The following is a 102527-nucleotide window of genomic DNA, read 5'->3' on the forward strand; positions in this document are numbered from 1 at the left end:
ACGCTTTTTGGCTAAATCAGGGTAATTTCAACCCATATCGAGAGCTCTGTCGCGATTTTTAACTGCCAAAGAATTCAATCCGATGATCCGGATGTAGCTGACGTATCTAAACAGAGTTGGCAGAGTTTCAACAACCGCTCGAACAATCGTGTCCCATTCAGTGGTATACCTGGTAGTTCATTGAAGACTCATAGTTCATGAATGAATCGATAAACGAGAAAATAGAAATAGATTTCACCGGTACGTGCAGCGTGTATCTATATGCGTGAAAATTTACGTGCGGACGAAGACTGTGATTTTTTTGTAATACTTTTGCAGATTTCGCACAAAGACATACTGTATCGGAATTTATCCCTCCGGAGAATTATACGGATCGCTCCGCGGGGTGTTTTTCCTCTCGCGGTCATTTTTCAGCTCTCCGCCTTTTGACACTCGGTGGCGAAAGCTTCGAGTTAGCGGCGAATCATTGACTTTTAAGTTGAAAAGTCGAAAGACTCGCGATACCCATTGTGGGCCCTCATTGATCGTGCATTCGTGTCCCGGGCCACAGGAGGCAGCGGAAGCGAACAAACGGACACAAGCGGGAAGATGGACAAGGGCGTGCTACTTCTTTATCCAATCATCTCGCCATTCACGCCCTCGTTTCTTCTTTGGCCGGCTCCGGTGTCGTCCGCTTCGCAACTGGATCAAAAGTCACCGATCATTCCGAATCCACCAGGTGACGTCTTTGCACAGTTATACGACTTCAACTTCTCTCTCTCTCTCTCTCTCTCTCTCTCTCTCTCTACTATTATCGCGTTTTCGGACTTTTGGCGTCTTCGATTATACAGGATCTTCGAACTTGACGACAAACATTACGCTTCTGTAAGGGCGCTCCGCACCAATTCAGACTTTCTTTGTCCTTCTGTATATTAAAGAGGCGCGCATCGAGCTGCTACGAAAAGAAAGCCAGATAATATCAGAGAACGGAAAGACAGACGGATCATTTCACTATACACTTAACGAAACACAGCCACGAAGTACAAAGAAAGAGTAATATACACCACGACGCGGCACGGCCATATGTGCAATGCGTGTGCAATGCGTTTCTCTCGATGTTGCGTGCCGTAGGTCCTGGAAAGTGAGGACTACGAAGCTCGCGCAGGGAAAAAAGGTGAATCAAGAGAAGTGCAGGGAGAGAAGAGGACGCGGGATAAGAACCGTAACTAAAGCGACGTTAATCAAGAACCGAGAAAGATTCGCCGGTAAACGACGTAGCTCAGCTGGCAGCTGGGGTCGCCTCACGCTGGGACATTCTGTGCCCGGAGTCCGGAACCCAGCGTCGTCTTCGGGCCGGTCCGGGACACGCGCCCTCTCTTTCTCCTCTCCCATTCTCTCCTTTCTGTTTCTTTACACGCGCGTTTCTAGCTGCAGGCGAGAGGCTACACAGTCTCATTCGCAGCCCATAATCGCTTCTCCCCCGTTGTTCTCATGGACGCGTCCGAAGACTGCGACTTGCTTTTCGCTTCTTGCACTTGGCTCTGCGAGGATCTCGAACGGGTCGACGACACCACGGGGCTCCGACTCCCGTCGTCATCCCCTTGTGCCTCGAGACAGAAGTCCTGGACTCGGCTGACCCGAGGATCTACGGAATTGCGAGTTAAGAGGGACGGTCACCGTGACGGAAGGACCTCGCCCGCACTCCCGCAGATACTGATGTCTTTACAGCGCCAATAAATTCCCCGGGTGGCCCTCGCTCGCTTGCGACTTTTCATCCGCAATTCGTTACTCGGCGCACGCCACGCGAGTTCCGTCGATCACTCGAACCACACCCGGACTCTTCTCCTGCGGAAGCTTCGATCTGCTGTTGAGCCAACCTCAAACACGATGGCCTTGGTTCCACAAGGGCGGGTATAGTCAACAGTCGCTGCTCTCGTCTGATCTGGGCCTCGTGGGGTATGCAAAGCAGGAATTACAGGACACACCGTGACGTAGTGCAGGAGGAAATCGACTGCGACTGGATTATAAGATCCACCCAGGTTTCTGAAGTCGGTAGAGCGTGACAAGGAGCCCGTTTGATGATCGATGAGATGGTCGCATTGCAGAAAGAACTTTCCTTCGTGTATAACTGACAATGAGAAAGAAGGATCGTCGAACCAAAAGAATGGTACTTGATTCGACCGGAACAGGCGAATAGATTAACGGTCAGGCTGTAGGTGTACTTCGCAGAGAAACGACCGATTTTTCTGTTCAATTATCAAACAGTTCATGAACGAGACGTTCAATTGGGTATCCCATCTTGGCTCACAGACATTACGTACACGCGTATTGATTTCATCGCGAACACGCGTGCGTGTGCTCTCTGGCTCACGTCAGGCACATCGACAAAACATGAACAAACGCGACGTGAGTATTCTTCGGAACAAGTTTCTTGTTTCAGAATGTCGACCGGAAACAGGTAATCAAACGAACAAAACGTGGCAGAGAGCCGAATGGTTTATTCACAAGGGTTTATGTACACTGCTGAAGGAAGAAAGTTTTTGTCGTGAAGTTGATGAAATTTGCGCTAAACAAGATACTGCAGCAGCCTGTGCAGCAGTTTATACACAGTGATTATTGAAACTGTCATAATGAAGGTGAAATAGCGCACATCGCGAAGATGTACAACGTGTATATACGTCACAGCTGGTGCGTCAATTATGAATGGGAAATGGGAATGTTTACGGAAAGAATCTGACAGTTGGACGACGAGGCGGACGCGTTTCCTCGTGTTGTACAAACTAATTAGAGGTGCGGGCACAACGGATGATTTTGTATTTCAACGAAAATAGCGCCAGTATATTTAGAGACAATCCATGCTGTTGTGGGTGAAAGGAGATCGGTCATCATCCACGCTGTGGGTGTGTAGATGTGCACAGTGTACATTCACAGTATCGCTCTTTCCGTTTCCCCAAATTGTGTCGTGCGCCTTTAATTCCTCGCATGTGTTTCACAAACGAACTGCCGTAAGCTTCCTCTACATTAACAAAGGCCTACAATTACAAGTTTCTTTGACTCGAGCAACAGATCCGTCAGAAAACTGGGTAACCACAGCCTGAATGACAGCTCACATTTAGGCAAAATTTTTCATAACGTCTGCTTATAGATTCAATCTAAACGAAGCTGAGCCAGATTCTTTAGAAGCCGGTAAAGCTTTCGCGTGTATAGGTCGGTGCGAGTCGAGTGAATATCGGGGCTACGAGGTTGTTTTAGAGATGAAAAAAATCCTCATATTTCAGCGTCAAAATTCAGCATGGCTGCGCAGACAACCAGCGGCGTTAATAAACCGGCGAATTAATCTTGGAATCAAGCTTGCGCGCTCTTTGAGCTGGCTTTCCGGAACGCGTCTCTACGTGTGTATTTTCGAGTATATTAGGCAACTTGTTTTCAGACAATTTACAAGCGGTTACAGGCAGCTCAACACCCACCCCGCGTGTCGAGAGTGAGGTGATCGTGTAAGAAACTGACTGGGGTGGAAAACGCTTCGAAATGCGTGGAATAAACCAGGCGATGCTCCTCGGAAGACGTTTTGCCGAAGCACCAGCATGTGTGCCAGCTTAGAGAGCCGCGATATAATATATCCTTGGTAACTTATGGCCTCCTTCTTGTTCTTCGTCTTCTCCCTCTTCTTCTTACTAGTTAGGTGCACGCGGGCCAGCCAGCATCGCTTCCCACCCCATGTCCTTCCTTCCTTCCTTCTTCTTCTTCTTCTTCTTCTTCTTCTTTTTATTTCTCTACTGCCTTAGCGACTAGCCCCTGCGCACTAGTAACGCCTATTTGTAAATACGGTCTACAAGGTGGTTCGTGTCGTCGTCCGGGGATTTAGGGATTCGGGGATTTGCTTTACCGTCGACAAAATGTAAAACACACTCGGTGACTGCAGATATATCGGTTCCGGCCCCAGCCGGCACTTCGCGGAACCTACTCCAACCCATGAAAGTTGAACGAGTAGGGATTATTCCTGAGTATAAGTATACGCCTTAGTTAGATTACTCCTATATGTATATGCGGACGTATACTGTGTATATTAACCCAACCCGAGTGCTACGATCGAAATTACATGATTATATTATCAATGCCGTTCCGTCACTCTCGCCTTTTGAGGTTAGCTTTGAAGTTTCTTGAACCTCTGATTCGAATTCTCCGCCCATGAATTACCCAGAAAGCACCGGCCGGCCAACGTTTTTCGAAACGCACGAAACTCAGGGTACTCGGGGTATCGACGTTGCGTCATATCGATCATTAAACATCAGCTGGATGCGGGTATAAACATCAAAACCGGAAATACAATGATTTATTTTTTCTTCGCCTTTTAGCAATCTGTCAGTCATTTGTCAGTTCGAAACTCAATGGCAAGTGTGTGTAACTTATCAAAGACTGCGTGTACGGAAAACTGTACGGGACACTCAACTCCCAGCAGAGTTTCCGTTCGAAGGGATATATCTACTCTGCATTCAGAAGGAAGGTATCCCAAGACGATATCTCCGATTTCATTTCTTTTGCAATATGTTATAATAGGCCAAAAACTAAGCGACACGTATTTCTTTTCATCCGCCACTCAACACTTTAAGGGGGTGAAACCACCTTTTCAAGCAAGGCATGTCAACGGGTGATTTGACATTTTTTTTTTTCATTTGAGAAAATTATATTTTTCATTTCTCGTTATAAGAAAACTTCTCCGGTTGGATTGGTTAAAAAATATTATGTTCTTGTGGGTGAAACTGTCAAATCGCTCCTTGACACACCTTGCTTTGGAGAGCGGTTTCACTCCCTTAAAGTGTTTAAGGGCAGATAAAAAATAAAGGTATCGTTCAGTTTTCAGTCGACTATGACATATTACAAACGAAATCAAATCGGAGATATCGACCTGGGATACCTTCCTTGTAAGTGTGCATGCCATATCCCCTCCCTCGCTACCGATTGACTCAAAATTTCAATGGGTTGTCGAATGAATCCTGACGTTTCTTACACACCCGATTGTTATTTATCCGTCGAACAGGGTCTCCCCTCTCCTCTCCTCTCCTCTCCTCCACCCAAAGGCGGGGGTGTCCATAGAAAGAGCGAGGCGTACGTATAAAGTCCGCTAACGCGTCTCGTTAAGGGGATCAGCTGCGGCACATTGTCGGTGCTAACAAGCGCTAAATAGAGAAGTTGTAGCTTGTTGTCGGTCTGCGGGGTGTCTCTCCGGTTGCCTCGGGGGAGAGTCCAAGTCCGCAGGGATGCTGCGAGTAGTTTGCTCTCCTTTTCCACTCTTCTCTCCGCGCGAACCTGCGAACGGCGAACAAGCAGTTACATAGGAGCCGACAAGGCGAGTCGGGTTCGGAAAGTGTGTGTGTGTGTGGGGGGGGGGGGAGGTCGTTGTTAAGTTGTCCGACAGATGTCTCACCACGTGAAACCCCCGTCCAAATAACCAAATACCAAAACGAAAACCACCCCTGGTGCGCGGAGGCGCGCGCTGCCTCACACTCGTGTTTTTCCTCTGACAATCCAATTCGACCCGTACCTTGTGTATGTACAATACATGTATAATGCCGACGGATGTTTTACGCTTTGTGCGAAGGTGTCCCTGATCCTCCGGTGTGGATTTCGATTTCTATACCTTCGACGCGTAGGTATACGTATGCGTGCTAGGCACGTGTTTTTACTCTTTGTATATTGATAGAAAATAACGGTGTGCCGATAGAGTTGTAGGACGGTATGCGCCCCGCGTGTAACTAAAGGGTTTTTACCGTACCTACAGTATTTTATATTGTTGTGAAAGATACGTTCCGACGTATGTGGGTACATACTTATGTGTACGCTGCATGTACATCGGCTTAGGCAGACTTGGAGAACGCTGTTACTGCACTTCGGAAATCCAGCAATTATTTTAACAATGGAATCGATTTTACTCTCGTTTTTTATTTTTCCATTCTTGTTTCGACCCGTTTTATCTCTGTTTATCCGATTGAGTTTTTCCGTCTGGTGTTTTTTTTCTTACTAATTGCGACTATCAGACAGGGGTGGCGACTGAAATTCGGAGAAAAAAAATTAATGATCCCATGTGGGGCAAGCGGTCGTGAAGGCTTATGTAACGGGCGATTCGAAATCCCTCGTCATTATACGATTTTTATACTTTGGTAGACTTTTATTACAACAAGTGTGTATCAATCACATCGTAAATACTTCTCAACAAGAAAGAAGGGACCGTGGTTTCCACGATCCGGAAAAAATAAACCTGAAACTTCGTACTTCTTAATTCACCACTGACAATTTGTCCTTAACTGCGCAGTCCTGCATATTTCGAAAATTGAAGATCAAAGAAATGAGAATTGAAATTTTAGTAAATGACCGCAAGCATTGCAAAAATTGAAAGAAAATAATACCAATGATCCATCGGCACCAATCTCAAAAACCTGGAGAAAAACATCCAATTTTTCATCTCCGATATTGTTAATTAGATCAGCAAAATCTCTCCGGCCTACGAATCGCACGGTCGTTAATGAAATAGTTATGTATTATGCAGGAAATAAGGATGAGCCGAAAAGCCCAGCTGCAGATCTTGGTCGCCCTACTTGGCGACCGAAGTAACCGGAAGAGCTTCTCAATAAAAAGGTAGCCGGAGGAAAGGTGGCACGCACCAAAATTAGCACCGGGGGTGAGGTAAGCGCAACGCAATACGCAAGGCCCCGCAGGTTTTCGTCCGAATTCCATTACCTGCGAAGTTTGAGTGCCGGCGTACACGTGCAGACAGAGCTTCGCGCGGCTTTGAGCCACAGAAGGCAAGGTGAGGCGAGCCTCGCTCCAAGTTCCGCAGGTTCTCAAAAGTCGCTGCACAATGGCCCCGAGCTCCGGGACCCAAAGCCGCGTTAAAGCGACGCGCGCTTCCGAAGTACCTGCAGCCATGCCGCGGGGGCGGGCAGAAGGGGTCCTTCAATTTTTCACGAGTCACGCGCGAGGATCCGGGAGAGTGGCGAGGATCATATCTATTTTTAGGAGTTTTTTTTTTTTTTTTTTTTTCAATGAAAACACTTGGAACAAATTTTTTTCTCTGTTACCAGTTAGGTAGTGATGTAAGGAGAAGCGCCACAGCAAAAGCTTTCGAATTCGGAGTCGTTCGCTACCTGTACGTGCCATGCCGTCATTTTGTTGTTAACTTCAATGAAATAATTCCGAAATGTTCTAGAAACTATGAATAATAAAGCCTTTAAATTCAAATAAGTCCAAATGTGTTCATTTTCTTAAAAAAAAAAAAAAACTCCTAAAAATAGGAATGATCTTAGAACTTCCAAGACTGTCCCCCTCCCCCCTAACCGCAAAAAATAGAGTTCAATGCCTTATGCTTCGTGCAAGAAATTATTTTTATAATTCTGTGGTCTTGATTGGGTATAACCCGTGTGAATTTGATCAAAGACCTGATTTTCCTCTAGAAAAAAGTTAAACCAATTGATTGGACTAGGTATAAAAATTCGTAATCTTAGATCTTGCGCTGAAACGATTTCATCAAACCGATTCTCTAGGCTATTTGGTTTAAAAATCGGACGTTTCTTTCCCTGAGGTAGGGTTTTTGGATGTGCCATACATTGTATGCTCTCTAAAACGAGAAGCATGTTGCTTCTTTCCACGTATCGGATAAATTTTTACGACCGAATATCCTCACGCGGGGTTTTTTGATACAAAGAAATACAGAAATGTAGAAAATAGTAAACACAGAGTCTCGCACGAACAGCCAGTAAAAGTCAAATGACGAAAAACCGTACGAGTTATCGACAGTGGTGATTTACAATTTATTGAATCAGAAAAAAGGAAGTTGACCTGTATTATGGCTTTTGGACGAGGGTAAAACCGTGGAAACAAGTCATTCGAAAAGAGCCGTAAACGTCGGCGGGAAGTTGTGTGCAACGTCTTCCAAAATGAGCCTGATGCTGGATCCGATGAGAGACGAGAAATAGTTAAGAAAGGTAAAGGAGCCGGCCTCAGGAGCGTAACAGCCGTCAAGGCCCCATGTCAGGGAATTCTACCCTATTATTTTCACCTCTCAAGCTAAATTATATATACGACCCAAGTATACTCATCGATTCTCTCAGGACCAATAATATCGCAAATAGTACAAACGGTAACAAACGATTTTGCCAACAGATTGATTCATTCGGGTCTGTTCGTTTTCGTATTTCTGGCATTCAGTGAGGGGCTTGATGTTCTTTCTTACGGTCTTGGTCAGGCTGTACTCATTGTGAGGAGAGCCAGAAGTCCACAGTGCTTCGTTTGTTCTCGTAAACTCTGGTGCGCCCGAGCGAGTTAAAAAGCTCGTTTCACGGTCCTTTAATCTTATTTTACTGCAGCTTTACCGGATCTTTATTACAATAATGTTGCCAGGGATCCTTTAAAATTCTATTACCCGCGCTCCAACGCGTTTCCATGGTCTACCGTCACCGAAAAGCGTAAAACTAAAAAATCGACTTTGGTTCACCATCGAAAGAAAAATAGACAACAGCAAAAATTGCTCTTCAATAAGTACGCACACCGGCTACGAAGCCGCGTGCCGGACGTGCGCAGCGGAAAGGGTACAAAACTCCAAGAATCGCTCCCGTTGTATTCGTGCGTAGAATTATGCGGTCTATGTCCTGAAGAATATCCCGAGGAATGAGGACGAGGTGAGAAGCGATCGGCTGCATGACGTAAACGATGCACGCCAGTCCGAAAAAGATCGAGGAAGGTAACCGGGGAGGGAATGAATAATTGTGGGGCGAAAGACAAAAAACGTCATTCCGTTTAACAAGGTGGAGGGACAAGGGTGCAGCCAGCCGGGTGTCCACGTGTCGGCCACGACGTAGACGCGCACACCGCGCGCTGTCATTAAACTCCTCGTTATCGGGATAAACCCGGCGAAGCCATGGCAGGACCACCAGCTGCACACCCTGATTGGTTACATTACAAATCCGTGCGTCCCGACAAACGGCTGGGTTGTTCACGACACGGAACGATCCTACGTGGCGGGATGTATCGAGGTCAGTGCAGCCAGCCGGTTCGACACGTCACACCCCGAAAACGGTGCAAATTGGAGAAGGAAGACTACAGGACAGCCGACTTTTTCGAAGGAGATCCAGTGACGAGTGCAAGGGTCACTTGCGATTGCGGAGTTCTCTGGATAGGCAACGAGGCAAGTGTACACGTTTAGACCCAATTATTGACCTTTTTGTTTTCCACAATTATAAATTTAATGCACGAATTCTGAATTTCTGGATGACTAAAACCAATCGCTAGAGGGTTAGACGCCACGAATTTATTTTTTTGTTACTTCAGAGCTAAGGATCAAACAGACAAGGCCAAAAGAGGTCAATAATTGGGACAGGGTCGATAACTGGTACATGCACCTTATAAGACTTTATTACCACGACTCACGAGACAAACAGTAGGGTGTAGTCTTGTTAGATATTCAGGGATTCGATCGATTTCGCCGTTCGTCGGATACTCGAGGTATTCGAACGTGCCTGTATAGTCAGAATTTGGAAGCGAAGGCGTTCATTGTTGTTCCTTCCCATTTCCCACTCCTATTACATTACGTGGGCTTTTAAATAAAGCGGATGCTGAACGCGTTATACAGCCTCGATTGAGATTTCCTGAAAACCTCCGTATCGGACCATTGTCGTTGATCAATTAACGATCTGTACCGTAAACCTCAGCGCATTGTGCCTCTACCTGCCCGCGGATCAGGCGCACCTTGCTCCAAAGGACACGAGAATAATAAGATATTCGCTGGCAAAGCAGAACGCGGGTGTTAATCGGTAAAAAATATCGAAAAAAAGTTTTCATCCTCCCGAAATACAAATCCCTGACGAACCACTTATAAACTTATCCGACCATCCGACGAAGCTTGTATCTACGTTACTTCGCACCGATATTCGATATTTGATATGGTCCCGGCTGGATAACGAACGGCGAGTGAAAATCCAGAGATTCGAGCGTGATGTCGAAATGATTCGGCCTCCGAGAACGGGAGTCGAGGGTGTCGACGGAGCCTCGTAGAATCCCCACGTAACACAGATCAGCGCGCCCCCGACCCCCGACCCCCGATTCCCGGGATGAACTGTAACAAATTCATGATCTACTGCGCTGGATCCCGCAAGAGTGCCGGAGGAAGAACGGAGGAAATCTAGGGGTTGGCAGAGCCACGTGCCTCGTGAGAAGTGATACCGAGCGTCGCCACGTGGCCTCTCGACGTGAAGCCGTGTTTGGCCTATTATAATAGCGAGAGGGGATCGCCCTCGACAAACGTGGATGATAATTTGATATCACCAGCGTAAATACTAGCGCTGTAGATCCTCGATGCATGTGGGCCGCAGTCGTTGCACAGCCAGCAGCCTATCCAAACCCCGGACTATATCTCTTTATTACACGTCACGAAGTATCCTTTGTAGGTAGGCACGTATAATGCCGCACACATCGTCGTCCTGTTTTTGTTGGTAAGGATCGCCGTTTTCATTCACGTGGTAGGGTGAGTTCATAATAGTGTGATAAGAAGTTGGGAAAAAATATTAGAGAAATAGTTGGAAGCCTGTCTAGCCGTAGTCCGCGAAGGCTACGATTGTGTAGGTTAGGGTGGCTCGTTTGTTAACTTTGTTTTTTTAAGCTGCCGTTCGAAAAATTTTGTGACATATACTGATAAAAAAATTCTCGGAAAACCTGGAGCAAGTAGAAAAATATTTACCTTAAAAAAAAAGGTTAAAAAATGAACCACCCTAGTGAAGGGGTGGGGATGAAACGAGGTTGAGTTGTTAGCCACGTCGTCGTCCGCGGAGTTGAAACGAGACGCCGACGTCGGGGCGTCACCGAAGCGTCGTTACAGGACCCTTGTATTCTGCAAATAACCTTCCCTCCGAAACAAACAAGGGCCGGCGAATCGAAGGTGGACAAATTGAATTCCCGCTGGGTCGACCTCGCGCCACGTTTTCGCGCGTGTTCCCGTATCACGTATGCGCGATGCACGTATGCATGTACGTGCATAGCATAGCATTATACGTATGTACAACAATCGCATTTTTATTTTTTTACTTTTTTCAACATCTGCAGATTATATAATTCTCGTCCAGCGGTGATGAATGGACCTGAAATACAAGCAAACTACGTACTCGAATTACCTTCGCAAAAATTATTTCTTCCGTTTTTCATGTTCGGATTGTTCCGAGAATTGGCCTACAGAAATCGAGCCTCTCGGTGCGATTGGTAGTGGGGCAGTGGTTGTGCAGTTCCCATAAGGTTTTTCACGCGTTTGTCAGAGCGAGAAGCCGCTCACCCCTGGGTCGTCTTTCGGTGACCCCGCAGTGACCCCCCGTAGAGACCGTAGAGACCGGAGATCCATCTCGGACCCCGGAGACCGCGTGGCGCCCGCGGAGTCGTGTCAACCGACGATGAATGCAACGTCGAACACGCGCCATAGTTGTGGCCTAGTTTGCTAAACCTAGCCTGTCCCTAGTTGCACAACCTCTCTGCAACGAAACGAGCGAGAGAAACAACGTGCAGTTCAAAATAAAGCTGCTTGAATCATCCCTAGCAGCAGTCCGAAATTCGTATCATTTTGTACAATTTTTCCATTGAATGTTTGTAAAGTATAAGGCAGACTCACCGCAAACGCGGTCTAATGTCTCAAACAATCGCCAAGACAAGACATGTGCAGATGAATAACCAAAGGAGATCTGAAAAATGCGTTCCTGGCAAAAATTAAGGTAAAACGAACGACCTAAGAAATAAACTGCGGACACGGGTAAAAGCCCGAGCTACACCCAACTTCGGGGTCCAAAACGACGTCTACTTGCGTCTGCCGTGGTCGGTGTCATAAATCTTGTATTATTTACGACAGCAAGTGTTTTATATTAGGCAAACGTAGCAGTGTGTATGTTTCGTGTGGTTGGGTCGGTCCGGTAACAATCTGGCGTAGAGCCGCATTATGCAATTTTAGTGCGGTTTCGGCTTTTGCGGAGTGATTCTGTTTTCCGTCATTCCTCGGCTTTCGAGACTCAAAACTCATGCGATGTAGTCAAGATTTTCGGAACTGAGTCTACTAACTGTCAGCAATTGATGATCACCATTTGGCAAACACTCAAACTGTTTCCCTGATAAACTTTCTCAATTTCGAACAGGCTCCAAGATCACTGTTCTGTCTTTGACGCTTCACGGTGCAGTGTTATTTCACTGCAAAGAAGAGTCGAATATTTAAGGGTGCCCCAAGTGTTTTCATTGTCTTAAAAAAAAGCCTAGCAAAAAATATGATTTTAGACCGCTCAAGATGTAGCCCCACCTTCCCCCCTAATTTCGTTGGATAGTGCAGAGGTAATGAAAAAGCCACATTAAACATGCACGAGAAACGAAGTAACCAACGATTGCAGGATGCGGTAACGAACCTGCAATGGCATGTGTATACCCGAGCTGTTGGATATTTGCAGTACCTACCTATTTGAAAACCTTGACAAACTTTACGGGCAGTATCTGAAAATTTTTACAGCTTAACAACCCTTGGCCGAGGTAAAAGCCCGCGGTTTCATTCTCGGGGCCGCAAGTTTTGGTTTACCGAACTTCTACGATTGACCTGCAACGTGGAACCAGCGGAACCGAGACGGTGAAACCGGGGTCTGTATAATTGACCCGTAAATTCATAGTATTATGATTTAGTGCGGACCAGCTTGGAGCCAGAAGAATAGCGACCGAAAACTCCTCCGCTGTTGAATCGATGGCCGCCGCAAAGGGCCAAAACATCCTACATTTTTATTACCAATTCCGTTTGTTCTCCGGTTTAGCCTGCGTGGTGACGCGTGGGGCGAAAGTGCGGAGAAAGTTTATCGGAGGTTCAAAATTTCTCGTACCGAACCATAAATTCTCCTCTTACACAACATTCCACGCAATGTTTATTCCAGGGACGGATACAAGGTAGACGTATTTTCACAGTCAGGTAGCGTGTGATAATAACTCTGGAGCACAACTTGGTCAGAATCATGTTATAAACTTTATTTCCACAAATGGTAAACAAACCGTATAATACAATACCGTAGGTAATCGGGTGGTGACCATGGAAATAACAATTGCAACTGCAGCCTGATATCCTCTAAATCCGTGTAATTCTAATGGACAAGTTGCAAAACCCGCAGAAGAGCCCACGATATTGATTGTTTTGCTTAAAATTACTTTTTAAGTAGTTTATCAAATTATTGTAAATCTTGGAGTAAAAATAAAAATAGAAAGCTGGCGGAAAAGCAGTTACAATTGTCGAACATCTATTGATCCATCAATCTCGTAACGTTTTTTACGTTTAAAAATCGCAAAGGTACTCATCAATGGTGGGACGGTATTTTTTCGAGCAATATACATACAATCTATAAAATAAAACGAAAAGCTGACAGGAATACACCATCAAATTAAATCACTCGCGACAGACGCCGATCTAATCGAGCAAGACAATTAACCTGCGAGGAAAGATCCGAAACCATTTCTGAACAAATATTTCGCTCTTATTGCTGAGTAAGTTATAGCTTAGCCCGCATGACATTAACGAGATGGTTACGATTAAAGCTGGCTCTAAACGCACGTGACAAACGTTTGGCAAGAATTCAAAGACAATTTGGTTGTTCGCAAGAACGTCGTATGAGAGGGGTGTAGATGCACTATTATTCCGTATCCCGTAATACTGAACCGAGAGAGGAATAACTGAAATTGTGAAATGTGTCTCCCTCTGAATCTGGTATAATTCGCTAACACATCGGCTGAGCTGTAGGTGGGTACCAACATTGTTCTATTTTGTCTTTGTCAGTTTGTCCCACGGGTGTATTGTTATCCAATTAATACTGAGGGTGCCAGATCACTCTCGACCTTTCTCACAAAGGGGCGACAAATGTTGCCAGTTATTGCCCTGTAAATACACCCCTATATATCGGTAATGCAGGCATGGATAGTAGCGTACCATACAAGTAAGGCTGTACGCTTTCTCACATCTCGAATTATCAAACATTCTTAATCGAAGGCGTACTGCAATACTAGAATACAATTTTTGTCAATGCGTTTGCACGTTGGGACCACAAATGAAAACAATTTCAACAGCATAACATTTCTCGTATATTTTAATTAGTCTACGAAATGATGTTTCTTACAGATTCCAAACACTCGATGTTTTTTCCTTTATTTTTTCTTTCCTTAAAACAGAAAACAATCGGACTTCCGACAATTCACTGTTCTCACGTGAAGAATTTTTCTTAAGATGAGAGAACGTGCACTTCTCCTGCCACTCGCCTGATGGAAGAGAGGGATGTCTTGGCTTAAGCCTGCACTGCATGGATGAAAAGATTGAATGTGGCTCATTCGGGGTTCATAGGAGACAATTAAAGAAGACATATTTCCACCTTTCATAAACCCGCCTTAGCGAGGACTAAAGGATCTACAGGTGCGCAGGGGTTGGACTTGAAACTCCGCGTCTCCCCGCCTCGGATTTTTACCAAGAGAGACTAATCCTCGATTTGTCACTCGACTCTTCAGTCCGATTCAATTTTCCTCGGCGAATCCGTCAACGTCTCTCCTTTCCGCAGCGGCGTCCCCACCCCCGGCTTTTCGTTCTCCCTTAGCCACCCCTCTAAGGACACCTGGTTGAATAACATTTCTCCACACATTGTCACCGGTTAGGTATATTATGGCTGAAACGACCGAAGCCTGATCTCTGCTGATTAATAATAATAACTGCCCGGGGTAAATCTTCGCCCTCGAGGCTTTTCAAGGCGGAGACAAACGACAGACGTATCTAAGTTGGAAAAATTGTCTTCGTCCAAAGATCCTGCGATCCTCGGTGACTGTGAGCTATGGATAAACGAGATGAATTCCGAGATTTAGGGATTGCACGGATTCTTTCCTAACATTTCGGTTTACGATCGACTGCAGAAGAGGCGCCGAGTCTCGGAGTCTCAGCGTTTCTCGTACCATGCTGCAAAGGGTAGGGATAAGGAAGAGAAAATGCGCAGGGGACGGTGAGGCATTATCTTCTTGAGCGTAGCCGCTTTGTCGTCTGGTAAACGTCGTGACTAATGAAGAAGAGGAAAACGGCTACCGGAATTTTCGGCTCACCACGCCGTGACCGAGTAACCCACTGCAGGATACTTTCACCGGTATAACCGAACCCGAAGACCCATTCCAATTTTCCTACCGAGCTTGATCAAGGCCATTGACGATGACTTCCATCCCACGATCGGGGGTTGATTTACAACTGTTTTGAGAGGCGTACTCCTCGCCTTCAATCCTCCAACTCTACACGCTTTACCAAGGCACGTTTGCTACTGTTCTCAACAATGTACTGTGCCACCCTATGCAGACTTGTACACGTCGTGGAACCGGTAGCAGCCGCAGGACTGGTGCAGAAGCGAGTCAGAGTTCACTCTCTCAGTTGTAAATCACATCCTTGGAAAATGAAAGCGGGAGAAATCACCTTTCTCCTGTCGTCGTTCATGAAAAAGCAGAAGACAGAGAGGAAGAGGAATTGGCAAGAGAGGAACCTTATGGAAAGTACGATGAAATCAGAAGAAGAAGAGGGGCGAGGGAAGAATGAAGGAACAATGTAATCCGTTCTCGGTGAAAAAATCTGTCCCACCAATCGGTAGAGCCTGCCACAACAATTTCTCCGTTCATGATGTAGGTTACTGAGGCAACCCTCGAGCTCACCTTAAAATGACCTACTGGTTTGGTGCTTCACTGGTTTACTGCTTTACTGCCCTGTTCTAAATCATCGTTCCTATCGTTGGCTCTGCAGTTTCTCTACGGTCACTTTGGGATCAGGCCTTCCCAAGGAGAAATCTAGCTAAGAACACCGTGTAGGCACTGCTAAGACACTGGGATGCAGATTATTTTATTCACCCCGAAATCTTCTATCAGAAACTAGGAATATTGTGATGATTTGCAATATCGTAGTTTATAACGTTATACAATAGCTACTGAAGCTATCTACTTGGACTCTCGAAGTTTTACTCTGACTACCAGTCCCTCTGCCTGCACTGACCTAAGTTTTCAATTGGGTATCAACCATCAAGTAAAGTCACGCTCCATTGAGGAATTTGGACTATACAAGCACCCATGACGCCCAGAACTGTCAGCCACTCTTATCGGACCACTTGTGATCCTTATCATCCATTAACGAGGTTGTATCGCTACGCGCCCATCAAGGTACAGAAATATGAAAACAATAAGATGGCTTTGCTAATATTCATATAGCAAACTTGTGTGTGCTTTCCCTTCATGCACAACTTATTATACGTTGGTTGTTAGTTCCATTTATTTGATCTAGATATCAGACCAAACGACCAATCTTTATTTCAGAATAATAAATTGACCAAACCATTTACAACGATAGATTCATTTACAATAAAGTTCTTTCTCTTCCTAAGAAACAAAAAATAATCATAATAGGATAGTAAAAAAATAACAATACTTAAATTAGTTTTTACTCAAGATCAAACGTTCTCGTACGTTGATATTAGTAAAATTTTTTTAAATTTTTGGAAAGATTTCCGTAATCTTACATATAAATCAATTGACAGGTCCATGGATTTGGTTTGGCTGACGCATTTCGAGCGAAAAAACGCAACGTAACAATATTGAAGATCGAAAGTAAGAGTGCAGTTCACGCATCGAGGTATCCTCTTTCGTTCATGAGCGGAAGTATTCGTTTCATCATTCGAATCGTGTTCGGCTTTGCATACGCGTTTGTTCTAAACGTGCCGTCCTTCAAGAGCTGATCCATACTCTCAATCTCTTCTTTATCCAGCATCATCCGTGGGAGAAGAAAGAGTCCCGACACCACAGCGTAGACTCGTCGACGATACATGGCCTCCTTCAAATGCTCCATTGTCGGCGATTCCGTCCTGCACCTTAACCTCTTCATGTTCAGTGTAAGCGTCTCCAGGTAAGTTTCCAAAAGCTCCGTTTCACCCGGACCGCGAATCTTGAGCGCCGGATTTATCCCGAGAAAGTATAAGAGATCGATCGCTGGCGAGGAATAGCCAACCATTTGGTAATCGACCTGGAAACGTAATTTCAAAATTACGACCTTTCACGGTACTTGGATGACTTTTGTTCTCAGCGCAACTGTTTCGAATGACAACCCAAAATACTGCAGTTTGAAGTGTGCCGTTGTCAGACCCTTTTTAGCTAATCTTTGCCGTATTACCAAAAGTATGCGTACAAAAACTTGTTCAATCGGTTTGCCCGATCTATCTTCAACGAAGAGCATGTTGTTGACCCAGGCGTCGCCGTGATTAAGAACACAGAACTCCTCCGGATCGTATTTGTAAACGTCTTGAATCCTTTGCTTCAACGATCCAATGACATTCTTCAACTTCTTCGCGGCTAAAATACAGTCCTCGTCCAACCACGTCTGCGCGTTTTCGCGCAAACGGATCAGACTGTTAATAGCCAGGGTGTAGAAGTTTGGATGTGTTGTTGAGTCAAAAATTCCCTGCCTGAAATGCCTGATTGCTGCGGGGTTCTGGAACGATCAAAAGACAATTATCTGACCTCTTCAGGTTCCATGACTCTTTCGAACTATTTTGGTACTAATTGACGGAAATTTACCGCTGTGACTTTTGTCACGTGTCGTAATGATACGTACCTCCTCCGCCAGAGCTACAGATCCAGCATGAAATCTGGCGAGATTCTTGATAGCCATAGTAGCGTGAGCCATCGATAGTCCTTCCTGTCTGTCTTTAACGTGAAATCCCTCCGGTGTCAGATCCTCCATAATAATAACCCTAGGTGGCTCATCTCTTCCGTAAACCAGCTTTGGGCCAAGTCGAATCCCGAGTGCGGTCTCGATCCGTGGGAGGACGTTCTTGAGGATACTGAGCTCGACAGTGAAGAGCTGCTGTTCTTGGACCATTTTCACTAGTCTGGAATCGCCCACCGGTTCATGCTTCGAGATGAAACTTCGCCTCTCGCATATTCGGCAGCCGGCGTCATCCTGAGTTGATGAATTCCTCGTGAGCTCAACCCCGATGCGCAGCATGTCGCTGAGGAAATTTTCACCTTTCGCTGTCGCTCGCTCTTGCTTCACTGACCGCACTTTCGTTGTCGGATCCCCAAAGTAGTTCTTTAGCACTTCTTCGTAGAAAGCTTCGTCCTGCTCCGTTTGGATCATCGTTCACTGTTACCACTCTTATAAGTATTTAACGACTTGGAAGGTTCGGCAACACTTTTCACCACAACGAAAGTTCGATCGAGACGCGTCACCCCTCTGGGATTACAACTGACAAGTAAAACAATAGTAACTGTCATCCATGGGACTCGACGACCGACCAATTGAATCAATGAAGCTCCACTCAAGTCTGATTTGCTTATATAGGCCGCTGGCGCTGTTTTAAACTCACGATGTTCATGCGAATCAACTCACACTGGTACACCTGAACACAAAACTATTGCAGGCCTGCATGACACAATCTCAAGAATGGAGTCACTGTTTACGGTGCCATAGTTGTGTACACACAGACTTCTTGCACATCTTTACCGCGATAATATCCAGAATAATAAAGTATTATTGTTTTAGCTAGCTTTCTTATGCTTCTTATCTACAGCCTCTCACGACTTCGCCATGTATCTTGAGCGAATTATTCAAGAGAGAAACAACAAGGAGTACGCTCGTTCAATATCGGGAATTTCCCATATCTCAGTCTCTGGTAAATATTAGCAAACCGCTGATATTGATCGACCTTTCCCTGCGTATTATTACTATCCTTGAACAATTCGATATCTCAGCTCAATGAACTTTCGTCAATTTCGATCTTAATCGCAACATGAAATCTGTAATTCGTATTTTATTCTTTCTTTACAATAAACTCTAGTAGGTTTTGTAGGATAATGAATTGAAAGGCCGAAGAGACGATTGTTCGAAGACCCTAGGTAGTTCTCGAGAAGAAATCTTCGATGGTGATAAATCTTGTAACAGCTGAACATAATCGCACCTGCGAAGTTGGCCGTTATTGAAATCTAATCTTTCTGTCGGTGCACCTAAAGAAGCCTCGTAACTCTGACTGTACACTTTACACACTGTACAGAGTAGTTTTACTTGTTTGGCGTTATACTTTTTTGTTGTTTTCCTCGTCTTATCAGTCATCATGTGTTAAGCTCAACCACTATAGAATATCGTGGCAACGATATTATGATTTGGGTCAAAATGGGCCCCCAAAACGGAGTCGACAATTTGAATTAACGATAATGAGGAAGCCGGCGCACACCCAATATCCTAGATATTGCTAAGCGCGCGGGTTTTGAAAGATGACATTACGTCATCGTAAACATTGAAGAAAGCGAGACTTCTCGTTTTACGCACAACAAGAAATGCTGTTATTACTACATAGCTATTCTTTGACCGTGCAGAGGCCGAGCGTGCTTTGAAGCACCGGAAAATATGTCGTCGATTTAACTTATCTTGGATCGATTATCACCGATCACGTTAAACCGTGATGGCATCATCGGGCAAAGGATTACCATCTCTCCGCTCAGCATAACGGCCCGCATCGTTTCCTTAGCATGAATTTCTAATTCCCGCGAAACTTGATCGCTCAACTAACTCATCCACATTCTTCACTAATGATGACTCGCCGCGGTGATGGGAACCCTTTTGACAATGGGATAATCGATTGGTGATCGCCAGCGCGGGAACGAGAGAGAGGTTTTTATCTAATCGGGCGATGTACTGACCGCCGGTATACCTTGGCTTATCGTAAATGGAATTTGGGCCCGAGGGGCGACAGGACATGGCCGAGTCTTAATAGCGCAGAGATCGTCGATCCCTGAACTACTCGGTCGCTTCAGTGATCAGAACACGGAGGTGCGGAGTGGTGCGGCGTTTAAAAAATCCCTGCGAGAGGCTGTGAAAATTAAAGAGAGTCGGCGTCAGGGACCAACGCGAAACGAATTAACGCATTCAAGGAGAAAGCATGCAGGTTGAGCTACGAATACACGCCAACGGTGGATCTAAGTGAGTGCGCGCGTTTTTAAACACGTAAATCAGTTCACTATGTTATTCATGTGCAGTCTCAAGGGGTGGTGAAAAATTACCCGTCCACGAATAGCCACGGAATTAATCCCACGCAATGTATATTCTGCGATTCCAAGCACGAGGATGATGCTGCGGCAGGAGATTGCCACTTTGAAATATGCACATAAATTATATCTCTGGAAATTTTTCTATCATATTGCAAAGCTTAGCAGCCCGTACGATTTTAATTGCAAGTTCAGCTGGATGTAAAGTTTTTTAGAGTGAAAAAGTAGATTTTATAACTTTCGAAGAATTACATGTTTTTTCAAAACCACCACCGACAATAGCCGTGAGTAGGTATAGGTACCGAGCGTTAATTTGTTCCCTCTGTTTGGATGCGAGCTATGATTGTAGGTATGTAAGATATTCAAGATATTTCTGCGGTTAACTGAAAAACTCTACGGTTATATTTATTCTTCGATTAATGTTTGCTCAGACATAAATAGTAATAATACGTAACATGCCCGGAAATCATGTGACTTGTACATTTTGCAATGAGAATAAAATGAAAGAGGAAGAATTAATTTGTGAAAATAATATTTTAATACTGGTTCAACTGAATATTTAATTTTTCAACACCTAGTACAGATTTTTGAGGAGTGAGACAGTCTTGAAATTTGGTGGCAGATTCCCCGGATGTGCTCGAAAGAAAATAGCTCGAAAGCATAATTGTTTGCCAATTTTGGGTTGGAATTTTATTTACACGAATTCTTCAAAAAAAAAAACCACATGTCTACACGATGATCAAAAATTGCAAAACACATGTCATGCAAAAATATTCAAAGATGGAAATCGCACACATGTTGTCTAGAATTACGTTTATATACAGTTAGGTTAGGGAAGAATAATTTCAAATGTGCGGGGTAGGTTATAATATTTTTGTCATGGCAAGGTAAATCTCGACTCTCAAGATAAAGCCATTGAATCTGCTTTATTTGTGTGAGGTGTAAGAATTATCTTCTAGAATTTTCAAACTTTACTTGTAGTAAGCATAATAGCTTCAGGAAAACTGGGAGAAACCGATGCTCAAGGTCTACATACAGTTATTTACAGTTGTAAAAATCACCGATCAGCATTGAATAATCTTACTTCAGCTTTCGGTAAAAGATGATACACGATAAGAAGTACATTTATGCGTATGAAAACAGAAGCAGAGGCTCACGACAAACGGTTTCCAAGAGAATTGGGGTGTGCAAATTCAGGTAGTTAGCGGTGTAGGTACTTTACAGCCAAGTAACCGAAAAAAAGTTGCATCTTCCCGAAATAAAGTTTAGAAAGTCGGTTACGTAAAGCGACAGTGCTTCATACGCGTCATCCAAATTGACGGTAAAAAAATTGTATCCGTTTCCAAGTTCCAAGTCTAGTACGGAGTGTACATAAGATTGTCCCTCATTGATGTCTAATGTTTTTCTCCCCGCAGGCACTCTGACATCCCGGAATGGCTGGACGAAGATTTCCTCCAGCTATGTATGCAGAGCGGGGAGGGCGACCCCACAATCAGAGTAATGAAACACGATGTGACGTTGATGAGGCTTCCCAGCTCTGCCCACAGTACCGTCATGTACCGCGTCTCCGTCGAGTTCAAGCGACGTCCACGGAGCAGAAACATCCTGGACTTCAAGCCACAGGAGACCCGATCCTTGATCATCAAACTGCTGCCGAAACCGACTGAATTCACAGAACTGCACCAGGTTTGGACGAAGTTAAATAAAGCTCACTACTATGCATTGTGTGCATTGTGGTGGTCCTTTAAAGGGTCATTTTTGAATTTTGATCACCGTACCCCCCCCCCCCCAAATTGGCTTCACGTAATTCAAAAATAATTCTCTCATTTTTTCTGACTTTTATCACGCCTCTAACTCGTACCCCAAAGAGGGTGGATTCCATTCAACCCTTTCAGGGGCACATCAGATCTACCCAACGGATTTAGAAAAAATTTGGTAGATGGGGGTTTGTTGGGTCACTGGTTACAAATCTGAACTCGAAATTTGAAAATTCAAAGTGGCGGATTCAATACGGTAAAGCGAAATCCATAAAGTCATTTGATTTCGATAAAACGCGGTACTCGGGTGTTTTCGAGGTCGCTGATTATGAATCTAAACTAGAAAGTACAAAATTCACATTGGTGGATCCGATATGGCAATATCAAGTGACTTTCGGAGTTTGGGTCCACCATATTGGATCCGCCACATTGAATTTTCAAATTTTGAGTTCAGATTCGTAATCAGCGACCCAAAAATCCCCCTGTACTAAATTTCATTTAAATCTGTTCGGTGGATTTGATATGCCCCCGAAAGGGTCGAATTGGGAAATCCACCCTCTTGAGGCACGGGTTAGAGTTGAGATAGAAATCTAAAAAAATTAAGGAATTATTTTTGAATGATGTTGAGCCGATTTGGCAGGCACGCTGAACGAAATTCAAGAATGACCTTTTCAAGGACCACCCTAGTGTGCATAAAGTGTGTAAAAACTAACTAGCTCGGTGACGCTGAGTAAACTTTTGTCACGCTTATACGAAGGAGGTTGACAAAGAGGTAACAGCACTTTCGGTTACCCTGCCTGCCATCACGAAAATTTTGGGCTTGTTCGCACTGACCGCGCAGTGCTTTTACTCCGAGAAATCACCACGGGCTCTGATAGTAATGGACGATCTTACGAAGAGTGACTTTGTCAGGGGGAAAATGGACCGTCAACGAGGACTGGACTTCAATCATTGCATGCTGGTTATGCAGTCGATGGCCGCTCTTCACGCCGGCTCAGTAGCGCTTTACGAAAAGGTACATTGTCTTCGTGCAGTATTTAGTTCGAATGTCATCAGTCCACCGATTGAATCCTAACGATGGTCTTATCGACTCAATTCTCGGTTTACAGGACAAATCGTCGATGAATCCATTCGATCATAACAGATGGTGCAAGGAAGGTAATTCAATGACCAAAGATTTGGTGTCCAGCACGGTATCCGACCTTGCTGACGAAGTAGCGACTTGGTCGAATTTCGGTGACAAGTATGCGGACAGAATACGAGCCCTGAGAGATACTCTGTTACCCCGAGTCAATGCTGCTATTTCGCGAGAGGGGTCTAAGTTCAATGTTCTTAATCACGGCGGCTGCTGGTACAACAACCTCATGTTCCGGTACAATAGTAAGACCAGTCGCGTCGAGGAAGCTTTGCTTGTAAGTTTCAATTTTATCTTCTTTGAGTGCAGGAAGCTTATTCTTACCAATCCCGAGTCCGTCGATTAATGTGAAAAGCAAACGAGCGACAACTCCAAGTTCGATTCAAAAAGAAAAAAATTTATCCCGCTCATCGTTATTCTCTGAAGTTGTGTAGTCAATAGCGATACTTTGTCGTATTAATAACGATTGAATCTTTGGAAGGTTTGCTGCTATATTTATCACGCTAAATTGATTCGATAACGAAACGTTGATTTCGAGAGGGGAAAATCAGAACGACACTTATTACTCCACTTCTGTTATCGGTACCTCAAACGTAACTCCAATTTTGAGTCATGCTTGGCAATCTGCCGAAACCTGTTTACCGTAACCTAAATTATCCAGCAATCGCGAGAAGAAACTGGAATAGCGTTTTGGCTATTTGGTTGTTTTGCCGTTTGGTTGGTTAGGCGCGATCTCAAGTTATCGAGAAAAATATTGACGGGGTGCGTTCCCAATTCCTCAGCACTTTTGCAGTTTATCCTCATAGTAGTTACAGATGTGAATTACATGTAAGCTCTTGACGTGATTGTATTTATCATATATTCGCGTTTGGGTTCAAACGGTCCAGATTCTGTCTATAACAGCTCGATACGGAGTAAAAATGGGAGTTATCTTTATTATTTTTAAGATTTTTGCAAGCCTTTCCAACAAAAGCAAAGGAAGAATCTTGATTCGGCTTTGTTAGGAAATCTACGCCGATTAAATTTAGATCTGTCAAAGATACACCTTCCCATCACTGATAGAGATTGCGATGATACAGCTTACACCCGGTCATATATTAAGACGTGCGTATCGTACCGTTGCAAAAACCGATGATCGATAGAAAAATAAGCTGGGGGCAAATAAAAAGAAAATAATGATAAAACTTTTCGTTAATACAGAAAGGCATTTTTTTTCACTAAATCAACTCCAATAATCTCCTCAATCCTGAGTGATCGGTTCCTCCTTCGGCATAAATGAAAAGCTCAACGATTTTTATTACCGAGAAACTTCAAGTGATAAAACAACTCATTAAAAATAGATTAATTATACGTAGATATTCGATAAACTGCCCAAACTAAATTCTCTCGCATTACTTGAACCCAATTTCGATAATAAATTTTGTATTTGCGTCTTAATCTGAGTTCAATCCATCAGCCAACTATTTATCAATGAAGTTGATTACCGGAGCTTTAACCTGCTTACGTCATGTGTCTTCATGTGGCTGTAATTTGTCAACACTTGCTCTACGTAATAACAATGTTGATTGAAAAATAATTTCTGGTCAATGATTTCGAGCCAAATATTTCAGCTCGGTAAAAATTTTCAGGCAACTCGTTCACCGCTGAATCAGACTCTGATTTTTCTTTCTTACTTTACGTTGGAACAAATCACCTTTTAAACTATTAACATTCTTTAAACTTGTCACATACCGAACGCCTACGTGGGAATTACATATATACCTCGTACAACAACGTCTTCAAATCAATCGGTATCAAGATAAAGCTGCAAGTGCCCAATAATATGACAATTTCTTGATACAGTTATGAAGCCACTGCCTCTCAATGTCGAAATTGATAAAATTCGTATAATTTATCGCACGACAGATCAATACAGTGATTGCGGAATTATTTACTTTTAATATTTTATCACGCAACGTACTGGAACCTCGTTGCTTCCGTAATGTTTTGTTCCAAGTCTTGATCCCCCACGATTATAAACTGATCAAAGCATTCCGAATTCCAGGTGGACTTTGCCAACTCCGTGTTCGCCTCGCCAGTGATCGATCTACAGCATTTTCTATTCTCAACGCCCACAGACGAGGTTCGTTTGCACAATGTCAACAGGCTGATACAGCATTATCACCGCGAGTTGGTTTTAAACCTTGAGAAACTCAAAGTAAAAACGAAACCGCCGACGAAGGAAGAACTGATGGAGGAAATGGAGGAGCGTGGCGCCTACAGTGTTTTGGTCGCGTTCACCCTGCTGCCAATTATCACCGCCGAGGGTTCGACCAGCACCGATATACTCACTGACCCTCACATAGTGAGTGAAAAACGCAAAATGTACGCTAACGAACAGTTCAAAATATCCCTCAAGAGGCTGCTCCAGATTTTCGACAGTAGGGGACACCTTGAATAACCCAAGATTCGGCCCTTTTCGATGGTCTTGGGAAATCACAACGGGTGATACAAGACACTCGCTTGTCAAAGGTGAATCAGTGAAAGTGCAATTCAGCGAGCCATGCGCATTTTCTTGTGCGGAAAAAACGTGTCGGTTGAAAAAATGACGGTTTTCGTTTCAATGTGACTCGGAGATTGAATAATCGGTTGAAGGAGGAAAAATAACAGGAAACTGAGTATTGGCACTATACGAGTGTGACTGATCGGTATCTATTTAATACCGTATTCCGGAGAAACGCTGCCTTATCGTGCAGGACATGCACCGTCATCGCTATGTAACATCGTACATAATGTAATGAGGCAATTCTTCAAGCGCATAATTAAGAATAATTACTTATTACCGACTCTGATCTTTTTATGATAATGTCCGCTGTGACAAGCTCGTCTGTTATGAGTTGTTAGCATCTACAACGGAAACGCATCAAGTGATCCAACGTATGTGAAAAGGATTATTATTTGACATCGTTACATTTCTAACACTTACCACAACCTCGGCTGTTTTTTTCTTTTTTTTTTCTTTTTATTAAATATTCTATCAGGGAAAATACAGATTCAGTCAGGTTATGTTTGATTTTCTGGAAAAATTTATTTACTTCCATTAGTTCAAAAAATCAAAAAAAAAATAATAGAATGGCAAGCTTTCTGAAGCGTTATCAAGTTTGGAAACTTGACACAGCAAGAGACTCTCGTTACCGGAATATAGGAACTTGTTCAATTCTCTGTAACGGTCGTCGATTGCTTTTTACTAATGAACTGGATCTTGTTTCAGTAATCAGTTAGCCCGAAACTCGTTAAATCATTGATTTGTCTTGTGGGTCTCAAGCACGCGAGGTTTTTTTGGTACAAGAAATACATATAGCATGATTAAATCTGTACGTTTTGTAATATGTAATTGAAGCTATCTCGTATTAGTTTCGACAATTCGGAAACTCAAACCCAAATAAATGTTTCGTACAATTTCATGACGCGTTAAATTGGCAATCGTATCTAATCGCCAATCATTGAGATCGATTCTGGCTTGCTCAGATTACGATTCAATATCATTTACTTAAACGTTAGGGTAACTCGCATTGTACATAATATCATCCATCACCGTAACGATTCTAGGTTATTATGTTCTGCCGATAAAATCGTATATTTTCAGATTTCCGTTATAATCTGCTAGTTCAATTAAAGATTATATATTGATTGAAAATTTTTTTGTTCTTACATTAAATTAAATATAATAATAAATCGATGAACACATGTATTCGTAAAATAAACGGCAGATATCCATTCAATAAAAAATTTCTCTATCGGTTGTTTTCAATAATACAAATGGTACGTTTGAAAATAACGAAAATAAAAACATCTTCAACGCGTGATAAACGGTCTAGCATTCTGACACAATTAATTATACACTGATCGGAAATTAATTAATTTGAGATAAATATGTTTGTTCTATTGCATTTCATTTTGTATCCACGAATGATAATGTACGTACAGGTATTTCGGAACGCGCTATACGCGCGCGCGAGTTGTATCAAACAACACGGTTACGCGTATTTAATTACCAGTATAAGTCGAAGCATAATTATTGAAATACCGTATCACGTTGTTAAGCATCGCAGACATTCACGACCCACCATTTGAGGCTGCTGATTTTTCGTAACGTTATCACGCGTACCAAGAATTTCATCACGCAGGCAAAGAATCGATGCTAGAATACATTTTTTTTTTTTTTTCCCCAATTACCCAACAGTACCAAAACTCGCACTTTTTATGGCCACGAAATGGAAAATTTAGAAATCACTTTGGCTGACTAGAAAAAGAAAAAAAGCACACCTACTAAACCGGCAGCAAGAAGAAATACCTGCAGTTTCGGGACCACAGAAACAACGCACAAAGCACAACGGCAATGTTGTCAAAATCGGATAAAGCAATAAAAATAAAAACTTTGCACGTCGGTATACCTATACAATTTACAGTACGGTCGAACGGTGAAACTTAAGCCGTAGGGCAAAAGCTAAACTGGAAGCTGATCCCTTATTTCCAGAAGCTGTATAGTATAGGAACATCCTTGAGATAGTTTCATTGTGGTATTTTGTGAAACGAATTTTGGTTCACCGCAGCGGTAGTTATAAAATTTTATTATTATCCACAGTCGGTTTTAACATCCGGCACGAGTTTTCCTCCGTTCCACATCTTACGCTTCGGCTATATTGGCACCAACAGTAAACCATATCCATCTTACCGTATGTAATAACAGGTATGTGTAATAATTCTTGTCAAGTACACACAAGAATGAACTATCTACGATATATAAACTATCAAAAATTGTCTTCTATAAAATACCAACACGTATGCAGACATGCACTTGTTGCACGATTCCTGAAAGCTTGTAATTTACACACTTGGCATGAGAATCTTTTTCTCTTGCACATCCACGCTTAAAAACGTAAACTCTTTATCACGCATTATAAATTCCACTTCGTGATTGAAATTGTGCGAATCTTTCAGAACAAACTGGGTACAGTATTCATTCAATCTTAGTGACCTTTATAGGTAACCGTCTCTATACGATGACGTATTGTCAAGTTAAGTTAGCTAGCCAAAGCAATCGAACAAATAAGTTTAGAGTAAAAAAAAAAAAAAAATCAGTCACCGCTCACATCATACGATTTCACGTTTATTGGTAGGTATCTGCGACCGCTGAATCGCGTTAATCATAGAATTGAACGTCACTCAATTCGGATCCTGCAATAAATTCCAATCTCATTTAATTATCCCTGGGCAAATATAAAAACGAGCCTTCGTATCTCCTCGCATTGTGCACAACGTTCTCGGAGCGACAGCGACGTCGGCGTCGCGACGCACCCCTTGGAAGTCAGCTCTAGGCGCTGGCGCGTTACGCCCCCAAAGAAATCGAGGCTGCGGTAACAAACGATGAAGAAATGGCCGATAGGTTTAGACATGCGCCAGGCGTTCGACCAGGGTCGGTGGGGTTCCGGTAATATTGAGTATTCTTGTATATCCACCATCTGCGGCCGTCGGTTTTTCCCACGTTGGAAATACGAGGTCAAAGCTACTTACGTTTAACAATCAGTCTTGCCAATCGAGAATCAAGTCATCTTCCCATGATTTTACGATAGGCAAATAATCACTGACAATGAGTCAGTATATTGGGGTATCGAATAAGAGTATTTTTACACGAAACTTCCATGCTGAAATGGGTGTTTAAGCTAAATTTTCGCGGACGACCAATTTCTGCTTTTACTGTATACCTACCTATAGTTTATGGTCGATCGAAACCCGAACTGTACTTCTTTCACTGCACCAGTTACGATTTACTTGCTTCTTAGAGTTGAGACAATTCGTTGCCGTGGTCCAAGCCTGTTCTTTCTTGACTGACACAGACAGAGCTCTACTGGAGTTGAATCCGGAATATGAAAGATTCGCAGAAATATGAAACACAAATAGGAATGAATTACAGCCTCTTATCTCGCGCTTATAGGGTTGGCGTTCATGATTTTTTTTTTTTTTCAGGAATTTCTTATCTTGTTACGAACTCTATTCTGGCCGTGCCCCAATTCTCTGTTTGAACAGGCATCTTTCCTACAGCGCAGAAAACGGTAAATGGAAAATATTTACTCTTCAGTTCTGTTTCCGTATTTTTGCTCAATACATAAAAGCACTTAGGCACTACTTAGGCGTGATAACAGTCGCAGAATTATGATGACAAATAGTGTTATCACCTTTGCAACACCCTGCAAACGCGTGAACACTCTAGGCTAGTTTAGGCAGCGTTGTCATTATTCTGTAGTAGGTGAATCTTTCTTTTCTACGACTCATGTTTTACCGCAATAGTACGGCGTCGAAATAGCGATAGGAACCGACGAAAGATGTGAAATGTTACTATTTATCGTCCATCGGCTCCCTCAACTTTCTACAGCTGACGGTGCCTTTGAACGCGTACAATCTACCCCAAGAGATCAAAATTGATACAATTTTTAATCGTTTGGCAAATGGGATTGAATTATCGTCAATCAACAAATTGCTTGTCACATTGAAAGTTTTTTAGTGCTTAAGAGTGCTGAAACATTTCCGAGCTTTTTCTACCAGCACGATTTAAACTTTCAGTACAAGTAAAAAACATTTTTATAATAGAATGTCGTCAGGATGAAAGCAAATTTTAGCTACCCGAGTAATACAGATATCTTTTAATGCAAAAGTGGATCATTGATGTTTCTGATAACATCTGTACCTACTACAACTATATGTATACCTACACCACGTGCTGACGTTATCTCGAAAGGAGATGCTTTTTATCACCGAGTTCAATTAGACGAGAGAGATTTGACATATTTTGTTTCGAGGTAATTGCTTTGACTGATACTGATCGATTGCGTCATAAAAATTTATCGCATTTACTCAGTCGTAACCGCTACCGGCATTTCATTTATTAGAGAAACACCGCCTCACTCGTGCGAACCTCGTAACAGTGCCGTGCTTTATCACAGTAAATACATTCTTGAGTCACCCGATATCAGGAATCTCTGTTTGGACTTTGAACAGGATCGAAAAATTAACTGAATAATTCTGTGAGCTATTCTACGTGGTAAAATGAAAAATAACAAACCCACATGGCGATTACACAATTACTCGAAGGAGAGTAATGATAAGTCTGCACTTTGTAGATTAACTACACTCGGCAACGAGCCGCGTCGATGAACGTGAAAATCTGTGAGAGGCTACGCATTCTCCTTTTAATTTTTTTCTTTCTAAATTACAATGCTTCATGCGCTGTGTAAAGGTTCGAGAGTCACGTTCGAATATCACGCAGCGACTGAAAACATGTCAGGTAACCTTTTTAAGTAACGGAGTTCTTTTTCCAATTTTTTCCCACGACTTTACAAGGTTTCAAAAAAATAAGAGCCTGCAGCTATATTGGATAGAGGTGAGTTGGGTGTTTATTTTCGAGTAACGGGGTAAAAAACCCACTTGACAAAGTAACTTGACATTTCGACGCTTACCCGCTGCAGTTTCCACGAAATATTGTATTATACCTCCTACATCGGCTTGGAGTTCCGTTTTCCTTTCACGGTTTCCTGCTTAACTGTTTTTTCTCAGCACAGTTTTTGTCACCCTCGACTGTTTCAGAGAAACAAAAAACGGGCCCCGTAACGTTTTTCTGAACACGTATATACAAAATAGAAGAACCCTTTTTTGAAAACGCGAGTTTTACCGCACGCTCCTAAAACGAGACACCTCGGTATAACGGTAGTAAATTTCAGTTTAGAAAAACGTTCGACCATCGAGGCTGCCCGCTGTAGCATTACCAATGTAGGTATTACAATTTCAACATACGTTCACATCTAACGAGGAGGCAGAAAGACAAAAACCCTCGAGTGAAAGTAAGTGAAATTCAATTTGAAGTGAAATAAATATAACGTTACGAATTAGTCACGCGTTGTGTACCTTACGTGCAGAGAAGTGAGAGGGAAGGGCGGGAAAAACTTGTCAATGATGAGTGTGTACATTCAACGGTATATTGTGTAACAAGGAGGCAAACTCAGTCTTTTCGGGCCGGGTGTCTATGTTTGCAATATGAGTCGTAACTGAGCCGGAGACGAATTCTTCTTGCACGCGATTCTTTACATAACAAGAGTATAATGTTACACGTTTTTCACAAAACACGAAATTGAGGCTAGCGTCGCGTAATGTCATGTTCGCGACAGCGCATTCGCGCAGTACGGAAAAGACCATTTTTAACTTCTACGCGCATGCGCATTCGCAGAGTCACTCTGCCGTCACAGAAACGGGTATTTCGTGTAGGGAAAACACGCATGAAAACGGCGTTAAACACGCTCGCGCTGTATAAAAGTTTATTTCCAAACAGCTTGAATTCTCGTGTCCATGTATTACATACCTATAAACCCATGTATACATGGTGTGTACACGATTCACGTAACAATGTGTCGCGTATAACAAACGTACATGCATGGCTGAAGCGTAACATTCTATATCTATACACATAGGTATATTTTTGCCGGGGCATCGCTGAGCGGGCGACGTTGGCTGGGTCGACTCTTTAATTGATTCAATCGGTGAAAAACACGCGAAGCTCGGGCTCCGCGCCCTTGGAGGGTGGCAAGGCGCCCTCTTTACCGCGAACGCCGGCAGGCAGCCTGCGACCGACCCCTGTAACGAGGCGCGGAATCTGGCATTCGCGATCCTTTGCAGTCCCGGGGAAGGTGCGCGATATATGGAAACATCTGCAGGGAGTCCAAGGTGCACGATGTCGTTGCACTGCGCGTGCAAAGGCAAATTCATTAACAGTCGACTTCCATTGAACAGGTGAGTTTTGAATATCGGTTGCACGACAACATCGACCTATTTCAGACTTCAGCTCTGTTGGTTCCAATGTAGTTCAACGAAAATGATCTAAAAATATATATTTTTTTTATTTCGCGTTTTTTAATCACTCGTTCCGTTCGACCAGAGGTCTAATGCATTTTTATTAATGCTATTGGAATTGTCACTTTGCAATGTGTCATTTGGGTTGAGTTTCTGTAATTTCATTTTTCACATTTCCCACCATCTGCGCATTCTGATTGGTTGACGCAATTTTGCATACCAATCAGAATGCTTGGATGGTGGGAAATGTGAAAATTGAAATTACAGACTCTCAACCCTGGTAGAAAAAAATCAAACTAGTGCAACCAGGCTGACAGCTGACCGTTGACGGTCTTTTTTCGCGTGTGGATAATAGAACAGGTTTACTATTGATTATCTTTAATTAATTTATGATAAATATGTGATAAAATGGCGCCAACAACCCGGCTCTTACGTCATGAGGACATTTCCAATACTCCTACACAGAGTGAACTTCTAACGACCACACGTTCCGTCGACTGCTCAAATTGAACGCGCATGCGGCATAAAATTTTTGAGGTTTCGTAGATCGCAGCGAATTACCTTCGAAATTTATAACGGTTGGTCATCCCGCAAACAACCGCTCTCGAATTGTATCGCTTGCGCATTGCATTCCAGCATACGGCGGAACGTGCGGTCTTTAGGAGTTCACTCTGCACTGTATGAGAGTAAATAATCCAGCTTCGGGACAGCGATGATATTATGTTTAACGAACAAGCCGGATGGGAGGCTTAGGTTAAGATGCAGGTGAGCTAGGGTTACGGGTCGTTCTCGCACGCGATCCTATACTGTAACCGGCACGCCGCGCCGTCGCGGGTTTCCGTAATTAAGAGATTAAACGCTGTTGCCTGACGCTCGCTCGGCGATCGTGTTACCGCTTACTTAGCCGCGACTATTACTTCAGCCCTGAGGCAGACACAGCACGGCAATTTTTTGTCTCTACCTGCGCCTCACGTTTTCGAACGATTTTGTTTTTCTCTCTAAACAATCCTCGTGTTTGCCGCGACGCGGGAAGTCGATTAATTACAACTGTTGATATATTCTGTATATATACCGCGTACAACGTATACCTGTAACATGTTTGTTACTTTGTAAATAACTATCTTATTTGCCTTCACCTACTGCGGCTAATTTGGCTTTTGTTTTGAGGAACCGTTTGAAACTTATTTTCCTGCATAAATATAATTTTTAAATTTGTATGTATACTATGCCGTGACCGCATAGAGTTTATATCCTCTACGAAGTCCTCAGAGGTATTTTGGCAGGAACGGTGCGACGCGCCCAGACGACGAGCGATGCCACTTCATGCGAAACGGTAATGCGGGAAAAGCCGATTCAGCAGTTCGGTGCGCCGAATTGAATTCTTAATTGACAGCTCCGCCAGGACGACGGGTCCTCGTCAACGTCCTGCGGGACCGAACACGGTGCTTAAATCCCTGGGGTAAGCGAGGTCTGTGTCATTACCAACGGAGAAAAAAAAATAACACAACAAGTATAATATTCGAAATGTTCGAATACAGACACAAACTGGAGAGAAAAATACGTACAAGGAGTATGACGGGTGAACGCAATTTTGAAATAACGAAAATCCGGAGGGCGGAGTAACGTAATCAAGCTTAGAAGCACAACAAGACGGACGAATGAGCTCGTTAGAATTTTCTGTCACAAGGAGGTGACGCATATTGATATTATACACGCGGTAATTCGACGGATACCGTATGAGCGCAACATGGCGCGGTGATCGGGGCTCTCTGATATGCGGAGGAGGAGGTGAGTACGTGCTAATCAAGTTAGATATTTTCTCTAAAACACATAACCGAGCGATTATGGATTACAGGTACGGTACACCGTGACAACCGGTTACGTAAACAGATGCAAGGGAAGCCGGGTATCTGCAACGACTGCTGCGGGGACACGATTTAATTCGAACGCCCGGCGCGGCTGAAGCCATTCACAAATCCATGCATTAATATTGTACGCGCAACGTTGTACCGGTGCATGTTCCACGCTGTAGATTGAGCTTCGTGCCTCCTGCGACTGCCTTTGTCAATTCTTATACAATGTCTAAATCTTTAGATACACACTGCGGCTAGGAATTGCTTCGCTCTGACTATTTCAAATTAAATTAAAAAGCCGCTGCACGTGTATTTTTGCTCAACAAGATACCACGCGTGTCGTACAGTACGCGAACTAACCAGCTGTGTATCTATAAAATGTTTACACGAACCGCAGCTTTAATCGTAATCCGTAACCCCGAGCACCGTTAAAAAACTTTTGTATATTGATTCTGATTGGCAGAAAAAAAAGGACGTAGGCGTCTTATGATTGATTAAAAGAAGGAGGAACTGATATAGGCACGATCGGAATAAATTATGGTGAGGAAAATTATTAACCACAATATTTATACAAAAAATTACAATACAATTCTGTTATTGTTTTTCCAATTATTGCTGTGCTCGCGTACCGAGTTAGTTAAGAAATATTGACAATAGTCCCAGTCTGATATCTCACTTATAGTGTATCACGCATGCGGTGTGTACGTTCAATCCACGGTGCAAGGCTTAACAACTCGCGCGTCAATTTTTACGACCTTGAATAGTGGCGCAGGAAATAGGCAAAGGAATTAACCCGATTTCAAAAAGCTTTCTTTGCGGCGCTTTCATAGAGCGAACAAAAGCGCGCGAACCGATTGAACGAATTGGGCGGATGACAAGAGGCTCCTACTTAAACGCGTTCCTCCTACGAAGTAGAAACTGGTGGGAGGAGCCAATATTGATAAAATACAACGCGGAATATTTTGAAATCTGATATTTTAATTCGTAAATAGAGATATGATTCCCATTGCAGCTCCAGTACCTACAGCCTGTATTATAATGCCCTGAGTTCTGAGGGACCGCTTTTAATAGCCCGGATATGGGTTGTGGCTCGTCTGGTACTGGTGTCGGATGGAATTTCACACTACCCCCTTAGCAATTCTACGGTCATTCCTAACCCTTGGCCTCGCCGATGCGAGCTCGATGCGTCGCTGCGCCATATTCCGGTCTTCTTTCATAACCGCGTGTTAATATTAAATGCGCATTCGTCAGCGCTAGTACATCTTATCGGCGTTTGGTGCTACTTACGATGTGCCTGTGCATACCTAGAACAACGTTTATACTTCGACTTTCATTTGCCACCTTGGACAATCAGACTCCAGCTATAATTAATATAATCAACCTCGTCAAGATAAACAACAAATAGCCTACCGTGTGCGAATGGAGGTTTAAATTTGGTACATACTTATCTCTGCAAGGTCATTGCTAGCAGAGCGGTATCTAGAGTGACGTACAGTCAATAAGTTATCCAAGCCAAACGTGTTCGCTTGCATTTCACCTGTACGTAAGTATAATGAATAATAATCGATTCACCGAATTCGAACTTATTCGTCAAAACAAAGACGAAGAGGCGTATATTATAGAATTTACCATCTGAAAAATGACCTCTCAAGCCAAAACATATCAGCGAGACTGAAAGATTAAAAAAAAAAAAAATTAATATTCACCACGTTTCAATCTGAGGGTGAAATCTGAATTTATAAGAAGTTTTAAAGATTAAACAAATATTTCTCCTGTAGAATTCACATTTGTTTTGATCGATCAATCATTTTGTTATACGTATTTTGTGCCCGATTACCAGATTGATGGATTCTAACGGAGTATCGGTGAAACGTGAATGAGATATATTAAAATGTGACAACATTATCACTTGAGGAATTTGAATTTTGTACGAAGCAGTATTTAACATTCGGTGCATCACTTTTCTGACATCTATCGGAATGTTTGATAATAAGTGGTTGTAACTAGCTGTACCACTGATGAATAAGAATGACGATTTCTACACTTACAGGAACATTTGGTGAGTATGCATTCTGCAGTACCGACAGAACCGACCAAGCACCGCCAACATGAATCTTCCGCTTCGGATGAAGATACATGAATTCTGCATTACCGTCTATCGTTAAGTACATGCAGCTGAAATTAAAAGCTCGATTCACCGAGTACGACATAAGAAATTATGCAGCCTATGTTACAGCCAATACGGACTCGACGCACTTTTGAGAAATAATTAATAACTTTTTGCGATTTGCGGGTGATGAATTAGAATCGGTTTATTTTTTCATTGGCCAAAATTAAAAGATTTTGCCAAAAATTTGAAAGATTATTTACTTTCCTTGAACTTCTGTAACACTGAAAATACCGACCTACTGCTTTTCAAATGTACAAACAATTTGCCGTGCTGTCAGATTTCCAATACTATTGACAACACAATACCGAATTATATTTGCCGAATGCATAAGGTCCAAAAATTCAAACCAAGCGCCTAGGTTCTGGCTGCAGGGATATTATGAAGTTGGCAGAAATACTACTAAAGTATTTTTCACCATTGCGCGTGTTTATGTAATAAAGTCTAATTATTGCGCAATAGGGGGTTTGGACAAGGCGTTAGTAAAAAAGAGTCAGATTCTGCTAGTAGATATTATCGGTAAAACGACAGTGGTCACCTCGGAGATAATCGAAATCATCCAACCACTCGCTCAGGCAACAATACCGCCTCCATGACGCAGCTCGTGAGCATCACCAAGTTCCTGGCACACGCCATTCGCGTTTCGCCTGCAACCGGATTCACTCGTCCGTTTCACGTCTCCCTGAAAAACATGGTTATCGCTGTGAGTACGGTTCAAACCCTCTCCCAAGTCTCGACATCTTTTCTCCCCCATCCCTTGACTGACTTTAATAAATCTCTTTACAGGTAGGTAACAAACTTCCGTCGGTTGACCTCTTTGAGGACACGCCGGCTAACAAAATCAATTTGGCCGAGTATGCCGCCGGGAAGAAAATCGTCATCTTCGCCGTTCCCGGCGCCTTTACTCCGGGATGCTCGAAGGTAATATGAAAGAAACAATAATTGCTTAATTCTACTGTCTTCATTGTTTATTACGCGTTAGACGTTTTCTGTTTCGTGATTTACTCATGCTAGATTCCATTTCCACTCTGGTTCGTATCACACATGCGCATATGTTTACATTTTTTATGATACCTAACTATATTGAATGCTTACAAACTATACTACAAATCAATTCTGCATCAGCAGGAGTGTGTACTTTGAATTGTACATAAGCACTGGATAACCGATTTCTTTAACACCAAGTCCGTAACAGTATTCCGTCTTTATCAATCGCATTATTGCTTGTTGTTTTGAGTGTTTTTGATAAGTACTAACAGTTTGTACTAAGCTTTTTAAGCTGAATAAAATGAAAAGTATTGTGGACAAAAATCTTTCGATTTCTGGCCAATTTTTAATCAAAAACACGGTATATATGGGCTAGCTTAAACTATATATTTTTGCTTCATATTTCATACTATTTCTAATTTGGTTTTCTAATAAGTATACTTGTGATTTTCATAACGGTAAAAATTGAACTGCACCTTCTGGACTATACATAGATAACTTTTCCCGTGGTAAAGAAATCCGCAAAGTTTCAAAGGTCAATGTAAATGAGATATTTTTAATATCTCATAGTTCGTGAATAGAACATATTACTGTATTACTCAAAGCCATAATCTGTTTAAAAATGATTCAATCTCGTTAATTGACTCGCTTTATAAAGCAGGTTCCCGTATTCTGTTGTGATTGCTAAAGGAAATTTTTATTTGTCATTATTTATTTTACAATGATTTGGCTCTTTTTGTTTCAGACTCATCTTCCAGGGTACATTCAAAAAGCTCCGGAGCTGAAAACCAAGGGTTTTCATGATGTATTCTGCATCGGTGTTAACGATCCTTTCGTTATGGCTGCTTGGGGTAAAGAACAGGGTGCTTCAGGCAAGGTATAGTAGTTTACAAGTAAACAGTTGAAATCAGTTGCACAATAATCACGGTACTTGTATGATAGAATCTTACCAACCTGATCAATAACAAGCAACACTACATGGTCACCTTCGAAGAGATTAGATTAACAACCGAAGGGCAAACTAAAATCACTTGAAACCAAATACTTGTTCCTCATATCCTGAGATTCCTGCATGACTGTTTTTTTTTTTCTTGTAATGTTCAAAACTGAACTTTGTCCACATTCTGATTGAACGATTATCTTATGTTTTTCTATAACGTCTGGGATTGATTAATTTTCCACATCACTTAATAATCGTAAAAACTTAAACTCCTATCTATAACTAAGATTTCCATCAACCTGCAATCACAGCAATCAAATATTTTTTAACCACTAAGGCCTCCTAAAGTTGGAATATTCAAAATAAGACCGATCAATAATTCCTTTCAATTAAAGAATCGGTCATTTTCAGGTGCGGATGCTGGCTGATCCAACTGGAGCATTTACCGACGCCCTAGAGCTCTCCATAGAACTCCCAGTATTAGGAGGCAAACGCAGCAAGCGTTATTCTATGGTAGTTGAAGATGGTGTTGTCAAGGAACTCAATGTCGAGCCAGACAACACTGGTCTCTCCTGTTCTCTGGCAGACCGACTACACTCGTAAAGAAGTCGCTAAAAATGCGGCCTCAAATCTACAGCGCTATCTATCGATCAAAATATTATTCTGTTGGAATGAAAATAGAAAACACAAGTACCACTATTGGGGATCCCTTGATCCCAACTTTTTTTCAGCTCACCCGCCTACTCGACTTCTATGGCATTCTTCTAGGTATAGAAAGCGACACAGTGCTGAAGTGTTTTTCCCTTTCATTAATATATCCATACAAGTCTCATTGAGTAATTATCCAGTTTACAATTAGTTTTGAACCCTCGTACAGTTATCTTAAGAGACTAATTATTTTATAGCCATTGATTATTGCACATAATTTTCATTGATGCATATTATCAATGCTGATGTTGGAGCATTTGAGAGTTATATTCGATAGTTGGCAAATTTTCAAGTTTAATTAGTCATTCCTAACAGAGATCACCAGTCTCGATAAGTTTTATGTGTAGTATGTATGTATAGTAAAAAATCAAACTGCAGTAAAAAACAATACGTGATTTGGCAAACTAATAACAAGCATACAATAAATGTAATGACATCTGTAATTTGAGATGCCATTTTGCCATGGTTTTTTCTCTCACATTGTTATAATTTGTGAAATGAATACATATTTTACGTTATCTAAGTGTACCGTACTTTCTGAATCCTTCTGAATCAGCCACTTTTAACCGTAAATTCACGCGCTGAATTCGAATGAAAGAGTAGAAAGATGAAAGCTGGCGTATGCGCTCGACGATTACAAACATTTGACTCGGTGAGCGGCAGCAGCAGATTAGTTTGTACAGCTAGTTCGCAGACAAAAGTTTAGAAGATTATGTTTCGGAAATAATTTAAAATAATAAATCATGCATGCTTCGACAAGAGGCTGGCGGAAAGCGGACGACTGCGCATGCGCCAGTAAAGAGAGAAGGGTAGACGGCTTTCATTCTCTGTTTCTTTCTAGTTAGGGAACACTTGCCGAACCCCCTTCAGCCCTCTATTCTTATACCGCTATGCTGTAACCAATCGTGATGATTAAAAATCACTTTACGTAGCCCGGTGTATTCGTGTAATAATTGTGAGGTAGACTTGGGGAGAGGGCCGAGATCAGGATGTACAAAGAATGTCGGCATGCCGCGTTTTCCCGAATATAATAAATACCATTTCAGATAAATAAAATGTGGTCAGTCTGTCTCCGTAGGAAGTAATATAATCAGTCCTATACCTCTGTGTATGAGCATCATTGCTTATTGATTTGTTTACAAACACTACTTCTTAACCTGTCAAACTGATATTGGTTTACGCAATAAACATTGAGCAACAACGCCATCAACACAAACAGTCACATTTCATCTCACCTGCACGTTGTTTCTATCTGATATGTATGTATATTTTATCATGCACGCCTCTTACCTGTCTGTCATCGTCATAACCTCAAAATCACCCAACCTAAGCCTGCCGTAGCTAAAACTAACAAGAATAACAGAAATCCCGAGAACAGCAATAAACAATCGTCGGTATGCTGAACTTTCGAATTTTATTTGATTTTACCCTCACTTATTTTTCATAATATGAGCCTTATTTCCTTGTTTCTTATTCTTGAGAAGGTATTTTATGTACAATTTATTTAATAAAGTGTCAAACTAAAGAATTGTGTAAGTAAAGCAATTTGAACATTGTAACTAAATTTGAATTTAACTGCAAAAATTATAATTATAAATAATTTAAAAGGCTAAATTATCAACAACATGAAAGAGGAAAAAATCAAGTTATCGTAAAATTTTTTTTTATTTCCAGTCATAGATTTTGCACGTCAATTTTATAAATTATGGCTTATGTTTTGGTAAATAAACACTGCAGACAACAATAGAGCTAAAAGGCATCGAACTAAGAATTTTCAATACTCATCTTTTGCTTTGCGCAAACTTTGCTTTTCTGCCCTTCATCTCTGGTATTTTTTAGCTCTACGAATTTTCTAAAATAGATTTAGCTTAGCTGCTTATTTCACATAAAAATTAGTTGGTTAAGATCGTTATGCCAATCTATTAAAATTTTTTACATCGATCCCATGAAAGTAAAAGTATTTTAATCATTTTTTGCTTGTGAGGATCATTGCATTGTACTGAGTTCGTGTTCTTCGCATATGCAGAAAACACTTTAGGACACACTGGCGGCTATCGGGTGTGAAGATGGCTCGCTGGTCGACGGTATTGTCAGGAGTATTCCTGGCATTGTCGATGATTCTTTCTCTTGGTAAGCTACTCTTGCTGGCGGCGGGAACTAGCAATAATGGCGAAATTACTGAGGCGGATCAATGGCTGGCAGACATTGGGCTCAAGCAGTACAGATCGCTCTTCAAAAAAAAAGGTAACTTGACTGAGTGTGCGAACAAGATTATGAATCTGTGCAGATTTTTGTCTTTTTTGATATAATTTAATTTTTGATCGATAATAATCTGATTATTCACGATGTCTATAGTTTATTTTCTAATCAATTAAATGTAGCATTAGATAAATGATTCGAGGATAAAATGCAGCAACCGTTCGTCAAATAATCAACTCACAAAGGATTTCATTTACCGCAAAAGCTCACGATTAACCTTTATAGAAATGACGAAATAGGTATGATTTAATTCTATGTCTTGATTTACTAGCTGTAACGTTCTTTTTAGGCGAAACTGCAAAGCGTTCGAAACATAAGCGGCCTTCAAAGGATAAATAAAGACTCGCGCGCTGCTTTCATTTTGCCATTCTGATCTGTATTGCGTGAAAAATAGCAGCTTACACTTCTTGATATGACAAATTATCTATTCATACCAGCAGCTTGTTTTTCCGAGAGACGGACAGATGGTTTTCGCTACCCATACAGATCGTAAAGTCTCTGATCTATCTAAATAGCGAAAACAAAAATACCCATCCCTATACGGTCTGCCCATTGTCGGAAAAACACAAGTTGATTCATTCAAAATAAACGCAGAGACAACTCCAAAGATTACCGAGTATAACCCGTGGATTTCGGGAATTGAAGGCGGTTACATATAATAATTGACAAGACTTATTTCCCGTTATTTCGAAAAACTGTGGTTGAAATTTGCCACACAGAAGCAACCGTCTTATACTACAAACAGACGCACTGTTAAAAAAATTTAACCAAACATAATGTCCCAGCAAGTCCACTTTATATATGTGTTATTTCTTACATTTCTGTTAGTGAATATGACAAAATATAAAAAAAAAAAATTTACATTTGTATTTTTTACTTTTTTTTCACTTATTAATACATTAACAAAAGGTTAAATCAACCCAAAAATTTTAGTGGACCTGCTGGGATATTTTTTTCTAACCGTGTATAATTATTGATCTTTCCCGGAACTCGAAGCATTTGGAAAATTTTTCGCTCAAAAAATACGAACTATTCGATCCACATATATGGGAGGCTTATTACACGTTATATAATGCATGACTCGGCCTGGTCCCCCCTATCAGCGGCCCATGTCCTAAGCGGTTTTTAATGGTACAGTAATTAAACGATCATAGTGATTAGATATTGCATAAGTCATAATGCAATATCGTTCGGTTAGTGACGGCTTCATCTACAGGTGATTTATTAGCGGTTCGGGGTTTCTCGAGGTTTCTATTATCGCAAAGCTAATCAACTCATTATTCGATACGATCATAGCACGTATAGATGTGTATTATTGTGTACATCGAACTTGTCCGTTCTCCAATTTGGCTAGTATCCAATTTCCAATCTATGTCTGAGAACGCCTCTCTGTGCACCGAGTTGTACGTCCATCGTCGATTCTTTCTTCACAATCGTTAATCCGGGCCGCGTTCAAGCGTAAACAAATATCCGCGCATATTGGGAAGATGAAAATTCCCGTTCATATTCGACCGGCATTCCAAAACGCATTTTCATCTATTACAAACAATGACTGACTATAGGTATTTGCACTTGCAAGCGCGCAAGCGTTTCATCTATTTTATTTCCATTTCGAACAGCCGACGAGGAGACCAAAATTGGGTGCGCATAATTTGCGTTTAATCGGATGTAATCGGCGAGGTCAACCCGCATAATTATAGCCGAAAAGTTGTCCCTGCGCCTTGGCAGCCTTTGGCAGAGTGTAAAGGTCGGCCGAGGTCGGACGGGGTCGCCTCGGGTCGGCTGGGCAGCCTGCCTAAGGTGTGCTGTTCTGCGTGGTTATGCGGCAATGTCACTGCGCGGTGTTCGACGAGTGTACTCCTCGAGGGCCGTTACCATAGCGTTATTGCACGGCGGCGTGTTATTCGCCTATCCAGAGCACCCTGAGCACCTGCAGGCCCTCGGTCTCAGTCTCAGTCGCCGTTAGTCGGTGGTAGTCGCTAGTCGTGTTCCTGCTCTTCAGTCCGCTCGTTGCTCTTCGCGCTACCCGCGTTTTGTATTAGTTCTCCGCGCCTGATACGACAGTAGAATCAATCTCAATCTCCGCAATCACGTCGTAGATTACATTATGCCCCTCAAAGCTTACAAATTAGACATTAATTATCGTGCGGAAGTTGATAATTTTCGCTGTGTTAATGAGATTTTTGTCAAACCGTTAACATCGCTTATCGAAAAGAAACCGCGGTCAAATAATTTTTGACGATGTCTCAACGAGGTTTATATCTTACCATGCCATATTCCATTCGTCGTAAATAAAACTTTTTAAAAGCATTTATTTATTTATTCATTCAAAGCTGTACTTCGCAAATGTGTACGTACATAAGTTATCGAAAGTATTAATACGGTGAAATATTTGTTCTTTTCGATTTATCATTTCTTCGAAACAAACCCCGAAACATTTGTAAATTATCCAACATCCGGTTTCTACATCTAGTTTTAAACGATATTTTTTTCCCCCTGTTCTTCAGTTTACTTTGAATGAAACTTGAGCATTATTTGAGATCTACTAGGTACAACTGCAAAGTTTCCAGTTGTACAATTGAGCCGTATACCTATCTTTATTATATTTAAACGGCAAGTCTTTTTTATCGTTATTTCCATTCCCGTAGCTGGTAAAACAGCGGGAGAGGAAATTAAAATGCTGCCCTGCTGATCATCCCCGGTTCAATTCATCCCTGCCGTTTCGTCCAATCAACCCCCACCTCTCTCTATGTCGTCGGTAGAGAAATTAAACGAGTAGGTAGGGCACAGGAAAAAAAAAGAAAAAACTTCCCACTTGCGCCGAAAGAACAATCACATTTTTATTTACTACCGACGCTGCCTCGCGAGAGCAAAATTGTTTTAAGAGAGCTCAGTTTTTATTTCTCTCACATTCAGTTTTACATTATTGTCTATAACGTTTATGGTTTTGATTTCGATACGCAACGTAATATACGCGAAGTAATAACCTTTGCTTCTTCAATATCCCAGAACTTTTCGTTCCGTAATTTTGTATGTGATATTTGTGCATGACCTACTTTACTTGTAATTGTGTATACATCGCGCTCGCGTTTCAATTTCGAACTCATTCGAAGCGAACGGTATTTGAAAAAGAAACCGTTGGCAGGAAGTTGAATAGGGTTATATCGAGAGATTGATATCTTTTTCCCTGCATCATAAACCGGAAATCTGAATTTACGACTTTCGCGTGTCGATTTAATGTATATAAGATGCGGAGGATGTTTTTCATTCGTGATAAGAGAAAATTACCAACACGCAAAGAAATAGCTGTATACATCGTACACTTTGTTGTCGGGGAAAAAACTAGATCGATATAACCGATATAACGACTTGATAACGCAACTTTATTTTATATACGTGTGGTGTGTTACATGGACAGGGTGCACACCTATATGTATGGATAATTATACACGCGCTCACGTACTTATCCCACACGAATATACGTCGAGTCAGATCGTTAATTCAAACTTGCAAGCAAAAGAGGCCGAGGGTTGGCGAGTCAAGGAGGGGTGGGTATGTGGGGTGGAAATTCGCCGAAGGTCGATTTAAACCACATGAATATGCGCATACGTACACGCGATTTACCAAATTTGCATTTTCAATCGTATGCATAATAATCACGCGTGCATACGTGCCATCCGTATAATAATGCGTCACTTGCGCCACGCAAGGCATATCTGCCTGCAGTTTCCCGTCGAGGAAACGAATTCGTCGCGGTCAAAGAATTCTACAGTAAGAATAACCAAAAATAATCAATTTTCGATTATTCGATTAAATCGATTATTTTTTCCCGATTAATCGAGTACAATCGATTATTTTTCAAACTCGATCAGTAGACCGACTCGACAGATTATTTTTCCTCACAATCGGTTTTTGCTTCTCATTCCCATGAACGACGCAATAAAACTTCAATTTATGTGATTAAAGTATCAATTATTAACATCGTCTTACTTACTAAGTACCTATATTTGATATGACAAGTGAAAGATAAATGAATATTTTCACTTTAATTTCAAAATTAAATATTTCCAATGAAACTATATATCATCACAAAAATTTTCCGCTATTAAGACTACATACTTAAATTTACGAAATTTTGGTTTCAAATTCACCGTCTCAAAAAAATAAGAAATAATCGATTAATTGATTAATTTCTACCGATTCAATCGAGTCGAGTCCGATTATTTTCTTCGACTCGATTAATCGATGCATCGATTATTTTTAGCTTGGTAGCCATATCTGGTCGACATCGATTATCTAGTCGATATTTGAAATCCATAGACTAATGATTGGACCGAGTCACATGACGTTACCACAAATTCACACTTTCCATTGACTCAATTCTCAGATATTTTATAATTATATATTTGTTCAGATTCAAACGTTAACCGCGTCGGATTCGTTGATTTGAAACAACGTTGCTGTGTCACCCCAACTACTTTTATAGTAATAGAAATTTATGACGTAGATGATTATTTGGTAAAATAGTGTTCGAATTTTCTACTTGCCGCGCTTTCCTTTGAATTCCTCAAAATAGTTGGCAAATTCAATGACACACACACGCTGATCAGATGATTAAAACAAATCGCACTAGTTATAAGCGATGCTGTTCGGCTGTTTTCTCGTTTATTTCGAGGTATTAATCGAATTTATTTAGAAACAATCAGCTCTTCATTCACCAGACTAAAAGTTCTGCCCAATAGAATATATAGTTATTTGAGCATCCGTCCATAAATTCAAGCGTGTTTTTAAATCCAAACGAGTTTATTTAATTGGGATCGTGAAAAATGTTGTCAATTTAGATAACGGAAATTATTCGAAAGCCAATATGTTTCTCTAGCTCAGTACGGGATATTCAATTGAATGAAATATAAATTCATGATTCAAATGAATTAATTATATTCAATTGGATGTCATTCAAGTCAAGTACGAATCGATCCAAACTATTGATTGAGGTGAGCTTTTGTTGCTTTCAGTTAAAAGTCATCTCGTAATTAAATCCCTTAATTGTTCAAAATATACGTTAAGCCATTTAAATCCGGAGTATAAACTTCAACTTGAAGACAAAAAACTCTGCTAACTGAGATCAATAATTTTCGAAATTTTTTTCACCCCTTACTGTTAAAACATATCTTACATTACAGTTAGTTCATCTCGGTTCTACTGATATCCGATTTTTATGCTGTGCTTGATTCAAATTTCAAAAACAAACAAATTTCTCTGCCACGAAAAATTCCTTCGGTCTACAAATTTTTACTTTCACTACTTTATCTTCCTCCGATGAAAGATGCAGGACTTGCATGCTGGTATAGGTGATTCGTAAACAAGTAGAAATTTGAAAATTAGTTCTTATCATGCCGGACAAGAGCGTGGAAAGCAAGGATACTGAAAAACTAAACAACGATTATTTCGACCACGAAATATCGTCCATCGGTATGTCGTTACGTCCAAGTGGTAGTGCAACATCCGGTGAGTATAAGCGGGCTGAACTCAAATGAATCAATTACCAACAATGTGATTTGCATATTCTTCGCAATTTTATTATTTATGATTTATGAATTTAAGGTGTATTATAAGCTTCTGGATAAACATTATATAAACTGGGGATATTCTTGTCAGTAATATGTATAATGTACAATCGACTATTGCATTAGTAATGATTCACATCATTATAAGTAATAACCTTAATTTTACCTGCACATAATTAAGTACAGTCCATAGATTACAATATTTCACGCATGCAACGTGATAAGTTTAACATTTATGTCTTTTCGTTATCCTATCTTGTCCTTCACATGCCTCAAAAATCATCCATTTTACCTAAGCTGTTCCTATTTTTGCCACATCATTTATAGTGGAGAGTAAATTCAACAATATGTTACCATTGGTTCGAATGTTTATCTTCTTGAAGCAATCTATCAGATTTCTCGTTTGTCCATAACATACTTGGGTAGAATCACGAATTGAAGGGGAAGTTGCTAGAATGGAAGTTAGCTGTTCAAACATGTTCATCGTAACGCAAGTGTTCATTTTTCTATCCAGCTCTCCGGTTTGTGGTAGATCGATCAAGCAACTGTGTAGAACACTGTCGAACCATATAAAATCGTCATCTCGTGTTGCGTAATTGACTTTATGATCGTTCAGCCAAAGCGTTAGCTAGAACAAAGTACGTCAGGTCTGTAGAAATGCAGATAAGTCATCACACGATTATATGCTGTGAAAAATGTCTTTGATTGTAAAAAGAGTGTTTTCAATTGAGGAGATGGATGGGTGGAAAGAGAATCTTTTAGCTTTTCTTCGAAAAAGGGGCATACCTATGCTGATTTACTTATCATTTTTATCTATGCAGCAAAAGAATCTATTATAATTAGAAAGGATTTAGTATTGATTTGGCCTAATTTTCACGTTATGTAGTATGGAAATGTCTACCTTAGCTCGGTTCAAGTACGTCAGTGGATTTTCTTGAATACGTATTATCTTGAGCCGCTGCATACGCTCAAAGTTTAGCATCGGTATCTGTTTCAATTGATTATCATTGATGTCCAGTCTCTGAAGATTCCATAGATTGAGATAACTCTGCGGATCGATGTACGTTATCATGTTAAAAGATAGATCTAGTCTTTCCAGGGATGTCAGATGGCTAAGCCAAGCAGCGCTTAATTGGGTTATTTTGTTGTAGGACAGGCTCAATTCTTTCAATGATCCTAAACCCAGGAAGGCTTCATTTCCAATACGATGTATGCCACAAGAGTGAAAATTCAGCATCTCCAGAGTCGTTGAGTTCACGGCAAAAGAGCGATCAGGGATCTCAGATATCATAGATTCCGAAATTGCAATTTTCATCAGATTCCATTGCAGCTTAGATTTTACCTCTTCGATACTGGCATTACTGCATCTTAACCAATCTCTTGGCCCTGCAATAATAGGCAAAATACATTTTTAATGATAATTTTTTTTTACATATTTCAGAAACTTTCAATATGAAATACCATGCACTTTACTCATCAATGTTATCTCAATTGATTCTTGCCTTCAAACGCTCAGACAAATTTAGAATCCAACTATTAATTATAAGCACTGAACTGTAAATACTTGAAAATACTTTCATCGCACATTATCTTGATGTAGGTCTCACCTTCTCTATATTTGGATGTTGAGCACTCTGTTGCTGCAATTATTATATAGCACGCAAAAGCAAGTAATCCCAGAAGACCGTGCATCTTGAATTATGTCAGGCAACTGAAGCAGACTTGACGAATTGTTTGGTAGGAGGAAGTATGTATATATGCTCCACAACAGGAAGTTACGAGACAGGAAAAGAATTTAATCTACACGATATCCTTCTGCTGTTTGAGATAACAGCTATTCCTGAAATACCATACCACTACAACTATGTAGACAGCGTTGAAACACAACTAAATCACATATATGTAATAAGTCCCTAATCTCTTTGTTTTTTTTTATTTCAAAAGGGGAGGCTCATTTTCTGCCTGTATTATCATTTAGTGAGAATAAAACTTATATTGTTCAACAAGTACAAGTCGTAATAATAAAGACTTGAAATTTCTCACAGGTATCTCAAGTCTCGCGAATTGCGCAGAAGTTGAGGCACTGCCGGAGCTACCCCACCATGATTGGGAGCGTCTTCAGCGTGCAGCGCGTCTTTTGCAACAACGTCTCGTCTTACACCAGTGGCTGACAGAGCATGGACTTCATAATCATTATCAGAAGTAAGAACTCGTGCTTTTATCAGCACTGGAAATATCTGTAACTCAAGATTTTAGCATACAGTGCAATGATGCTGTACGCAATATCTGTCACAGATTAGTTCAGATGGAAGTTATTTCCTTGGAAGACGTATACTGGGTTGAAGATCATGCCGCACAAGCCGTGCTTGGTAAAGAACTATCGAAATGGACTCAGGCTCGTCAAGAACTTCCAACTTCTAAGGAAGACTTGGCAGTTTTGAAGGCAGATCTTTGGAGTTCTGTAGTAAAAAATAGTCAACATCAAGATGCCTGGACTTGGGGTATTGTAGAAAAATTTATAACTCATATGATGTAAGAAAACCAGTTAGAGGAAAAATTGAGAAAATGCAAATTCGCTCACGTTAAAGTTATTTCTGTATCAAGTTGATATCTCACTGTCCATTGAATCTAGTTTTACACATTCACCATCGTCAACCAACACTCTACTCCTTAAAAATTGTCAATGGCAATAGCAACAGAGTAAACTGAAGTAATAACATTTGAACTACCCGTTCGCTGCATTACATATGTAGAAACTTGTTTCCCCCATCTATAACATATTTTCGTCTATTTTCCCTGTTTATTTACTTTACAAAAATAGGCGGTATGCTGGTGGTTTCCGTCTCAGTCGCAGGCTTAGTAACATTAGCAGCTATGACGCAGCCTGCTTTAGCTCCAGAAGCAAAACATTCCCTCTTGCAATATGTTACTGGGAAATACCTCCTCCCCAGCAATTGCCGTGTCCATTTTCAATGGGAGGAACCACAGCTCGTCGGAGAGACCATGACGTTCACAGTCAAAGTGAGTTTTATTGTTCGTTCGTTGAATTTCACAATTATTACTGCGAAAGCTCAATTATCTAAATAATTTAAATTGTTCACAATGAAATCGTTACTAAGTGAGTTAGGGTATTTGGAAACTACCTGAGAATGACTCACCTTCTACTCATATTTTACAGTTTTATCAGCGTAATGGACAGCCATATCCAATATGCGACAAAGATAATTTGATTGTGGAGGTTACGGAGGGTGCACGAAGAGTGGCAACACTGATAGAATTGGGCGGAACTGATCCGCAAGCTGCCAATGCTGCAGTGGTAAAATTCACAGTGCGACATGCTGGCCAATATCGTATAGCAGTGCTTATCGGCTCTTGTCACGTGCACGGCAGTCCCTTTGTTAAAAATTTTCTTCCAGGTACAATATCACAAACGTTTCGCCATAACTTTCTACCTATTCATTGCTAATTGGCTGCAATTCAAATTTCATTTGTTGTATCTCGAGAAAAGATGAAACTATTTTCTAATTTCATTCACCTTTTTTCAGGGCCACCTGACGCCAATAAAACTGTTTTTGTTCGTCAAAGCTCGACAGTTGTCTGCACTTCTGGCGTGGCTCATTCAATGGCAATTGAACCTCGTGACGAATACGATAATCTTTGCATATTTAGTAATACAGATAATCCTACGGTTGGATATCACGTCGCAATTAGTCAGGCACGTAAAATATTGGTTTGTCGATGGTGGCTAATCAAATACCAAAAGTAACCATCAATCTGATCAGGAAAAATATGTTCAATTGATAATTTTTTATTCCTCGTGTATTTAGATTGGTAGTGTAGTTGAGGAGGGGTCCGTTGTCGATTGCAACGTCCAACTCGAATACGATTGTCCCAATCAGCGGATTTGTTTGCGTGTTAGTTTTCCTAAGGAGGGATGTTATCACGCCACTGTCAGCTTAGCTGGCCTACAACTCCACAACGGAGACTTTGACATTATAGTTCTAAGCAGTACGTGAGTTGCTTCTAGTATAAAACATTAAATTTTTTCAAACTTGTACAAGTATGAAAATAGTAGAGGAGTGGCATTTGAAGACAAATCAACTCGATGTGTCACTTTTTTCCAACAGGCAGCGATGCAACGTTAGTTCATAAAAATGTCGCCTCAAAAAATCCACACATTTGCTATGAGGCAAAGTTGATGGGGATGCAAGGAGAACATTACTTGAAGCCCAGAAAAGTTTTCTGCTATGTTTCTCCCAAACAGTTGACCATTAAAGAGTATCTCCTGAAATTTATTCCAAAGCGCCTCGTTACCTTCAGGCTTTGCCCGTCGACTAAGGTAATTTTAATGTGTTAATTACATGAATAATATGCAGATTGTGTGAATGTGCTGATGAGATACGTTCGTTCTTTCATTAATGTATTTAAAAAATAATTTCAGTTTCATTTTGAAACGTCAAATAATCAGTATTTGGGATACGACGCTTTCTCTATTGACGATGGTTGTCAACCACCGGTAGAATTGATATCTCGCTGTCGTAATGTAATCGCTGCAACGTTTACGCAATTTTTACTAAAGAATATTGGTGGCAGTGAAACGTTTAAAGACAAACAAGATTTCTTTTACCATGAAGTTCGTAAACATCATCAGAAACATTATCATGAAAAATTATCAATGAAAGTGCAACGAGATAAACTACTCGAGTCTGTAAGTACATAGTTTGTAACTTGAAGAAACATCACACTATCATTTATTCTGCTTCATTGAATGAGTAATTATTGTGTAGCTTCAATCACTTTAATGATAATTTTTTGAATCGGCTTGTTTTGTCTCATAAACTTTGATGAAAATATATTCATTTTTTACAGTCTATGAAAGCTACTAAAGGATTTTCTGTTAGTGACTGGTGCAGAAATTTTGAAATCACATTTCAGGGCGAACAAGGTGCAAGTTTAAACATTTGTTTGCGCAATACTGAGATTTATAATACATTTTTATGATAACAATATCTGTATTGTTTACTTCTCAACATAGGTGTGGATTGGGGAGGAGTTCGACGAGAGTGGTTTGAGCTGATTTGCGCAGCGTTGTTTGATAGCGGAAATGGATTATTTTCGTCATTCGGCGAATCGCAACAAGCACTCGTACATCCAAACAATAAAAGGCCGCCCCATCTCAAGCTAAAACACTTTGAATTTGCGGGTCGAGTCGTCGGAAAGTGTCTGTATGAGTCAGCACTCGGGGGATCTTACCGACAACTAGTGAGGGCAAGGTTCACACGATCCTTCTTAGCACAAATAATCGGCCTTCGAGTTCACTATAAAGTAATCATGACTTTTCTAACATGGTATGAGTAATGGAATGTATAGCAGCGTCGTTTCTCACCAATTTTCATATTGTTTTCAGTATTTCGAACAGGATGATCCAGACCTATATCTCAGCAAAGTCAAGTACATCTTAGAGAATGATGTTGAAGAGATGGAGTTGTATTTTGTAGAAGAAGAATATGACAAAAGTGGTCAATTATTGAAGGTATCCTGTAACAAGCTTACCACATTTTCATAGCACTGAATTTTATAAGTAGGCCTAGTACAATCATTTTCAATAATTTTTATTTCTAGGTGGCCGAACTGATCTCGAATGGAAGCAAGACGCGTGTCACAAACGAAACGAAACTTCGATACCTAGACGCGTTGGCGCAGCATCGTTTGGCCAGTTCTATACGTGAAGAAGTTGACCACTTTCTGCGCGGTCTTAATGAACTCATTCCCGACAATCTCCTCGGCATATTTGACGAAAACGAACTCGAGGTAAGCCCTAAAATGTAGTAAGTAATCTAACATTTGAGTTTTTGCAATGGGTATATGATCAAACTTTTTGTGAATAATTTATGAATGTTTATTCTTCTTGTGTTCCGACACAGTAAAGTACAATCGCAGCTAACGCTGATCCATACACTTTTAGCTTCTTCTTTGTGGAACTGGTGAATACAATATAGCAGACTTACGAGCACATCATATAGCTAATGGTGGCTCACCAGAATTCTTGCGAGTTCTCGATTGGTTTTGGACAGCGGTGAGCAATTTCACACGCGAAGAAATGGCCAGGCTTTTGCAGTTTACTACCGGATGTTCTCAGTTACCGCCTGGTGGATTTCAACAGCTTAGTCCAAGATTTCAGATCACAGCAGCACCGACATTTGCCAATCTACCTACTGCGCATACATGGTAAGGCACCGGCTTTTCACAAATCATCTTCCTTAATCGTAAATTACAAATTCAAAGAACTTGAGTTGTGATTAATTCCGTTATGGGTTCATATATGCCTTGTACTTTTTGCAGTTTCAATCAGCTGTGCCTACCTGACTACGAGTGTTACGATCACTTTGAAAAGGCGCTGCTTTTAGCGATTAGCGAAGGTACCGAAGGGTTTGGTATGATATAGGGGGCGCAAAATCGTACAATTTCTAGTCCATTTCTAGTTCGAATGGTAGAGGTCGATAACGAAATACGTATTTTGTACCTCGCGACACGTCTCTGTAGATGATAGAAATTAGATAAATACTCAATGCAGACAGGGGACGCACATTTTTTTCACTATTCTAACTATAAGCGAAAGGCAAGTTTCCCATTGTCCAGCACAGCTTCAAGCCTGTTATCCTCTGTTATACCTTCTTGACGAACTATGATGGTCCAGTTTGTCTAAAGGTAGACTATAGATAAAGCAAAGTATTCGCTTTAATAAGTAATCTACATTCCATCATTAAAAAATGCCTCTGTGATCCATTCCGCGAAGGATAATACGTAGTTTTAGAATATAGAAGTTATACACGAGTAGGGCGATGGTACAAAAAATTGATGAACAAATCATTTGGGTATTTCATTCGGACGCGAATCATATGCATATTGAGAACAGATGTTTTAAACACGTATATCACTTCATTTTACTGGTAGAATCATCTGGCGTATTCATTGTTTTGGAGTCAACTGGCATTGTTATACGTTGGTATAATGTTTGAGATTAATAGTGATCGCTATTTAATAACTTCATCCGTGAACCGAAAGATATTCGTTTCGATATTCTGAGTAATGGAAACTCACGTAGGTAATCTGACGGCTGGGCATCAATCACCATCACTTTTCAGCATTTGAAAATTGTTTAATTCTCAAATTCGATAATCTACTTCGCCTGCTGATGTATAGTAAATAAAGCACAGTTGGATGACTCGGTATTAGAGACAAAACGACGCTGATGTCCACATCTCCAAACATAGATATTATATAAGGCAGAGAAAAATTCCGCGTGTCCTATTAAGTACCATGTACAGTGCAAGATGTATAATAACACATACCGAGTATGTATAGATGTAAATTTATTGTGTCCCGGAAATGCACAAGACCTAATATTGTTACTTGAGTTCATATCACTTGTTATAATTTTCATGCTCATAGCTCAATAATCAAAACAGTATGAAAATAGTGAGTTTAAAAAATATGCATATAATATTATATATATACACAATATACAGTGTAGAATTATAAAATATTGCGACATCGTTAGTCATTTGTTGGCTAGTGTGTACCATTTCAATTACTCAACTATAGCAAAGTTCACCATATGAAAATTCAAAACTTTCACTTTTTCGACAAATTATTATACATAATATACAGACGTATACATAGGTATGTATATACATAATAATATGAATAGTATTTGATAGTAATGGCTGAACAATCGTAGCTCAAGGGTATAAATCAATACCTACTAGGTATGTTGTAGTGTGTATTTAATTGATAAATAGTATCATACACTCACTCACCTCTATTTTCAACATTGATTCTTTCTATTTTTCTTAACCCAATGGACTGGTTTTGTGACTTTCCAGAATCGTATTAAGTAATCGTATTATTATTATTATTACTATTCTGTATGTGGTGGTTTGCCATAACAGTATTTTTAATTAAGTATAATTAATTACGGGATTATTTGACATATTTATACGTATCTTTTTTATCTTTGAATTTTAACGATAAGCAAGTGTATTCAGTTCACGTAATACTGCTTTCATCTCGTTATTTTCAATCAATTATGTACCAGCATTGTGATGTTAATAATAATGAATAAAGATTTTCTTTCTTTTTAACGAATATCATCAAATTCTTTTGATGAAACGTTTATCCGCAGTGTATGAAAACGCATCTTCGTTTTCGTTGGGACAATTATCAGAGATATGGGGACTGAAATAGAAACGGTGATATTATATTTACACAATTTATTTTATATCAACATCATATTATAATCGTACTCATCGAGTCACAAAGACGGCAAAAGTAACGCTACAGTAATAATAATAATAATAAGGGAAAGGGGATTATTACGGTAAGAAAACAGATCAAAATACACGAGTGTAAACTTACAGATGAGTAATAAAAAAAGTCAATTGATTGTTGAATTTTATCCTAATACCTTAACAACTAACCCACTCCCAAGTCAACTGTTGAATTGGTCGTTTTTTTAAACTTCTGGATTTCAGGATGGTAATTGTTTAACAGCTGAAAAGCAATGGAAAATTATTACAAAACACCGGGAAGGGGGGGGGGGGAGAATTGAGAAAAATTTTTGTATTTTAAATTTCAGATAAAATTGATGAGAAAAATCATTGTAATATGATATACTTTGTAAAAAAATGATCTATTGTACAAAATGCTTTTCCATCACTAGTGATTAATCTACAATTATTTGTTTATTATTATTATTATGTATGCTTGCTCGTTGGATTAACGTTAAACCACCAAATGCCCAGTATCTGTAGGAAGTAGGAACTAAACAAATTTCATTACAATTAACTAAAATTAAATTGTATAGGTATGTAATTCATAAGTATTGATTAGAAAATGTTATTTGTTGGAGTTTCTTTACATAATGTGGCAGAGAAGCAGTAGATTAACAGGGTTCGTACGCACAGGAAAAACCTAGTAAACCCGAAAAATTCAGGAAATTTTCAGGTATTCAGGGTTCCAAAAAGCGTACAAACCCCGATTAAAAACGTAATGTAATTTCTAGCAACTGAGAGACTGGTCTTTTGACCTTCCATTTATGGACAGCGTTAATGAAAATTATTCTTATAGACATTAAAATTATCAATCAAAAAATTATAATTTCCTACGTTTTGTCTTTTTAACGAACTGTGGTATATCTTTCATTCACTTGTAATTATTACCAAAGCCTTTATATTGATACTTACTCCAAGAGCGAAATCTTCTATGAAAATTCGTTTAAACTCCAAAGTAACCAAGGCTGACGAAATTAAACTTCTATGCAAATTCAAAATTCATCAAGTGACATATAGGATCGATATCAATTCGACATTGACCTTACGTCTTTGTGAAATTAGGAGAAAAAAGTTCGTTGATGGAAGGAAGTTTAAAACAGAGTTACTTTCAGATTGTTTGCGAGATTTTTGATATCTTGAGACCTAACGTATTAATGATTAGCACTGTGTGTGCGGTAAAAAATTTTTCTAAAAAAACAACGGTAAGAATTTGAAGTAATACTGTAGTTAATTTTCAGTAGATCTACGTGGATTCCGAGAGTAGTAAAAGTGAATAAAATATTCCGCAATTGGATAATGTAGAACTGCTTTAGTTGTACGGAATATTTTGTAAAAGTGGCCACCAAGCCTTACAAGGTAACTTTATGGGCTACAACTGTAGAATCCCCTTCCTTGACGGTGAAGGACAATTTTAATCAAATATTCTTGGTGTATTAAGAATATACTGATGGAAAGAAAGCGCTGTTCTATTTACTGTCTTTTCTACGAAGACCGGGGTGATGATGTAAATAATATACGATAGACTTTTTACTGCAGGAGTGCCATGAAAATTCTACAATTTGTAATTCTACTCATCAATTCTACTTGGTCAAAATAACGAGGGTTACTCTTTTCGAAATTGTCCTACCATTTCTTTGTCCTTGCATTACTTTTCATGCCCCTTTTTATGCTCGTAAAAAATGTACGTTACAGTTAACTTTTTTCAGTTCTTGGAAATAACCATTCTACAATATATTATTATCATAAATAAGTTTGGTGTCTACCAGTAATAGTGTGAAAAACGCCACAAGAATACTGGCGGCATTTGGTTGAGTGGATTACCAAGGTTAGCAAGAGTAGTGACACTGCCACTTTCTTCGCTTATTGTTAGTTCAATTCAGGGGCAGCCAAACTATTGCGGTACAGATTCACCTGCCATTTCATCTAAAACTAAAGGGTTATACTCAAGGTATATTATTAATTCGTTTATGAACAAAGCAGCGTTAATATGAGGCAGATTCTTCACCATCGTTTACTTAAATGTATGGTTTGTTTGACGTAGGTGTTTCACACCTTTTCAATTGAATTTAGTAAAAACGATAGTGTAGCCAAGCCATGAGATGAATCACTCAAGGTCACAAGAGTCACGTTTGACTGCCCTTGTTTTCCACCTCCGTGTTGACGGAACACACTGTGAACAATCCGCTACAAAAAGTGGACCAGTATCAGAAGTAATGTTGTTTCCCATGGTAAGCTTAGCGTTATACACAGTTCGGCTTTTTTGCAAATTTATTGATAGTAATCTCATTCCATATTCGCGGATTGCTATCATATTGAGGTATGATAAATTCTGATACTAACAGCAAAAAAGGTCGAAGATACTTTTAAAAGGAATGGTATTGTAACCGCCACCGGTTATCTTATTGAACTTGTTATTAGAAGATTAGTATAAGAAGATTACCTAATTGGATTCGATAATTTTATATCGAATTTCGTAGTTCATAGTGGAATTTGTGAGTAAAGTATTCATTGAACAAGAAGAATTTAATTTATGCTGAAGAGGCGGTAAGAATGCAGATGACAAGAGCAGAAAATAAATTATTTCGACACATGGTGAGATAATCTTAGAAAAAAAATTAATCTCTCAATTAATCTGCAAAATAGCCGCAGACAACAATATATTAAACTATCGTGATTTGTTATTCTCTTTTAATATTTTTTCTCTGTTATTTAAGTATTATTTGTGTTTTCTTTGTATCTCTGTAGCACTCCGATTTTAAAAAAATAATCAGTTTGGTAGTCTGCAGCACACTGGTTCAGGGCGGAACAACTTTCATCGATTTCACTTGTACTCCATAATTAATTGTCTAGGTAAATGCAATTAAAAATAAGGAAAACAAAAATATGAATAAACTTCAATATACAAGTAAAGTTGATTCTAGTCATGAACCAGACACACTTCAATAATGCTTGTGTATGTGCTTACGAATCACTTTGTAACATTACAATTTTTTCAGTCCGCATGCTTCCGAAAAACACCTGGAAGAAAATTCAATAGTCATGTGCAATTTGAATATCTTTCAGCTGCGGTGACTGTTGGTCTGTGACGAGTTATAAGTGAGACAAAAACACAAAAAAACAAAAAAACAAGTAAGCACTTACTGTGACTAATTCGAGGAGATTTAACCTTCTCTTTTGATGGCGCCAGGAGCTTCGGCTAAGCCTTTGACTTTTAGTCTGTCAGCAGTTTTCAGAAACGCCGGCAGTTGGTCCTGCGATACGTTTACTTCACCTGCATACATGAACTCTAGGATAGCCTGAAGGTGGCTGTATGCTACATCCTTAAGAATTATTATCGGATGCTTTGATGGGTTTTCCTGCGCCAAAGATTTCAACTTTTATTGATTGAAATTGAGTGGTGACTCGAGTGTCATAATTCAGCAAAGGAGAAGTACACATGGTCACAATGCAATTGCAATTAAATGTATCTATCAAAGACAAGTGCATGATATTTAAAAATGACTAAGAATAACTAACTTATTGTTGCATAGTATACTAATAGATATTAATTAAACTCACCTCTAGCAATGATTTAAAGTAAGGGCTGCACGCCGAGAGGACCATTTTATGCGCTTTGCAAGTTTGACCTTCACACGCAAGGGTGACGTCCGTGAAGCTTTTTTCATCCCTGAGGTGTTTGAATGACGATACCATGTTAGATTGGAAGTCGTTCCATTTAAGGAAAAACTGTTGCTGTTCTCCAGCCATTTTTTTATATTTGAGTTCAAATATATTGACGCAACAGTAGCTTAGCTGTGAAAATGATCTAACAGCAACACTGCCAACTCCGCTGCTTCAACTCTGGAATGAAAAAGTTTCACCTGCTCAAATAATTTATTATTTTCAATACATTTATCGGTGTCATTAGTTATACAGATATTAATTTGTGATGCTAGGTCACTGGATATACAGAAATGCTTTTGTACTTTGTTCAGATCATATATACATTAACATATTTTCAGTTTTGAACGACACAATCTATTCTTTCACATAAAATAGTGCATGTTTCTCAATTTGTAAAAAGAAAACTTGTTCTGTTATGTTGATGACGAAGGTTGGTTGATTTATCCGCCAGATTGATTGTGTAAAAAGAACTTGATCTTGTTGATAATTTTATCCATAAAAGTGAACTGCTATAAAAAAGGTTGCACTATGTTTTGGGTTTCCTAAGTTTCATTCAGTTTTCGTCACCCAGGTTTTCTTTTGCATCATATAAATTCTATTTAAAGTCTAGAAACTTTATTCACATTGTTCAACGATCAATTGAGATTAATTAACAAAATGTAACGAGCGACAAGAAATTCATGATCGAGAGAAGGTTGTTAATATGTCAATTTATATTATATATGTGTTATATACATGTAATCTTGGAAGAAAACAAACCACCGATTAGAAACAACATACAAGGTTTGTTCTAGGAAAATAATAAACTGTGTAAATTTTCACTTGGAGACGAGTAATATATGTGGTGTGACCTGAATTTTGGTGATAAGCAACTTTACAAGGATTATGGTAGTACATGGCTCTGTGTTAGGATATGATGACAGCAGATTGTTAAAAATTCTTTGCTGGAGGTAGATTAAGAAATGTACAATTGTAGTGAAACTAAGAATAATGATTCAGAAATACGTGATAATAACATTAAAAAATATTAACATATGATATTTTAAAAATTTGGACAATGTATAATTAAGTTGACACGTGTATACGGTTGAAGCTTGAAGCAGTAAGCGAACGGAGAGAAATGATTTTGTTTTGGAGACAAGGAAGAGAGCGCAGAGTTGCCAAACATAGGGTAATTTATAGGTTAACTGAGATAAGTTTATGAACTGGATATAACAGAGTGCTAACGCATCAGAGTGTTTGATAAAACTGAGACTGACAAGTATTATCAGAATTCCCGTTGCCACGGTGGTTTGTTATTTTAAGGTATTCCGTAATGGATGCGATCCATTATTCGCATTACGTTGGAATTTTTAATGCGTGCGTTTCTTTCTCATACCGTCAAAATGAGCCTTCGGAATAAGATGAAATAACTCGGGAAAAGTCGATCCGGGTTTAATCACACTTTGTTTTATGGGTTTCACCTTTGAACAGTCGAAAATATTGTTGCGATTAAAAACGAGCAGCGGAACGATTATTTAATTATAACATATATATATATATGTATATATACATATACGTACATACTACAGTATGGGTATAGATGTATACATCTATATTGGCAAGAACTTTTCACCAATGGTACCAATTTTTTTCGTGTGACTACACGATGGTGAAATTCGGTCGTCTTCGGTCACCACCGACCATCATCGGGCTATTCCGTTGGGCTGCTGACTCGACGGTAAGAAAGAGTCCTTTCAGAAACGAATAGCCACGAGTAGCCAACGATTACAACGGTGTTGCATTCCTTTTTTATCGACGCAAATAGCTCAAATTACTATATCATCATTTGGTTTTTTACTGAATCAGGAGTTGTAGTCTGGAGTCGGCAGCAGAGGGCGCTGGTGGTACGGTAAAGATGGATGGAGACAATTATTTGGATTCTTCTAATATATTTTCTATCGTATGGAAGTAGAACAAATAATTGATGTAATTCAATCACGGAGGGCGTTTTTTGTAGAAATTCCTCGTATTTTCTCAACTATTGGTTTTACGATGCTCTAGATGTTTTTTTTACATTCCTGACAGTTCTGCAAATCGATTCTGAGATGAAAAGTTTTCAGTTTTGAAAATCGTAAAGACGGAAAGATAGCCTCAGTTTTGTATACGTCTTGTTAAAATTGGGCCAGTTTTGAAAAACGCTATCCTCAATTCCATCAGACGCTGTTTGATTGATTTTTGTAACAGAAAATGCTTGACCATAATTTCAAGTCAGCGCCATGTATGATTGAAAACCACAGCCAAAAATCGAAAAAGTCTGACAATAATTTTCCTAGCTGTTCTAACGATGTTCTGATGTCATTTCAGGCTCTATTTAGCAGATTGAAGTGTCTTGGTATCAGCGAGCATCTGCCTGATGCCAGAATTTAGAATTGTAAAGTTTTGTAATTCGGTAGGGATAACACTTTAAATAGTGCAATGAAAAAAGATTAGCATTGACGTATCAGTAAGTCTCAAGTTTTTGATCAATAAATACAGTAATCACAGGCAATATTGTAGAAATTTCCAAAAGATAACTACGTTTCCGAAATAGGCTGTGAGTTGGCATGTATGCGATAAATCGAAGATGTCAAAAGTTGGCTTGGGCTGTGGGACAGGAGTGTTTTTGCATCGGTATTTATTCTATTTTGAGCTCAAGTACGATAAAATCCATTCAATATGAAACTGATGAACACCAGTATATATTCGGTAGGAGATTTTATTACTCATATCTTGCGTGATCTTTCGTTAGTGCTGAATAAAATATGTTTAGTTGCTGGGAATTTCATTGGTGGCATATAGATTGTTGCAGATAACAGAACATTCTAGCATGTCATGACCGATTAAACCGGGGGAAACAAAATTTGTATATCGAATGATTTTCACGTGGTTCCTTCTTACCCGAATGCTGGTTGTGTAACGACCTTATACTCGGTTACCGCGCGAGGGCCACTTTAATTTTATTCGAATTCGATGATCTAATGGTTGATGAGTGGCGCCCTCTAGTTTGTCAGATTTTGATAAAACGGATATTTCACATGTTTACATTATTAAGAGGATGCTATAGTCAGTCCTTACCGACCGCGTCAAATGTCGTTTATTTTGACTACGAACAAGTGTTGTCAAAATGCCGTAGTCAGCGCAATTCTGCATGCAACGCCGAATACAAATAGCAAAAAAAATGTGCTACTGTAATTGAATGACCATTTATTGAGGGAATAGGGTTTATTATTGCGTTTAGAATTACACTGAACGCGGCATTTTCACACTAGTGCTTTATAGGTAATGATAATAGCAAGAAAGAGTGACATTTTACTCGGACAGTAAAGACTGACTATGGCCTGCTATGGCATCCTCTTAAGGATACCAATAGTTCGTTATTATGGACTGTGGATTATACGACTTTGTATTCTTGCAACGATCATTGTTTCAGAATAGAATTTGAACATCGGTTAGATGTGTGATGCGAGAGTTTTTCGACATTTTGCTACAGCCTGGAAGCATCGGTATGAAGATGAAGGTTCACTATATATTTCGCCGAGAAACCCATCACGATTTTCAATGTTTTCCATTTTTCATTTGAGAATTGCATTGTTTTCTTTTATTTCCGGAACTGTGCGATAACAGTTTCAAATTTGATTCACTTCTCTAAAAATTCCCCGTTTCCAATCGAAATAAAAATCAGATTTGAATCGCCATAATTACATTTATGTGTTCAAATTCAATACCAATACCGTATACTGCATGTACAATACGTACATATTACTTGTACACTTAACGCAGTTTTGTGAACATGAGAAGGTTTAATTCACGTACGTATAATATACAAATAATATGTTCATGAGTATATTCGAATTCGTATGCGTGACTTAACCGTTCAACTGAAAATGTACGGATACAGAACATATTTCATACATAGTCCGTTGAAGGTGTACAAGAAATACTATCTTTGACAAATTTGTTATACGTGTACCGAGGAAAATTTCTAATTGTCGATAGCACACATTTATTAATTATTATTTTCAGTTCTCACTACAATCGAGAAATTTAGTTCTGGGTACGAAATTGCAATAAGCTTCGCAGTTAATTAGCCAGAAAATCTATTGTACCATTCAGTTGAATTACAGTCGCTGGGAACACATTCCCTTGTAACTATTGTGATAATTTGACGATGGCACAATAATAAATCGACGTTAAGGGTTTGGCTGAGTGAAAAATTTAATTAGTAGTAGGTATTTAAACGGACAGGTTCAATGCTGCAATATACCACGTTAGCGTAATTTCCACGATATTCAAACCGCTGTTCTAACGATACTCATTACGACACAAGAATCTTCTGGTAATCATAATAAATGATTTTTTTTCAGTTTGCACACACGCGATAGAACAAAAATTATCGATAACACACTGGCTGTGCACAGCGAATATAGGGTGTGTGACGCGCACGAAGCAGCGAAGAGTCTCATTGTGTACATTACCCATAAAAGTGAAAAACATGCAATATGTGTATATTAACGATTGACGAAACAATAATAATACTTCATACACACTGTACCATATTCATCAATTACACATATAGGTATGTAACGCGTACGAGAGATAGGGAAGACCGAGATGTTGTACGGTCAGCGCGAACGTACGTCACGTTTCGAATCCGAAGGCACGGAGGGGTGAAAAGATATTACTTATGTCGTTAGAGGCGGTTGTTATTGATCACGCGGTTATATTCGCTACACAACAATATTCCACAGCACGCCTCCCAGCGTGGGGTCAGTGACGATACGTCATGAATGGGTCACGTGCCGGGGGGTCCGGCGCCAAGACGAGCTCTGCCATTGGTCGGCGACAATCTGACAGGCACGGAGTTGAACTCTCACGCAGGATTCACGAGGTGCGAAACGAAGAGACGAAAAAGAAAATCAAAAAAAAAAAAGAAACATCAGCTTATTTTATTGTTTATTTTGTGTACAACGCCAAATAAAAGTGTCAAACATGTCTACGTTTATTGCTCGTTAGCACTTCCCATCGTTGCCTTAATTATACAATCAACTGGTTTCTGTACCATATTTTTTTCTACCAGAGTTCATTTACTGTTGAAGAACGTATATTTGGATATGGGGATATAAATTTTAATTGAGTCAAATACGATTTGTTTATTGTTAAAAAAATTTTCCAGATCATTACTGAGCTCGACTGAAATTTGATAATAATAACAAAAAATTTATTCCACCATATCCGAATATACGTTTGTTAACGGTAAATAAACTCTTTTCTCATTGTGCACTTATGTTGAACGTAATATATTATTCACACTTTTATTGATGATTCTTAATTTTTCAGCTGGTATTCGCCGGTAATTATCGCCTGACTCAATGTCCCGAACGCAAAATTCATACAGTCTTTACTTTATCAGAGTGTAAACATTTATGCGATTGAATTTGCATAAAGATATTTGCATACGTAGCACATATGCACGTACCTATACGAGAAGGAAAACGTATGGGGTCGAGGTAAGAAAAAAGGCGAGAAAGAAAATAGCTGCAGCAGGATGGAGAAATTTTTTTTAAAAATATTTTCACGTCGCAGCTAGTAGCATGACCTCGTTTGAATCAAGCAATTTTCATCCAAACAATATCTATTTGCACGGCAACAAATATCACCCGAGTTATGACAAGTGGCAGTGTACATGGTTTATTTTTTTGCACATGTTGTACCTGTTTTGTATAGATCTGCCGCAGAGATCTGACCTCCGGTACTATAATTGTACATACGTACGTACCGTCAAACTGCTTGAATGGTTGTTTGATTTTGAAAACAAGGAAAATCATAATCCCATGGTCGTCAATTCGTTAAAAATACGATTATACGGAGGTTGTCGTTTTCAGGCTGAAATAAAACATCGGCGAAGAAGAATGGGAGGGAAGATATTTGTTTGTTGAAAGAAGTTTTGGCGCGTCAGATCTTGCGTCGGTTATTATTTGCGAGATAAACAACAAAGCGAAATTAAAACAATCTACGACGAAATGATATTATAAAAGTCCGAACCTCTGCTCCAAGATATGAAAGCTCTGAACCGAGTACAAACGTTTCACGTTGAAAACACACATAGTACATTCCGTGTCAACTTAGCCTGCTTCATGTATACTATATTACCATCGCCACCTTAGATTTTCTCGCCGAATAAATACAATATGTCGTACGAGGTGAAGTGTCTGAAAAAATAAGACGAGAAAATTTGCACATGTTTCCGACAATTGCGGCCAATTGTTAATCTTTGACTCGATAATTTAAAATATCGATTGCATCCTGGTCTTCCGCACTTATAAATTCCAAATCTCGTTACAGCTTAGGTGTGAAAAGATATTTAGAATAAAAAAACTTGCCAAACTGCAGTGTGGACTGTAAAAGACTATCGCGTTTATCAAGGAGCTGCGGTGTTGGGATGAATTCGAGAATTTTTCACACTTTACCTTTCTAAGGTGATCTACATGGTGCCAATTAAAAAAACAAGTCGCTGACGGCGAGATCAGTACCTAATGGATGCATGCTGACAGGTTGGAATGCCCGGTATACCCGCATCTTATATAGGTATACACTATATATTATACATATCGATTGCGCTCGGCTTGTTTGTCCGTTTGTGATTTATTTATTCTTCTGTAACTCTTGCTGGTCTGACATCCTAAAAATACTCGATGTAAATTCGATAATCTTTGTCTTCGTCCGTTTATGAGCATAATATACACACACAAATATACGTTGACCGGTATCGTTATCGCAGGTCGCGAGGTCAGCGGTGCCACGGTTAGTTGCGATTGTGGTGGTAGAAGTTATATTTTGATAACTCGGTAGCTACCGTCATATTCTCCGGGGTGCGTATACATAACGCGATACATAACGTTCTCCATTGACGTATTATATGTTCGCTGTGATACATATGTGCTCGATTTAATCTTGATTCCCCTCCTTATTTATAACCGTTTATGATTATTTAAACATTAGCACACGTACTTTTAGATCGATTTCACATTCACTTATTCGCACAGGCATTATACATAGATGAAATATTTTTCTAGTCATTTATAAATACGCTAACTCTGGATGGAAGAGGAGCTCGAAGACGAGCATGCAATGATGTCGAGTGATATTCATGCACCCGCAACACAGGATGAACCTGGGACGTAATTTGAAACGTTGAAATGTTCGGGAACAAAGTTATGTCAAATGATGAAGCAGAATTTGGAAAACATAATAACAATAATAATAATAAATAACTATCACGAAGTTAGTGCTAAAGAATTATGAATTAGATTGCAACCGTCAAGGTTGACGATGTTGAGTTCCCCTCAAATTTACATAACTATATGTATACGTAAACTTGAACTTTGTCCATTCCAATACACCATTTTATAAAAAGAAGTTTATAGAAATCATTACAGATGATCTCACAACGAATCTTTGACGATGAAAAAAGTAATGTAGATAAATTTTACTACTCGCAAAAGGGGTAATCCAGTAAAAATGTTCGATCAATCAGCGCTGTTCATCTAACATTTGACATTCATAAATTTTATTTCACATTTTGTCGATTCTCGGATCTGGAGCTATGAATAATAGGCTAATTAGATCTATGCTTATCCTTAAAAGACCGCTCGACTCGCCACCGAAGTTCGACTCAATTTTTATTGAAACAATCTGTAAGGAAAAATGTTTGTTACTTGTTGACTGTGAAACTTGGGTGCACCTACCGCATACCGGATCATGGGGAGTATAATGTACCGTAAAATGAAAGAAGCAGGGATAAACCGTGTGGCTAGAAACTTCCGGCAATTATCAGTTCGGCGTATCGCTCGATGTCTGTTCGAGATAAGCGTCTGATCGAAAGACACGCATGGAAAGAGCTAACATTCGTATATCTTGCGCCAAGGTTATTTATAGAATATCCATGCTAGGAATCGCCGTAACAATTATTGGTAACAACCAAGACGGGCATATACGCATAAGTAATGTGGGAAATGGTTGGGAAAACGCGCTGCGTATAATTCCAATCTGCTCCCTTTTGCCCGACAGCTGCATCGATTCGAAGGACGAACATGCGAAGCGAATAATGCGTATATTAATTGTTTATAATTACTGCTTTCCGGTTATCGGTCAGAACTCGGAAGACGTCATATGCAGAGCCAAGAGTCATATCCACTGATCGTAAACTTATTGTTGAGTTGACGAAGCCGTTTTAATCGTGACACATCTTACCGTTATTCATCGATCGTGTATTCTGTCTGGACTGAAATGGAAAGTAAAAAGTAAAATCAAGAAACTAGAGGTACATAAGATATCATGCAAATAAGGCTAGATGATGAGGGGTATAGAAAAAAGCAGGAAAAGAAATGTTATATTTAAATTTATACTTGCGGATGTGTAAGAAATTTGTCGGACGATAAAATAAGATCGGATGATCAACGCATGGCGGAAAATCTGTAAGAGAATTGTTTGTTTCCAGATTCCGGATCGTATGAGGATTGTAGAAACAAATGGGGAAGTTTAAAAGATACTACGTCAAACTCGACGGCTGGCTCACGTGGTGGCGTTGCGGATCACATTTCAACCTCCAAGAAGAAATGTAAGGAAATAAGAAAAGGAGAGGAAAAAATTTATTTTTACTCCTCATTCCGAACGTGTGATGTGCATATTCAACTCCATGCTATACATATACAAATTTATCTTATACGGGCGTGAGTACGGTAAGACAACAACTTTCAGTGGGGTCCCTATCAATGAGCCCGCGATTACGATTTTTTGACCATCACTGCGAAATACTGTTGAATATTGCGTCAATCTGAGATACATGGAAGCTTGACGAGCCTCACGTGACGATTCGCAGCACCAGGTTGCGTCAGGTGCAAAGATAATCAGATTCAGTAAACATTGCCTGGGTTTGCAACAATTGTATAAATTCTCACACACGTAGAGTTGCATTTCGAAGCATGCATAGTTGCGTCAAATCGCACAGCCGCAACTACATTTCACCAATTACCAGATCGTGTTAAACGGAATTACGTATGGTCGAACGAAAAGCTCGATAAATATAATAGTTGAATATTATCAGTTCATGGAGTAGTAATATATTCAGCTCGTGGCATGGATTTCCGGCATTTTATAACGCTCGCGCGTAACGAAGAGCCTGACGATGCTAGTCAGGAAAAATTTGATGGACTGTAAGACGATAAGTGCTTGATCATCGATTACGACCCCGGCCCGAGTTATCACAGTTTAGGGTCACGCGTGCCGAACCTTTATTCCCCTGTGCCCCCTACTTATGCACAGAAATATATGTGTACGCGTGTTAATATATATCCTTAACGGGGCACTGGTCCAACTCCGTGATTGACGCATATCGTGATGCAGTAATTTAGAACCTTCGTTATGCGCTGGAATGCTGCGATAGAACGCGTTTCTACCAAACCGGACTCTGATTTACCCAATGCAGCGTCACGATGGTGCGCCGAATTGCACAGAAGTTCGCCTTGTGGCTATCATTTAATGAAAAAGTTGGCGATGTTTATTTGAGGTCGAGTTCTTAATTTCATTATTATATCTCGGTTCGAATTTCTGCTTCAATGCAGACTCCAACGTATCGCATATCGGGTTATTTGTGTGTCGAAAAAAAGCGAGAAAAATACAATCTAACCAGAGATAGGCAATTCGGGGAACACCAATTTAGCCACTTCCCAGTTTTCAATTTCGAAAGATTTGCAGATTGACTCTCGACTTCATTTTTCCTCCACAGATATTTCATCGTATTAAAACAAAAATACTTTCCAAGGATTCACACTCGGTTGAAACTGTATGAGATTAAGAGATATTGAAAAAATGTACATCATTATTTCATCGATTAATCTGTATGATATTCTTGCAAGCTTACAGCTCGAAACATGGCATTTGCGCAGTTCCGATATTATTGTACTTATACTTAGATGCGTACACAGCCATGGTTGGTCAAGATCTTAGATCGGTCCGCGTTGACGCTGGACGGAATAGGATGACGCAATATTACACCGATATCGGGTCATTCCCCGCAAATTGTCGAGTCGAGAGATTCTAATCGTAAGACTAAAAAAAAAAAAATGCTCAAGAGACCCGGAAGTGAAAAGCTACCTCGTGTATCATGCGTGATACAACGTGAATCGCATAACGCTCTAAAAATGAAGTAAAAATTGTAGAATGTAGATTATTACCTTTTTTTTTAAGGCTTTTCTGGAGTTTGAATTACAGGGATTAGGACGGCGAGTGACTCTCGCTTTCCACATTGGCTGCATGAATTGATCGTACCTGATGCTAATTTCATTCGACATACGTACATACGTGCCTGTATAAAATGCAGGTTGACAAAACAACCAAGTGAGTATAGAAAGAGAGTCTATATGGGTACGCATATAGCTCTCACATATCATAATGTTACCTTTCCTCTTTCGAACATCAAGGTTTGTAGGATTCACCTGTTGAAACAAACGTATTTTGCTTCTTCTATACCGAATAACAAGGGTTTATTTTTCTGACACCGCGTGCACCCTGGAAGCTCCAGCGAGGTCAAATCTAGGCCTCGGCATTAGTCTAAACAAACTGCTGGCGTATGGGAACATTTCAGATTGGGGAGCGCTAATTTATCTGTAACGATAACGAAATGGAAGATGATGAATAGTTTATTATTTTATACTATTCCATGATGCGATCAGTCGATTCCTGCGACAAAATACAGTTATACTTGAGTTGAATGTAATTATAATACGCGTCTGGAATACACTTGAGTTACAAATATAGCCTTAAATTGTGAAATACTTTTTCCCTCGAGGAAATTGCAAATTGAATCGTGAGAAATGGATATAGTTGGACAAGTTTCTTATTAATTAATGGTAGGCGGGATACTTTCTCCATCCTCTTCGATTCCGCTTTACATTTTCATCTTTAAAAATAGCCGCAATGTCTGGAAAAACCGCATCGATAAGTCCCGTAAGGCGTGCGATTGTCTATATCTGAAAATGAATGAACGAACGAACGTACGACGAAAGAGACTGATATGACAATGGATCGTGGAAGAAGGCGCGTGTCGAAATCACCATTGCGTCGACTTCGTACGTATCTTCAAGTTAAACTTCATACCAGCAGACGGACAGGTGCTCTACTCACGCTGATATCATATAACTGACCTGCGCATTCTGAGACATCAGAAATTCATTTTCGGCAACGAATTAATTATTGAACGTGAGAATTTTTATAACGCAGGTTTGCAACCAAAAACTACACAGGTTTTTTTATGCCGTTTCTTATAGGTTTTCGTTCACTGAAACTGGGGGAAATTTCCATCACGTCTGGTTTCTTCTTCAACTCGTGATTGTAGTTTCATTTGGAGTGAAGCTCCCGTTTAATTCGAAAACTGGTATCATATTCTTGATTCTAAAAATCCTATGCAAACGTGTTTTCTTGCTTCCATTTAATGTGTATTAGAGTGAGACTCGCGAATAAGTAGAAACAGGGAAACCGACAATGGAAAGCGGAAACCTGTTCGGAGGTGTACCAAAGAGAAGAAGAAAACGTTTCATAGGCGAAAAGAATGGACACGGAATGTTAAACACATTTCATAGAGAAATTACTTGTTTAATTTTATAAGAAATATTGATTGGTTTAATGTAGTAAAATGGTGGTTTTTTCATTATTGTTATGCTTTTTTCATGCAAACGCCTTGTATTTTACAAGAATACCGTACGTGACGGAAGGAAATGGAAGTCATTTTTGGATTCAGCACACTTGAAAACTTAATATTCACCACAAACATCCCATGCTGCATAAAAAAAAAAAATTTTTTTGCAGACTTATGTTATCGGTGCGCCCATTCAAAAGGCTTTGATTGAAAAAGTTAAGTGGAAGTAAGGTAGCCAGCCTCCAAAACCCCTTTCAACACGTGTTGTGAAAATTCTTGCTTATTCGTCATTATGGGATACGCGATAGGTAACCTACTTATTATACCGTGACTCGTGATTCAGGATAATTTCCGAGCGACGCCCGTGCATAAAGGAAAGAGGCAGAAGGGGGGTTGGAGAGAGGGGGGATTTCTTTGGAATTTCTGTGTCATCACAAATACCAACGGAAGGAAGGGAGGGAGTCATTTGTTTTTCCTCATTTTTTCTTCCTTAGTTGAATACCTTTTTTAAACCTCTGCGGCTGATTTATTAGTGCATTTTTTATAGATAGTTAGGTTATACAATATATGTTTTATACAATATTTATACACCTATTACACGGGGAGATTGCAGGGCATTGTCAAATTAATTATTGGTGATTTTTGTACTGGGGATTTGTTTTTCTCTACTTCTATTTCAGATCCAATATCGTACCCTTTTGAAAAATGTAAATTAAGAAGAAGTTACTCACAATCATGCTGTCCCTTAGGCTGACAGAAACCAAGTTTCGTCATTACGCTTGAACTGGTGTAAACATTTGAAAATTCGTAAGCGTATAGATTACTTTTTGAAACGCGTACAAATTTTCCTGCCATGTGCATGCCGTCAAGATTTTTTTTAAAACCCAAGATTACAATAACCAGAAGAAGCGTGAAAAAAACGATGAAAAATGGTGTGATTACATGTAAAAAGAGTTCAATATTTATACAGGTATCATTTATATCGTTTGCCCACTGCCAGATACTGCCTAGATACGCTATTTTTTATGCCTTTCAGCGTGCGCAGCTTTTTCGCCATAGTGTGAGTGTCCGCATACGTATATCGGTGTACCATGGAAATCATTCTCGTGTCAAACGGAATTACCCGTATTACGTAAATCGGACACTTGTAACCAGGGTTCAAAAGTCAGAACGCGGATATTAATACAAAACTTGTTTGTACAACGTAATGTGTGTTTTCCGTACCTATAAAAATTATGAGGGTCTAGTTCTGAATTATTCGATTCACAAACTCGAATATTCTCGCATAACGTTGCGGCTTTCGGAATAGGAATATGTTATGCAACTCGTAGGATCTTACCTCTCAACGTGTAAAAATTATCGTCACGTATGACATTTCTCGTTATGAATCGTCGGATTTGACATTCGTTGCAGAAATTTAGGTATATAATCCCGTTAAATGAGCAAATTTTGATACTGTTATATGTGTGTATAATAAATTTGCGGATACCTAAATCGATAATGTTAATGAAACAGCAATAAATTGACTGCTCCACAACTCCGTTACGATAACCTTACAGTAGGTCAGTCGCGTGAATAGTGAATTTATATGTTCATCGGGTCTCTTATCTGTCGGCCCTCCTTGCGATATTATAACCCTCTTGTATTTGTCACTTTAAATATGATTTACGGGCATTGTGTATTATACATGTACCTTGTTTACACACGGAGACTTGCGCATGTAGGACTCAATCGGTTATTCCTGGAAACGAAGTCTGCATTTGGAAGCCTCGCACTTACACTTTGATAAATTATTAAAATATCCAATTCTCCGTCAGTGGTGATAACGTTTCATTGACCACGTAGTTTCTTTCTTTCGAAAATTCTGAGCGAAATCATGGAGACCAGCTTCATGGGTCCCAAGACAAACATCGATAAGAGAAGGCTGATACGGTTGCCAACGGACAGGCGGAATTATTTGCAAGAGTCTTGACGTAGGTATACCGGTACGTATATCCATAATGGAGAATGAACGAACGAGCCGTGTTTCACCTTCGGTGTATTTAACAAAATGTGCTGACTGTTACTTCCCGTGAGACCGAAGCACTGAACAACAAATGCGGACACGATGTCTCGGGGATTGCACGAGTATTATGTTGAACTGCTCCAAATTGCGTCAGTACACAACAGCATCATTTTTTCGAGCCACGACTGTACACGCAAAAGTCTTGAAGACGTAGAAAGCATCAACGATGATCCGTATAATCGATTCTCAATTCTGTGGTTATGATCATTTATAGTGAAAAACAGAGCATCGTACCGGGATTATACCCACGTACATCGTTATGCATGTATCGTACAATACGTTATATCCGAAGCTACCAATGATCAGCCAAAACTCATGCCGTAGCCACACAAAACTATGCTGATTTGGAAAATGACCATTGAGATCTAAGACGTCGAAAGACACCAGGATTGGTGCCTCTGGTGCTAGCAAATCACCTTACACTTACTGCTGAATGAACGGTTAAGATAAATATACAATGCGAGACGGGAATTGAAAGTTAACGGTAAGATGGATAATTAAATTTTTTTACTCAAAAAACTAGTGCTCAAACTTTAAACACGTTTTTCTCAAAACGCGCGGTGTAGGTACACAATATCTTGAGCTGTAGTCGACGAGTCGACTTGAGATTTAGTAAAAATATTCAAAGGAATATTCATTCCGTTTGACGGACAGTTTTTTTTTTCATCCTTTGTTCAATAGGTATTAATAATAGTTTATCGTATTTTTGAGCCGAAAGGAGAGAAAAAGTTTTATAAATTTTTTTGTCATCACCAAACAGGAAAAAAGATCCGTCGGATGAAAGTTAATATAATACAGTCGATGAGCACATTTTTTTGCGTCAGACCACAGATCATTACAATATCATTTACACCGACTGACGGCTCACGAAACCATCGAAAGGCCCGAAGAGACATATCTTTATCGAATGGTATTTTTTTTTAACACTCTTCTTAACATGTAAATGAGTTGATATCAAAAAATTATTAATATTGCATCAGTACTTTTTCCAAAAGTAATTGCCGAAAATTATCCTGCTTCGACGCTTGTTACAACGGTCACCCCTCAAAGAGAGTCTTAGTCATTTATCATCGTATGATTGATGATCGCAGTAAAATCTTAATTCGCTACACTAAATGTTACTAGACGAAAATTCACAAAATGACAATAATTTAACTCTTCAATATAATAGGAAATATCCGTTGTATTTAGGAAACTGCAGTGAGTATGGTTAAAATGATGCAATTTTTGTTTGTAATTGGATCACGTATACGATTTATATTAGTCACGGTTTGTAGATTGTTAACCAAAAAGTTTGTTTGACATTAAAGACATTATACGAAGCTCGATTATTTTTCTGTTTTCAATAATGAGGGTTCAAATGTTCGATCCAATGTGAAGAAAAATCCGTTTCACATGTGACACATGCCTACATTCTCATTTACACACTCATGGGTATAAAGTCTCGGTAAGAGAGTCCGTAAATTCGTTCTTGGACTCTGTAACTCCGCACAATTCATGTATTGAAACTTGCCGCAATTATTATCGCGACGATGAATTATCTATAATCGTTCGATTCGAATTGATTATTCCCAAAGAGTTCAATTGATATCTGCGCGAAGAGCGTCAATAATTCCTAGTGACGGAAAAATTGCAGGAAAATGATTGATAACTTGACAGTCGCAGAGTTAATTAGTTATACTCGATATACCCATATTACATATCACATACAACTTGCCGACCTTGGTTTTCCATCAATCAAGATTTCAAACAATTCATCTGTCGTTATTTTTTTTTCGCATGTTTGAAATTTCGGTATATCGGCCATTCCAAGTTTTAACCCCTACCCAAAAAAATGTTGCAAGAATTTTCAGACCGCTGCATACAAGGTATAGCTGATAGTAATATTTGAAACGTATAAAAACTTCGAAGTCATTTTGCGTTGATATTGCGACTTGGCAAGAAAATTTTCCAACCGTCAGATAGAATGCAGAGCTTCGAGTTTGACGGTAAATTATTCATGATATTAATGTACAAAGAACGTCTTGCCTCGAAATTATTTGATATTGCACGGCGAGACAAGAAAAATAAAGGGGGGGAAACTTTGAATAATCGACGATAACTTGAGGACAAATTGTCAAACCGATACGACTGTGGAATATTACGTTGGTTGTCCGTGACTGTCGAGAAGGGCGGTCAAAAATAAATTGATAAACACAAGCAACGGAGGTATCATTGCGAGGCAAAACGCCTCGTGGTTGACCCCCGTCTGCACTTTGGCTCGATTGGCCAGCTTCTAGCTGACCTATGCTCGGTAAACGATTCCATTCCTTCGGTTTTTTCTTTACATTTTGTTGACTACCCCAAGCAGAGAGGTCAACGCCGCAGATTAATCGCGTTATTATATCACAGTTACGATATTTCCATTACATGGCGGTTGTTTATTGCTTCGCGTATATTGTTTGAAGCTTATACCGTTCAGTGTTACTCTCTGATTGTCATATGTGCGTTATACAAACACGTGTTAATGATATTGTGTTGAATAAACTTCTCGATACTCAGTTATGCGACGATTCGCTATTGCAAGATTGATTTTTATTCTTCTTATTCTTATTCCGTTTTCTATTATTGAAATCGAATTGCTTAGCACGCTGTTTTTGCAACTGTTTCGACTTCTGATGTACACGAACTCTGAGGATTCGTTCACGACGTGGATCGGCATATTCCGATCTGTGGAACGCACGTATTGTTAAGTTTGTTAAGACAATACGGTTTATCCCGCCTTGTCGCCTTTCGGATGTACTCACAGTCCTGTACCTCCACCTCGAGCCTCGCTTCTCGTATCAGAAGGACGTGGGTATGGAAAGGTCAAGAAAGGCCAAAGAGGCTATTCGGAGGTATCGAAGAGGCGACCTTGACTCTAGTTTCCGTGACTCTGCAGCTGGCAGCACCAAGGACACATACAACATTATAATAAGCCGAGCGAGCCAAGCGCTGCTGCACTATTATTAGTGTGCAGCAAGTCGCGCGCGTGCGGGTCGTTTCGCACTTTTGCACAGTAATCTGCGGAGCGAACTCGTAAGACCTCCACAATAGGGTTTAGAATCCGGACCATTCTTCGGATCGAATAGCGGGTTCTACTTAACACTTCGACCGATCTGAAAAGGATTTGGATTGAATGTACTCTCTAAATGTGAATTTTTTTTAGTTTTAGATATGCACTGGTTTTTTCAGTGGTGTAGGTATTAATAACTGGAAATCAGTGAATTTTCACTGATTCAGGAGAATTGCTAATATTACAGCAAGGAAACACAGTATAGGTACTTATACTGCAGCGGTGCCATTAGTTACCACACTCTATTTTGACGCTGTTCAATCTACAGCTCCTCCATTGGAACTGTAACTCCTCCTCTATAGACATATTGTTACAGCGACACTCAAGTTTTCGGAATGAATAATCCAAGGGCTATTAAGACATGATTTTGATAAGTTTCAATGACATTGGAAAATTAGGTGCTGCATTTAAACGGTATTTATTCAACCTTCTTAGGAATACAAAAACCCTTCTAATGAGAGGAGCTCCACGTTAATATAAATACAAAATTCCTATATTTATTAATACATTGAACTGCAATTAAATGATAGTTATAAACTATAAATTTTTATCATTAACAATAAACATAGAAGTGTGATTTAGAGTAATCAATTATTAAATATCTACAATAAATACAATTATTACATCAAAATCGATGGATCTTTATCATCGGGGTAGGGTTTTGAGCGTCAAAGGAGGGTTTGAAGCGAGCAGGCTTAACCTTTTTTCGGACATTTTTATCGTCAAAGCAGGGTCTAATATTGCATTGAAATAAAACATACTTTACCATCTTTAAACCCTGCGTGGGGTTTAAATTAGGCGTTAAATTTCGACTCGGGTCACTTCTCATCCATTATCAGTCATACTGCAGGAAAATAAACCCCCGAACAAATACGGATCGTCTGCTAAATGATCAGCTGATTATAACTATGTATCTTTCACGCTGTGTACAGTATACCGTTGTCGTACTCGTGTTTTTTTCCGCATCAATTCAGGGTTGTTCGCGAAGCAAGTTATGAGATGCAAAATTTGCTCAAGCGTTACTCTTTATCGCGTGCATCTTCTTTTCTCCTTTTTATTTACGTTTATTTTAAGCTGTGCAAAATAAAAAGAAGCGAGTGCAACATCACCCGAGTTTGTATTTTGGCACCACTTTATCAGTGCATACATTAAAATTCCGCTGACCAGCAAAACTATAGAACTAAATGTATAATAAACAGCGATTAAAATGCCCCACGTATGAATAATGATAACGTATACAACTTATGTTATGTACGACGATTGTGAAACTGCTGTAACGTGATTTGCATACGTATACACACGTACGACATGTGGTGTTACATGTTTAAAAAGACGACTATTTTTGGTACGTCTATTTGATAGATTGAGTCTAATTTTTTTGCCCTAGTTGCAAGATTATACTGACAGAAATGAAAACGGTGGACGACAATGAGGCAAAGAGGGAGGGAGAGAGATAGATAAATAGACAGATAAATAGGTGGAAGGATATTTATTTGATCGCGGGGTGATACCTCCTAGCGACTGTAGATATGTATAAAATAAAGAAAGAGGTCGGTGAACCGAAGCAATAGGATTAAGACTGTACTAGCACAGTCAAATTATAGCGCCACGGTTAAGCCAGATTCGCACTACTGGCCTCAGACAAAGAGGCGTAAGTACAAAAAAACATACACACACACAGAGAGCAGCATGTTCCACATAAATCATACGTCATACAATGCATCGAACGATTCCATTCAGAGAGAGAGAGAGAGAGCGAGAGAGAGAGAGAGAGAGAGAGAGAGAAAAGAAATATAAAAGTGATTTTTGTGTGAAAACAAGAAGAAGAGGGAACGCCGTCATTTTGCGAAAGTGTTAACAGGTTATGCACGTAATACCGATATCACAACCGCACAGAAACGTGTGAAGTAATTAGCATGGGAATAACCGATCGGCGGAAAGAGCATGAGATTTGAAAGAATAAATTATGGCTTCCCATCTGTAACGAGTATCTTGTTATTTAATGTACGTATAGCGGAAGGGAACCCAAGTACTTTGTTAATACTCGTACACGCTATGCGGGCACGAAGCGGGCATCGGGTCTATATAGGTATGGGACTGCAGTCGGTTGTAAGAGTAAAGAGTGTCGATTGGAGCGCGGCGAGTGACTTAATCGCGCCAAGCTCGATCGCGCATCTAGGTCGTCGAGCTACGGCTTCGAGTACTCTCGCTTACACTCCCGGTAATAGTTTAGCTGTTACTTGATGAATCGTCTTTGCGGTTCGATATCCAGGCTCCACGCCGGCCGTGCTACGCGCGGATGCATCCTGTCTGAAGGAAAAGGTGGGAAAAAGTGGACAAGTAACTATAACTTGTTATATACCTGCACCTACCGTTACGTCCGACTAGCCCGAGTCAAGATTTAGCGCCTACTTTGAACCCTACGTAGGTTTTAGAAATAGTGAAGTAGGTTGTATTTCAACGCAGTAACAGACCTTACTTTGACGCTAAAAATTTTGGACATTTACCGATTTATCAATTTCAAGCTCAAACGAGTGGTCTGTTTGGAACCTCCTTTAACCCTACGGAGGTACGGTTAAACCTGCTTGCTTTACACTCACTTTCAACGCTTAAAACTATACCCCGCTGATAAAGGTCGATCGATTCTGATGCAATAATTGTATTTATTGTAGATATTTGATAATTGATTACTTTAAATTTACAGTTTATAACTATCATTTAATTCCAGTTCAATGTATTAATAAATTCTTGAATTTTGCATTTATATTAATTTAGAGCTCCTCTCGTTAATAGGTTGTTGTATTCCTAAGAACGTTGAATAAATATTGTTGAAATGCAACACTTGATGTTCAAATGTTACTGAAACTCATCCAAATCATGTCCAAATAGCCCTTTGATTATTCATTGCGAACACTTGAACCTCGCTGTAGTAATATATCTATAGAGGAAGAGTTACAGGTCCATTATAAGAGCCGTAGATCGAATAGCGTCGAAATAGGTTCTATCGTTTACTGACTACGTTAAAGTAGGGTTTGTTTTGAAATTTTTAGGAGTTAAAGAGTCAGAGGGTAGGATTTCTAGGTTGAGTTTCCTTCGAAGTAGGTTTATACGAACCTTGGTGCGGTGAAACGTAGGCGCTATATTTCGACTCGGCAGCACTTAAAACTCCTGGAAATATTCCAATCTGTTGTAGTACAAACTAACATAATACCAATGGTGGAGCAATTTTATGCCGTAAAATTTAGTTAAACATTCGTCTTTGTTCCGACAATGCGATATTTGGGTCAAATAAAATCATATATAGTCGATAATTGGAGTTAGCTGGAAATAATCCATGCCACTATTTCCTAAATGTGTTCAACATCCGTTTGCGTTTACACTTATAGATGAAACTGTTCTGAGACTTGTAATTATCATCGCTAGTTTCTGGCACTGAATTCATAAAAAAAAATCCCAAATGTCTTGTACAGGCGTTCGGTGATCACGATATCGCTAGTTGTTTTCGACAGTAAAACAGCAGGATCCTGCGAAGATGGCATGGTACGACCTGCACAATATGTGCCTAGCTCCGAATGTCGCGGACGGTTGTGCTTCAAGGATGATTGAGAAACAGTGCAGTCTCCAGGAAGCATCGGCCGGAGTATCTTGTTCACCGTATGCCTTGCAGCAATGTATTACGCATAATTCCTCGGCAATTGAAGGTCAAGGTTATCCGCCTCTCGCTCGATCCTTTTATCCCTCCGGCTATCTTCTCGGATCGCGAACATTCGCCTAGAGAATTTGAGAGTTCATCGATAATCTCTATGAATAAATGTACAGAATGACAAGTATCTTGTTTCTTTGATTTTAGCTCAAGTTTTTGTACATCTGGCATAAAAATTAGTAAAAGCGTTTTGGACCCGGTCTTGGTAGTGTACCGAGTGATTCACAATCTTGGTCAAGGGGATGGAGTGCCTTCTTTATCGTGAAGGTATCGAAACGCCTTATCTCTGGTAGATATCTAATGGCTACAACAGTTTCCGTCACTGCACGTACAAATTTTACGAATAAAATTGTACCTCCTGAGGAAAGCTTCGCAGTTTTCTCTCTATCCAACCGTGCAGTGAGCGATTCTTCAACGATTATCACATTTGACGATTATCCTAGGGTATCGCGTGAAATCGGAAGTACAACTAGAGACAATGTTAGATATTAATTTTCATAGCAAATTATGCAATTGCCTGTATGTAGTTCTCACGAAAGTTAGTTGTCAGCGACAGCGTTATTTTTTTCGTTTCTCTTCTAGATGGCAAAAATTTTGCAGTGTTGCTGTAGCTAAATATCGAGGAGTTTGTCGAGATGGCAAATATTCTATTCAACTTACAATTAGCTAGCGAAAATAAATACATAAGCAAAAAGATCTCCCGTTAGTAAAATAAGAAATTTCCAATTCTAGTTCAATTAGCATATCCTTGCTAAAAACTTGTCATTCAAGGGCTTCTGTTCATTGAAAATATTCCTCCTCGTATCGCGATTGTAAGCTGCAGACGGCGTTGTATCGAGTGAAGCGAGGCTGGGTGTTAAAACCGAGTTTACGCATACATTTTTATCGTGGCATAGTTTCGGTATCACGGGGCGCATGCAGGGCTAAGGGCCTCCTTGAGTTATCTTGCAGTTGATTCATTATCTCAACGTTATCGCCGTGACACACATACGTCTTACCCGGAATCTCGTCTCTCGTGAAATATATGGGCAATTATATTAATATCACCCAGAGCTTGATATCTGCTGCTTGATGTAGCGCTTGCATTCCCATACCTATGAAAGTGTAAATTCTGCGCAGCACAATGGGGAGCGGTAAAAACGGTGTGATAAAAATTGCTTCACCATCCAGCCACTGTGCAGTTTATAATCCCACCTCGCAAGACGCGCGAAGTATTCTGCGTGGATGAGCGCAGCCTGACCCGTACTACTGCAAACGATTTTTGGCAAGTCGCGCTTCGCGTATCAGCGGACCGCGGGAGAGTTGCCAATTTACAGGAACGAAAACTTCTCGTTGAAATAGAAAGGAAGAATCGAAACTACGCGGACCATCGTAAGTGGCCCTGGCGAGTGAAACGATGCTCCATGTTTACCAGACCAATTTCACCCAGCCCCGGAACGTGCGTGAACCACTGGCTATGGATGGATGTAAATTTAGTTTAAATTAGATAAACGTACAGACATGCATTCGGCATTGACGACGAAGATGTCCGATATGTGCATCGCGCGCCGAATTTGCGACTTTAACAGCGAAAGTGCCGGGACGATACCCGTACCTGTACACGTTGTTTACTACTACTATACTGTAGTATTTACAGATAATAGTATCGATAACAATGTCAATATTGGGCATCGATAACGTTAATACAACTGCTACGTACTACTCGTCAAAAATTAGGGGAAGGGATGATAAATAATATTTGTCACTTTGTAGAAGTAATGAGTCTGAGTTTCCGCTGCTATCGTTTATGATTTCTTGCTCTTAGCTTTGTGATTTTCCCCGACAACCGTGTAATTTCGAACCTGAAACAAAAAAACATGACGAATATGATTGAATGAAAAAAGAGAATTCATCGGATTACGTACGTATTACCGATTTTTTAGTATAATCGACTAGAAGGCGATAGCCGATCGACCGGTGATATGTATAAGTGAATTATTTCACCCTGACGACTATTGTTTCTATTGAATAATGTTGACGTAATACATGCATGCCGGCTCGGGCATATATAGAGCATAACTATGCAGAGCCTGACAAGAGGCCATTTAGTATATCAATCCGCTAGTCTATATAATAACCAATCTTAGTTTATAGCCTTCCGTAAGATATTTGTGGCACGAATGCGCGATTCAATTTATTGTCGTAATATATGGCGTATCGCCGTTGTGATCAACTAGAACCACGGGAGGCACGGACGTCTATCGAAGCCGGTAGAACCTTATTAAGATCAAACAAACGGCGAATGAATGAGAATGCGCGGGAATAAATGAACAGATATACATGAGTAATAAAGGACATGCAGGGGATAAATATCTAGGATCGGTTCCGATCGAGAACCGTGGACGCGGATCACATCCAGCCATCTGCATTTCTACCCGCGGATCTCCGTCTCCTCTTACTCTGATAGGTTACATGCAAAATCGCACAGCAAATCGTAAATCACTATCGATTGGGTCGTCAAACCAAATCTCTAGAGTTCTGCATGCTGATGACGGAGAAAGTGGAAAGAAAGAAGAAGATTGCACGCAAGTCGAAGGAAATCTGTACATTGGACTTTTTTGTAAATCGAATGCGTGTACTTCGTACGTTGTGTAACTGAAATAATTCCGCACATCGAGGAGCAAACAAATCAATTTTTCTCGTGTTTGAAATTCTTGTCATCCGCCCGCATGTGATCTCGGGTGTGTCAGACCACAAGAAAGGACGTACCTGTAGAATTTGTTTGAAAACACAGCAGGCCGCTGCGTCTACGCGGCGAGATAAAATTTACTAAAATTCGTTAAAATGGAACGCAGCGCGGTGTAATATAAGTGACTCCAACGCTCCCGTTGAAACTTTCACTTTTTTCATCTTCGCCCGTCTCTCTCTCTCTGCGACTCGCGGTTTCACGTACATGAAATACGTACACGTCACAGGCCTACACCACCGTTCGCTATTTATGCGCATTATACATGCCTGTATGTACCTACGTACGGCAGATATGCGTGTGTATATTTTATAGGTGGAGGTACCGCGCGTTCAGCGCCTCACGTATTCACGACGGCTCACAATCAACGTGTCGCACCTATCACAGGCACACTATACCCAATAGCTACAAGTCTCTCCCATACTGTTGCCTTTCCGTTCGTTCATTCGCGGCTATGCCTCTTATGTAATTGACACCATTCCGTTAGAGTAACTGGGACAAAAACTAATGCACATACGTATGTACCATTGTGCCCTACGTGTGCCTACTATATTGTAATGATACTAACAAGTTTGTACGAAAAACATTCCCGATCTACGAAACCAAGTAAAACATTGCGTGTAACTTGTGTTTAAATGACGATGAAGTGGAACTCGAATGTTTTTCAGTACAACCGAGTTGCGGCATAAAATAGGTAGGCGAACGTAACGGAGTAAGAAGAACTCAAGCTTTTGCGAAGATGATGCAGTCGCGTGAAAAATTTGAGGCAAGTCGTATTACATAGCAATGATACATTCGAAACCTGTTTCTGATCAATCCTTACATCACAACTTGGATTCTGATATTCATTTGTTTCATGCTGAATTGAAATTCAGACGAACCGAATTTCCTTTTCTGTTTCGCGCGTGCAGTGTGTTATAGGAACTCACAATATCAGAAACTCTTTCATACCGTAATTAGCTTGGTTTCAGCAATACACCATTCATCAGTGAAAAAGACGAACCATTCTTGTGGTGACTCGATGCCAAGCTGACCCGATTATGTTGTATCCTTTTATAATGTTTCCTCGAAACGTTGTGGTATTTTACCATCAAATTATAGGGTGTATTCGACAAATATTTGCTCAGCGTTTTGGTCAAAGTCACTATTGGCATTTTCTAATGTGGCGCTTGGCAAGTGAGGATGTAAATGGAACTGTTATATCCACTGAAACACGGGTAACAAAGAAAGGCTACGCACAATACCGGAGAGAAATTTATACCTGTTGACCGAGGAAGGGATATAACTCATTCCCCAAATTTGTGGGAAGTTGTACTTCAATCGAGCCTATAGGAGGCCGACAAACCATCGTACCGTAACTCATCGGTCCGAATGGCGCCGTAATAAATTTAAAAAAAGGGATGACCATCTTTTACGACATAAGACAACTATACGGATATTCGGAAAATGTACATCAACGTTGCGAGAATTTATATATGATGTACCAAAAAATTGAGAGGTGATTAATCTCTGTGAGCATTTATATCTTATACGTTACACGCGACTCGATAGTCGTTAAATAGAATCCGTTCTATATTCAGTAAATGAGCACCTGTATCATCAAGTCTTGGGTATTTTTCGTATCGGTAGAAACGAAAGCAATATACTAAAGGCATCCTTCTGTTCGTTTGCTCGTAGATCTGACGAATTTCGTTGAATAAGAACGATAAAGAACGGTAAGTTAATTGGGTCAGAGGTCGTCATTTATTGACGAATACAATTTCATTTTCCTATTTTGCAATTCCGGTTTTCCGCGTTACCACATTCACGCTGGTCTACTTTAGATTTTTTCATTCAAATTTTTACTTGCCGGTACGACTCCGTTCACTCACCTGCCAACGCCCGTATCGTAATGGACAATGAATATTCATCGCTAAAGGTTAATGCTGTTACCTCATATAGAATACATTCATATAGTTATCCACCACTTGTTAATTTTCTGGATATTGATTTCTATATCGTAACACTTCTTTGCTCGTTAGTGCACAAAATTGTCGAAATATACTGTCCATTGAATGGATTTTTGTATTATTGCTGATTGCGAATGCGCATAGTATTGAGACATTATTACAATCTTGTGGATTCTTCAACATGCATTTACGTTTTTGGGAATAGATTTCATGAAATGGAGAAGTCTTCGGATGAATCCTGATGTAGAGAAAAAAAAAAAAATTAATATAGTGTAAAACTGGAATCACTGAAATCGCTACCTGTTATGCTCTTGTTATTCCTCAACGAGTATAATGCAGAAATACTTATCTATCTCACGCGTTCAAAGGTATACTGCGACTACTTCTTTCGTACAGTTACAGTGCGACTACGATCATGAATTACTTCAATAATAATAATAAGTAATTGAACTGCTTGAAACGCATTCATGTTTATAGTTGAATATTACAACGATTATGCGTGAATTCTTGATTTCAATTATTGCACCTACCTTGTTTCATCCGTTGTTGAAGTCTGCATAGATCACGCCAGGCGTGATCGACATGAAAGTCGCACCATTTTACTTTGATTCGTAGCATTACCATATCGTCGAATTTATTTATTATATTGCTGTAAGTATTTCAGTAAAAGGAACCGTATTACGAAATCGTTTACCAATGAAATTTGTAGGTTTTAGTTTACGCGAGCATAAAGTGTCCATGAATAGGTTAACAGCTACCCGGTTATATTGTGGATCGTACAGGAGGCCGGACGCGGTCTGACCATTACGGGATTCCGCTACTCTTTTCCTCTCTGCGTCAACGTGGCGACTCCATACTTTACGATACTTCGGAACCACTAATGATTTAATACCGTGGCTAAGGTATGATTTAGACAGGATTGAAACAAAACTTCAATCTAATATTACAAAAGCAATCCTCCGATAGAAAAGGGCACCTGTTGTTGAATCACGAGAATCAAGTCAACTGATTCGGCAATATCAAGAGAATATCGAAAAATGATGACGAGGTGTGAATAAAATTGAAATTTTAATAAACACTAGCCTTAAACACCAGGTAGCGGACCTGGAACATAGAAACTACGAAGCGCTTTTCCTGGAAGTCGAGTTTCACCAGATAGCGAACCTGGAGCGCAGGAACCAGGAGGTAGAGAACCCGGTACTCGAAATCTGCGGAGCGCGATTTTCATCCGTCCACTCTACTGCGCGGTTATTTCCAGACTGAGGAATTCGACCAGCTGATTTTCGTCGTCGCCGATTACTATAGCTCGACGACGTCAAGAGAAAAAAAATTTTGGGTGACGTCACTTTTTGAACATCCGAGTATCCAAACTTTGGTTTCGAACTTTAATACTATGTATGATGTGTGATGTATGATGTATGATATGATTATACACTCGGTAGTATGAGTATATGTACCTATAATTAAAAAGTTACTGTCAGCTTTATGATCTTCTTAAACCTCGTTACGAATGGTGGGGGTAAAAATATAGAAAGATCAAAAAATCGAAGGGCCACAATATCGAATTTTTCAGGATGCGAAAACGTAATTTATAGAATTTAAATATCTTGAAAGTATTGAGAAGTAAAAGAATAGAAAGTAGAATCGTCAGAATTCCTCTCCATAATATAGAATCGTATACAGATTCTCGATTTTACCGTTCCATGTTTTGACCTTGCTACATTTTGTCATTCGGCATTTCACCTTTCTATACTTGGAATTTTCTATACTTGCTTTTTCACATTTTTAAATTTTATGAATAATATTTTCACGTCCATGAAAATTCGATATTCCGTTCCTTCTATCAATCAACAATTCTAGCTTTTGATCCCCGCTCGTTTCGAGCTTTCGACGCGTTGCGAGCACGATTGCATTATGTGCTTCGAATGCTTACTCTGTAAGAATCCGTTACCGTTACCCGTGGTCACAGGCCGAATTGTGAATCAACGATCACGGGCATGCGATCGGGCGAGGTCGTTCGAAGGACCAGCTCTTCCGCTTAGCTTATTTTTTTCATTCCTTCCCTCCTCTACGTTCCTTTGTTCCTTTCTACGTTTCTTTGTTTCTTTGTTTCTTTGTTTCTTCTATCTCTCGTCTTCTCCTACCACACTTTACTCCAACTCAACAGGGCACGACGCGCTACGTAGGTAGTTGAATAAGATACTACACCTATCCACGAACACGTGTGTAATTCAACTTCGGGTCCATGCGCCCGCCTCTGGCGAAGCACGTATGTGATACTCGAGACTCGGGCATGTGTAGGTACGAATGTACTACCAAGTAAAACGTGTACCAAGTCGCATGGTTGCTCGTACGAGATAGCTATAATGTACCCGTGTACTGAATAATGGATATTAAAAAAATGCACACACGAGTTACTGCGGACAGATGCGCGCGCGCGTATATTACTACGTAACATTAAGTATTACCGTCAAGTATATACGACGTGAATACGGATTGTGCAGTGTGTCGTTGAGTGGGTTTGTATTTCTGGCATAATTTTCACTTCTCGCAGACTCGTTGAATTCGGTTCAGTTCGGTTTCGTACATTGGGCTCATCATAATTATGTACAACGTGCAAGACGCAAAAGACGCGTAGACTAGACGCGTGTTGTTCGCTTTGTTCCTTTGCCAGGCTTCTCTGCAGCTCCGCGAGCAGCTCCGTCTAAGTAGGGAGAAGTGAAAGTGAGTCGGGCTGGTATAAGGTATTGTTTGGGAAGCATCCGTCGTTTGCTGCAGTGGTTTTCAAATTCTTACAGAGCCGCCAAAGACGGTTATCTCCGATTATGTATGCGGCGCGGTTTTGTACGTGCCGTCACTTTGCTGTAGGAACTGCACCGAAGTGAATCGCCGCTATTCGCAACTATTTGTACTCGTGAACCAAGAAACACTGCTTAGACGACATATCACGTGGGCATGCAGAGCCTACAGACTTGGAGATTTTGGAGTTTGATAAGAGACATGGTTCTTCGCAAACTGAATTGTCCAAAACATAATGAGATTCCACGCGCGCTTCCATTCGGAAGTAACGATACCTGAAGGATCCATCATTTCAGTGTAATCATCGTACGTACGGCGTATTCTCAGTGCCTGTTTGAGTATTCAAAGCACCGTTTCGGTCTACAAAAGATACGGTGATGTAGGAAGAGTTTGTCAGCGAGCAAATCAACCTCCTTTCCCTTTCCGCGTCAGCTATGCACCAACATGGCACGAGTCAAGATATGGATGCGGTTTTTCCCGGGGAACCGGGCCGTTGGGGGAGCAGCGATATTTCAGGCCTTTGCTGACGGCTTATCGCTTCTTTCGTATCACGAAAACTTATAAGTTTCGGTCTTAGGTCTTCATTTGGCCGGATAATGAGAGCGGCATTGATAAGGTAATGAGGCGAAAGATTATTTGTGATAGAGCAATTAATAGGTATAAAAAAAAGTAGAAATATTCAGGTACGTCGGTCCGAGATTTGTTTTTTCGTCAGGCCAAGACTCGCAAGAATTCACCCCGAGTCGTTTAAATTATATCCCACCTACCGAGCAGAATAAGCGCGTAGGCACAGAGAAGATTCTCGAAGAACTCTGGGCAGTGGTGAAACGGGATTCTTCCTAGACAGCAGTATGCAAACTCGGCTTGAGAAGAAGTCACGTCAATCTTGAATCCTGATGTTTATCTGATATTTCTTGGAATAAAATTGCCGGACGATGAACCTTCGAAAATCTCCCTCTCTTTTCAGCGCTAAACTGGGCAACCTTAAGATCCGTTCAACGAAGCATCTGCTTTGTGACGCAGTACCAAGCTGTTACAGATATTCACTCGCCGGCTTCGTAATAACGCTACACGAATTACACATTCACAGTGCTTGGAGTCTAGGCGAAAGGAAAAGTATGAAGTCTTCGACATTTCGCACCGCCCGGGAAGGCTATAGACTCCGCAATTGATTAATTTATTTTCAACGGATACCGTGCGAAGCTCCGTGGCAATGGACGAGTCCGCGGGAATGAAAAGGGTATCGGCTTGCCCAGAGTTCGGCAGAAAGAGATCGTGTCCACTCGTGTCCTGGTTACGTTAACCTGGGCGCCAACTTCTCGGAAAATTGATCCAGGTCTCAGGCACAGGCACAGTAACTATCCCTTTGTCTCTGCCAGCATCAAAAGACACTGGAGTGGCGATCTGATCATTCCTCGGTGCACCGAAAGTGTATCGGTTACCCGGTAATAGCTGCTGGCTACCTTGACCTGCTAAGAACGAAATTGAATTTTTTCGTGGACATTTATCTACCATTTTGAAGAGAGACGAAGAAGCATGACTAGGTTGATAGATTCGGTCGAATTCACGACGCGATTCAGGCATTTTCGAATTCGTATACAACAAGGTTTCGCCTGGCGCATCAAACTTGAAGAGCCATTTCAATTTAGTTTCTTCTTGAGACCGAAGATCAGTGATTAAATTTCTAGCGAAGCCGATGACAATGGTATCCATTAAAGAGTCGAAACGAATCTGCCGAGCGAAAATGAATTCACCACTTAAAAGTATAAAGAAATTAATTTATTTTTAGCGACCGTAGAACGGAGCTGCCTGTCACGTTTCCTGGCGCATCTTTGGAGGCAGGCTGGTGGTGTGTATCCAGAATCGTAAACGAAAAAGGCAATCTAAACAAGTTGTTGTTGACTCTTTCACCGGCGCGCACTAATACCCGTGCATGCGGCGTTGGAGGCCCTCCGGTTCTGGCGTTCGCCTTCCTGTTCCATGCTCCAAACTTCCATGCCTTCTTCCACTAGGAGTGCAGTGCAGTGGTCGTCGGACGCGCGGGTTCAACGGCCCGAGTTGGCCAGCTAGGAATTTGGTGCAGGTGAGGCCCGGTGTGGCCCGCTGGGACCCGCGCTGACGATGAGACGCGTCCGGGCCAACGACCGCGCGACGCTTGCGGCCCGCGGCTCCCGGGAACCGCAACCGCGTCTCCCCACTGGACCCCGAATCCCGGCCAGCGAGCCCTTCGTCCTCCCGTTTTATCCTAGAGCTCCAGCCTTCGTGGCGTCCGGGTGCCCCGAGAGGCTGACCGCGGTCGCCGGAAACTTCGGCGACTCGCAGGGCTTCTCGCCGATATCGTTACCCCGCGGGTTTCTCCATTCCCAGGGCTCCGCGTCGCTCTCGTGATAGATCGGTTCAATTTTACAGCCTCTGATTATAGGGGCTCTGCACATCTCGAGGGACGCGAACCGTTACGGAAGACGTCCAACTTCCACACGTGCGCCTTCGATCATCGCGATTTTCATATCGCATCTCGTTACTCTTCCTCTGCATTAAGGACAAAACGACGATATCTAGTTCGAAATGACTTTTCACTCACGGTAATTGTCGCGGCCGACTCTTGTTGTTACGATTGGATTTCAACAGTCACAAAAAATGTCCGTGACACTCGGTTCTCGAAATTTCTCAAACTTTGATAATATACTTTAAGAACATGGAACATGGTTGTGGTTCGTACTCTTCTGACGAATCACTAAAAGCTCTAGGTAGGAATTGATTTGATTCGCTCTACATGAGATACCGTTTTCAACTTCCGCATAGACAATACTTCACCTCATCTAATTCCAATTCAACCAACTACCAGCTACACCGCGGGAGTGAGTCAACATTGGAAAAATTAACCCAAGCTATTGCAGTGCTTCAAAGTCGAGCTAGTACGGACTTTTCAAGTGGTACATTTTTCAGGTGGAGGAATCGCAGAGTTTCTCATCGTCACTTTTCAGCGATGCATCGGTAAAGGGACTTTTTCAATCCCGCTCGAGGGTCGACGTCCGACGGCAAGAGACGTCGTTTCCTGGCCCCTCCATGTCGACGAGATCGAGAGCGCGGTTGGGCCTTACAAAGTCGGACCGGGAGTTTCGGACGGAACGCGTCAATGCGACGGATCGAGTGACTCGACGTTCTTCGTTCTCTTAGCTTCGCTCGGCCTAAGTTAATGCTAATAATTCGATGCCGCAGGTTTATTCCCGGGTGATGCCCGGCTCTACCTTCTGCCTTGACTGGTCCTGTACGGTACCGCCCTCCTCCCTGAATCCCTCCCTTTTCCCCGCCATCCCCCTTCCCCGAAACCTTCTTTTCCACCTTTTTTCTCTTGTATCATCCTGCCCTCCTCTCCCACCCCCCCCGAGCCTCCTCGTTCCCCTCGCCTATTTGCTCCTGAGTGCATTCACCTTCTTTCATCTTCGTACGTAGGTATATAGGTATGTACGTACGCTATGTACGTCGAGTTGGTCCGTTCACGTTTTCAGGCAAACACCTACAAGTAACATCGCTAGTATATTAAGGTACCAGAGGCCACGGTACCGGAGAACTCGGATCCAGCTATGCTTGCCCCAAGTGATTATCATGACTGTTTCCGACTTCGTCTTTACGATTTCAAGGCGCGCTGATGCCCGATACAATATTGAATACCCGGTAATTAATGTTAAGGGGAACTTTCAAATCTTGAAAAAAAGAAGTCGTTCTTTCATTGCCATAAACAGACACTGAAAAGCACAGCGATGATGGGGTGTAATCCGGAGATACGGTTAACTGTCGTGGGTGATGTTAAAAGCGTCGCTAGCATCAATTTTCTTCGTAAATACGTATCAGACAAGTCAAGGCCGAATATCGAAGTGGAAGTCGAATCGAAGCTTTTGCGTTACGAACAATTAAGTTAACCGCGCGTCGATGTTAACATAGTGGGTAAAAATGAAAATAGCAAACAGAAAAATGGCAAACTTTGTAAACATACCCATATTGGAAAGGATCTTCCCGATCGTTATACCGTGGAGCATGGAAAAGACATCATGCGTACAGCACATAATAAGTGCATACAGAGACGAGATTGGTGAAGTTATAAATACACACACGAGGCTTGCACAGACGTCTGTTTGTCCAGGTAGCAAAAATATTTGACTACCTGACATACGCATGCCAATAAATATACGACGAGCCGTGCATATGCCGTTTAATTTGTACCGATGAATATAAATATACAGAAATTATTGTTGACGAAGGTATATGTAAACGTAAATATTTTCACATCTTATCTCTGCTGTATAACATCATCGTCTACGTATCCATATTCTCTACCGACGTGTACAACACTCCCTTCCGACGATATTCTTTGCTTCCCTGCATAGGTATAACCTTTAGCAGGATCAAACGAAAGTTGCAGTTTGTACGATAACTCGCCCTTCGGGACCGGGAGAAGCGAACCGACCACGATGTCCTTCTTCTATTTAACTCCTCTCGCCGCGGCATGGTGGGCTCTGCTTTCATGTTCGACCACGAACTTGTACCGCACCATGCATCTCGACGTACGACGTACGCGTAAATAACACCGAAGACGTGCACCTATAACGCACGTATTGCGAAGAACCGACGAATCGCCTCATTCGGATTTCGATTCTAATTGGATACGTCACTGATTCCTGTTAAGCACAGAGCTCGGGACTTTTGGGAAATCATTTCTTTTCAAAAATATCGATTTGCTGCAAAATTTTCCTGGAATAGAGTGAGAGTAATTTCTTTCTTCGTTGTCTTCGGCGGAGACAATGATGCTTCGAAGAATACGCGATAATCCGCGGTCGAGCGAGAAAACTGATAAAAAGTGCAACTTATTTATAAACTCATGTATGGACACCAGCTCCATGTTTTTTCCTTAGTACTTTCTCTCTCTGTCTCTTTTCCCCCCCGACTTGCGCTCCTCTCTGTCTTTCCGCTTTTTTATCGAGTCTTTTATCCTGCTATCAGTCGTGAACCGCGAATAAAAATACATAAAGGTGGGATGAGTTCCACATACGCGCCCACGCACGTATAAAATACACGTGCGTAGTAATACCCGGGTGTCGTCAAGCTCTCGACTTTCAAATACACGTATGCACGACATGATGAGACTGAGTGCGGTGAGTAGGAGCCACCAGGTTGCCACTATCACCTCGTTTTTCATATACTCTACCTGCGGTAACAGTTTTCTACACATATATGTGTATCTGGTTGTACACGCAAGGGTTTCAATCGTCCTTAATTATATCTAGACGGATCCGCATTTTTACCATCCTAAACATCGCTCGTTAATTTACGATCCGTCATAGATAATTCTCTTACTTTTTTCATATTTATCCTACTTATATAATTAAAGTTTCAACGAGGAAGGCATACGACTGAAAAAAACGCAAGACAGTTGACATGGAAAATACTTAATAGCAATCTAGATTCTTTCACTGCTTTTGCTGTGTGACGTACATTCGCATGCTCTATTTAGTTTGAATTGTTCAACACTAGTCATCGTTTGAAAACGTCACCATTTATACTATAACGTGCAGTCAATCATACAAATATATAGGAAATTCAAACCGAAATATATATATTTTTCTTTTTATGATATATATATATATCGGTCTAGACCACTGATTCCGGCCACTCTACGTAGATCCCGGTAAGGAAGAAGGAAAACAAGTGGCTTCTCAATTTCCTCATGTTATTGATAACAACCACGCTGCAAGTGACGGTAAATTTGATAATAAAAAGAACAATAACGTTTAAGATAACGATAATGACGATGATGATTCACGTGCCATTGAACAGCCAACGCTCAATGATCGTAAATTATTCAGCATAGTGGGACTTTGGTTCATCTAATTGATAATTGGTTGCCGGGTTCATTACCGTGAATTTTCATGATCTGCAGCCGCTTCAGCTCCACGGCGTGGGAGAGCGTAATGGTTGTACCTGGAGAGAACCTACGCCTGGAAGCTTACAGCTGAATCTATGCGATGCCGGACAGGTACACCTACGCAAAGCGTGGCATTATACCTGGATTCGTGTATAACCGCAAGCTCGTTGAAACGGTGAGGAAGCGAGTTATTTGTACGAGTGTGCAGGCGAAGATACGATACAGACGATAATAATGGGCGATACCGGTCCTGATAAAGAATGTGCGCACACCTTGACTCAGACGATAAACAGAGGAGCGGTGAGAGACGCACAGGTATCGGGAACCGCTCGTCGATTCATTTTCCTTTTCCTTCTCTTTCGCTTTTTTTTTCTCTTTCACAATCTGCACAATCCTTCGCCTACCCTTTCTTCCCGGCGTCGAACTTTGTCAATAAATGATAAGGTTCCGAACAGTTTTCCACGTAACTCGGGACGATTCCTTGAATATATTGTACTCGCAGCACTTCACTTTTCCCATGCAAACATTTTCAGAAACACTATGTAGTGAAAAATTTATGGAAGTGAATATAATTGGTTACGAAGTCCGTAGTATAAAAATATCCATTAACAGCATACCCGATCCCTGAAATAGCGTCGGAGGCGGCACCTTTTCGTTTTTACTAGTTTTGCCGATCTCAGGAATGGATCGTTAATAATTCCCAAGCACATTTTTTAAAAACCAGTAAACATGTCGCCGGCTGAAGTATGAAGTGTTGTTGAAAAATCCGCGTGCTTTATCTAGATTGAATGGATCTCATTCCCATACCTGCGTACGTACGTTAAACATGCAGATTTGTGATGGGCACATACTCGAGTTTTAACATCATTGTAGCTAATTCACTCTCGAACTATATGAACACAGCACTTAAGTCCTCGCTCATTAAATATAATTCTTTTTATCGCACGTGGCGATATAATTTAAACACTCATTTATCTGAAAAAGACACGAGGATGGAACTCATTTGCAGTAAAGATTAGATATAGCAAGCAAGCAAGCAAGCAAGCAAGCCAGCCAGCCAGTGGTTGCTTCGTTGTACAAGTTACAAAGCTCTTCTATCTTTCATCCATGCTCATGTTCCAGGCGTGTGTAGTACTCCACGTGTATTATTCCTGCCGTAACACGTCATTGCAGGATCTCGGTTTCTTCTGACAACTAATTTTATCGACAACTACCAGCAACAGACTATCGTTAAAACGAATCGGCTTAAGGATACATCTGTTAATGCTGGACGTAGTGGGCGCACGCATTTAACCTGTAGCCCAGCAGCTCTTGGCCGCAATCGCTTTCAGCGTGATTAACCAGTCATCAGCTCGTCACTCTCCTAGATTATTCCCCAGGGCTGATTCGGGGCACCGTTGCATTTACCAAATCGCATCGATGAGAAAATTTGCGCATCTGCTTCGCAGACTTGAGTGTACGTGCCATAGGTACAAAGTATACTAATGGTGGCTAAAATACAGACATGCCAATGCCATGGGAGTTGCAAGTTTGCAAAATGTTTTGCAGAATACGCGAGTGCAACGATGGTTAACGATATGGAATGTGTAAGGAATTTCAGACACGTTCTCTGCATTCGATCCTCTTGTATAAGTTTACAATTCAAACATTTCGGTTGCTTTTTCACATATATCGAACGGTTTGAAATTGAAATTTCTCGGCAACGCGAATAGCCTCATTAATTTAAACACGATGAGATCCGATCATTTTGCTAGCGTCGAACGTAAAAATCCGCCTCTCGTCATGCTTCACGAACGGCGGTCGAATCTATTTTTTCGAGATTGTTTGACATTGGTTATTTTTGCGCCGTCTCCTGACCTACGCCAACTCAAGATCGTGTGCCGGGACTCCAGGTTTCGCGAGAGCTACGCGTGAAAAAAAGAGCAAAAATAAACACCAACGCCGGGAGTCTAAACTTGGCAAGGCGGAGGCAAAGCGAGGTTGAAAGATCGTCTCGTTTTATTTACCTTCAATGTTTCTTTTCTCCTCTCTCTCTCTCGCTCTCTCTCTCCCTCTCATAACTTTTTCGCTGGTTTTACTTTCCTTTTTCTCCTCTTTTCCGCCTCCCCTTTCCACTCTTTGCTATTTCTTTGCCACGTCCAAAGCTCGTCCGCTGTAGTCGCCCTCACTTTGACCTACCGTATCCCCTTGCATGATTAGGTAAATATCTAGTTATAGCTCAACGTCGCGTTACAACGTTTTATTCGCGGTGGCCATTTTTTTCTACGCGGTATTAGGATCAACTGTTTCAGATTTCTAGTCGTAACAAGCTGTTTCTCACGATCCTGTTTTTAAAATAGTAGGAAGGCTGCGATATGATAATATTATATTAAACTTTGAATTCAATTGTTATATTAGAATTATATTCATTGTTATAAAAATCTTAAATCATCAAGTTATGTCGTGACGATGATAAGCATCTCAAGTTTGCCTTAAAGTCGTGACTCTTCGGTTAAAGATAAACTTACACACACACACGCATCCGACTGTTTCTACGTCTATTTTTACGTATTTTACATTTGTTTAAGCTATAATGGCCGTAACATCGTGTGGTAACGAGTTCCCAATTTATACGTGTCGTTACTTTTCGTTTTTCTAATATATTTACTTATTGTCAGTCTATCTTTGACAGCGAGAAATTATCACCACATATCGACATCCCACGATACTAAAAAAGTCTTGCGCAATCGTACCGAACGTTCTTATAGGTATAGTTCTTTGCTCGCTATACCCGGGCGACTGAGTTTCTTGAAATCTTACCAAGTTTGCGTACCACGTTTTAGTTTATAGTCAAGTCTACGATGCTCCGACAACATATATCGTTACGCTGAAAAATTTGATCGTTTGAAAAATTATTCTTCGTTCAATCGATCGTTAAAACGATTCGTTCGAAAAGTTTATTTCACTATCAAATCCGGCCGACTACGTGATCCATGGCGTTCATTTTACCACGATTAGGTACTTCATTTTATTATCGACCATTAAAATTGCAGGTGAAAAACTTGAGTGAATTTTTTTATTACCATCAACAGTTTAAAATAACTAATTCAATTAATTTCACAGTCAGACTTGCGAAACTTCATTGCCCATAAAAAAGACTGCACGCAGAAACGATCCAACCTACAATTTTGCCTATGCAATAACTCGCAGAATTATTCAATCGTCAGACGAAATCTCGTTCACGCTTTATAAATTGAAGAAATTCAAAATCGTTTTTGTCGAATCATACATGTACCGCCGTGATTTGAGTTTACATGTTGCAACGGCACTATCAAAAAGTACAAGTAATATGCCTTGTTGTGAATCTGGCGCATGTTGAACGCCGAATTGCAGCGCGCCAAATTGCGCGTTGTTTCGCAAATGCGCGCAGCTAACCGAACTCTCCGAGTATGTAGTAGAAAGGTAAACGATGCCTGCAGCACGCATATTACATCTTATCCCGGTGAATCTTTAACCGTTTCTCAGGCTTAAATCGCAAGCACACGCACGAGCACGTGTCGCGGTAATAGCCAGGAGCGTAAGGACGAATGTAAATTGCGGGCGTTGCCCGCGTCGACGCCGTCATAGCTGCGTTGCGTTGGGTTGCGTTAGGTTTTTGTCGTCGTTTGTAGCGGCACGGCAGCGTCAGAGTAGTGCGTAGGTCAGTGACGCGAATGTCTGCAGAATAACGGGAGGCAAGGGGATCGACTCGCGGCACTCGTGCCGAAGAGGAGGAGGAGGAGGAGGAGGAGAAGGAAGAGGAGGGGTTGAGGGGGGAGGGGGGGAGGTATCGCGAATTGCCCGAGTGCCCGAGTGCCCGAGAGTGCTTGTTTGGCTTAAGCCTGGCGTCCCGTTCGCCGCGAAGCGACCAGCGTCCCGCTCAAGGTCAAGGCTTCGCGAAACAGCTGCGTAGCCATCAACCGCCCGAGTTACTATTATATTTCACTCTCGCTCGCTCGTTAATTGCTTCGCAATTTTGCCGCATCCTTAGCCTCCGGCTCGGCTTGAAATAATAGACGAGAAGGGAATTGAGAAGGCAAGGGTGGAGAAAAAAAAAAGAAATCCCGCTATCCTGGATTGGGAGCGGAAGAGTCTTTATTGGTATTCTTTGGTACTTCCGCAGGGAATAATAGTTCTATACAAGAAAGATGGCAATGAAGAGAGAAAAATATAGGCGAAACGATTTCTTATATATAGGCGAATTCGTCGGGATTTAAGCCGCAGTAAAATCTGAGTGGCTCAGGGCGCGGGTGGTTGTTGAATGGTCGAATGATCGATTTCTGATAAGAAGTCGGCTGCGGTGTTTTCATCTGACACGACGGCGTGATGATTCATGTAATCTATGCCCAGACAGATGATCGAGTTGACCGAATTCGGCATGGAGAGAAGGAAAAAAGGAAATTTTCTAGACAATCTGCTCTTCTATCCTCTCGATGGGCCGTAAGCGTTAAAATTAGAGAAATCGATTGGCAGACAATTTTACACTGGGCAGTTTTTGATTAATCAAGTACAAACGTACATACGTACCACCTAGATGTATAAATATACAGCGTTGATATAGTTGTGGAATAATATCATTATAGAGCGGAGGAGAATTTTTTGCCATGCGTGCGCTACGTTACAACGCTATGCGGGGTCCGAGGTAAGGATTTTATTATCTTTCCCTAATTTCGACTCCCCCGGCTTGGAGAAACGCAACTTTCAAAAGTTTCACTATTTGGCAACTCGCGGGTGAGTTAGCGACCGTGACGCCGACAAGTGTAACTCCCTGCAATAAACTTCATGCCTATGCTGAATATGCCTATCTCGGGGCTCGTCCGAGGTCGACGTGTGATCGAACCGCATCCTCCGCCGGGGCTCTGACGACAAAATTTTTTCACATTCCTCAAGAACAAGTCCGTTAAATCGCTGGTAGACCAACTGAGCACTCTCAACTTGAGTTCATGGGACGACCTGGATCACTAGTTGAAAAAGAATAATATTTGATTTGTTATAAACATGTCGAATGCAACTTAATAGTACTTTATGCAACGAGTAAGGAGAACCAGGGAATGACGCAATATTTGCACACAATATTTTCTTTATCATAAATGCGTCGAAAACGAGTTTTGATACCCATACGATGTGTCTGAAATGACCTGCAGCGTCAACTGTGTATCAGACCTAGCCTCACTCGGTTCGCTTCGAGTGCGCATGTGTAGCGGTATATAGTGCTTTTGAGTGCGCGTGCGCAGTAGCGCATTGCACTCTACACGACAAAGTGCGCATGCGTAGCGGTGCACGGTGCTTTGTATGATACAGATTTCGAAACAGCGCTACAAACGACCATATTAGGCACGTGTTACATGCATCCAAGATCGAGTTAAAAGTTTTTTTAAATCCCCATCGTTTCGATACCGAGCTAAATGTGGTTTGACGTTTACAACTTATTTTCGGAAATTTCATGATAAGAACCGTGATATGCGTTGAAACAATAATTATTTGCAATTCTTATCTTCGACAGTTCAATGATGGGAGACGTAAGACGAACGCCCCTTATACACCGTGACGTCATGTAGACGTCTATAAGACTGTGACTCGATAAGGCGAGGCGAACTTGAATATTTTGGCTCTTTGCCAATATGCACTCAGGCAGACAATCTTAGATTGATTCTACTATCGATTAAAACCTTGGCAAGCTCGTTGGAGAAATTTACAATTCGAGTGGCAATTGAAACAGCAGTTGCAGATTTTATTCTGTTTAAAATTTTCCACTGTCAACCCCCTCACACTTATTTCTCACGGCTACACGAGTTTCAGGTGATAGGAAACGGCATAATAGGATTAGGGGAATATGCGCTGATGATAACTGATAGTAAAGGCTGCTTAATTGTCTTACGAAGAGAAGGCCCGGGTCTGCTAGTTGGCGGGCAAAGTAAGTTGGCAGACCGACAACATCATGCGATCCAATCACCGCACAAGAAGGTGACATACCAGGCCATATCCATGGCAGATTTACAGTTAGTTGAAAAGTGAAAATTTTTCCCTCCTTACATTTGACGGCATTTTATTGTGCTACAGAATTAAGGTGGGTGGTAGGTTACACGCCGGAATTGGTAAAATGTAAATTCAGAAGTATCTCATAGAAACTAAAGAGTAGCTCACTTGCAGCTTCTTCAAATACACTCCAAATCAATCAAACGTAAGGATTTGGATGTTCAATTGGCTACATTTGAAGCTGGCTGCCAAACTTTGGTCTATGGATATTTAAACACTCGAATTTATGAAACTATGAAGCAGGATGGCACAACTGAAAATCTACGTATTCAGCCATTTGCGTGCCCGCTAGATTAATCAAACACGAAGCCTTCCAGCTTCCTAGATATTTTCCATCCAAGAAAGGTCGAACGTTACTATAGGGCTGTGTTCGACCTGCTCAAAAGCGGGTAGATCTTAACACTGACAAGAAGCTCTGTTGGACATCCATTCATTTAGGGAGACACTTTGTTACACTCATGCAGTCTTATTTAGCTGTGTGTCTTCTACCGCGAGGTTTCGGGAGTAAGTTTTCCTAAATTTAAAGCAATTTAGTTTATATTTCCGGGCGGCATCGATTCACCGAGGAACCGTAATATACCAGCACTCTGGTATCCCGATAAATGTTAAAATCTGACAAGTTTTCATATTGGAGGAAATCGCCCCACATTGTTGAACGAATGTTGAAATATCTGTAGATTTTGCAGAGTTGAAAACCTGAGATTTTTTCGAACCCGCCCTGCCGCGATGTCGAGAGTCGATGCTGTTTCCGAGCCGGCTGCAGCAACTGCATCATCCCGAGGCTGAGGTGAGTGAGCAGAAGATATGCAGATGATCATTGACCTATACGTGTCGTGCACATGCGTGTGGGTACAGCATACAGATCCCGAGGACGAGAGAGTGTACAGATTACGCTACGTATCCATATTCTTCCACCTCGCCGGTGTATCACGGTGGACCAGGCGGACCGCTACGTATGTCGCAACATGTCGACTTAACGTACGGTTATTTTTTTATGAGCGTAGGTATATTACGGTGTAGCCCGGCATGGGCTTACCAGTTCGCTCATGCGTGGGAGGCTGAGCCGGGTCATCTTCAACCTCCAGGATCTGGCAGGATCAATGTGTCCCCGAGAAGGTAAAAATTCACCAGCTCAATCCGCATGGTTTACTTTTTTTTTCTTTGATTATTATCATTTTCCTCATAAGTGTCAGAAAAACCTCAGAGGATTATATTATTGAAAACGAATCTGTAAATGTAGATCTATTATAATACCATTTATAAGTATGTATGTACACGATCATCGATGATTCGCGGTAAAAGCCTATAATTAAGCGTCAATGAAAGTTTGTCAATAGAGAGTGTGAAGAAGTTTATTTCTGCAACATGTTGACTAAGAACTAGCGATTTTTTATTCGGAAATAAAATATATTCTTGTAATGTATGAAACTCTCGAATTGTGAATTTCTTGACTCCTAAAGGGTCTAAAATATAGAGCTTCCAGGCAGAGTCGTCCGTTTCTTGTGACGCACCTGAATCAACCTGCAGGGCAGTGACTCTAATATAATGTATCAGGTACATTTTGATGACTCGAAGAATTTTTGTTATCCATACTTCAATCGAAAAAATCAAGTGTGGACTGTGGTTGCAACGCGGTGGAGCGCTGTTCAAGTCCGGAGTGCAGCGGAGGACTAGAAGCTACCTGCGATATCTGTCCGGCAAGGTTATTTTGCGGCGGTGAAGCTAGAGAGAGAGGGTAAAAGTAAACAAGTAGCCATGCAACGAGATTCTTCTACGAAGCGTCTTGCTGTAAAAATATCTCGAACCGCTAGCCGCTAGATGACCAATACCTATCTATACGGGCCCTCGGCCAAACAGCCTCGAAGACTCGGGCAAGATGGAGATCCAAGGCCTTCCTCTTGGGCAGAGCCCATGTTAAACACACTGTGCACACATGGATACGCACAGTGAATATACACCGATGTCTAAGTTCCACCTTACATACCTATTGAATATAATATACAGTGAAACTATTCAGGCACATTTAGGATCGTGTGCTGGTATTGTACTCGAGATACTTTGGCACGTGTTTAATACCCGGATAAAACCTGCTAAAATGAAGGGAGGTTATTGAAAATATTATTTCTTAGGATAACTGCAGAATAGATTTTTAGCAAACCGGAATGAAGCGGTCAGCGGGATGCTTCACCTTAACTAATAAAGCCAAGCGTCTTTAGTTCCGTCCTACGGTTATACCTCTTTGCCAAACTGCATCACTGAATTCCTCGCTTTTATGTCTAACTATCAAAAAGTGAATATGGGCGCAAGTACTGTAGATCTGCACATAGCAGTTCGTCCGGTTCGTCACGGCGGACACGGCATGAGAGAGGAAGCTAGAGCGCAGCAATGTACTGAATACAGTCTCAAATGTCGGTGCTATACACATGAAGGGACATAGCTGGCTATGCATCTGTTCGTAATCGTATAATACCCAGAGATAGCGCAGCTAGCTAGTTCCTCACAGTATATTCGCATCTAGCTACATTCATAGATCAGGGAGAATGCGCCTCCGTTAGTTCGACAAGCGGCCGGCCTTGATGCTTGGCGCTGCAGTCGCCGGTCCTATTTGTTAGCGTTGCTTAGCATTGGTTAGCGTTTGTTACCTACCGGTGCAGGTCGTAATACTCATGTACTAACGTTCCCAGATCTACACACGTTCGATGCCGCGTGCGTGTGTATGCATGCTTTACATGCCGGTATGTATGTGTGCATGTGCGGGCTAGACGCTCGCTACTTTCACTTGTAAGAATAAGTGCCTTTACGTCTTAACTCGAATTTACCCGGGCTTATCCGAGCCCGCACGAACTATGGCGAGCCGAACCGAGCCGGGCCGAACCGAGCGCAGATCGGTTCTCAACTTTCAAATTTGCCCGCTTCGCGGGGCTGCGACTTGCACGTAGCTGGACGAGGCGCATTGTAAATATACGAGTAGTAAAATCATTTTATTCGATAATATTACACAATTTCATTACCGCTGTCACTCGTGAGAATCTTGCGATAACTGAGCATACACAGATTCGTTTCGCGACTACACCGAATCGCTAGCTTCCCTACGACTAGCTAGATGTATACATGGATACACGTAGCCCGGCTTACGTCACTTGAATCTGTTGCTAGGACGATTTTTTACGCTGCGTGTATAGGTTTATGAATTTTTTTTATACATACCTGAATTTTTCTATTTACATTTGACAGAATGTTCTCCATCACTTCCGGTTTCATTTCATTGGATGTGCTGTTATAACCTTTCATCGCACTTCTTAGAGTAATTGTCATATTTCTACCGCAATTATACGATAATTTGTAGTCCAGCGTTATCAATTTATTACGATTAATATACTCTCGCAACAACAGGGCGTTTATAAATAAGAAATCATGCAGCTCACAATGGGTTCGCAGCTTCAAAATGAAAATTAGGCCGGATTGTCCGTTCACGTTCCATCACGAAAAATTTTTTAACGTAATTTTTTTTTTTTTGCACGAATCAAATTCAGAAAAAATTTTTAATCGGAGCACCTAATTTATGTGTCCAACTAGTAGCGCGGTTTTGAATGCTGCTTCAAATGACCACTCCGCGTCCCATGTGAAAATACAATGAATGGCTCTCAGACGTTCGCAACTCGCAAACTTATTGCCGGTCTAAAGTCTACGATAAAAGCGCAATCCTATCTTGTCTGATCGTGAGTGTTTGTCGACTATTCGACCAGTCAAAGGTTCAACGCGGTTGTATTTATCCTACCTGCCCACTGACTCCGGCTTCAACTTCACGTAATCTGCGTATCTACAACATAACTGCATAACTGTAACGTGTGACTTGAAAAACAGGTGCCCCGTACACTCTTCCGATAAGTTGAATCTACCCAAAAGTACTAAGAACTGCACGAAAAATTGATTTTACCTATTACGAGCAACAGATCAGTGGCATGGGTAATGTTCGGAGAGACTTGACCAAAAGATCGCCAAAGTTTTTTTTGCGACCAGTTAAATTTCGATTTTCAAACGTGAATATTCATGTACTTAGACACGCTCGCTTATACTTTTAACAGCGAATGCCCAAACGGACGTTGAAGATGTCTTTTCGAGGTCGAGAAACGGGTCATAAGACACCCCTTAAAAGTTTGTTTGACGACGCACGTTCAGTTTTCTGCCGTATTGGCATTTATAC

The 102527-nt window shown here is 40.7% G+C and overlaps 6 protein-coding genes and 2 long non-coding RNA genes across 27 annotated transcripts; 4 read left to right on the forward strand and 4 right to left on the reverse strand.

Moving 5' to 3' along the window:
- Positions 1-16306: 16306 nt before the first annotated feature.
- LOC107227875 lies at positions 16307-28822 on the reverse strand. 2 transcript variants are annotated; one of them, XM_015669152.2, is made up of 4 exons: positions 28696-28822; positions 17627-18425; positions 17201-17503; positions 16307-17038 (listed from the first exon to the last, which is right to left on the reverse strand). In XM_015669152.2, exons 2-4 carry the CDS (start codon positions 18149-18151, stop codon positions 16640-16642), a joined length of 1227 nt encoding a protein of 408 aa, XP_015524638.2. In that variant the 5' UTR covers positions 18152-18425; positions 28696-28822; the 3' UTR covers positions 16307-16639. The 2 variants fall into 2 exon arrangements, with proteins under 2 accessions (XP_015524638.2, XP_046590063.1); XM_046734107.1 differs by having other exon boundaries at positions 17627-18413; positions 28696-28820.
- LOC107227874 lies at positions 19796-27702 on the forward strand. Its single transcript, XM_015669151.2, has 5 exons — positions 19796-19990; positions 21471-21741; positions 22570-22827; positions 22922-23224; positions 24992-27702. Exons 1-5 carry the CDS (start codon positions 19950-19952, stop codon positions 25385-25387), a joined length of 1269 nt encoding a protein of 422 aa, XP_015524637.1. The 5' UTR covers positions 19796-19949; the 3' UTR covers positions 25388-27702.
- Positions 28823-36276: 7454 nt separating the features above from the next.
- Positions 36277-39002, forward strand: LOC107227877 (peroxiredoxin-5, mitochondrial). The gene is made up of 4 exons (XM_015669156.2): positions 36277-36547; positions 36631-36765; positions 37577-37708; positions 38183-39002. Exons 1-4 carry the CDS (start codon positions 36437-36439, stop codon positions 38372-38374), a joined length of 570 nt encoding a protein of 189 aa, XP_015524642.1. The 5' UTR covers positions 36277-36436; the 3' UTR covers positions 38375-39002.
- Positions 39003-39133: 131 nt separating this feature from the next.
- On the forward strand, positions 39134-56302 carry LOC107227867 (apoptosis-resistant E3 ubiquitin protein ligase 1). 15 transcript variants are annotated; one of them, XM_046735702.1, is made up of 17 exons: positions 43096-44509; positions 45700-45732; positions 46144-46246; positions 48351-48507; positions 48601-48806; positions 49127-49326; positions 49484-49721; positions 49851-50020; positions 50133-50313; positions 50433-50644; positions 50747-51013; positions 51175-51250; positions 51341-51630; positions 51713-51838; positions 51928-52116; positions 52271-52533; positions 52648-56302. In XM_046735702.1, the coding sequence occupies exons 1-17, from the start codon at positions 44384-44386 to the stop codon at positions 52748-52750; spliced, it is 2940 nt and encodes a 979-aa protein (XP_046591658.1). In that variant the 5' UTR covers positions 43096-44383; the 3' UTR covers positions 52751-56302. The 15 variants fall into 15 exon arrangements, with proteins under 15 accessions (XP_015524623.1, XP_046591660.1, XP_046591659.1 ...); XM_015669137.2 differs by lacking the exons at positions 43096-44509; positions 45700-45732; positions 46144-46246 and adding exons at positions 39134-39873; positions 40506-40723; XM_046735704.1 differs by lacking the exons at positions 43096-44509; positions 45700-45732; positions 46144-46246 and adding exons at positions 39134-39738; positions 40506-40723.
- Positions 46293-48043, reverse strand: LOC107227868 (leucine-rich repeat-containing protein 15). Its single transcript, XM_015669138.2, has 3 exons — positions 47913-48043; positions 47207-47691; positions 46293-46933 (listed from the first exon to the last, which is right to left on the reverse strand). Exons 1-3 carry the CDS (start codon positions 47995-47997, stop codon positions 46598-46600), a joined length of 906 nt encoding a protein of 301 aa, XP_015524624.2. The 5' UTR covers positions 47998-48043; the 3' UTR covers positions 46293-46597.
- LOC107227871 (longitudinals lacking protein-like) lies at positions 54564-59988 on the reverse strand. Of its 5 annotated transcripts, XM_015669148.2 has the most exons (5): positions 59864-59988; positions 59680-59764; positions 58197-58478; positions 57780-57994; positions 54564-57656 (listed from the first exon to the last, which is right to left on the reverse strand). In XM_015669148.2, the coding sequence occupies exons 3-4, from the start codon at positions 58383-58385 to the stop codon at positions 57800-57802; spliced, it is 384 nt and encodes a 127-aa protein (XP_015524634.1). In that variant the 5' UTR covers positions 58386-58478; positions 59680-59764; positions 59864-59988; the 3' UTR covers positions 54564-57656; positions 57780-57799. The 5 variants fall into 5 exon arrangements, with proteins under 5 accessions (XP_015524634.1, XP_015524632.1, XP_015524631.1 ...); XM_015669146.2 differs by lacking the exon at positions 59864-59988 and having other exon boundaries at positions 54564-56822; positions 59680-59844; XM_015669145.2 differs by lacking the exon at positions 59864-59988 and having other exon boundaries at positions 54564-54858; positions 59680-59843.
- A 5750-nt stretch (positions 59989-65738) lies between these two features.
- On the reverse strand, positions 65739-72280 carry LOC124293693. Its single transcript, XR_006903575.1, has 3 exons — positions 71708-72280; positions 66454-66603; positions 65739-66014 (listed from the first exon to the last, which is right to left on the reverse strand). It is a non-coding gene; the product is annotated as an uncharacterized LOC124293693 (long non-coding RNA).
- On the forward strand, positions 66569-71913 carry LOC124293694. Its single transcript, XR_006903576.1, has 3 exons — positions 66569-66642; positions 66820-66939; positions 71884-71913. It is a non-coding gene; the product is annotated as an uncharacterized LOC124293694 (long non-coding RNA).
- Positions 72281-102527: the final 30247 nt, after the last annotated feature.

This window comes from Neodiprion lecontei, chromosome 3, assembly GCF_021901455.1.
Source record: "Neodiprion lecontei isolate iyNeoLeco1 chromosome 3, iyNeoLeco1.1, whole genome shotgun sequence".
Lineage (NCBI taxonomy): Eukaryota > Metazoa > Arthropoda > Insecta > Hymenoptera > Diprionidae > Neodiprion > Neodiprion lecontei.

Bases quoted from the DNA above. Each gene is read 5' to 3' on its own strand.
- LOC107227875 (XM_015669152.2), bottom strand. From the start codon at position 18,151: ATGATCCAAACGGAGCAGGACGAAGCTTTCTACGAAGAAGTGCTAAAG. The intron at 17,504-17,626 runs GTACGTATCATT...TGATCGTTCCAG, and splicing joins CTGTAGCTCTGGCGGAGGAG to AACCCCGCAGCAATCAGGCA. The intron at 17,039-17,200 runs GTACGCATACTT...TTACGTTTCCAG, and splicing joins AACCGATTGAACAAGTTTTT to GTCGATTACCAAATGGTTGG.
- LOC107227874 (XM_015669151.2), top strand. From the start codon at position 19,950: ATGCAGGTTGAGCTACGAATACACGCCAACGGTGGATCTAA. The intron at 21,742-22,569 runs GTTTGGACGAAG...GCTTATACGAAG, and splicing joins AATTCACAGAACTGCACCAG to GAGGTTGACAAAGAGGTAAC. The intron at 22,828-22,921 runs GTACATTGTCTT...CTCGGTTTACAG, and splicing joins CAGTAGCGCTTTACGAAAAG to GACAAATCGTCGATGAATCC.
- LOC107227877 (XM_015669156.2), top strand. From the start codon at position 36,437: ATGACGCAGCTCGTGAGCATCACCAAGTTCCTGGCACACGCCATTCGC. The intron at 36,766-37,576 runs GTAATATGAAAG...TTTTTGTTTCAG, and splicing joins TTACTCCGGGATGCTCGAAG to ACTCATCTTCCAGGGTACAT. The intron at 37,709-38,182 runs GTATAGTAGTTT...GGTCATTTTCAG, and splicing joins AACAGGGTGCTTCAGGCAAG to GTGCGGATGCTGGCTGATCC.
- LOC107227867 (XM_046735702.1), top strand. From the start codon at position 44,384: ATGCATAATAATCACGCGTGCATACGTGCCATCCGTATAATAATGCGT. The intron at 48,807-49,126 runs GTATTGTAGAAA...TTACAAAAATAG, and splicing joins TCAAGATGCCTGGACTTGGG to GCGGTATGCTGGTGGTTTCC. The intron at 51,251-51,340 runs GTGCAAGTTTAA...TTCTCAACATAG, and splicing joins CACATTTCAGGGCGAACAAG to GTGTGGATTGGGGAGGAGTT.
- LOC107227868 (XM_015669138.2), bottom strand. From the start codon at position 47,997: ATGCACGGTCTTCTGGGATTACTTGCTTTTGCGTGCTATATAATAATT. The intron at 47,692-47,912 runs GTGAGACCTACA...CTATTATTGCAG, and splicing joins AACATCCAAATATAGAGAAG to GGCCAAGAGATTGGTTAAGA. The intron at 46,934-47,206 runs GTAGACATTTCC...ACTTTGTTCTAG, and splicing joins CGTACTTGAACCGAGCTAAG to CTAACGCTTTGGCTGAACGA.
- LOC107227871 (XM_015669148.2), bottom strand. From the start codon at position 58,385: ATGGCTGGAGAACAGCAACAGTTTTTCCTTAAATGGAACGACTTCCAA. The intron at 57,995-58,196 runs GTGAGTTTAATT...TCTTTGGCGCAG, and splicing joins ACTTTAAATCATTGCTAGAG to GAAAACCCATCAAAGCATCC.